This window comes from Malaclemys terrapin, chromosome 4 (genome assembly GCF_027887155.1).
Source record: "Malaclemys terrapin pileata isolate rMalTer1 chromosome 4, rMalTer1.hap1, whole genome shotgun sequence".
NCBI lineage: Eukaryota > Metazoa > Chordata > Testudines > Emydidae > Malaclemys > Malaclemys terrapin.
The window spans coordinates 23404370-23546018 of record NC_071508.1 but is presented as its reverse complement, the minus strand read 5'-3'; the positions used below and the strand labels follow the sequence as shown (position 1 = coordinate 23546018).

Sequence of the window (141649 nt, the reverse complement as noted above, 5' to 3'; positions counted from 1 at the left end):
GGCGTGCTACAGCCAAAGTTTTCTCCAGGGTGGTTTTTGTGTGTGTGTGTGTGTGTGTGTGTGTGTGTGTTTAAAATAAACAAAGCGTTACATGCAAATTCCACCCTCCCCCGGCAGCAGTTTGACTGCAAATTTAAACCAGAGCAGCTTTGCAAACAGCTTCATTGCGCTTTATGGTGTGAAGCTTAAAGCTGTTAAATGTATAATATCCTAGATGATGTGCGTAATATGGGTAAGTCAATGTTGTTATTTAGACCGTGGCTTTTGCTTTTTCTGATCCTTCTGAGCCCTGCTTTGCTCTCTTCATGCTGCACTGAGCTAGATATTAAAGAAAGAGAAAACTAGCCTATATCAAAAACTCCAGTTACATAACAGGAAGAAGCCTGAGGGGGTTTTTCAGGTCACTCATGGGCACCAGCTGTTCTACCTTGTGGCCAGCAGATGGCAGTGGTTCAGATACAAGCGAAAACTGGGCCACTTTGAAGTAAATTGCTGAACAAACCTCCAGAGACTTGAGTACTTTATTTAATCAGAAATATCAGCGGTATTTAAGTATCAGCTAAAAATAAACTGGTGCCCAAGTGACCTGGTTTGTAGGTGGCCTCAGTACAGGCTAAGTGCCCATAAAGCAGCTGCTGAGGCATGTTCAATACAAAATCTAGCCTTGGCCTATCTGCAGTGAGTCCTCCCTCAAAATGCAGATTTAGCTATTGCCATTTGCTTATCGTAAAAGTACCAGGGTGTTGCTCAGATGCTACTAGAGGGGTAAACCAGGAAGAGCCTTTCAGGCCTATAACCTTTAATCTGTGCATAGGCCAAGGCTAAAGACATGGTATAAAACCCCTGCAAATCAGCAAAAGAACCAAATAAAACAACCTAGACCAAGGCATCAGATTACATGGCTATCCACTGACCAGAGAGCCACAGCATTGCTAACTCTTCCAAGTGTATCCCGAACCTCTCTGTATAATTCTAGAGTCTTAATTTTTTTTTAACATGATTCAGCGTTGCTAACACTTGTGAGTGTTGGTTTTTCTTTAAAGCACCAGTGCCCGGAGGAATGTGAGTACACGATAATCTGGGCTTTCATATATATCTAATCTAATCTAATCTATCAAGTTTATAGCCCTCCTGGCTGTTGGACAAGCTTGGAAAAGTGAACCTCAAAGGCTCAGAAACTAGAAAACAACCCCCCCCCCCCTTCCCCTAAATTTGCTTACTTTTAATCTCATGATTTAAAAGGTAATCTGATGGTTTTCGCAGGGAGAAGAAGGGACTAGCTCAATTTTTGAATGCTTGGCAATACTGAAGATAAAGTGGTGCTTGTTTGTTTGTTTCTTTCTTTAATTCCAAATTTATCTGGAATCCTAGCTGAGACTTTGAAGATGGTCAATTGGCAAAGGCAATGCACCAGCTTCTGACAGGTTAATAAGTAAGATCATTGCACGGGGAGCAGGCTGCAACTCCATGCGGCTCTTATGCCACCAACCACCCCAAACACTGGCTTGCACAGATTAATTTCTAGGGAATGAAGAAGGGGCTGGACTAGGTTGAGGTACTCAGAATGACAAGCGATTCTTAAGGGTAGCCAGATAGTTACAGGGATGCACATTACTTGGATGTCCTATCACAGGTCAATTCCCAGGGGAACAAGCAGAGCAAGGCACAAAGCAGTTAGGATGTAAAGCCCCAGGTAATTCCATGGGGTAGCGTGTGTGTGAGGGGGTGTATGTGTGTGGTTTAAAGGCCCCAGGTCAGTCCCAAAGGCAGTGGGATAGTGTGAGGGACAGGTTTGCAGGTCACAATTCCCAGAGGAGGGAGGTTACGGGAGGGTGATGAGGGACACTGCAGGGGAAGCTCACAGCTCCATCCCTGAGGCAGGGAAATGGCATAGGGGTGCAGAGGGAAGATGCTGAAGAATACTGCACTCAGGCCCCAGCCTGCTGAGCTGGGGTGAGGCAGAGATAATCCGTCAGGAGCAGGGTCCCACGCCAGGCTGGGAGAAGCCAACGTACCGACCGTCTGAGTCCGACGCCCCAGTACAGCCAAGCCTTGCGGGCAGCGGGGAGCCTGCTGGACAGGCTGCCTCATGCTCCCCTGCTCCTGGAGACTAACCACTTCTCGTCGGCTACGTTCGGTTCCCCAAGTTGCGCTGCAGGCTGCAGAATGGGGCAGCTCGGCCTCTTTCTCCTCAGCCATGTTGCTATGGCAGCTGGAGCCTTCGAACACAACCCCTTTTGTTAACGGCCAGCAGCTCCGCTCTCCCTCCCTCCCGCTCCCTCCCCCCCCCCGTGCTCTGGGGCTCGGCGAGTCCCTGCCTAACGTTCCAGGCTCTTCACGCAGTGAGCGGCTCCAAGGCAGGGCATGGTGGGTTTCTGGGGAGACAGCGCTTGCTATGGTGACCACCAGGCGGAGAGGGTCTGCCTGCAGCAGGGCACTGGTGAAGTGGCCTTCGGGGCATTCATCAGGCAGGACCCCTGTGCGCCAGAGAGGCCAAGGTGGTAGTGCCCTGCCACTGCGAGCTGGCCCAAAGGACTGGCAGGTGGCACCCGCAGGGAGCCCGAGGCAGGCGAAGGGCACATCCCCAAGCGCACCCAGCATGGAGAATAGGGTCAGCTCCGGCAGCCAAGTACAACTCACGTAGGAGCCCAGGAAATGTTGGATTCATAGAGGCCCATTTTTGGCTCCCCTTGAGGCTCATGCTTTTTTCATCCCTTCCCTTGGACACAAGACTCCAGTTGGCCCCGACTGCAGCCATCAGGGGCTAGTCGCTCAGGGAAACCCCTTGAGTAGACAGGTTAAATCGCTGTAAGCTGTGATATCGTCTGGTGCAGTGTAGCACAGGTGAATGCTATCAGTGCAAATAGCCCCTAGGAGTTTGCCCAACAGCCCTTTTTTGCACTCAGAGCAAATCCCCTCGTGGGGATAAGGCCTAGATGCTGCTTCAACTCCTTTGTGCTTCACTCTCCCCAGCCATTTACCTCCTGGTAGAGCTGAGCAATTGCAAATAAACATGGTGACCAATTGTGTCCTGTTCCTGTTTTCCACCAATGAGCTTTATTCATAAGGATTTGGTGGCTAGATTGAAACAAACCCATCCCAGCCTATGGGTCCGTTCACAGGGATTATTCACAGTGAGTGAGTGGTCACCGAAGTCACACGGTATTGTTTCTGCTCTATGATTGGAGGACTGATTTGTAAACACACCAATAATAAAGACCAAATAACTGGAGCAAGTTGAAAAACACAAAAGAAGGGAAAGAGAGGAGGGAAAAATCTGCATCCCTATTTTTCATATTTTATTAGAATTCAAAATTTCAGTGAAATTCTCCAACTAATTCAAAGCCAAATGTCAAACATCACTACAAATAATGAACAGCAAGTTTTCTTGTGAGCTAGTGAATATCCTTGTGGCTTTGAACAACATCTGTTCCCCAACCAAGATCCTAGGTGTGTGGAGCAGGGATTCAAACCAAACAGCTGGAGCTCCCTTCACAGCTCTTAGCCTGGGTTTTATATGATGGTTCCTTCTATTTACATTCTGATTCCCTCATTATAACCTTTGTTTCCTAGTCAGCTTTTATGACGCCACCTGAAAATACAGCAGGTGCCCAGCTTATTATCTGTGTTGTCATTTATCTCCTATGTCAGCTAGCTATCCACCTGAACTGGAGCTGGGTGAAATGTTTCACTCAAACAGTTTATTCACTGAGAAATTCAGTTTTGAGGCAACCAAAGCTATCAATGAATTCGGGTTCAGTTCAGCAAACAGTTTTAGCTGATTAAAAAACGATGACAAACATTTTTCTGAAAAGTCAAAGTGGTTCATTTTGACTGTTTTTTAACTGCAATGTTTCAACTTTTCATTTGGAAAGGTTTCGTGTTGAAATTTAGCTAGATTAATTTTTTTTAAACCAAAGGGTAAAAAACACCCGAAAACGTAACAAAATCAGAAATCGGGGGAAATAGTTCTGTGTTGAACGTAGCATTTCATATGACCCAGAACAATTTTTCTTTGTTTTGTCCAACAAACAAAAAAAATCAGTTATTTGCTCAACTCTACTACATGTTATTAGAGTCCATTTAGCTCTGAACACCAGCCTAATGTCACTGAAGCCAAGAACTTACCAAGATTCAAAATGGGATTGGACAATTATGTGGATATTGAGAATCATCATAATTAATTACAATTTTTTTGGAAGGAATACTAAACCTTGTGTTTCAGATCTTAATTCAGTCTCTAACTATTAGAGACCAGGATGAGACCTTCAGGGGGAGCAGATTATTCCACATTTACTACTCTGCGTTCTTACACCTTTGTCTCAAGCATCTGGTGTTGGCTGGTGTTGGAGATGGAATACTGGACTGGATGGCCTTTGGGTCTGATCCAGTCTGGCAATTCCTATGCTGCTAAGATTATGAATAGGTTGAAACACGTTGCTTTATGCGTAGAAGGTCCTACTTCTCCTACCACCTCTGTTTCAAGGCAATAAAAATAAACTACAAAAAACAAATACCAGACAAGGGGCAGTTCCCTTCACAGCATTATATTCATGGCACAAAATCATACAGTCTCAGTGTATAGGATTCTCTTGCATTAATAGTGCTGAAATACAGGACAAAATGCATCCTATATTCACTGGAGATGGGACACAGCAAATTAAACCCCAGTCAAGGCACAGCCTTGGATCCAAATCCAGCTCCGAACTCTGCAAGTTGGGGCCTGCAGGCCAAACCAGAACAGTCCCCAGTGCCCTCAAACCACTCGCTAAGTTTGGAACTGGATCCAGATCCAGACCCAACATTCACAGCTGGGCCCTGTTGTATAAAAGGCTTAAATTAGATGCCCAGATCCACACCCTAACTTTGGGTCCAGTTCTCAACTTTCTATAGCAGACCCAGAGCCGAACAGTGTATCCAAATACCCCAGAATTCTGGGGAAGAGTGGACTGGAGTCGGGGTCCAAATCCTTCTGAGCTTGGTCTCATCTCCTGGAAAAGAGTGAGCTCTAAACACAGGCATCTGATGACTCCATCGAATAGTAACGCACCACCTAACCCAGGGGTCTGCAACCTCTGGCACACGGCTCGCCAGGGTAAGCACTCTGGCGGACCGGGCCAGTTTGTTTACCTGCCGCATCGGCAGGTTCAGCCAATCGTGGCCCCCTCTGGCTGCGGTTCGCCGTCCCAGGCCAATGGGGGCTGCGAGAAATGGCGCGGGCCGAGGGATGTGCTGGCCATAGCTTCCCGTCGCCCCCATTGGCCTGGGACGGTGAACCGCGGCCAGTGGGGGCCGCAATTGGCCAAACCTGCTGACGCGTCAGGTAAACAAACTGGCCCGGCCCGCCAGGTGCTTACCCTGGCGAGCCGCATGCCAGAGGTTGCCGACCCCTGACCTAACCTATGCTTTCGCTGCCCTGGCACCTTACACTTTTAAAATGGATGAATGGGCATTAATTGAAGCGGACGGCTTTCTATTCCCGTGCCTGAGATCAGTGATAGGCCCAGAATGACAAGACTCTGGACACCGCAGGAGAAGAACGTTGAGAGGTTGTTCACATCCTGGTTTGAAGCCCTCATTGGAAAGAGGGGATGCCCCTGGAGCTCTGTGGCTGGGCCGTTCCTCAAGCCGTTTTGCTGCTCTTTAAGGAAGGCAATAGACTGTATAGTTATCACCTGAAATGGGATGAAATCCCTCCCACCAAACTATACAACCTACTACCTCACCTCCACAGAGCAGTACAGAGGCCTGCTGAGCGCCACAGCCCCAACCTGGCACAGGGGTGTGCTCGAGCTCGGCTGCGACTCCACCGGCAGCACTGAGATGGTTGTGTGATGACCTGACTGTCTCCTTAGGAAAGACAGTAGATTGTATAGTTAGCTCAAAGGGAGGGTAGGACTCCACAACTATTCAATCTACTACCTCAGCCTCAAGGACAGCATAGGGCCGCGATGGCCCATCCTGGCGGTGACAGCTCTGGGAGGAGGAGGTGGGCCATGTGGGTTCTGCAAAGAGAAAAGAACGAGCAGGGTCAGCCTTCGTGGTGACTGAGGCAACAGCGAGAGTAAAGCATTAGTCCTACCCCCATCGCCCCTCACTCGGGCCCCCTCTCCTTCCTTAAATGTGCTTTGATTTGCACAGGCCAAATGAACCCCAGACAGCAATTAAGTTGCCTGCAAACTTTAGCCACTTGAACTATCTGAGTGCTTCTGAACGTACCATTGGCACCCAGGGACCCACTGTAAACTGTATCAGCGCGACTGTTGAATATAGGGAGATCCATGCAGGTAGAATGTCCCTGCTGCAATAGCAAGTCTACCAGGTACCATCTATCCAGTTAGAATGCAACTTCTGAATGGACCAGGTGAGTTTAGAACACACCTGCAGGGCCACAGAAATGGAGCAGGTCAGACAAGGCAGAACACATCTGCTGAGGGACTGAGCGTACCAGTTAGATGAACAGACTAGATATAAGCAGGTACAATACAGCTTCCCAATGTACCTGGTGCTAGGTACATCTAGGTAGAGCTCATTTGCAGAGCTAGTGAATGCACCAATGCGAGCTACAATGTTCCTTCAATGTTATAACAGAGGGCAGCAGCACAGGAGGGCAAAGTTTAACAAGGGATGAAAACATGCTGGCTTTCATCCAATCCCAAGTGCTTGATGTATTTCTCTTCCACTTAGCATACAATCAGTACCATTTTTATTCCCCAGCCGCCCAAATACTGATGCAAACCGGCTGGGAGGTGCATTTGATTTAAAGAAAATTAACGAATCTGGGTGTAGTAACAATAGCCAGCTGCAAACAAACTAAAATTCTCTGGAAGGGCAAAGAACATCTGGGGCATAAGCAAAAGACCACTCATTTTAGCACAACAGATGAGGTGAGCATGTAGACCATTTTTTCTAAAGAGATCAGGTGCAAATCCTCAAAGGTATTTCAGCACCTAATTCCCATTGATTTCAATAGGAATTAGGTGCCTAAATATGTCTGAGGATTTGGGCCTCACCTCTTATTTAGGCACTTAAAAAAAAGTGGCCAGATTTTCAGAATTGCTCAGTATGTTGGATGCACATTGGGTGCTGAGCTCTTCTGAAAATATGTCCGTAATGTGGTCCAATGACAGCTGAGCCCTTGAAAATCTGACCCTCAGTGTAGGTTACAGTGCTGGTTAAAAAATCCCAGTTATTTTGGTGGAAAACTTTCAAAATAATGTGGAGGGTTGTGGGTTTTTTAAATTTCCTGTGAACATTTCATTTTTTCAATTGAAAAATAAAACCTGAAAAAAATCACTTTTTGAAAACTGTTTCCAGTATAAAATTTCCCTTTTTTTAAAAAAAATAAAACCCAAAGCCAAACATTTTTACCAAAGCCCTCTTCCCTGAAATTTTCAGCATTTTATTACCAAAAAAAAAAAAAAAAAAAAAAAGAAAGAAAGATAATTTCAACCAAATCAGAGGAAAAAAAATGCTTTGGTCAAAAAGATATTTTTCACCCTCCCCCCGAAAGGTTTGATGAAAATTTTTCAACCAACTCTAGTAAGTTACTGTAGTAGTTAAGTTAATTCAAAGCAATAGTGGGGAAGGTGCAGAGGAAGAGAGAAAGTATACTCTGGAAAAGTGGGCAAGCTCCGAGATGCCCAGATACCTTCAGAATCTTCTGTCCAACTCACATCTATTCCAGCAATCACTTGTTCTGGGGAAATTGGGTTGAAATTTCCTAGTTTCCTCGCATCTCCCAGCTAACAGTTGGACTGATCAGAGCTCTGATAAACATTTTCCGTCTCTGCATCCTCAATGCAAACATCTCCGTAGCTTAGACCCATTCATCGCTATCAGCTAAGCCTGAACATTTTAGGAAATACCAAGTCTAGATTCCGAATGCTGAATGGCTACAAACTGGATGGTCCCCCAGGGTATCTCAGAACAGTAAGGTCCAGATCCTCAAAGGTATTTTGACGCCTACCTCCCATTGATTTCAGCGGGAGTTAGGCACCTAAATACCTTTTAAAATCTGGTCCCACTGACTGTTTTGAAAACATTACCCTCTGAACAGAGAGTTCAGAGGAAGTGACACCAGCTTCTTCCCTTCCAGATGCACATACAAATGCACCAGAATCAGCCCAAACTGAAAACCAACATGAGTTTTTAAAAGTTTGGTTCTCCGTCTTCGTGTCTAACAGTTTCTGAGAGAAACAACCCCAAGATTCCAATACTCACACTATTACCTAGCGAGGAATCTGTAGCACTATACATGGGAATCTAAATTAATTTGGGGATGAGGGCTTGGGCAGATGAAATACTAATAGGTTCCCCCAAAGCCCATAGTAACAGAAAGTTCCTCAGGGTATCAAAGAATTTGGTGCATACTAATTTCTGGGGGAAATGGCTGCTCTTCCTTTGTTTGGGATCAATACAGCACTGACCATGATCAGCACTTCAGACTCCCTAAGAGAAGCCCCATAATGGTGGCCTCAGAGTTTTTAAACATCAGCATATGAGGCAACTTTGAGCATGAGTCAACGGTCTGATCTGAAAACATTGGAAGCACGGCGAGATACTGAGATCACCTCAAAGGCTCTAAAAATATCAGGAAAGGCTCTGAAGGTCTGAGGTGCTGATCTGGTTTATTAAAGAGTCCTGAGTGAAGGGGGGAGGGTGGAAGGGAGAGCCACAAAACAACAAATTAGCTGCTTTAAAAGCAGACACTGCTTTCAGCTTTTGTTTAGTCACAGGCCTTGCGAGACGGTGCCAAAATGATCTGGGGACAGGTGGAGTTTCCCAGCAAGAAATCAGGGCCTTGCTTCTCTTACAACCTTTTCAATCTCCCCAAGCAACAGCTGAACTGGGACAGAACCAGCCCCAGCTTTAAAAAAAAAAAATCTGCATTAAGTCAGCTGTCTGAATTGACACAAAATGGCTGCCCGTCAGCCATTTTGTTTCCTTACACTTACCTATATGGAAGCACGCAGCCCCTTAACATTGCATTCGCCTCACTGTTTTGCTAAGGTGGAAAAAAAATGACAGTCCCAAACTTTTCAACGGCCCGAGAAGTTCTTGTTGTTGCAGTAACATCATTTGTCTGTATAAGCCCCTTCTGCTGTCTGTAGTCCCTATCAGAGTTCATTTCCTTGACTCACGGCAGCTGTTTACGTGTTTTGATTCGCCATGCTGCCTGTGAAAATATGGTATTGGTTTTGCGCATCTGGGAATGGCACCATTTAGATCAGGCTCAATTGTACATGCCAGCAGAGTGAGAAACCTGACTACAGAAAAGCAGCCCGTGGTCTAGCATTCACCTGGAGTTGTCCCCACTTGAAGATAAAAATATCATTTCCAAACTAGCTAAAGAGAGCAACAGGTCTCCCTTAAGTATTTTTAAGGGAAGTTTAACTTCGTGTAGAAAAGCAACTGAACCTAACTTCATTTCACACTCCGCACTTAAGAGTGTGACTTAAAATAATACACTTTCAAGAGTTAATCAGAAGTGCGGTATACAGGCAAAGAGAGAAATGCAAGCAGAGATTCTTAAAATTCATTCTTATAACCGTCTTGGTGCATCTGTGTTAATTTTTCTCCTCCATGTTTTATTAATGAAACAGGTCACACGTTATAATGAGGTTACATTTATAAAGGGCTAATACATGATTAACAGATGTTTCTATAAACGGCTAATCAATGTTAGAGATTGCTCTGGACGCCAATAGGTTGTTAATAAGAATCTATACCATTTTCTATGGATGTACTATTCATATCTGTAACATGCTTATTACATCTACTCATCCTTTATTAACCTTTTAGAAACCCTTTACAAATGTGCCCTAAATATAAAGAGTGACCACAAAGATAACACATTAGCTAGACTTCCAATCAGTATCTTTACCATATATTCTGCCCTTCCTTGCAAAAAAGTTCTATAGAATTTATTAGAATGAAACCAGCAAAGTTCTGTTGACATTTAATAGAAGTCTAGAGACATTTGTTCTAAAATAGAGTAATTTTAATAGAGAACGGGACCCTATGGATTGTTCTATTTTAACAATTCTATAGATTTTGATAGGAGGGATAGAATTCTCTATTAAAGTCCATAGGCTGGTTTGAAAATCCTACAGAAATAGGGTGATCAGACAGCAAATGTGAAAAATCAGGACAGGAGGTCAGGGGTAATAGGAGCCTATATAAGAAAAAGACCCAAAAATCGAGACTGTCCCTATAAAATCGGGACCTCTAGTTACCCTATACAGAAAGAAGATTGCTTTCTATTAAATTCTATAGAGCTTTTCGATAGGGGTTTCATTCAGATATTGTTAGAATTCAGACATTACTCACACACGGTATCAAATAATGCACAGCGCCAATTGTATACAGTCCAAAGTATTTTCATTTAAAATCAGAACCAAACATCCCAAGCCTGCAGATACAGTACCAGCTGCGTGATCGCCATTTCCGTCGCAACCGTCCACCTCGTCCTTTTATGACAAAACTATTTACATATGGAGGCAAATCTCTTTTCAAAAAATAAAAGTCTCTTCGTGCTGCCCTTGACCCAGGCTGCTTTTTCAAAGTATCTGGTGCTGTAACGTACTCCCCCAAAGAAAGGTGATACTATCACCAAAACCAATGAACCGCCTGTCTTAGCGAAATCTGATTGCTGCTGGACTGAGATATGTTGTTCTGAACGTCCACGGACCAGCTGAGCAATGTGATTGTTAGCTGATAAACACAATCATGCTACTTGGGGGGAAAATGCAGACATACTTAAAATAAACCTACTTTTTTGGGGTGCATATCCTGTAGGGTGACCAGATGTCCCGATATTATAGGGACAGTCCTGATTTTTGGGTCTTTTTCTTATATAGGCTGCTATTACCCCCCACCCCCGTCCCGATTTTTCACATTTGCTGTCTGGTCACCCTAACATCCTGGAACCTTTGCCATGATACTGCACAGAAACGTATGGGAACAGCACCAAGTTCCCCTCAACTTTCACAGCATACCACTTTTCATGGAGTCTCCACCGTATATCACACCTTAAAGGTCACATCTTGGTACAGGAAATATCTTGTTATTATAGTACCGCACCAGTAGCACGATAAATAACTAAACTATTAGCACTCAAAAAAGCAAGAAAGACATATTTTTAAAATAAATTCACCTATTATAATGCTGAGATGAAAATTTTTAAGGGGAGGCATTTAAAACAAACCAAACCAAACCAAACCAGAGAGATCACTTTAGCTAAATCCATGTGTTGTTGGATCCGAGGAAAGGTCAAATCCTATTTTCATCTACAGCAAGAGGACACACAACAGGTTAAAGGCATTGATCGGTTCTAATCATACCGAGCCCATGTGTAATACTGCCTGCCCGTCCAAAAACAAATTAGACAATAGCACTCGCTGGTATTTTATAAACACACAAGAAAGGAGGGTTGCTTTATTGAATATACCGAACAAACCTTTCCATCCGGCTATACTGTGCAGCTACACATTTCTGCATGCACCAAGTAGCGCTATATTGATAACACAATAGCTCAGTTTGGCAAACCTAGGCATTTTCAATGCTCAGCATACGCCAAAACTACCCACTCTCTGTCTCCGACTTTGGTCTCCTTCCAAACAGGTCCCTTTTTTTTCCGTTACAGCCGGTGCCACATAGAGACAGAAGCATTAGGCTCGAACATGGCCGCCGTCTCCGACAAGAGCCAAGTCCCAGCATCCTCGCTTCCCCCTTCCAGACAGCAAACAAAATGGCCCGGCAGCAGCCATTTTGTTTGCTCCGGAATGGGAGGGAGAAGGGAAGGAAGGGGAGGCGCACACCAGGAGGGTGAGGGGTGGGGGTGGGGGGAGTATAAATTAGACAGGAATCAAAGCTCCGCAGAGATGTACTGCTGCATGCTTGCTTCCTGACGCTGGGGAGGGAACGGCCCATCCAGCCCAGCAGCAGCAGAGAAACGGATCAGGTCCTAAGCTTTCTAACTTGTTATAGGCGACTGAGCTTGAATCTGCTAAACTTAAAGAGGTAACACAGCATTCCCAAGGCCAGCTGGGTGCCCCCGCCCCGGCTGTCGGCACAGGCAGGGGTTCTACTCAGTCCATCCACCTGGACGGAGGAGACGCCCGGCTTGCTCTGTGTAAAAGCTCCTGATGAGAACACAGCAGGAGAACGGAAACCAACCCGGGAATGTCAGACTCCTGAACTTCCCTGGACAGGAAACTGTGCAAATAACACCCACGTAAGGGCATGGGGCGGGGAGCCCAGAGCAAGCAAAGGGGCCCTCGGGAGAGAGATTCATTGGCAATAGGGACAGTACAACCTATAGACTGGCTCCTTATGCCAGCTGCATAGCAGTTGCGGGGGAAAACGTTTTTCTGGCATTTATTAGCTAGGCTAAGCTTTCCCTGATACACCAATTTGTTTCTGATACAGCAGCAATACAGAATGGTTTGGCATAGTACCTGCCACTGATCTGTGCTCCCAGAGCCATATATTTAGTAACACCCCAGCTACTGGGAGCTTCTTGAACTAGGGCTGGATCCTAAGCCAAGTGAAAGCAATGGGATCAGGCCCTCGATGCTTGATATTAAAGTACCTCAGTGCTAGTGAACATGTCCACTCGGTAGTGCCCGACACCGCCCGAAGTAAAGGCCCCACATTCCCACTCAGGCACAGGCAAAGGGCCCAAACCTGGGGCAGATTCTTTTGGGGCTGGTGGTCTGTTCTGGTGGAATCGGGAGAAGGATCTTTCCCAGGACCTTGCAAGTAATCCAATGCTGTTGGCTTTCATTAGCCGCCCTGCACTCTCTGGGGCTAGAGGGAGCCCGGTCTGACTTAATGCTGGGACTGTGATGAAGGAAAGGCACTTGTTGCATGCATCATCCACGTCTCCTTTTCTATTCCAGCCTGGCGAGGAGGCAGCAGCCCGGCCTTCCACAGAAGTGAAACTCCCGGTGAGATAGCATATGAAGTGCTGCTGCCAAGCTAAGCCCATGGCAAGGACTGGAGCCCGAGGGAGCAGGGGTGGCCCTCGCGCCGTTGCCCCCTCACTAGAAGGGAAGCTGGATGCATTCTGAGCACGTGTCCAATGTTACACTACATACAGGCCCATGGGGAGAGAGCTGGAGCGTCACCCCTTTGAATGCGTCAAGAAGAAAGAAAAGCAGGAAGTGGAGGGTTGAATCATGAGTGGGGACAGAGCAGGCTGAGCTGGACTCCCCATCTGAAGGGAGGAGGCTGGCTCATCTGTCAGCCATCACTATAACCTTTGGGTTTGTCCCCTCCTGGTGCCAGCCCCACATTTCATTTAATCCCCCCAGCAACATCATCAGCCCCATGCAGAACACACTAGGGATCAGCCTGCTTTACCAGGCTCCCTGGTCTACTGCCTGGGGACACAGCTCACAAACCAGGCTCAGTCTAAAGTCTCCCTCCCTTTGGCAGCAGTGGCCTGTAGGGCAGCAGGGGAGAGAGCGTGTCTATGGGAGAGACGACAGGAGAGGTGCAGAGCGAAGCCCAAATTGGGGTGAGGCACCTCTCCAACACACCACTAATCTCCACCCCTGGTCGACACTCAGCAGAGAGGCCCAGGACAGAACTCACCCTTGAGATTGACCTCACCCTAGGTGTGGATCCTTCCAGGTCTCGAGCCGAGGGCGATTCCGAGACCGACTGGACGAAGAGGACTGTGGGTGGTAGCAAGTGTTGAACCTCCATAGCTTAGCGGTCTTCCATAAACAGAAAAAACACCGTGCTTGCCTGACACACCATGACAACAACAATGGCCATGGCCACCTTCATCTTTAGGGCCCTGCTAGCAAGTGAGTCTTAGGATTCTGGCAAAACCCTCTCTGCTTCTATCCATGGCGTCGGTACCCTCACCTCCTGCTCTTGCATTGTAACGGCCCAGCGCATCATGATGTTGTAAGGACACCATGAGATCCGGTGGCGTCTCGTGCATAGCCCAGTATAAATTCACTCTCAGTCTTTTGGTTTGCAAGATGCAGGACAAACCTATGGGAATCAAGACTGTCCCTCAGGATTTGGAATGGGTGAGAGCCCTGCTCCAACTATGAGCTCCAGCACTCAGGCTGAAGCGACTGTAAATGCCAAAACCTGGCGGAGAGATTGAAAACCTTAAAGATGCCATGGCAAAATCCCCAAAGGAAAGGTGTTAATTGGGCATGTCACTTAGTCGCCCAGTGCCTCAGTCTCCCATCTGTACAATGGGGGTAAAGAAACTGATCCACCTTTGCAATGTCCCCCAAGATCTTCAGCTGAAAAGTGCTATACAGGACATGGGTCAAGATCGATTATCTTTTTTAAAAAGCCCTCCTCTTTCTGTCCTGGTGGGGCTGCAGCCTGGCTGTTAAACATCCCTCCCCTGCACCCATTCACATGCTCCTTGCTCGTGCAAACACACCTTCAAGCCCCATCACTGGCTCAGGCACACACACACTCCCTCCCTTGTGCAGACACGCACCCACTAGGGTGACCAGATGTCCTGATTTTATAGGGACAGTCCTGATATTTGGGGCTTCAACTTATATAGGTGCCTACTACCCCCACCCCCGTCCTGATTTTTCACACTTGCTGTCTGATCATCCTAGCACGCACACACCTGTGCATTCAATGTTCCTCACACATGCATGGACCCTCCTTCTTGCTGGCATCCTTGCTTGTACAATCATCCCTTTCCTTGTGTAGCCATGCAAATGCCTATAGTGTACATGCACACAGTACCTGGACTAAATTACACTGACGAGACAGCAAAGCACTCTGGGGCAGAGTGTGACTCAAGCACTGTTAATTGTCTCTGCCATTCATGCACCATCTCCCTCATGACCCTCACCCCATCCTCACTGTAATGTTGCCTGGGAGGCTGCCTCAGTGGCCCATAGCCCATGTTCTCAGAGAAGGTTGCCTTGCAGACAAAGTGTCCTCAGTGTGAACTCTTCTGGGCCCGGCTGCAGCTGTTAAGCTTTTATTTAAAACGAGGCTAAAAATAAAACCTGGTGCAAGTTCCTCATTCATCAGAGATCCACTGGGTTTGTTTCCCTCTAACTGAGAGCGTGGCAACAGGGCCAGATGGGAGTGGCTCCGAGCTGCTTCTGTTTGCTAGCTGAGCTCTGTGCACCATGCACGTAATAGCACCAGGATCACTTGGCTCAAGAGCCCAGAGCCTTCTGTCTAGGCTCAGTGCTCTTTGTTCTGCAGGCTGCCTTGGCACTTCCCCGGGGGACTTTTGCACAGTAAAGGAAATATACTTTGCCCACAATGGCTGGGATTTCAAATGAGCTTCAGTTAGGCATCCAAATCCCACTGCAAGTGACTAGGAGCTGCCTCCTGTTCATTCCAGTGAGAGCTAGGCAATGGCAATGCACATCAATTCTCGGTGCAACTAATAGAAGTCCCAGAATATTCTACATGGAGGTGGGCAGCGACTAAGCCAGACATCCCCCCACCTAAGTTTTGAGAGACATACTGCAAAGGGTATTGCCAGACGGGAGCTGCTGGGGATTGGCAGAGCACAGCAATTGAATGGGAAAGGGACAGCCTGGCCCAAACTTGTACTGGGGTGGGAGAAAGCAAATACCTATCACCCCTAACAATCTGCGACCGAAGCCCTTAGGGCTGGGTTTGCAAAGCTGCCTTGGGGATCTGAATGCACAGTTCCAATTAGTAACCGTGGGAGCTGGGATCCAAATCCCTGAATCTCAGCCTTGGTCTTTCCCACTTAGGGTGACCAGATGTCCCGATTTTATAGGGACAGTCCCAATATTTGGGGCTTTGTCTTATATAGGCTCCTATTACCCCCCACAATGTGTCCCGATTTTTCACACTTGCTGTCTGGTCACCCTATTCCCACTACAACTGACTAAGGCTAGTGAGATCAGCTGCTCACCATCTTGTGGTCCAGCCTTCGGGCCTCCCCAGCATCAAGATTTCATTCAGAGAACTCCCACAGCAAGGATGTTTGCTGGAGTCCCTCCCAGGGACTATGTCCTATCTGCCACCGACTCACTGGATGAGTCACCTTGCCTACTGGTGTCTCAGTTTCTTCATCTGGGAGATTAACACCTGCTGCCTGTGGTGCTGGGAATATTGATTAGCTAATGCCCTACAGTGCTTTGAACAAGTAAAGCACTTAAGGTGCTAAATACTATGAAGCCAAGACTGGCTTCAAACAAGGGTGGGCTTCCAACTAGTATAAATCTGCAGAGTGCACCCAGTCCTGGGGAAAAAATCAATCTTGTTTTCATTTTTCAAGATCTATTTCCACAACTCTTGAAGCTACTAAGTAAGAGCTGCGCCCAGAGCCCAGTCTAAGTTACTGATCCACTGACCTAGTTCAGAGCCCTCTCCTCTCAGGATCCATCACACAGGAGCCTAGAAATGCAGTTGAGGTTCTTCTCCTCATGGTGGTGGCATTGAGGGTCCATCCCAGCTGGGCACAGAAATCCAGTTCAGGGTCTTCTCCTATGGCCTACAGCCAGAGCCTATTCAACTTGTACATGTGACTTCGCCTCTGAACTGTGCCCAGAGTTCATTCTAGATGATTTCCCAGTCCCAACTCCTTCTCTTCCTTCCAGAAAGCTCACCGACTGAGAGAAGACCTCCACCAGCTAGAAAGAGTGATGCTTTCACCTTGATCAAATAACCGGGACACATTCCAAATTGGATTTGGATGCATAGTAGATGTGGATACTGTAGGTCGAACTTCTTTAGATGTAGGCCTGTGTTGCACACATCGGAAGTGCAATCAGGCGTTTTATGCAGCCTCAGACCTGTCTAGATGTCTGCCCATGATTGCTAATAGGGCCACCTAGCAATTAGATTTACGAATGACTGCTAAAGTCCAGAGTCAATTCTCAGGGACAGGCTGGGGTCATAAGCTAGCTCTGACGTATCTAAATCAAACACCCGACTACCATGACTGGGTGTCATAGCAGGAGCAGAAGTGTTGGTTGTGACACTCTTGCATTGATCTTTTCCCAATCATTCCATCTGAATTCTGCACTTCAACATTGCAGAGAAAATTGCCTCCCTAGAGCAGAGTTCTTGTACACAGGTGAGTGTGGGGTGGAGAGGGGGGAAAAAAGCTAGTTTTCTATCACAAAGAACGTTTTGCCTGGAGCTGCAAAAAAAAAAAAAAAAAGTATTTGTGCCTCAAAGGGAAATCTGCCTTCATATGCCTGGCTTGCAGAGCTAACTTAAGAGGTCTAACAGATGCATCTAATATGTTAATGAAGAAAACAGATACAGCAGCCTCGATCCTTCCACTACAAGAAATGGCCATCCAGTGATTGAAACGGGCTTAACCATAAGCCATCGAACTGCATTTCCACTTAAAGAGCTTTCAGGCATTTGCTGCACAGGTGTTTAACTCATTAGTTTTCAGCACACGTAGGTGGCCCTTGTCTCTTTTGGCCGATCCTGGAGCTGGGCCTAAATGTACTGGCCATAGTGGGAGGGATGGATGGAACATGAAGTTGTGACAATTTGCCTTGTTGGGGACTTAAGATCAGGCACATGTCTGTGGCCCTATAAAAGAAATAGAGCCTGATTCTCCTCTCACAGCAGGTATGTAATTCCATGGGTTTTCAACTGAGTTACTCCTGATTTGAAAGAAAGGTCCAGGGACAACAATTAACTCATTTTTATAGGTCAAATTTTCAAACTTCCTAGAGTTAAACACCTAACTCCACAGTTGGACAACTAGGCACCCACAGCCTGATCCAAAACCCTTTGAACTCAATGGAAATCTTTCAATGGATCAGCCCTTACAGCTGAATTTTTGAAAGAGCTCAGATGCCTAAATGGGAACTATCTAGGAGCCAGATTTTCAAACATACTTAGCTGTTCCCAGCGTGACACTATGGCCAGGTTTTCAGAAGAGCCCTGCACCCAAAGTGCTGGACTCTTCAAAAATCTAGCTCCATAATTGTGCATGCAAAATTCTTAAAAATTTAGCCAGTAGTGTTAAAATAAGTATCTAGGGGGACTACCTTTAGCTCCCACTTTGCAACACACATACATACAACATAGCCCCAAAACAGCTGCATTTCTCTTTCCTCGCCATTGTGTCTAACAATCTCACAGAGGCTTGTCGTTCATATTTCTTTGCCAACTCACGGAATCCTGTTCAGTTTTGTCCCATCAGCTGTTTGGACAACACCGACTGCTTTTAACCCGGTGCGTCTTATGTTGTTGATCTTCCATGTCCTTCTGTGTGTTCTGCCATCCTCCAGGATGTCAGCATGGCCCGGAGCATAGGGTGGATCACTTGGAGTTCAGCAGTGGCAGAGCACAGAACAGGGCAGGGCCTATGGAAAACAAGGACTGCAGCTTTTGTTTGCTTTTATTCATCCCTTGATGACAAACGAGTGCATACCAGAATCATAGAATGATAAAATTTAGAATCCAGAGGACTCTCCCATCCAATTTTGAGAGGATTTAGAACAGGTTAAATTTTGGGCCTAAGCTATTAGCGTCCCTCGAACATCGAGTGAAATGTTTAATTCATAACGAGTCCCTCAGATTGTTTCCAGTTGAAAATGATGTTGTTGCTCTTCAGTAAGAATTGTGGAACAGTGAGGAAATGTCAGAAGCTCGACGACTTGGGACGTTTAAAATGACACTGAGCCTAGAGTGTCGGCTCTTTGGGGAGGAACGGTCTTTTTGTTCTGGGTTTGTACAGCCCCTGGCACAACGGGGACCTGGTCCAGGACTTGGGGCTGCTAGGATGTACTGCACTGCAAATAATAAATAATCACACACTGAAGCATAGCTCAGTGGTTTGAGCATTGGCCTACTCAAACCAGGGTTGTGAGCTCAATCCTTCAGGGGGCCATTTAGGGATCAGGGCAAAAATCTGTCTGGGGACTGGTCCTGCTTTGAGCAGGGGGTTGGACTAGATGACCTCCTGAGGTCCCTTCCAACCCTGATATTCTAGGATTCTTTGATCAAGGGGATGGGGCACAGGGGTAGGAAACAGAAGGACTGGGTACTGCTCTGACCTTTCAGAAGCCATCATGTTACTGTCCTACTGTACCTCATGGCATTAATGGGACAGATCCTCCATTAACTTAATTCACACCAGCTGAGACACTGGCCCAGCAGTTGTAAAGCACTTTTGCCAAGGTGCTACATAAATGCCAAGTTTTTATTATCAGGGTAGGACAAGTTTTTAAAAAACCTGGAGTCCTAAATAAAGATATGCTCCAAACTCCATTATTTAGGCCTGATGGGAGCTGCTGGGTACTCACCGCTTTTGAAAAGCAGGCCCCTTATTTAGACCCCTGTACAGTATAAGGACTTTGGAACCTAACTTTAGGCCCCCTTTTTAAAAAGCTTGGTGATGATCAGCAAGTTTGCACTGGCCTGGGGGGAATGAACATGATGACATCATCCACCTTGAACTTCTCAGAGAGAAGTTGAGGAGCTACTAGCTGGAAAGCTCAGAGCCTACAACTGTCTTAGAAAGGGCACCCCAAAGACAACTCAGGGATCGTAACGCAGATTCTGATCCCCCCCGAATGGGATATCTGCTCTTCCATGGGTAGAGAGGGCATTTACCTGGGTCACTACTGCAATTCACAACGGCCATACTATGACTGACACTGCCGTTCAGTTAGCCGTAGTTCTCATTAAGCCGTTTCTGACCTGCTGAATCGCTGAGCAGCATCGCTGGCTGGGAGGGGAGGATTGGACAGTGGTGGTGGTCAAGGTGTGGTAAGGTGTCCTGGCTATTGATGTCAAGCTGTGCTGGTCAAATGTCCCAGAGTATAAAGAAGGCTTCTACCTGTGATTGGGGAAGCACTGCTGATGTGTAAGGACAAACAGACGGGCACTTTCACAGGGAGATTGTGAACTCCAGACTCACCAGCTGAAAGATTTCCTCCTAAGTCCACCTCCATGTCTCTGGGCATTAGGCCCCTTCACCTGGAAACCCCATCTCAGATAATTCCCAAAGACGGGCCCTGTGCTGCAGAGCTGAGATCCAGATGGGAACTCCCACAGAGTTCTGGGGCGTTTGGATCCAGGCTAAGGTTTGGGGCCTATCTCAAACATCAGTTTCAAATGCTCCATGCTCTGTTCTTCCCTTACTTTGCAGCCTCATGTTATGGCTCTTCCTTCCTCCCTGCATCTCCTAAAGCCTGGGGAGCAGGCTGGATTCACAGGAGCAACTCCTTCAGCAAAGAAACGTGCAGGATTCCTGCATCCCATGGGACTCAGGAGCGGAAAACTGCTCCCACAACAAGTCTGATGTTTCTATTGCCCCGGCCGTCACCCCTGAAGAATGCCAAAATGCTACAGACCGTGCTGTTAATTAATATGTTCAACATAGCTCTGCAAATGTACAGAGTAAGCCAGGTACCTTGGGCAAGACACAGGAAGCGCTGCATCCTCTACTGAAATGCAGCTACCTCTGGGGTGAAATATAGCAAGCGTTGAACAGTGCACAGCAACCCTGCACAGTAAAGGAGTCAAGAACCCCTCAATGTATTGAAAATTCAGAGGGAATCTAAGGGTAGGTGGAATATAATGGACCAGACCCAACATCAGTACTCTAAGCAATAGTCTTACTCTATACAAGGGGAACATGACTGGTTGCAAGGGTTTTACAACTCACTCAGCACTGGTGCATTGGTACAGTTCTGCCTCAGAGGGAAGAGACCCAGCTGCTGAATCACGAGCCTTGCAACGATCTGGGTTTCCTTTGCACACCTCTGGCAGCCACCTACCATCTCGGCCCCCACCTGGCTTAGCTCATGAGACAGACGAGCCCAGCATGCCTGCAATGCTGGCTGCAAAGAGCAACAAAGATTCTGTCTGCATGTATTTTTGCCGTTTAGCTTGTTTGTTCCCTTGCTAGTGGGCCAGCTGGGCACCTCTGGCGCAAAGGGGAAGCTGAGGTGGATTCCAGGGAACTCCGCTGTGTAAATAGTTGCCATTAAATCAGCAGCTACAATCCTCTTTTGCATTTGTCCCTCAATGATTAACTCTGCCTGCTCGAGACCAGCTGCTTGAATGGGAGCCAGCCTGCATTCCAATGGGGCTGCTGGGACTCTCCTCCCACTGCACACACAGGGTTCTCCTTCCTCCTCCTCCAGAGAGTCCCTTTAAAATGCCCCGTAGATGCCTGCTGCAGGGTTGGGACAAGCTAATTCCCCTCCCTGCCCCCATAAACACACTCCCCCAAAGTCATTCCTTGGGTCCCTGTAGCTGAAAGCTTGAGATTCCATGCACTGCCCCAAACTCTCCTATCTCCCCTCCAGCCCCCAGTTGGCACGGATTGTATCCAGAGCTTGTATGCAATGGAGATATAGGGGTCCAGCCCAAGCCAGGGCAGGGATAAAGGAGAGACACTCCCCGCCCTTCCCGAATACTCGGTGGTGATCATGTTATTCCCATGAGTTCTCAGGCCAGCGGAAGTCACTCACACTCTTCACCACCTGGCCCTTAGAACATCCCATAAGTTCCATTAGGACCCCATGACCTGGAAAGCCCTCGTGCCTTCAGGGCAGTTTTGGCTGAGCCGAGCCTGGACACTGCCCATCAGGCAGAAAGCAGAAATGAGGTGCCCCCATGCTCTAGTGCCCCAACCCTAGAATTGTGGGGGAGGCTGAAGGTCCATGTGGAGCAATCTACCAGGCAAGAACCGTTCACTCAGACAAGCCGAAGGGACAGGGCTATGCTGCTGTGCAGAGAATCCTGGGAGCCTCTCCTTAAGGATCAATGCATTTTTCACTGCCCAAACGTAGAGCAGTGAGGAGAAGGGGAACCTGATAGTGAGCAGCAGAGCAGAACCAGTCATGAAGCAGCAATAGCGTGGGGACCTCCAAAGGTGCTGGTCCTCCCACTGAGTTAGGTGCCTAAAGACCTTCAGCCATCTGGGCCCCACTCCCTACTCATGTTACAATACAACACTATCACCACCACCACAAAGGTCTTTTTGAGCAAGTTCCAACTTAAGGCCAGTAAAAGACCCAATGATCCAATTGCAAATTCCCTCTTAATTTAAAGAATTTATTACTATCGTTTAGCCACGGTCTGGGAGCTCAAGTCTTATTTTGCTGCTCGCCGTACAGAACACAACAGCTGCGTCCCTTGGCAGAGCCCTGAAGGGCGCTTGCAGGGGTGCCAGATGTTTTGCTTAGGACACGTCAGAAATTTCTTGCTCCAGCTCAGATCTCGCGCCTCGCCCTAAGGGCCTGATCCAAAGCCCACTGGAGTCAATGGGCGTCTTCCCGTTGACTTCAGTGGGCTTTGGATGAGGTCTCATGACTTCTTATTAAGAAGAAAAAGGGAGGAGTAGCATTTCATGCAGCTTGGGAAATTAATGTCCCTGCCCCTAGGCTGTATTTGTAACAATAATCTGCTGGGGAGAATAGAGACGCTAAAGAGTCCCCTTCTCATTATCATTAAAGAGTCAGATCTTCTGATGGTGTAAACTGGCCATTGACTTCAAATGAGGCCTGGTCTACACTAAAAAGTTAGGTCAACCCAGACACATTGCTCAGGGATGTGAAAAGTCCACACCCCAAGTGACGTAATTAAGCCGACTTAACTGCCGGTGCAGACAGTGCTCCGTCAATGGAAGAATTCTTCTGTCAACCTAGCTCCTGCCTCTCTGGGAGGTGGATTAACTATGCCGACAGGAGAACCCCTCCCGTTGGCGTAGGCTGTGTCTACAGTGACGTGCTACTGTAGCATTTCAAGTGTAGACAAGCCCTGAACTAGGCTGATTTAGACCAGGTCTTCAGCTGGCACCAGAAGTCCAGTTTGGGGCCCGATCCTGAGAACTCCTGAGCAGCCCTAGCTCCCGCTCAAGTTAGCATCAAGCCTTGACTGCCAAATGTATCTGAGGTGAAACCCAATGGCCTGTTTTCAGAGGTGCTGGGCATCTGCAGCTTTCATTGCCTTCAGCTGGACTTATGGGCACTCAATGCTTATGCAAATCAGGCCTTGGGATTGGACTATCGTCCTTTGAGTCAAATGCATTATTTCTAGGGTCCCGTTTACATGGTCATCATCAGCACTCAAGTCACCACCCACAGCACTTCTAAAAGGACTCTCATTGGCGGGCATCTCAAAAAGCAAAATGGTCCATCCTGTGTCCCTTCAGATCATTGCACAAATGGGGAAACTGAGGCTTTGAAAACTTATGATGTACTAATTGTCTGTTGTATGCTCAGCACTGTACAGAATATGGCTTATGGGCCAGATTGACTTAATGGGACTTAGCCACCTTGATGTTTTTGAAAATCTAACTAGGCAGCTCTCTGCATCTTCAGGGGCCTAAATATCTTTAAATATTTGGCCTTACGTGACTTATCTACAATCATGCAGTACTTGGCACAATGCAGTCCCGACTTTGCTACTGTAATAAAAATAATACATTACCAGGCGAGGAACCCAGGAGTCCTGGCACCCAGTCACCTTATTCTACTAGTCCCCAATGGCTTCCTAACTAGTTCACATCCAAGGAGACCAGAAAAGCATTTCTCTTTCCTTCCTCAGTTGGATATTTTAATGCTACCTTAAAGAAGGGGTTTGACTTTCTTACACATTTTGCCAGGGCGGGCCGAAGGTGGAGAGGGGGATCGTTTCACACTCACTTCCCATGCGGGAGCAGGTGGTGAGCGTTCTGCCGGGAGCGGGTGACAATCCGGAAGTGAAAAAGGGGATTTTCAGAGCCCAGTTTATGTCTCTGTAGGAATGCAGAAGGGGAGACAAAACCTAGGGGAGCCTCTATTTATGTTCAACGAAAGGCCTAGTTTGCCGGTGCTTAAAAGGGATCCTCAGTGCATTTCACTCTGTTCTGTTCAGGTTCTTCTATCACCTCAACACCATAGTATCTGAGCACCTGCGCGCAGCACTGGTTAAGAGAGCAGCAGTGCTGGGGAACCCAGGCCCAGGTGCTTAGTATTCAGCATGCATGCTCCTTAAAAGAAAAAACAGAGGCCAATTTTAAGATCTCACTGTATATCCGTGCATCACACACGGCAGGGGCTTTCTGGGGGATGTATTTTGGGGCGCGGGGGGGGGGGGGGAGAGAAGAGGAATATCCTTACTGCTTACAAACATTTCCAGAAAGAGTTCAGGAGGGAGGGAGGCGCAGTGGGTGTGTGTGTGGGGGGAAATCTGTTGCTCTCACTGAAACAATCTGCTTTTGTTGTGTACGAAACAGGCCTAAATTAAGTTTGACATAAAGAGGCCAGATTTTTAGAGGCCGGGCCAAAATCCTGAGCTGCGTTATGCCAGAGTCTGGAGTGGAATCGCTCTGGATTTACACCGATTGCCAGGGAGGACAGGGTCTAGCCCCACAAAGGGAGGAGCTCTCCAGCGGGAGACAAAGTGTGTGCTCTGCAAAGTGCGCTCTGTAATCCTGCCCAGCATTCCCAGATGCCTCTGTAATCTGGGCAGATTCCGCTCAATAAAGCCCCATCCAGGTCCTTCTCTGAAGGCCACCACCGCGCTCCAGAAACCATCCCTCCCGCATGCCTCGCTCTCTCCCTCGCGCCTTCTCTTGGCACCTTAACAATTCCTGAGCCACCTCCGGGCGACACAACTGGGCAAACCAGAGAAAGATCCCCAGGCACATCCCACCCCGCTGAGACCTCGCGCCCCGGTAGGCCCCCCCGAATCTCCGCCAAGCAAGCCAAAGGGATGAAAAACAAGCCAGCTTCTAAACAGTTAACGCATCACAAAATGAAGAGAGAGGATCCAGCCATCTTATTTCCCTCCTTCTCCCTCACTCCAGATTAAATTCCCCCCAAAATATTCTCCCCCTCTTTCCCAGCCTGTGCTGGATTCCCTCCCACCCCACCCCGTCCCCGCACGATGGAAAAGGAGCACGCGCCCAAGGGTCTGCTCCGCATTGTAAGCTTCTACCACGTTAGCTGCGGCTGCCATGTTGAATGGCAAATCCGACATGATTCAACATTTTCCCTCTGCGTTGCATAGGGTGGCGAAAAAAAACACACACCCAGCCCCAAGCACCTCTTAAGAGCTGCGAATGGCCCAATCTGCAGGTGGAGGGGAAGGAGAGGCCAAAGAAAAAAATGATCATCGAATCCTGTTTCAAATATATGTTTTTTTTAAAGGCAGATGTTTTAGCCCCAAGGACCGAAGGAGCAAAAGGAAGAGGAGGGGTGAGGGTTGCAGCAACAATAAAGCAACTGAGCATTTGGACAAATGAAACGTTATTTAAGATTAAAAAAAAAATACAATAAATGTAAGAGCTAGGTTTGATTTCGTACCAAGCCAGCGAGAGAGACGCACCGTGGAGGAGAATAGTTTGGTTGTTGAAGTAGCCACTGGATTTAGCTCCGCTTTTCCGGACAATCATCGGGGAAGGATCCTTTTTCGAGAAAGGCCAGTTTGAGGAAGGCAGCTTTTCCCCCCCCCCCCCTCTCTCTCTCCCCTTTCCTTCTCCTAACAGCTCGGCGCTAAGAAATGGGCGGTGCCTGCATGCCAGGCTTCATCCAAACGAGACGCCAAAGGCCGAGCAGAGGCTGGCACAAAGGGACGCTGGCAGGAATTCCAGCACTCAGGGGCTGCCTTTCCTTGTGCCCATGGGACAATCCCTCTTTATTACATAGCTTGGATTTAAAAAAAAACAAAAACAAAAATAATAATAATACAAAAAAACCCGTTCTGGCTGCTCTTCCGAGAGCCATGCTCAGAAAAGTTACCCAAGCCCAATCGAAAACAACCCAAAGGACAAAAACTTCCTTTAGATCAACACAGGTTAAACAAAAGGCCAGTTTTTACCCCCACCCCCACCCCGACCTCCCCAGCATGCCAGCCCCAAGTCCGCGTAAAAATAAATCCTTCCTGGTTTTCAGGAGGTGGCGGGGTCCTTCAGCAGGAGAGAGAGCGAGACACACCCAAAAAGAGAGATCGATAGCGAAAAACCTTACCGCAGAGGAAGAATCGTTTTTTGCTGCCTTTAAGTACCTGGGGCTGTGCCGATAATAAAAGGGGGTTAAGTAGTGGGGGTAGGGGGCGGAGGGGCAGATGGGGCTGGTAACGCAGCTGGGCAGATGCCAAAAAAAGCAGAACAAAACACGTTTTCGTTTTGTCTGCACCAGCCTGCGACAGAGAGCGAGCGAGAGATGCACAGTGAAAAAGCTGCTGTGCTCGGAAACGGGCCTACAGCCACTTTGGAAGCCTCGGCAATAATTCTCTCCCTTCCTTGCCTTCACCCTGCCCACTCTGGCTCGACTGCCAAGTCGCAGAGTTGGCACGGCTTCCCAGGCAGCGCGGAACAAAGCCGTCACCCATCCCTGAACAGGCGCTGACGGCAGGCTAAGTGACAGGCGCATCTTCTGCATGTTAATCCAAGGGGTGAGGAGGAGAGAGCAAAATCCACCGGCTCCCCTGCCACCCCGGCACCGGCCACTCCTTTCCAGCCCAAGCCCCGGTGGGCCCTGCGCACAGTTCGGAAGGCAGGAGCCCTGGAGAAAGAGAGCTGGCCGCGCCGGCAAGTCAAACAAACAAACAAGCACAGGATTTAAATACAAACCACCACCCGAGCCAGCAGCACCCTGGCAAACAAGGCCGCTCAGCATCTGCTGTACCTGTTCCCGCTGCCTTCATCTCGCCTTGGAACCGTGACAAGAGAGAAGCGTCGCCTCTGGTGGGCTCTCTCAGCCTCGGGTCTGCAACCCTGTGCAGGAAGTTGGCACCGATCCCAGGTAGGACTTTACTCCCACATCCCCCCCCCGCCCGCCTCCCGCGTCTTTCTCTCCCCTCCCCTCCTCCACCCACCCTATTCCTTGGCAAATCCCCCCCCCATTCTTAACTTAGTCCCCCCCTCGGCTGCACCGGCGCGGGGCATGCTAGCGACCAGACACGTTCAATGCCCTTCAGAGCACCAGCCAAGAAACACGCACACGCACACACCCCTTAAGGGTGACCCAGGCAGCACAGAGAAAGCAGCTGGCTCCCCTAAACGCCTGTTTTGACACGAGGGTTGGGTTGGGTGGGTCGGGATGGGAGGTTTTGGGGGGGTTTGTTTTGGGTTTTTTTGTGCTTGGCAGACTGGTCCAAACACGAGAGGAAGGGAGAAAAAAAAATTTACAGCCCCGACTCTGTCCAAGACAATCAGAAGGGAAGGTGGAGATTAGTACAACTCCCAGATCACAACCCTCCCTCCCAGCTTCCCCCCCCATCCATTCACACCCCCCCCCCCTTCGTCTTTTTTAATATTCCCAGCGCCTGCATTATTCCAGTCCACAAGCGGGAAGGAGTTTACAGTACAGGCTCTCTCTTGAGGCTGCCAGCAGGAAAGAGAGGGAGTTCTCACAATCGAACAGCGAGAAGAGCAAGGAGAAATTAACATCCAATTAGCGCTGTGTTTAACGAGGGAGACAGAGGCAGCCGTTGTTTTATTGCCCTGTTCTTTTCATTCGGATCTGACAGGCAGCGCGGCAGGCACCCCCGGCTGCAGTGACGTCATTTTCCCCCCCTTTTTCCTCCTCCAAGTTTCCCAGAGGTGGATCGTCAACTCAGCTGGGGAAATTCGTTACTTTGTTGCATTAAAAATTATTCTCCCTCCTCCCCCACTCAAAAAATGAACAAAAAAACCCATCTCCCTTCATTCTTGCAAAAGCCAAACCGGGAGAAGATTTCTCTGCGTCTGTCTCGCTCGCTTGTTTTCCTGCTCTGAGACAGCTCTCTCAGCTTGTAAAAGTTTGAGCCATGTGACACTCCACCCAGCCTCCTTTGGCAGCGTGACAAGAACCGCTTTGGTGTATCAAAGAGAACAGGCAGCTTTTAAGGAAGAAACTCGATTCAGAAAGATTAAAGAATTATGATGTTTTAATCAAGGGAGAGAGAGAGGTTGGGGAGGGAAAACTGCTCATTGCATCTGGATCAACATGAGCGGCCTTCACAAAAGGCTGTGGCAGGAGTGTTTGAGGAGGTGGGGGGGGGGGCTTTGAAGCAGAATCAGGAAAGACGTATTTAACAGTTCCAAGCTCGTCATTTTTCCCTCCTCCCGCCCCCCTCCTTTAGGCTGCTGTGAAGAGAGGCCGCGGAGCAAGCATCACATTTGCAAGGTCTTCACCATCTCTTGTGGAATCCTGCACCTGTACAAAACTCTCATGGGACATTTCCATCTCCAGAGCGGCAGGGACAGACAAACACACTGCCCAGCACATGTACAAACCTCAGTGAGCTTCACATCTGGGAAGATGCGACTGCCTTTGCTTCTCCTCCACATCCCGGCTCCCCCTTCCCACACTGCAGAGCGGATTCATCGCCGCTTTCACAGACGACAAAAGTGACGATTAAAAGGGCTGGCTCCTTATAATCATCCATTAAACCTTCTCAAAATCCTAAACTCTTTGCCATTTCAAAGCTGGTCTTTCTCAGGAGGAACAATGGGACTGGGTAAGTCTAACAGGAACCACCTGGCTTGGTGTTACTTGTTTTGGGTAGTTTCCCTCCAACGCTACCATGGGGACGTATTTTGCCCCAATTCCTAAGCTGGACTTGCCAACCCTGACAGAGAAACCAGCCACCCTCCCTTCAGGACACCTGAGCTGTTCCCCAGCTCCAACAGACACCACCAGGCTTAAGCAACAGAATCCCAGGTTTCCAGTAGTATTTCGTATGAGCTTTAGGCCTGCTCTACACTACACCGTTAAGTCAACACAAGGAACCTTACGTTGACCAAGTTGTGGATGTGTCATTTAGAAGATCAGTCTCTTCTAGATGACTGACCCCTTGGGCGGGTGCTTAAGACAGATCTTGTTAAGAACATAAGAATGGCCCTACTGAGTCCATCTAGCCCAGTATCCTGTCTTCCGACAGTGGTCAATGCCAGGTGCTTCAGAGGAAATGAACAGAACAGGGAATCAAGTGACCCCTCCCGTTGGCCATTCCCAGCTTCTGGCAAACAGAGGCTAGGGACACCATCCCTGCCCATCCTGGCTAATAGCCCTGGATGGACCTATCCTCCATGAATTTATTGAACTGTATTATAGTCTTAGCCTTCACAACGGCCTCTGGCAAGGAGTTCCACAGGTTGACTGTGTGTTGTGTGAAGAAACACTTCCTTTTGTTTCTCTTAAACCTGTGCCTATTAATTTAACTGGGTGACCCCTAGTTCTTGTGTTCTGAGGAGTAAATAACACCTCCTTATTTATTTTCTCCACACTTGAATGATTTTACACTACCGTATCCCCTCTTAGTCATCCCTTTCCCAAGCTGAAAAGTCCCAGTCTTATTTACTCTCCTCATTGTGCTATATAAGCACAGCCCACTCTTGCAAGATGCTGAGCACCTAGAACTCACAGCAGAGCCAATGGGAAGTCAGGGTACTCAGAAGCTCATAACCAGTGACTGCAACGTCATGGGGGTTAGTACATCCCCGGGTTTTCAAGGGAATTCCAACGAGGTGGAAGGGTCTCAGCAATGAGTCAACCAAGCTTCCTGGCATAGAGGGGATCAGAACCTAGGCTGCTGGCCTCAAACAGGAGGGACAACGGAGGAATTAAGCTGTAAATTAGCACTTCAGGCCTCTTCAAAGTCTCCTCCAACAGCCGTAGCCATCCAAGGAAAGCCACATACCCTTCTGATCACAAGGAGCGCTTACGGCGTGGCCCCATCTTGTCAACATCCCACTGCCACCTGAGGGTACTCTCTTGGGGAGGCCTCTCCTCACTCTGCTGATGGTAGCAGTACGATTATACCTGTACATCCAATGGCATAAGCCCCAGCGAACCAGGGTTTTGCACACTTATGTGTCGAGAGGGGATTCATCTCCTCTCAACTCGGTGACTTTGCTGTGCTGGACTACAAGCTCCTTGAGATGGCGCCCACTTCACGCTTTGTTGCGCTTTGGGTCGGGAGCGAGGTGGCCCCAAGGGGAAGATGAATTATATGTGATTTGGCAAGATCGCCTTGATAGGATTCAGTGCCTGAAAAAAGCCCTGGGTCTGGATGCTCAAAAAAATGTCCTCTCTACTTCTCTCTCATCCACCCAAGCTGTCTACCACTCCTGTCTAGGCCCTTCCATCACTTTCCCCACTCCCTCCTCCTAGGTTCCAAGCACCTTCTAGTCTACCAGCTGCCCTTCCCCATAGCCAGGGTGAGATTCTGGCTCAGATCCTCAAAGGTATTTAGATGCCTAAATCCCATTTTCAATAGAAGTTATGTGCCTAAACAACATCAAGGATCTAGGCCTCTGTCCCCATCAGATACTGAATCGGATACCCATATACATACCCAGTTATGCCCCAGGATCCAGCCATTCTGCCCAACTACAAAGGTAGCAGTGAGATCCAGTTTCATCACCACTTCCCAGCCCCTCCGCTGTGGATTTTCTTTCCAACACAACATGAGCACCCAAAATGCTGCTGACTCATACCTGCCTTTGCTTCCCCTTCATAAACAGCACCTTACAATGCCTCAGGGTGACCAGATGTCCCGATTTTTATAGGGACAGTCCCGATATTTGGGACTTTTTCTTATATAGATGCCTATTACCCCCCACCCCCGTCCTGATTTTTCACACTTGCTGTCTGGTCACCCTACAGTGCGCTCTCTGGGAGCTGCTGGAATCGTAACAGGCAAGGCGAGCAGCTGAAATTGTCCATCCCAGCCTGGTCTATCGAATCAGGGGCTTCGCAGTGTCCCAGGCTCGCAGTGAGCTAGAACAGCTCACCTTAACACTAGGTCAAGCACAAACTGACCAGGATCACTCACTGCTGCCTGAGCTCCACCCTCCTCCCCAAGGCACAGTGTCCTAAGTCACCGTTAGAGCAGAAGAGGAGCTCTCAGGGCTCCTCATCCCTAACAAACCATCTTGCCCAGCCAGGTGCTGTAACAGTGCTAGACACAGCCAAGCCCCCGCTGTTGTTCCAAAGCAGGAAGGATGAAAGCCTGGTGACTCCACCTCCTCAAAAGCAGGAATCAGCTGCTCTTTGCCTACATGCAGCTTGTGTGGGAGGGGAGAAAGCAAACATTCCTATCCTCGTTAAGGGCATACTCTGCAGGAACACGCCTGGGGCCTGCAGTAGGAATGGCTCTGCAGCTAGCTGGGGACCCACGAGAACCCTCCGTGCATGGGGTGTTGCAGCGTCTTCCTTTGTCCACGGGCACTTCGACACCACCGCACTGGGCCCACCAGAACCACTTCCATTTCCTTTCACGCAGCCCATGTGTGTGTGAGAGAATCTTCTCGGACTCTCTTAGCAGAAAGGAGGCTGTGACAGGCCACAAGGGAGCAGGGCTGCGGGAAGGAAAAGGAAGTGAAGCCAGGCCAATTGTGGTAGGGCTGGAATGAAACACCAGCCATTATGCATGGGGCTTTCATAGCTTCCCTGCGCTTAAATGAAAACCTCGGGCTGGTTTGACACCACCGCGGTGAAGAGGAAGCCACACTAACAGAAGCCCAGCTCAGAGAGGCTCATCGGAGCTTCCTTGTAACTAGTGCAACAAAGCCATGATCACCTAGGACTTTATGGCAGCCATGCAGAGCGTCACAGGGAGAGAACTCAGCCTCCCACTGCAAAAGCCAGAGGCCCTTACCACTTAGGAAAATCCCTGTTAGCAGTTCAAAGCCCATGACACATGGTTGGGCAGGGCTGACTCCATCCAGCAGTGCCTAGACACCAGCCAGTGCGTTATTCTTTCTTCTTGAGCAACCCTTTCATGCTGAATTTGCAAACCAAAACAAATTTGAAGGGTAGTTAGCTACAAGGATTCCGTTGCCAGAGGAAAATTAGGCGCAACCCTGATCCACCTTTTGCTTTTTCTTACCATGTGTGTGATCTCAGTCATGAAGCCCTGTTTCTGGCCTCTCTCCTTCCTAGACACTTGAGAGCTGATAAACCCAATCTCTCTTCCCAGCTAAAGGCTTTTGATAACAGCTGAGCAGCAACAGAGAGCGGGTGAGCCCCACCCTTCAGATTCCAGGTAAAAGGTGAGAGAAGCGAGTCACTATTCAAACACTGGCTGCTCATTTGCCCACTAGGTGGGAGAGAACAAACTGACACAGATTCTCATAGGTACCTGTTCTCTGTACTGATGTCTCTGGGGAATTGGGCATCTTTATGTAACTATACGTCACCTCCAATCCCCACTTTGCAGCTGGCTCTGCCCTCTCCAGAATGGACTGACACCTAAACTCTTCCAGTGTTTGGGATCCCAAACCCAGATCACCAGAGGTATTTTAGACTCCTAAATTTGATTCAGGTGTATCAGATTCTTTTTGATCAACCTGTACTCAGCCTAGTCAGTTTCCTATGGGGCAAAGTTGGCCCAGAATCATAGAAATGCAGGGGCTGGAAGGGACCTGGAGAGGTCATCTAGTCCACCTCCCTGCACTGAAAGCAAGACCATGTATACCTAGACCACCCCCATCAGTCGCTGAAAGGCTTAACAGAAGGAATCTGAATTTCCAGCAGTCACTCCCCTTTGGAATAACACTGGTTAACCTTAAATAAGGAACCTTTAGATGACTGGAAAGCTGACAGACCTGGGGTTTAATAATAAATGAATGCACCACATTAAAGATAATGATGAAACTCCCAAAGCCCAAGAGGTTGTTCTTAGTTTTATTTTAGAGTACAGTCAAATCCTCTGGAACTAATCTCACAGTTACAGAATATGGCCATGCATTTCTTGTTCCTCTTTAACAAACCATATCAAAGGGATGATGGGGGGAGGGGTAAAGGGAGGCTAGGCCTGATCCCATAACACTGGTGGGAAGTGAGGTTCTTGCTTGAAGTAGCTGTGATTCCAAAGGCTGCAAAGCCTTTCAGTTACACATCTCACTCAAAACATACCCTGCGGTCAGGCCTTGGAAGTGTGAAACAAGCCCATTTGTACCAGTGAAGCACCCCAGTAATGACAGATCAGGACCCTGAGGCCCTAGGTATGGAAGATGCTGGTTGTCCCATTCACCAAATGAATCCCTGCATATTCCAGGAACCACGTCAATCCAGACAGAGCTTTCTCTGGCCACCCTGGGGGCAGACTATGCAGGAAAGCACCACAGGGCGGCCGTCTCTGTCTCTCACTTCATTGTGCGTTAGGAAAATTGCGACAATCACTAATGCATTTGTTCCTGGACCTGGAAAGCTCTTCTGGGGCCTACTTAAGGAAGATGAAAGCACGCATGTTTGGAATGGATGTAAAGGACTGCTTCGCAGTACGAGCAAGACAGGGATTAAAATGGAGGGGAAAGCTGCCTGGCCTTAGTAGCAGCACAGAATGCAGATAAAACCTCTGTCTCAGAAGCTGTAGATAAATCCCACTCCGCGACCAGGTAAGCTCTGCTACATGAGGCCCCAAAACACCAACACATGCGCCTTAGTGTCTCTGAAGTGCACAGAGACTCAATGAAATTCACTGTCCGATATTCTCTTCACTCTTCCTGCTTTAAGTTTGTTCCATTACTCTAGTCAGCGGCTAATAAACAGACTTAATGTTCACATTTAAAGTTAAGCCGATTCATTTTGTAGCAACCTTACCTATTAGCAAATTGAACTAATATAAAAAAAAATGCTGTTCATTGGCACTTTGGAAGTAAGATGGCACATTTCTGGTCTAGCTGTATCAAGTATCGGTGCTTCGATCTGCCAGAGGCAGCAATTGAAGCTGTTGTCTGAGTTTGGTCCTGGTTGGCTTTGAGTCACCACTGTGACTCTCTGTGGCCAGTACAGGAATAGACACATGCCAGCTCAGACTAATGGTCCATCTAATCCCATATCCTATCTCACACAGCAGCCAGGGAATATTCTTTTTGTGCACACTTACGTGTCAAGTTTAGTTGGGAGTTTAGCAGTGAGTCCCATAGATTATATTCTTAAATCCCTGTTGCAGCAGGTTCACAATTAGAGTCAGGCCTTTCTTCTCACACCCCTAGCCATGCACTAGCTGCATAATCCTCCCCAAAGTGCTCTGCTCATTCTAGTTCAAGCCCCAACACTTCCCCTGAGAGACACTTCCAGTTTTATTAATCTCACTGTGACTTCTTGTTCTTGTCTCAGTCTCAGTTTCCTTTTAATTTAATAAGATTATTTCCCATAACACCCCCTTGGAAAGCATCTTGTTCCTTGGTGTTCATATACCCTTCAAGAGCTTGAATGTGGGAGACATGGGGTATTCAAAGCCAGGATGGAGCTGCTTGGCAGGTTTCTGGCTGATGAAATGTCCTCCAGAGCGAAGGATATATTACTGGTTATCTGGAGGTGGTACTTTACCAGGAATGGGACTTAACATCCTCATCCCAGCCTGGTCTCTGCCTCCTTTAACCCTTTCTGGCTCTGACGACTCACATTCATGTCAAGATGGAAGGTGCTTCAGTAGACCAAGAACTTACAAAGAGGATGTTCACTAAGGCGAAGGCTGGAGACGAGAGCGCTAAGAAGCTTAGGCTCGCTTATTGCATCACTATGCGGCACAAAAAGGGATGGCCAGGGTTTGGCGTGATCCGGTCAGCAGGGCAAATTCAGACGTTGCTGCTTTCCAGTTAACATCTCCCAAGTATGTGCTGCCTAAAGCCGCTTCTTGTCCCTGCACCTGGATCCCTGATAGTCTCTCTGGGCTGGGCTGTTTAAACACCTGGGTATTATCCACTTTTAAACAAACAGACTGTCCCTTCTGACTCAAGAACTGCAAGCTGAGCCAAAGAGCCAACACCCTTCTGCTCTGACTGGTACGTCATGGTCAAACCAACCATCAGAAAGGGAATTCAACCCAGCTGCAGTTCAGAAGCCAGCTCTCCACAGGCTGATTCATTTCCGGCCTCACTGGACAGGAGGCGGCTTGTTCCTGCACCTTGGTCTTCAGATGTAAAAGAAAAATATCAAAAGAGGCTTTACGGGTTCCTTACAAAGAGTCCATGTTTGTCCCTTTCTCCCAGACGAGGTAATGAGTTAATAAAGTGAAAGCAGAATTAGTCAATGGGGAACCTTGTTGCTGCAGACACCCTGCGGAAAAGCAGGCTGGACCCTCGGAACAACTGCCCCTAGGAGAGAGAAGAGCAGAGGGGTTAGGGGAGGTAGACGGAGAGTCCTCGGCACAGCTGCCTGACTGGCTGCTGAGAAGTAGCAGTGCTGCGTTTGGCAATCAGGAACAGGGAGCTGTAAGATTAAGCCCTGAACTGTACAGCAGGGATTGACTCCTAGCACCCACCACTGTAGTACTACAGTGCCTCCGTATGACTGAAGGGTGAGGATTCAGCTGAACTTCATCTTTTTAATTGCTAGAGAGCTCAAGCAACTTCTGTCCAACGGACAAGAGAAGCAGAAACAAACATGGGCGTGTACCATGCAATTGCTACACTCTGTAGATATGCAAACAGGGCACAAACCTCACGCTTCTTGCAAGTTACCAATGTAGCCCTCGCAGTCCTGATTTATAACATCAGTGACCCCTGCTCATCTTCTGGCCTGATCACTCCTTCAGCCTCAGGATTCCAAGCCTGCAAGTTTTCATTCTTTTGTGCTTAATAATTTGCCCTTCCATAGGACTTTTCAACTGAGGATCTCAAAGCCCCGTTACACCCCAGGAGCTAGGTAAAGGATATATATCTATATCTATTGAAGCCAAGGGGTCACACACACACACACACCTTGCTATACGACAGGAAGGATAAGCTTGTTTAGGCTGAATGTAAGATAAGTTAGGATCTGGCAGGATGCTCCCCTACCATTCCAAGCAGTATCATGGAATTTTTATTTTGAATGATGCAAGTTCCATGGAAGTCTCCCATCCAGGCTGAGTTAGTCAAACCCCAGCATAGCTTGCAAGATCAGGTGGGAACATAACACAAGAGTTTCCAAAATTGCCCTGCACAAGTGGCCTCCTCCTTGAGGTGATAAAGGGTCAGAATGAGGAACAGGAAGGATAATCCAGTGGTTAGAGGACAACAGCCTAGGACTGAAGAGACCTAGGTTTGAGTCCCTGCTCCACTTCCTGTGAGATCTTGGGCAAGTCTGCCTCTGTGCCTTGTTTTCCCATCTGTGCGACAGGGATAGTAGCATTGCCCTGTCTCATCCGGGTACTGTGAAGATAACATTAAAGTTTGTGAGGGAGTAATGGGAGCCATACAAGTACCTTAGAGAGACAGAACGACGGCAATGGAAAGTGTTGAACAACAGGCTACAAAGCAGATTAGACAAGACAGGCTGCTGGCACCTGGTGTTGGGCTTCTCCTAGGCAGGCCTTGGAGACCTTTACAGCCTAAGTATGAACATGGCCAATCCCACACGGCCAGGGAAATCCTGCTGTTGGCTACGACTTCAACTAAGTAAAACTGCCCGCTGCAGCCCTCACCTGAGCACTGAGGTGTCTCCAACACTGAACCCAGGATATAAACACAGGAGAGTACGGAGGGAGGCCGGCACGTAACCTGCATGGCAAAGAGAGAGGATCAAGGAGGAGAATGGACACAAGCTGCACTATGCAGGGAGAGAGAGCATCAGACAGCACACAGGACTAGGTGTAAGTGGGAATACTGAAAGTGTCAGCATCAGGCTAAAGGCCAAGTTACTGATAAATAATTCACACCATGACATACTGCGTCAGTCAATTACAACTGACGTGTGCAAATATTGAGTTACCGGGACACATTCAAAACGTGGCACTATAAACCTGGATCCCCAGCTCCATCTGCACACTAAGGAACCAGCTGTTACCCAGAAAATGCTATAGCAAAGGTTCAGCTCCCATTCCCTTTAGGTTTCCCTCCATTCCCAATCTGCCACATCTGAGAACTCAACGTGAAGAGAGTGTGTGTGTTTGGGGGTGGCAAGGCTGGCTGAGCTGGAGAAAACAGCTTCACTTGTTCTCATTTCTTCCCGACACCCAACCTCCTTGCTTGAATTTGCCTCTTGATCGTCTGGCCCTCTCGCCCCCTTTGGGGCGCTGCCCCCTGTGCTAGAGCAGTCTCTGATCCTATCTCCCTAATACCCTCTCTATTCTCATTCCTATCAGACCACATCATTGATAATCTGTGCATCCCCCTTTAACTATTGTCCCACGTCTTGTCCGTGCCTTCTGATCGAAGAGTCTTTGGGACAGAGAATGCATTTTACACCGTGTAAGGGACTATATAATTTATGGTTCCATTTGAAAGTGTTAAGACTATTATTGAAAACTACTGACTGTCGATCTCTGTCAAAAGAAAAAAGGTCTCACAGAATGGAGAACAAAACATTAGGTCTGAGAACAATAGACATACCCGCAATTGTTCACGGCCATGAGATCTCCCACTAGAAGGAAGGGATACGTCAGCATGCTCACAGCAATCTGAAACCAAGAATCACCAAACTGAGCCGCTCCCTTCTGCACTACTCAACTCTAAAAGCAGCAGGAAACAATAAGGTCAAGCAGGAAGGCTTCATGCAACAATAGGACAGGTTGGAAGTGTCTAGCACACTTTGGGTGCTGTAAAAAAATAAACAACAAACCATCAGGCAATTTCTAACCTCTGCTGTGACAAAGGCTATTGGTTAAAGAAAGTTTTGTAGTATCTCCCTGCGAGTATTTATTCAGGCTGGGAGATGACTTTCCTCAAAGAAGCATCTCCTGTGCTCCTTCCACCCACAGAGCTGCCACATTATTGGTTTGAATGTGTTATACAAGAATAGGAAAGCTTAGTGGTGCTGCATGTCACACTGAGTAAGTCAAAGAAGAGGGGTAGTGTCTCCCTGTTACTCAATACATCAAAACTGTAACATTTTGGGTGTTAGTGAAGTTACTCTGATCTTTAGGTTTAAACACACCCATTCTGATTTGGATTGTTTTGGGAAAGAGACACACTGGAACCAATTTACAGAAATGATGAGCACCCACAACTCCAACTGTAAGTCAATGGGACCTATGCGTTTCTGATACTCAGTCCCATGGTACATGGAGACTAGACATAAGCTTACATCAGTTTACCTACAAACAGGAAAGGAGGCGCACCCACAGCCACAGCAGCACCCATACACAGTGCGCACACACATGCTTGTAGCCTGGGAACATCTATGCATGAGCGCTCACACCAGAGAATGCGGGGCATGGGGAGGAGGAGAAGTAGTGTGCCGACCGTCTACATACCCCCATCACAAACTTCGTATAGCTCCGGATCACAGATGCCTGGCTGAACTGCAATGGAGAGGAAAGGAAGAAACCAGTGGGGTCATGGAAAAGGCAGCTGATGTCAGCATCTCATTTTGTCCTTAAGTTAAACCCACCTCACACAAAAGCTTAGCACAAGGTTTCAGTGTATTGAACAAGAGAAAGTAAAGTAAATGGCAGAAAATCAGAGGTGGCCACCATATGGCATATACATGGAACACCCAAGAAAGGAGTGTGGAGTTAACAGATGGACAAGGGCACCCTTCGTGCCAACCACAGCAGTAGCTTGTGTGAAGACATCTTTTTACTAAGACATAAGCTGCCCCTTTCCTAATTTTATCCAGGCCACCAGTCATTGGTTACATGGGAGTAACTTTTGGTTACTCGCAACTTGACTTACGTTTGATCCAGTAACCTAGGGGAGAAAGATTCTATATGCCACATCAGCAATGTAAAGAGTACAGGAGGAAAAAATGAACAGTTCAATCCACTGGTTCTACTTTCTATGTATTCACAGTTTCTAATGATTGGCAGTTTCATCATACTTTCCTACCTGTCTTGTACCTTGAAACCTGGCTGCTTTGCATAGTTATAACGTAGCCTAAGAAACTATTGAAACTATTGTAAGTCTGTTTCCATTAGGATATCTGGGGGAGGGAGGGGGTAAGAGTAGAGGCCAAGCATTTGAGTCAATAGATCTAACACAGCCCAATGGTTTTAGACCAAAATGAAAAGGGACCATTTTCTAGTTTAGATGCAGCTGAGCTTGTGATGTTCACACCATTTTAGGCTGAAGACTTGGAACGGCAGAGTCTGAACCCAAACTCCAGCCCCAATTCATGCTTGAGCCTGTCCTCTTTCCCTCCAAATCTCAACCTAAACTGGACCCCGATTTGAACATAACATCTTCATCCCTCTTTTAGGGCCTGATCTGAAGCCCACTGATTTCTACGCACCCTACTTTCCATTAACCCCTCTATTTTAAGGTCTGACTACAAACCACCTGATGCTGGAGCGAAGGCATCAAAACCCTCTGCTGCTCCAGTTCAACAGAATCACCACTTACATTGTCATCCACTGCATAGGTGTTGATGAAATGAGCCAGGATGTTACAGCACCACAAGAAGACCACGTCTCCCAGGATGTGAGGGACTAAACCACTGAAAGAATAAGAACATGAACATAAGGCAGAAAGTCTCCTGGGCTACCGTCTGCATCCCACAACTGGGATGGGAGAAAACACCCAGAAGGGCTTTGGAAACTGGGTTTGTTCTTGATTGAATATTTAAGTCATGAATTGCTGATTAAATATGCCAAACTGACACCCCTGAAAACAGAAATCCTGCTTATTCAGGTACAGCTCAGATAGTGGCAATGAAAGCTTTCCCCTTCCTCTCCCCCACTAACCCACACAAATGGGCCTCAACCCTGACAGCCAAGGACATCTCTACAAGGGGTGGAGAATTCATTCTTCCCACATATTTGGTCCTTGGTCTCCCTGCTGAGAGTGACAATAAGGTATCAGTTGCAGAGGTTGGTTCTGAAACATGGGCTCTCTGCATTGCAGAAGAGGTTTTGTTTACAGCAGTATAACTTACACCCGTTAGTAATCCCATAATAAACAAACACTTTTGGCAGCGAAGACAAAGCCCTTGACACCTTCACGCTAGGAACGGACTCCAACTGCAGGGAGACAGACTGAGATGCTCTAACAGATGTTAGAATTGGAGGCCCCTTCCATAGCTATGAACTGGACTAAGATCTACCAAGTCATCTCAGCCCACTAAACAGTTGCTGCGCAATGCCTTTTGGCCACTACCAACCTAAGGTGGATCTGAACAAGTGCTCTATAAGTAAAATGCTTCAAATCCCACAATCAGCCCATCCCCCTTGTTCTTCCTTAAGCGCCATCTCATTGGTTAATCTCTATTTTGAAGTCTCAGCAAGATTCTTTGCTTGATAATTTCCTGTTGGTAAATTTGTTTCTGGCTGCAATTCCTCAGCCTTTTCACAAGGACCTCTTAGAAGGTGGGAAAAACTATTTCCTCTTCAGAGTTCTCTGTCCCTTTTACCATTTGGGGAACTACTTTCCTGCCACTAGCACCATTTTAAGATGAGCAGTTTGCAGCCCTTTTTATCTGCAGAGGTTTGTTAAAGGCTTTTTTGAAAATGGGTACAGCCAGCTTTGCTCAGTTTTGTGGGGGCACCATCATCGAAGTTCTGCTGCTTTGAAGCCCCAGAATGGAATGTTCCCTACACAGTCTGGAGCACGGCCAGCTGGAAGCATTCCACTTAAGCCAATGGTGAAGAATTGGGATGCAGGTAGACTCATTGGTTTTACCTTTGTCTCTCATTTTACTGAGCAGGCCAGTGCTCATGGTACCCTAATAGCAGAACTCCACTGCCCCCATTTTTAATGGCACTTAAAAATTAATGAGGCTTTTGGGAGATTAATTTCCTTATTTGTGCACCAGCCTCAACTACATTAGTGCCTCCGCCACAACAGCCACTTAATTAGTTTATGCTTCCTCTGCAGAAACAGAGCACAAGCCCGTTGCTTTAGCCTAGGTCCTACACACAGCTATTGCTCGTGTATTTTAATTTCTCAGTGACAAAGGCTTTGGATGTTATCTCAGTAACCAAAGTAGATATTCAGAATATTCCTCCCAAAATTAGAACATTTATGGTAAATGAAACGTGGGGGCTTTCAGAGCCTCCTCTGACAATTTCATTCACAGAAGTTCATTCCCCTTCTACCCACCCACCCCAAACAGATTGCCTTTTTTGGCTAGGAAACAAACACATATCCTGTTCCATTTGTTGAAGCAAGACAAACTTAAACAGAACAGCATGGTTTGGTCCATCTTGATTACATTAATGGTTTGCTTTTATATTTTTTAATGAATCCTGTGCTGTGAATGGCTGAACAGCTTTGAAGACTGCAGTTAATGTTGCCAGAGGAACAATACAAGCAGGGATATATAACTGAGGATTAGCTATATAGCGAAGTAATTCACACGCACGCATGAGCAAGAGATATGACAGAGAAAGTGAAGGTTCTAATTTTTCAGATAGTTTGGTTTTAATTTATAATTTTAAAATATTCATATAATGTAAAAATATTTTCTCTCTACAGTAATTCACAAGAAACATTTGGAAGGCAGTGCCCTGAATAATTGCAAATACAATGCAGCTGTGCTTAATGCTAATGAAGGAGGGAGGATTCTCGACATTGTTACTAGTCTGGAAGTAGTGTTTACTGGGTCTCTGCTTCTGTAAATAGACCTTTCCCCCATTTTCTTTGTACGGAGCTGGATCTCTAGGGTTACATTTATGGTAAGAACCATAATGCGTTACTATCCTTACTCAGTCAGAGATGGAAAAGAAAAATGTGCATGACGTATCAAAATCCAACGACATATCTATTATGCAAGGGCTAGCATTGGAATTCCTACTGCCCTAAGAGAGAATCAGGTATAGCTTTCCAAACAGGGCCTGAGACAGAAGTTTTCACTCAACAGCTTAAGGACTTCATTTCAGAGAAGAGATCAAATGATTACCCTGTCACACTGGCAGGCAGGGTGCTACTGACATGAGAGAAGCAGAATAAGGAGGACATGGAATTCTGCCTCCATGGAACCATCAAATGCAACCCATAGCCAGTTGAGTTTGATGAATTTAGTGCTATTGGATTTGCACTGACACACTTCCTGTGAGCTATTAAGTTTAAATGGGTTACCAAGAGAGTTTATTTTATATGGGGAAGGGAGCACGGTCAGCTTCTTCATACAGCATTTCTTAGTGCCTCCATCTCTCTGTACAGGTTCTAACGAAAGGAGAACATGAGCAGAGGCTAAAGGGAAGCACAGCTCCCTCTTCTGGGCTTGGGGTCCCCAATACCACCACCCTCTTTGGCTCAATGTGGTTCCGATTCACCAGCCAGATAATCTAAAGAGGGAGCAGTGGGAGGAATTGGTGTTTAGCTGAAGAATTTCTGTGACTTCCAGCCTTCGCAATCAGGCAGAGGAGTCCAGCTAGGTGTCCTCTATTCACAGTTGCCTTTACCAAAAACATCTGTCCTTCCCTTCCAAGAGGAGTAGGTGTAAGAGACCCAGCTACAAGAGCCCTTCCCCTCACCAGGGGGCAGCAGAGAACACAGATTTTGCATGAACTCCTCTAAACTGTCTTTAAATAGTCTCAAGTGCAGAACATTTGATGGAGTAGTCCAACATTTGCCAGGAAACACCTGCCATAACCCCACATTTTTGTTTGTGCTTTGACACAGCTTCCCCATCGTGGTCGCAGAGAGCATCAGGGAGATACTGCTGCGCACTTTTTTCTGCATGGATGGCTATAGCCCTGCTAAGTGATTGAAGCTCCTTTCAAATATTTCTTCCCCTTCCTCTTATCATGTCCTACAACATGCAATGCTGCATCACCATGTGACCTCAAGACCCATCCCAATGGCAAGCAGAACTGATGAGCTTCCTCCTCCTTATGTTGTTCTATGTTAGCCGCCAAAAGCAAGAGGACTGTGGACTCAAGGCAGAGGAGAAACCTGCAATTTGTGAGCAAGGAAGGAGGCATAAAAACTGCAAGGGGGAAGTTCACACACACACACACACACACACACACACACACACACACACACACACACACACCAGGATGCTGAACTGTTGAACAAGAATGCAACAAGACAGCAGAAGCATGGGAAAGTTCCTAGAGGAGACGAGTGGCCATGTGACAAGCCCAAAAGCTGTTTAAACTGAAACCTGGATGCCACACAATACACAGCTGGGACCAAATCCTTGATTCAGGAAAGCATCTCTATTCAGGATAGTGTTTAAGTGTATGCTTCAACGTGTCTTAAGCACGTGATTAAAGTCCTATTGTCTTCCAGAAGTTCAGCATGTGCTTCAGTGCTTTCCTGACCCAGCATCCAACTGAGTAGACCTTTCCCAGCATCAGACCATTTTCACTTGTGAATTCAGACTATTACCAGCATGTAACGATTGGTTGAGAAACACAGTCATGCCAACCTGTGCTCATTTACGATCAGATAGTACATCTTAACCACAATGTGCTGGCTAACTTTCCCAAGGCAGACAATTCCCACACCAAAATCCCCCTGACCAAAATCCCTTCGTGCAGTTTCAATCAGAGACTATTTCACTATTATTGATGTAATAATAAAAAAAAAAATGACTTATCCAACTGCTGCTAATAAAAGCAGCAGGTGTTTTATTAGACGGCAAAAGGAGAGGAATGTGAAATTTTGGCTTAAACCCTTAATTATCTGCCAGACTTCCTCTTTAGTTACATTGTCAATTCATCCTGCTTCATAACAAGGTCAGAAGTGCCTTTGAGCTGTACTGCTGTTTGATTTCGACAGCATTGTCTTTAGAATTCTACATCGCCATAGCGAAGTCAAACCTACTCACAGTATGAAGCACTGCTAATTCCAACCCAGAGTGCGTCAGGCATTTGAAATCTGCCTCTTACCATGTTTTAACTATTTTATTTCAATAGTGCACCTCCTTCATTTTTGCACTTGATCTATCACTAGTATCTGTTGTACAAGCAAGTGCTTTAAATGCCCCTTCACATAACTGGGACCCAACATCAACGAAATGTATAAAAGAGGGTTTTCCCTTGCACACTGAAATTTTGATTGAATAAACTGTCAGAATCGTATGCACACTCCCCTAAACCTACAGGCCAAACTGGTGCTCACACAAAGGAAAGACTCAATCCTCATGCCTCCAGTGACAGGGAAGTCACTTGGGCAATGAGGTTTCAGATAAGAGGGGACTTGAGACAGGCTTTTTGATTTTTGACTGCTTTCCCTAACGCTTTGCGATTAAGGAAGAAAATACAAAAATTAAACAGACTCACGTACACAAAGAATCCCAAGATCCCTTCTTCTTTAAAAATCCTGCCAATGGAGCTAAACACACCACTGTTGAGAGAGGAAAACAGTTATAACCAAGTTGAGTGCATAACCCCGCTCACGATCTCTAGGCAATAGCATCCTTGCAAAGGCCACTGATATCTTCCGGCACCAGAGAGAACCGCCACCATTCCCTGGGAATAATTCTATTGCATGCACAGCTGGGACCACCACCTTCCTGGGATAATCCTGACTTGGGTTGGGGGGTGGGTGGGTGGGTGGGAGGGGAGGTGTACAAAAGAAAGCCATCAATTCTGCAACTGTCCACCGGTTCACGTTCAATCCAGAGCTCTGTCCACACTGGGATCAGAACTGTGCTAATTACAACTGTGTTTAAACACTGTGGATTGGAGGGCTCTAGTCTGCTGTCCATAACAAGCATGAAGACTTTTTTTCCCTCTGAAACCCATGTTGTAACTGTGCTATGGTATGTCTTTAGCATGCTCCGCCTAGCATGATTCTCAGGAGAGGAACTGCGGGAAGGCATGCTAGAAATCACTATTTAAACACAGATGTAGCGCCCAGTACTCAGAGCCCATTACATTTTTGGGATGAAAATGTAATATCGCCACCACCTAGCTCTTATATAGCACTTTTCAGCAGTAGATCTTAAAGTGTGTCACAATCTTTAATGTACACCTCTACCCCGATATAACGCGACCCGATATAACACGAATTCGGATATAACGCAGTAAAGCTGCGCTCCGGGGGGGGGGGGGGGGCGGGGAGGGCTGTGCACTCCGGCAGATCAAAGCAAGTTCGATATCATGCGGTTTCACCTATAATGCGATAAGATTTCTTGGCTCCCGAGGACAGCATTATATCTGGGTAGAGGTGTATTTACCCTTACACACCCCTATGAGGCATGGCAGTGCTATTATCCCATTGTAAAACTGGGGAACCGAGGTACAGAGAGACTAAACTATTTGCCCAAGGTCACAACGGAAGCCTGTTGCGGAGCCAAGAATTGAACCAGGGTCTCCCAACTCCTAGGCTACTGCCCTAACCACTAGACCATCCTAGATGGCTCTTGCAAAGTTACAATCGTCACAATGGAGCCAATACTCTACTATGGTCCTGCTGTGACAGGCTTGTGGAAAAGTGTCTCCAGACAAACAGCAGGAGCAGCATGTTATGAACTATACACCCTTCAGCCCAATTCACCTCCTTGCTGTTTTCAAAGTCTGGTCAGGACAAAAAGAAGAACAGGAGTACTTGTGGCACCTTAGAGACTAACAAATTTATTAGGACAGTGATCCAAGGAAAAATTCAAAGTAATTGGAGTGCACCTATGAACAGACCTGCGTAATCAGGTAGACGTATTACAACAGTTGGCGAAAGCCAAAGACAGGATACTGGACTTAATAGACTCAGCGAACAGAACAGAACCCAGCCTTCCCTACTGTGATGAAGTGGGGGGGTTCTTGTTTTCTGTGGAGTTTCAATGGTTTGCATGCGGAGGGGGTGGGACTCAGTTTCCCTGGGTGTTACTGGTTTAACGAGGTGATGGGAGAGGGAGTGTGTTTTGCAGAGGACCGGAGAGAGGACGTGGGGACCCAGCCAATGGCCGGGAGGATGGATACCCCAGCGACTGGTGACCTGGCGACCCAGAGGCCCAGCTGAGGAGATGCAGCCGGTTCTGGCCAGTGGGAGGACAACGGGCTGCAGAGTGAGGAGCCAGTGACCTAACCAGTGGGAGGACAATGGGCTGCAGAGTGAGGAGCCAGTGACCTAACCAGCCGGTTCCAGCCAGAGGAGAGAAGCAGGAGCGGAGGCCCCGGTTTACGACCCTGTTTACCTGGAGAGAAGACAACGGACAGAGGCTGGGCCTGGGGCCGGGGATCTCAGATGTCCAGCTGCGAGCAGGGGGGCTCGGGGCTGGAGAGGGGAAGCAGGCAGAGCCCACCTGGTTGCAGAGAGACTGGGATGTGCTGTGCTGAGGGAGGCCAGGCCTGAGGGTCAGAGAGCTTCCTGTGCTGTGTTCAACTCTCAATAAACCCTCCTGTTTCATGCTGGCTGAGAGTCACTCCAGTCTAGAGAACAGGGTTGCATCAACCCCTTTGGGGGTGGAGGCTCCTGGGGTCCAGAGTGAGTGGACTCCCTGAGCGGGCCCATGGCAGAGACAGACGTGCTAAGGCTCAGATAGGTGCGGATCCAGGAGGTGGAGGGGGCTGACCCCGAGAGAGAGTGGACCCCCGAGAAGGGCTGTCTCACTAAAAGGGGCACCCCCCACGGACCGCACGGGGCCAAGGGTGGGCACGATCTGTGAGTCTGTGACACCTACTCTCTGCACAACACTGCTTGCCACAAGGCCAGTCATCCCCTAGACAAAACACAGATTTCAGTCATATTCCTGGCTGTGCAATCATGGTATGACCTCGTGCATTATTATTTCAGCTCCTACATCCTGACTCCAAGTCCTGTGCTTTAAACATCCAACACAAATGCCAGAGCTGCTTACCTGTATTTGACTTCCCGACCTACAAACTGGACCATGCAACGCATCGAGATTACTGTAAGAAAAGAAACAAGGCAGTAAATTAAACTCAACGACTTTTTAAATGGATAGGCATCTGATCTGGGAGGTGGAAATGACACCATCAGCCACAGCGTCCCATCATCATCCTGAGAATAGTGAACAACTAGTCCTCCCCAACCACCCACTAATAGCAGTGATGGATTCCATGTCATTGTCCAATAGCAGGAGAACTCATAAGAACTGGATCACCCTTATCCAATTGTTTGTTGACCCCCTCAAAGAACTCTAATAGACTGATTTCCCTCTACAAAACCCATGTTGACTCTTCCCCCAAAAATCTTGTTCATCTATTGTGACGTTATTGATATAATCTGGGACCATATAGATCATTGTTGCAACCGAGGTCCTGTAGTGGCACGCAAATCTTGTATAAAGGGGGTCAAATGGGGTGTCTAAGACAAGATTATGGTTTACTGGTTATGATTATGCTGTCTATATGTGTGTATTACTTTTGTAGTTGAAGTTATGAATATTGGCTCTATACTGTCTGTATTTCAAACTTATGTTATGCTGCTGGGTGACATCCCAGACAAACTGGTGTTAGCTCTGCCGAGCCTGCTTGATGGCCCATTAAAGACCATCAGCTATACAATGGACCCATTGAGAGAAGGCAAATATGCCTTGAGACTCAGCAAAGTATGCAGGAACTTGCCCATGTGACTCCAGACTCCATTTTGCTGTAATTTTCCACAGAAAGAACAAAGAGGTGTTCTTACACCTGGAAAAGACTATATAAGGCTGATGCCTCATCTCCATCTTGTCTTCAATCCTGCTTCATACCTCTGGAGGAACTTTGCTACAAGCTGAAGCTTTGAACAAAGGACTGAGGACCCATCCCAGTGGGGGATGTATTCCAGAGACTTGATTTGAACCTGCAGTTTATTCCATCGCTGCTGCAAGCCTGAACCAAGAACTTTGCCATTACTGTATGTAATTGATTCCATTTAACCAATTCTAACGCTCATCTCTATCTTTTTCCTTTTATGAATAAACCTTTAGATTTTAGATTCTGAAGGATTGGCAACAGCGTGATTTGTGGGTAAGATCTGATTTGTATATTGACCTGGGTCTGGGGCTTGGTCCTTTGGGATCAGGAGAACCTTTTTCTTTTACTGGGGTATTGGTTTTCATAACCATTTGTCCCCATAATGAGTGGCACTGGTGGTAATACTGGGAAACTGGAGTGTCTAAGGAGATTGCTTGTGAGACTTGCGATTAGCCAGTGGGATGAGACCGAAGTCCTCTTAGTCTGGCTGGTTTGGTTTGCCTTAGAGGTGGAAAAAACCCCAGCCTTGGGCTGTAACTGCCCTATTTGAGCAATTTGTCCTGAGTTGGCACTCTCAGTTGGGTTCCGCCAGAACCGCATTGTCACATCTATGCATCTGATAATTCTGTTTTTTATTACAGTTTCAACCAATTTGCCTAAACTTGAAATTGGGCTTACTGGCCTGTAACTGCCTTTTTTAAAAATTGGCATTACATTAGCATCCTCTAGTCATCTGGTACAGAGGCTGATTTAAGCAATAGGTTACATACCACAATTAGTAGTTCTGCAATTTCATATCTGAGTTTCTTCAGAACTCTTGGGTCAAAACTATCTGGTCCTGGTGACTATTAATTACCGTTTAATTTATTCCAAAAACTCATCTACTGACATCTCCATCTGGGACAGTTCCTCAGATTCGTCACCTACAAAGAATGGCTCGGGTGTGGGAATCTCCCTCACATCCTCTTCAGCGAAGACCGATGCAAAGAATTCACTTAGCTTCTCTGCATCGGCCTCATCTTTCGTGAGTGCTCATTTAGCACCTTGATCATCCAAGTGCCTTGCAGGCTTCCTGCTTTTGATGTACTTAAAACAAAATTTTGTTGTTAGTTTTTGTGTCTTTTGCTAGTTGTTCTTCAAATTCTTTTTTGGCCTGCCTAAATTATACTTTTATATTTGTAAAACTCCTAGTATAAGCTACCAAATGAGCTGTAAGAGACAGCCTCATCTCCAAGCTCTGAATATCCCATCACTAGGATGCTGAGTATTATCCTTTCCTAGTGTCAGTTTGTAGCTCATGCTCTTCTAATGGATTCAGATGCTAGGAATCACAATGGGCTTAAATTGCAGCAAGAGAGGTTTAGGTTGGACATTAGGAAAAACTTCCTGTCAGGGTGGTTAAGCACTGGAATAAATTGCCTAGGGAGGTTGTGGAATCTCCATCACTGGAAATTTATAAGAGCAGGTTAGACAAACACCTGTCAGGGGTGGTCTAGATACTACTTCGTCCTGCCATGAGAGCAGGGGATTGGATTAGAAGATCTCTCGAGGTCCATTCCAGTCCTGCGAAGCTGAATAATTTTTTTTTAATCAGAAACAAGCACAATGAATTCAGTGACGAGGACTGGCTATCCAGCATATCTCAGGGCAGGCAAGGGGACTAAGCTTTTAAATCAAGAGCAGGCAACAGGTCAGAAGAACAGGACTCACCATGCAGGGGATGTGAGATAACCCGGGACATACACTGCATCAGCATCTCATGAGAGGTCTGGAAAAAAAACATACCACATTAAAAGCTGCAAAGAAGCTAACCGTGTTACAAGGAACAGGCCTATTCACTGCAACTGACTCTACAATCATCACCTAGCTATAAGAGATCAGCTCCCGCCACGAGAAAATGTTTTCAGAGGGCTAAATTAACTGATTTGTTTCTCACACACGACTCCTATGCCAATTTGAATATTGCTGAATTACATAATATGTTCTGAAGCCAGAGGAGTGGGCCCAAAAGAGGTTTATAAAGAACATAAACATCACAGCATGTCCCTACCACAGGGTGTTAGTACAGTGACCCAAAACATTCAAAGCCTGGTCATCTCCTAGGCTGTGTCTAGGTCACTGTCATTCCTGATCTACTTTTCCATCTGTCATCTCTTTCACTCCTTGGTTCCTGAATGCGGAAGGCCTGGATATTGAGTGAAAAACTGGCACTCACATCTTTTCTCTTTCCTCTTATTAAAAGTAACAAGTTTAAAAGACTCACAGTACTTAATCGACATTAAGCTGCTCATGGTAAACTTCTCAACAATATTTGTATGAAACATTTGATAGCCAGGCCCTAGGGTGCACTCCTGTTTAGTGTCAATACCTTGGTACTCAATATATATTTTTCCGAGTAATTTCACCCATAGCAGCCGTGTATGCTTTGCCCCAGTGTTTTCAGCCTCTAGGGTATTTGTCTCCACTGTGAGCTCTCTAGATTATTCATTAACATGCAATATTCATACACTGAGATTGCTCTCAGAGCCTGCATTTGATAAAGGTTTAATGAGGAGAAAATGCTCCTAACCTCTTTCACCACTTTTTGGAGAGAAGTCTTCACATCATCCTTGTTAGAAACATGCTCCATGTCCTCCACAGGAAAGACCTGGGGTGGGAGGATTAAAAATAAATGAAATTCACAGCAGCTGAAGACAGATGTGAACAATCACTGGTCTGTGCTCGGGGCTGACAGTGAAACCAACAACGTCTCAGTCAAATTTAGAAGAACTTCCCCTAACGATAAGACTAACAGGCCTGATACGGAACTTTAAGGTTACTGGGGTCACCCTTTCATACACCACTGATCCTTAACTGCAGACAAGCTCCTACTAGCTAAAATTTGAGCATGCAGACATTTTTAAAGCAACTTGTTCATAACTTAATAAGCTGTTCTCAAAATATGGTCCAGGAGAATCACCAACACATATAGCTTTATGGACCATTTGCAGTGGTCCATAAAGCCACATGGACCGAGAACACTGGAGGGATAATCAGGAGGATTGAAAGAAGAGGGAGCAGAGGCGGTGCACAAAACTTTCTTCTCACAAAATCATCCACACAATAAACAGCTGAAGAATCACCAATTTAATGATGGGCACGTCTAGAGAGAATTCACTGGAGGCTGAAGCTGTTTCCACCTTGCTCCCAAGCAATTTTTAGAGCTGACTAGAACTCACTGGTTCTCAGCAAAGCACACACACAAAGAGGTGAATTTAATGCTCCACATACAGATGAGGCAATAACCACATGTACATGCTACTTAATTCTGTTCCAACAACACTGTGAAATGATGTAGTGTTAGATCCAGTAGGCCCCTTATGAAAAAATAAACTTGCCCTTTTACCTTCTTCACAGTCCCTCGGGTGACAGTGGATAAAGTGCTAGAGAGGATTCGAGGAGCAAGGCCGCGGAAGAGGCCCATTTTCCCATCCACTTCCACAATGTGTCTAGCTAGGTAAGAAAACATTATACTGGTGTCATTTCACGAATCAGCCTGTTAGCAGGGAATCAAACACAACAGTTTGCAAAGTCTCCAATTTCCAATCTAAACAGCACTAAGACTCAAGCACGTTATGGCATCTACTTGAAATGATGTAGTATAGCACCTCAAGTGATTTATCATAAAGACCCACAGAAGCTTCAGATGGGATGTGAAAGAGCTCTGGGCTGCTTCTAGTTGCCAAAGAAACTTTAGCATTCCCCCCCACACACACCTTGGCTACAGATGGAGCATTACCTCTGATGTCTTGGACTAATAAACCTCTTGATTATGTTCTGCCTAACTAAAAGAGTCAAGGCATTTTAATTGGATTAGGACAGGGAGAGAAGAATCCCTTATCTGTTGCATAGGGTTTCTTCCTCCTTCCAGCCCAGAGGGCTTAGTTTGAGAGGACGAATGGCTAGGGTGCTAGCATGGAAGAGAGGAGACCCAGGTTCAATTCACTGCTCTGCAACAGACTTCCTACGTGACCTTGGGCACATCATTTAGTCTGTGCCTCAGTTTCCCAGCTGTAAGATGAGGATAATAGTACTTCCCTCTCACAAGCGTGTTGTGAGGATAAATACATTCAAACTTGTGAAGCACTCAGATAATGGGGGCCAAATAAGTACCTAAAATAGATTTCAGGAATGATAATTTATTCAGTTCTTTAAGATCTTTGAATAAGATGCTGTATAAAACTTCAGTCATTACACAGAACAGCTGACTGCTAGGAAGAGAAGAAAAACAAGTGCATTGAATTTATCCCTGGTGTAACAGCATTGATTTCAGTGGAATTACAGCTGAGGTGAATTAGACCCAATATCTGCTGAGCACTAAAACAGATTATTCCTGCTCACCCACTCTTTGCTTTCTACAAGGCTGTTTGTTCCTTAGTGGCACATGGCATGGATTCCTTAAATCACAAGAACCCCCCCCCCCCCCACACACACACACACCTCCCATCACTGCAAACATATTATGAAAATAGACCATCTGACAACAAGGGGAGACACTGTAGAACTCCCACTGCCTAACATCTCCAGAGCCATAAGAACGGGTTTTCAATTTACTGACTTGGATTGCTACTGCATTTTGTATTCCTTCCCTCATCAGTTAACAGATATTTCAAGCCAGGTTTCAGGATCCTATCCATTTCTGCCTTCTCATTTTAAAAGAGCTTTACAGAGACTCTCGTCACTCCCTGCCCTTCAAGTATTATGACCATTTAAAAAAAAAAAAAAGAGGCAAAGCAATGTGCCCAAGGCCAGAGAAATTCACTGTCAGCACCAGGAGCAGGATTCATGAGTGTATGACTCCCACATCTCTCTCATGCGGATACACTTCTAAAGAGAAATTAAAATGTATTTTTCTTCCAAATATCTTCCCCTCCCCTGCTTCTTTACTCCTTTTTTGCGTATTTCTGTCCCTTTAAAGCCCCATCTACACTACAAACAAGCACGTCAGAGGATCAAGTTACAACACGTCCATATTTTGTAGTGTAAAGAGGAGCTTAACTGTCCCTTAAACCAGGCTAAATCCTTCATCGCAAACTATAAGCCACATTTACATTCACCACCTACACTACAAACCAGTGTGATAACTGGGCCAGGGAATAGCAGAGTTAGGTGACATGGTTAAATGTGTAGAGTAGACCTTAATGTAAAGCCACCCCCATAATAATCTCAACCCCACCTCGTTAGTAAAATTACAAACATCTGACAGTTTAGTAAACTGCAATGGTGTGCTTAAGATTTAGCTCTTCCCAACAACTATTTTTTTCCTTCCTTGCAACAATTGTTACATAGATCTACCCAAAAGCTTTGACTAAAATATTGAGACAGCAATCAGCCAAAACATTTCAGGTCCCATCTCTGCTTGCAGTTGAACTCAATAGTATAATTAGCAAGAAAAATAAACTGTGTGAGTGTTGCCAAAGCGTGAGAGACAGAAACCTGGAGTATGCATCAGAGACAAGACAGAACTGTATCAGGACATTACTGTATTGTAACTGGGACTGAGAATGAGGGCACTTTAGCTGATTTAAATAGGTCCTAAATGGGCAGTTCTCACACCTTCCCCTTCAGAATATGGTCTCAAGCTATTACTAAGATATACTCACCATATGTGAAAAAGCCAGGTAGGTACAATACTTTTTTCCCCAGCACATTTCTCCCAATGGTTGGAGGTAGAGGTTCATGCCCGACCTTCAAAAGAAACACCAGTCAGCTACTATCCGCTTCTTACAAGGACTCCCCCCAAAGCCATTGGATCACAAGAATGTGAGCATCTGTATTATACGTTATAGCAGAGCTGTATTCTTCCATGTCTCCAATCTATACCAAACCTTTTCTCAAAGAGCCCCATTAATATAGCCACCCTGGCAAGCCAAAACACCAGTATTAGTGTTACAAACATTCCTGAATAAGCAGTATTTCTGATATATAGCCCAGGCATTAGACTCCACCCATATTCAGTACAACCCAATGGGAAAGACCCACTCTTTTCCTTATGTTTCACAGACTGCCCAACTCTTCTATTACCCCTTCCACATAGCACATAACAATGCTTTCACCCTTACTTAGCTCAAACACATGCCGTGGTCCCTCCCAGACATACCAGTGTCCCACAAACATACATGTAGAAACCCGAGCATGCAGCAGGCTCTGAAACGTTTGCATGTTCCAGACGTCTCATATTTGTACATGGCATGTACCAAATTCTGGAGTCACTCTGAACTCTATTCCATTCTATGCATCCGATGAAATGGACTGTAACCCACGAAAGCTTATGCTCAAATAAATTTGTTAGTCTCTAAGGTGCCACAAGTACTCCTGTTCTTTTTTCTGAACTCTAAGACTATTCCCCCCATACCTTCCAGTTCTCCAAGACTCCCATAGGGCCCTGCACAGCCCCAGTGCAAGCACTATCAACTCTCACTCTTCGCACACACCCCAGAACAGCCCTACACCCCTGATCTCACATAATCATGTAGTCCCCAAAGTGCCTGTTTCTCCTTCGGTAGCCCAAGCCCCTAGATATCCCCATGACAGACAGACCATGCTCCTGAATCCTCCACACACCCCCAGCACTCCTACAAAATGCCCCAGGCCCACCCCTGTGCACAAAGGTCTCCTGCAATGCCCTGGATCCCCTGCACCACTATCCCCAGAGCTGCCCACCTCTCCCAGCCCAAGGTCACTCACGTCCGTCATACGCACCTACCAGCAGCCCCCGCCCCAGAATCCCCTCAGCCCCCCGCCATCAACACGCGTAACTCCCCCTGGATACACAGGGAGTGTCTCAGGGACACTACCAGTGCTGCCACCCGCCCCCGGGCCTCCCCTGCCCGGGCTCCCCCCACGGCGTCCCCTCCCCCCGGGCCCATCTCGGGGCGCCCCGGACCTGGATCAGCAGCTTGACGTAGAGCAGCGGGTGGCTCAGCGCCGTGAAGCCGGCCCCCAGCACCACGAAGAGGGACTCGGATCCTTCCGCCGGCTCCGGCCTGCCTCCCGCCCCAAGGCCGGCGGGGGGGGCCCGGAGGCCCCCAGGCAGAGCGGCGGCGGCGGCAGCTGCCATCCCCTCGGCAACAACGGCGGGGAGGCCAGCTGGGGCCACCGGCGCGCACTTCCGGGTCAGGGGGCCGGGGCACGTAGGCACGTGACTAGGCAAAGGCGGGGGGCAGCAGCATAACGTCGTGACGTCGCCCTGCGTCGCGCGCCGGAGAGGGCGTGGCCTAGGGCCCCTGGGCAGGGAGTCTGCTGCCCCCTTGGGGTTCTCGCGCGCCGGGATCGCAGCTCTCTGCCTTCGCCCTGGTCGCTGCACGAGCCCGCGGCTGCCTCTAGCTGGGGCGGCCGGGCCCAGGGCAGAGCCGGTTGCTTGAGTAAATAAATGCAACGCGCAAACTAAGCGTTACACACTAGATAGGCAGGATCTACATGAGCAAATTCTCACCCTGAGTGACAAACAGGTGGGCAGATTGTTACGGGCACACGCGGGCTTGGCTTTGCAGCTTGGATTTCCCAGGTTTTCTTACACAGGCTAGGAATCTCTCTCCAGCCTGGCACCATCACTTCTCATAGTTCAATCTTTGTCCCTCAGGTGTTTCCAGGTGAGAGTGAGCCGCCCCCCCCCCCATGTCATTGTCCCCCTTTTATCTCCTCTTCCCACTTGCTGGAAAACTCTTGCTGTGACCTGGGTCCAACAGTTAATAAAAATAAATAAATTAATGGAGATATCCTATCTCCTAGAACTGGAAGGGACCTTGAAAGGTCATTGAGTCCAGCCCCCTGCCTTCACTAGCAGGACCAAGTACTGATTTTGCCCTAGATCCCTAAGTGCCCCCCCCCCCCCCCCCGATTGAACTCACAACCCTGGGTTTAAGTAGGCCAATGCTCAAACCATTGTGCTAGCGGTCCTGCCCCTGCTTCCATTGGGTAGTGTTATCTTGGAGAGATTTCTATTGCATATAGTTCCTGGGGTAACCCCGGTGCTTGTGTGCATTTCCTCAATAAGCCATTGAGGAATTTAATTTTAATTGTTGTACCTGAAAAGGCTGTTTTGAACCTCACGTGTTTCAGTAACATACATAGCTGAACTCATAACTTCACATACAACAATAGCACATACAATCCAACAAGACATTAATGTCTAGCAGATAAAGATGTTTAGAATGATACCTTACAAGACATACAGTACTTTGTACAAACATATCCTAATGACATGACAGTGGCGAATATTGGGGTGTCAGGGTGTCCCACCCAGCTGTTCCTCCCACTCAATCAAGCCCCCAGTAAGACTGACTGGCTGCTTAGCCCCCATGTTGCAGTTCCTCTTTGGACACCTACCCCGTGAGAGCTGCTCCCTCTCTAGTCCGGTTTCATACAGAGCTGCCCTCCCCTCCCCAGATAGTCACTCCTGTTACCAGATGAATGGCCTTCTGCCATTCGGCATATCAAAACCTGAGCAGCACTGGGGGGAAGCTTTGTGACATCTCTCCCACTGGCAGCGCCTTTCCACGCTAAGCTTCCTGTTTGTGTTTAATCTCTGTGGGGTGTAGGACGAGGCCCAGAAACTGAAGTTTTTGGATTGCATCAGCACCCTCAGCAGAGCCATCTGGCCAGGAGTCCAGAGAGAAACCTCAATGCTAGCAAAGCCGTCCTTGTGGAGAAGATAGCGGTGAGTAAAACACACACTGGGGCTGTGTTACTTGGCGGGTTTAGTGATTGGCCTGGAGATCTCGGCAGATTGTCTTAACTTCAACTGCTAACCATTGGATCGTGTTAGACGTTTGTCTGTTAGACTGAAGAGCCCATTATCAAGTATTTGCTCCCCGCAAATGAGACAGGGATGGATTGGCAGCAGCGGGGTTCTGCCGGCTTACGCCAGGCCGGGATCCTTGGGGAGGCCACATGGGGACATGATGGCTCATTGCTGAGATACAGGTTGCTGTTTTGAACCTCGCCCATCTCAGCTAGGACTGGAAATCTCCACCTCCTCCAGTGGTTTAGCGGCCGACGTGTGGGTGCAGCTCAGCGCCTGACTGGCAGGGGGCCAAAGACAAAATAGCCTCCTGGGCGTTAGTTTCAGCAGAGGCCACAGAGGGCAGGAGGAGGCCGGTTCCACCTTCGCATGAGGCACATTGGCCGGGGGTGCGGAGGGGAGGCCTGGGCTGGGCACCAGGAATTCCGGTCTCCACAGCGGCGAGCGGCCCATCACTAAGGCTACAGGCCACGAGTCCTGGGGGGCTCATGGCATTTCTCAGACCCTGGGTGGCATTTGCAGATGTGCTCAGTACTGGCCTCCTTCTGCTCCCGCTGAGGTCAACAGAACGGCTCCTTCCCGCCCCCCATGGGAGCGGAGTTAGGCCGACGCTGGGCGCTCTGGACAACCCCACCCAGCGCGTCCCCTCCTCCCCAGGCCTTTGGTGGACAGCGAGCCCCTGTAGCTGGCACATACAGGCTATGCATGGGGGTGGGGAGGGTTGGCACAAGCAGCGGACCCAGGGCTCAAAGGCCTATTGTGCTGCTGCCCATGAGCGGGAGGGGGGAGGGTCCCCGGGTACCTTGACGTAGTGATCCTTGGAGCCGGTGATGACCAGGTCATGGTTGCTCGCGGTCTGGTTCACAGTCAGACACATCACAGGCCTGATGTGGCCGGTCAGCTTCCCGATAGGCTGCAACCTACAAGCAGGAGCTGGGGCCATTGGAGTCTGGGGCGTGCTCAGCAGGAGGCGCTTGTTCCTGCAGGCCCTTCACTGGCCCAGTCTCCAAGGCTCCCAGCAGGGACCCTTCCAGCCCTAGGCCCCTCTCCATCACCCCCTCAAATTGGGACCTCCGACTCTGGGGCACTAAGCACGGAATGCCCTGGGGATACCCTGTCCCTGGGCACCATCGGCTGCGATCCTGGCCTTGAGCTAGGGGCAGAGAGCTGGGTTCAGGAGCAGTGTCGGAGGGGCTCAGTGCACCAGCCAGTCACCCCAAGAGCTGCAGCACTGGGTCCGGCTTTCACCCATCCTTGGGCCTGATCATCTACCCCGGGGACCTGCCCCAGCAGCTGCTGTAGTGCGAAGCCCTAGCATAGACAGACTAAGCTGCTCGAGGTTTGTGCCAGGGCAGCTGCCCCTGGTGCCAGTCCTGGCTGTGGCCCTTCACCCTGTCTATGCTGGGGGCCACCCTCCTGCTCCCCCTCCACCGGGATTCTGGCTCTGGGGTCCCTTTGAAGAGCCTTGGCGCTGAGGCCAATAGTCCCAGGCCAAATCCACCCCTGCCTCAATAACACAGCTTCCAGACGGGAGGGAGCAGGGCCCAGCCCAGAATGGCTGCTCCCTCTGCCTACGTAGCACCCATCTCCCTCCCCACAAGAGCTGCCCTCGCCTGGGAGCCCGAGCTAGCCCCGCCTGGACCTGTTGAGCTCCCAGATGCGGATGGAGTTCCCGGCGGTGGCGTAGAGCATGGTGCCGGCGGGGTTGAGCGCAGTCTGGTTGATCTGGGGCTCGCCCTGCACGCTGGCGATGGTGCAGGTGGTGGTCTCGGCATAGGTGTCCCCAGGGATCACCTGACCCGAAGAGCTAAGCCAAAGAGACAGAAACAGGTGAGCCTCAAGACAGAGACCCTCGGGGAAGGGGGGGGGGGTAATTTACATTGTGTGGAATGGAAGATCTAGTCCATTGTGGACTGATTAGAAGGCTGGACAGCATCTGTCCCCAGCCATCTAGATAGAGGGTGAAGCAACACCACTTCTTGGCCACATGCAGTGCCAGTGGTGCCAGGATGAGACCCCCGCTCAGCCCCACGTCCCCTCAAGCCAGGAGCAACGGCACAGCAAGGGTGACCCAGGCAGCAGCTTTTGGGGCATCCCCAAGGGAGGTGCCTTGTCGAGCAGCCAGCCAGACCCGTACCAGCAGGCATGCCAGCTCCACGCCCGGGGCGGAGCGACACAAACCCCACCCCTGGCCTGGAGTTGATGTTGACAGGCAGCCCAGGCACATTCCCGCCAGTCAGATTTTAGATCTGGGGAGGGACTGCCGGCAAAGAGACATCTCAGTCTATGGCTGGGCACCAGAGAGAGGGGCTGATTTGCTGGAGTCTGGAAACGGTGCTGGCAGCTGCAGATGGGTCATTACCCATCCCTGATCAAAGCAACTGTAGGGTGCACGGTGCCCCCTGAAACAGACGAGAGAAGCAACTTCCCTGAGAGCAGAGCACCAAGCCACGGAGCCTCCACGAGCCAGGCCAGGCTAGAGCGACCAGCATTGCAGCATTCCTAGACTCAGCCCTGCAGAAACCGGGCCGGCCGCCTGGTCTTTGCAATGCTGCCCTGGGTGCAGGACACTGGCAGGGCAGCGCGTCGAGTTTGGCCAGGCCCACAGGGCAGCCTCAGGGCGCCAGGTACCTACGGGAGGGTGTGGACGCACTTGGCCGAGTCCCGGATGTCCCACACCTTGATGAAGGAGGTGGAGACGGTGAACACCATCCCCGAGTGGCTGCAGTACTTGATGAATATCACATTACTGGGGTGGCCCTTCAGTGAGGTGATTTCCTGGCCCATCACCAGGTTCCACATTTTGCAGCTCCGATCTGCGGGAGGAGGCGGAAGCATGTGATGCTGCAGGGCCTTTCCCGTCCTCAGCAGAGGAACCCCACGGCTCTCCCCCCCCCCCCCCCCGCCACTGCCTTCCCCTGCTCCCACGAGTGCCCCAGGGGCGAGAGGGGAGCTCAGTCCCCGTGGCTCATCCAGCCCCTGGCACCTCCGCCGGACCTGCCAATGGGGGGAGGGGCTATTAGTGCCAGGTGCAAGGTGAACATCCGGCCACTAGGGACCGGGCAGAGGCCCCAACAACTCGCTTCATGGATGTCACCACACAACTGTTCAGCCTAAGGACTCGTGCAGCATTGCTGCCCTCTGCTGGGGGGACCCAGAACTGTACCGGCCCATTGTGCCATTTGGGGCTCTCAGGCAGGCTGGTGCTGTCCGAGCAGGAGGCTCCTGTCCTATCCCCACAGTTCAGGGTGGCTCAGCCCCTCCCCTGGGTAACAGGCTCACTCCCCAGTGATCACACCCAGAGCTCAGCAGCCGGCTCGCCCCCGAGGCGCAGACCTTTGGATCCGGAGAACAGCAGCTCGTCGGTGACGTCCATGCAGAGAACGGGCTTGGAGTGTCCTTCTGCCACGGAGATGCACTGCAGCGGGGCTGTCCGGGCGCTCCTGGCACCGCCCACGGGGTTAATGAGGCCCCTTCCGTGGGAGAGAGAGAGCAAGGGCGTCAGCAGGAGGGCGCTGGCTGGGTGACCCAGGACGAAGCCAGATCCCGCCCCACGAGGCTGCCAGGGCCTGCTAGTGGGACTCCGGAGCAAAGCAAACCACAGACAGAAGCTGCTGGGCAGCCTGCTCCCCAGACAGGCCCCCTGGGGGCAGGTCACACCCCGTTGGTGCTAAGGGCTCAGAGACTCGTGCAGACCCTGCCTTGGCTTGGGGCTGGGGCTTGGAAAGGAAACGGGCTTCTCCTCCTGGCCATCTCACTGCTGGCACAGATGAGCCACCCCCTCACCCCCCCGTGAGAGCTGTGGGTGGCCCCTGTGCCCCATCCAGGCAAGATCCCGAAGCAAACAGAGTCCAGGCTGCTGCATGGCACACACTGCCCCATCCCCTGTGGAGTCAGAGACTAGCAGGGACAGGCTGGCTCCAGACCCAACCCCAGAACCTCCAGGCTTGAACAAACTGGGGCCCTGCTCCAGCCGTGCTGTGTGGGGCATAAGGGCACCACCCCGTGGCCAGCGGGAGGAAGCGCCCTCTCTCCATCTGACCCACTCCGGTTTCCCAATGAGCTACACCCCGGTTTGGCAGATGGGGAAGGGATTGGCAGATGGAAGGGTTCCTGGCCAATGGGAGCTGCGGAGCTGGCCCTCGGGGTGAGAGCAGCACGTGGCGCCTCCCTGGCTGCCCATGCGTCTAGGGGCTGCAGGGACCTGGTGGCCAGTTCCGGGAGCTGCGCCGAGCTAGGGTATGCAGAGAGCCTGCCTTAGCCCCAGGCCCCCACAGCGCTGCCAACCAGACTTTTAACGGCCCGGTCGGCTGTACTGACCAGAGCTGCCAGGGTCCCTTTTCAACTGGGCGTTCTGGTCCAAAACCAGATGCCTGGCAACTCTAGTGTCCTCCCATATCATGTCCCCACCGGTGTATTATTGTAGGTCCTTCCAGAACCTTTACCCACTGCCTTGTTATTGTAGTACCCTCCCATACCATGCCCCCACCCGTGTGTTATTGTAGGTCCTTCCATAACCTTTACCCTTGTTATTTACTTTACTGCCTTGTTATTGGGAGGAGATGTTGCCTTATATATCAAAGATGTATATATCTGGACTGAGGTTGAGATGGCAATAGAAGACAGACTTGTGAAAAGTCTCTGCGTAAGGATAAAAAGGGTAAAAAACAAGGGTGATGTCATGGTAGGGGTCTACTACAGACCATCTATCCAGGAAGAAGAGGTGGATGAGGCTTTTTTAAATAACTAACAAAATCATCCAAAGCACAGGACTTGGTGGTGATGGGGGCCTGCAACTATCCAGACATCTGTTGGGAAAATAACACAGCAAGGCACAGATTATCCAACAAGTTCTTGGGATGTATAGGAGAAATTTTTTTATTTCTGAAGGTAGAGAAAGCTACTAGGGGAAGAGGCTCTTCTAGATTTGATTTTGACAAATAGGGAAGAACTGGCTGAGAATCTGAAAGTGGAAAACAGCTTGCATGAGAGTGATCATGAAATGAGAAAGTTCTTGATTCTAACAAATGGTAGGAGGGAAAATAGCACAATAAAGATAATGGATTTCAAGAAGGCCGACTTTAGCAAACTCAGGGAGTTTGTAGGTGAAATCCCATGGGAAGCAAGTCTAAAGGGAAAAACAGTTCAAGAGTGTTGGCAATTTTTCAAAGAGATATTATTAAGGGCACAAGAGCAGAAAATGTGGAAATGGCAGAAGTGCTAAATGACTTCTTTGTTTCAGTTTTCACCAAAAAGTTTAGTAGCGACTGGACGTCTAACATAGTGAATGCCAGTGAAAAATGAGGTCAGATCGGAGGCTAAAATAGGGAAAGAACAAGTTAAAAATTACTTAGACAAGTGATATGTCTTCAAGTCATCAGGGCCTGATGAAATACATCCTAGAATACTTAAGGAGCTGACTGAGGAGATATCTGAGCCAAAAACTCATGGAAGACGGGAGATATTCTAGAAGAATGGCAAATGGCAAATATAGTGCCCATCTATAAAAAGGGGAATAAGGACAACCCGGGGAATTACAGACCAGTCAACTTAACTTCAGTACCTGGAAAAATAATGGAACAAATAATCAAGCAAGCAATTTGCAAACACTTAGAAGATAATAAGGTGATAAATAACAGTCAGCATGGATTTGTCAAAAATAAATCATGTCAAACCAACCTAATAGCTTTCTTTGACAGGGTAACAAGCCTTGTAGATGGGGGGAAGCAGTAGATGTGGTCTGTCTTGACTTTAGTAAGGCTTTTGATACTGTCTCACATGACCACCTCATAAACAAACTAGGGAAATACAACCTAGATGGAGGTACTATAAGGTGGGTGCATAACTGGTTGGAAAACTGTTCCCAGAGAGTAGTTATCAGTGATTCACAGTCATGCTGGAAGGGCATAACGAATGGGGTCCCATAGGGATCAGTTCTGGGTCCACATCTGTTCAAAATCTTCATCAGTGATTTGGGTAATGGCATAGAGAGTACACGTATAAAGTTGCGGACGATACCAAACTGGGAGGGGTTGCAAGTGCTTTGGAGGATAGGATTAAAACTCAAAATGATCTGGACAAACTGGAGAAATGGTCTGAAGAAAATAAGATGAAATTCAATAAGGACAAATGCAGAGTACTCCACTTAGGAAGGAACAATCAGTTGCACACATACAAAATAGGAAATGACTGCCTAGGGAGGAGTACTGCGGAAAAGGATCTAAGGATCATAGTGGATCTCAAGCTAAATGTGAGTCAACAGTGTGACACTGTTGCAAAAAAAGCGAACATCATTCTGGGATGTATTAGCAGGAGTGTTGTAAGCAAGACACAAGAAGTAATTCTTCCGCTCTACTCTGCACTGATAAGGCCTCAACTGGAGTATTGAGTCCAGTTTTGAGTGCCACATTTTAGGAAAGATGTAGACAAATTGGAGAAAGTCCAGAGGTGAGCAACAAAAATGATTAAAAGTCTAGAACAGTGGCTTTCAACCTTTCCAAACTACTGTACCCCTTTCAGGAGTCTGATTTTGTCTTGCGTATGCCCAAGTTATATCTCATTTAAAAACTACTTGCTTACAAAATCACACACAAAAATACAAAAATGTCACAGCACGCTATTACTGAAAAATTGCTGACTTTCTCATTTTTACCATATCATTATAAACTAAATCAATTGGAATATAAATATTGTACTTACATTTCAGTGTATAGTATATAGAGCAGTATAAACAAGTCATTGTCTGAATGAAATTTTAGTCTGTACTGACTTCACTAGTGCTTTTTATGTAGCCTGTTGTAAAACTAGGCAACTATCTAGATGAGTTGATGTCCCCCCGGAAGACCTCTGTGTACTCCCAGGGGTACATGTATCCCTGGTTGTGAACCACTGGTCTAGAAAACATGATCTATGAGGAAAGTTTGAAAAAACTGTATTTGTTTAGTCTGGAGAAGAGAAAACTCAGGGGGGACATGATAGTTTTCAGGTACATAAAAGGTTGTTACAAGGAGGAGGGAGAAATTTGTTCTTGTTAACCACTGAGGATAGGACAAGAAGCAGTGACCTTAAATTGCACCAAGGGAGATTTAGGTTGGACACTGGGAAAAACTTTCTAACTGTCAGGATAGTTGAGCACTGGAATAAATTGCCTAGGGCAGTAGTTCTCAAACTTTTGTGCTGGTGACCCCTTTCACATAGCAAGCCTCTGAGTGCAACCCCCCTTATAAATTAAAAACACTTTTTATATATTTAACACCATTATAAATGCTGGAGGCAAAGCGGGGTTTAGGGTGGAGGCTGACAGCTCATGACCCCCTGAGGGGTCCCGACCCCCAGTTTGAGAACCCCTGGCCTAGGGAGGTTGTGGAATCTCTGTCATTGGAGGTTTTTAAGAGTAGGTTAGACAAACACCTGTCAGGATGGTCTAGGTAATACTTAGTCCTGCCATGAATGCAGAGGACTGGACTAGAAGACCTCTCGATGTCCTTTCCAATCCTAGACTTGTATGATTCTATGATTATATATTGTCCACCATAACATGTGACTGCAGGGTGCACCGGCATGTTATGGCAGCACACACATTACAAACTATACATACACCGGTATGTTATAGGAGAGTCTCCTGTAGCAGGCAGACCCCTGGCATATTATTGCTGGGTTTCTCATAACACATACTCATGCTTCTCTCATAATGCGCACGCAGTGGGATATTATAGGGTCTCTGTATAGCCATGCACACAGTACTAAGTAGTCATTGTAGGGCATTTGATAACATGTACTTTCAAGTGTTTTATGACAGGGTTTCCCAGAGCATTCACACAGTAGCTTGTTACTGTAGGATCTTCCACTGCCATGCACACACTGGCATATATCATTGGGTCTCTGATAACCTGCACATACTAGCATGTTTTTAGGGCCTTACACACCAGGGGCAAACTGGTTTATTACTGTATGTTCCCTTACAGATTTGCAAACACTGGCTTGGCACTGCTTCATTAAGGTCACCCGTCCAGCTGGTTTAATTTAGACGTACATTGAAGTCATGTCTGCGCTGGACCTATTTCAGTGCACAGTAGTTTTCACAGTTTCTCCCTGCAGCAGCCTGCATTACTTCCTCTTTACTTTTCCTTTTGAGGCCAACCCATATAATATTTGCAAGACGCTCTCACTCCCCGGACAACAAGAACTGCAGGTTGTCTTCACTTCTCACAAATCTCCCCAGCCAAGTACATTTGCATATCCCGGAAACATCTAAAGACAGAAAGAGAGAGGGGGGCTCAGAAGACGTATCTGGGAGCTGTCTTGGTCTCTCTGCAGCACTTTCTTACCTGGCTTACAGGGACCAATTCTGAGTCACAAGAGCCAGCCTCATGGAGGGGGAACGAGGCAATCGAATGACCGTGTTTAATCTCGTGGCTGTGTTTGAGGATCCCAGGTAAGGAGAAAGTTTCCTGACTGCTAAGTGCAAATCAGGACTCAGCGAGCAGGAGATGGATGGAGACAGGTTCAAGGAGAACAGGGGCTGAAGGGAAGTCTGTGAATTTGCTGATCATTAGAACTCAATTCAGTCCCCATTCTCCCTCTCCCCACAGTGAGTTCTGGGTATAGTCTGCTCTTCACAGGACCTCCAGGGTTACCCTGATTTATTATTGCTCATTTAATATCTATTTTAGCGCTGGTGCCAGATTTGCAACCCCACAACGCTGCAGCTTTGCAAAAGTTCTCCATTCAATCACGGAAGGACCAGGGTAATGCAGTGCCTGTTTTCCCCAAACAGTCCTGCCAACATGCCTCCACCATGCCCTGGGGGGACCAGGCCAGTGGCTCAGAGGGAGTTCAGTAATTGTGGCTTTTAGTCCGCAGGCTCTCCGCTGAGACAGCCAGTATAGGAACTAATAGTCATGGCAGGAGCTAATTGTCATTCGATGCGGACACTTGGCCACTCAGAACTTTACTAAGACCATAGTCCAGTTTGTTATTTGCAGTGATCTGATTCCCAGGTATGTTTGCACATGTGCCTAAGAAACCTACGCCAAGAACGGGAACAGAATATATTCAATTAGAGGAGAGATTATGTTCATTTTTTGATACCCTATCAGTTTGCAACATTGCCTGGTAAAATAATGTGACAGCTCAGAATAAATGGAAGACAGAAAGGTAGTGCAGTCCAATGGATAGTGCACTGAACGAGAAGTCAGGAGACCTCATCACCTCCTCTCCTTGTGCCTCAGTTTTGCCATCTTTTAAATGGGGATATTGATACTTACCCTTTTCTATAAAATGCTTTGAGATCTGTGGATGAAAAAGTCTATATAAGAGTTAATGATGATGGTGGTGATTAATATGTATTACTGTAATGCCTAGGAGTTCCAGTCATGAACCAGGACCCCATTGTGTTAGATGCTGTACAGACACTGAACAAAAAGATTCTGCATCTCACTCACATATCACGGTTCAGTGTCCTTGAACTCGGTTTCACTACAGATCAGTCAGAATATAATGGCAGAGGAGAATCTTTTGCCCAGGTACAGCCGTTGAATGTTTTCAATTATCTTGTTGAGATGGGTTTGCAGTTTTCTGCAGGTCTTTTCTGAACTGATTCATTTCCCTGTGTTGACTTACTGTGATCTCTATGGCTTTATGCCAATTAAGTGACATAAGTAGGTGTAGAGGAAAGTTTGGTACTTAGCACGGCTCATGCCTGGCTTTGTATTTTTCTATTTATTTTAGAGCTTTATCCTGCTGCCCATCACCATAGTATCTGGGAACCTTCCAGGTAAAAACAGTAACAACAGCCAAATACCTAATGGATTTCATGGAGGCTGGCACAGTTCCTATTTCAAGGTCAATACTCTGCTTGGGGTTAGAGTTTTTTAGATTAAATTTCTCTCTTTGCTTGGCAGTAGAAATAGAAGGAGGCATCAGGGGTGGGGTTTAGAGGTAGAAGGGGTTGTCAAGGGCTGTGAGTACCATTCTTATGGCGGAAAGACTCTTTCAGAGAGGAAAGTTTTTCCAGCTTCCTAAAGAAAGTTAGACTCCAGATTCACCCAGTGTGCTCAGGAAGTTTGTTCTATAGCAAGATCCCCTCAAATGAGAGTGCTTTGTCTCCAGCTCTCACATGCTTTGTCCTGAGCGTTGTGATCTGCATGATCTCGGCCGCGTGCAGCTATTCCTGAGATCCAGATTTGGTCTGTGATGTGGCTGGGGCTTGATTACTTTCATCGCTTGATCTTTTCATCAGATTTGCTGCCGTGGCAAATTTTTGTTGATCTCCAGCTACACTTTGTAAGAGGAAATAAAAGTGGGGTTTGTGGTTTGTTTGGGAGATGGGGAAGCTGGAAACAAAATGCAAATGCCAATTGTGGAACAGAGAAAAGAGTTTAGCCAGGATCAGCACAACTGAGAATGCACACAGAAATGGAGAAGTTTCCCACCGGCGCACAGTACTAGGTGTACACATGTTCTCTAGAATAAAGGTCTGAAGGAAGGACCCTCAGAAGACCCAGCAGCTTTAGAAAGAAAGACAGGCATGCTCCTGATGTACCCTTGTGAAGGCATTGTGTATGCATGTGTGAAGGGTGTGCATAAGGGGTTGCCATGAAAGCGTGTGCATGTATGGGGTTGTGTACATGGTTTTGTTTGCATGTGCAAAGGTGTGTGCATATATGAGTTTGTGCATTAGGCTGTGTGTACAAGGATGTGCATGCATGAGGGTGAGTATGTGTCTAAGGGGACTGTATTCCCACACACACACATTAGGGATGTGTGCACGTGGGAGGGTGTGTGCATTCCTGAGTGTGTGGATGAACGTGTGTGCTTGTGGGAGATGTGTGCACGCACAGTGGGTGCATTGGCAATGAGCGAGTTAGAAGAACTTATATAACTGGGGGGAGGGAGGATGGTCTACAGGGAGGGATGTGAGTGGGTCCTGGCCTGCTGGAGGGTGTCTCTGGGCCTAAAATCATAGAATCATAGGACTGGAAGGGACCTTGAGAGGTCATCTAGTCCAGCCCTTGCACTCATGGCGGGACTAAGTATTATCTATACCATCCCGGACAGGTGTTTGTCCAAACTGCTCTTAAAAATCCCCAATGATGGAGATTCCACAACTTCCCTGGGCAATTTGTTCCAGTGCCTATTCACCCTGATAGTTAGGAAGTTTTTCCCAATGTCCAACCTAAACCACCCTTGCTGCAATTTAAGCCCATTGCTTCTTGTCCTATCCTCGGAGGTTAACAAGAATAATTTTTCTCCCTCCTCCTTGTAACAACCTTTTATGTACTTGAAAACTGTTATCATGTCCCCCCTCAGTCTTCTCTTCTCCAGACTAAACAAACCCCATTTTTTTCAATCTTCCCGCATAGATCATGTTTTCTAGACCTTTAATCATTTTTGTTGCTCTTCTCTGAACTTTCTCCAATTTGTCCACATCCTTCCTGAAATGTAGCACCCAGAACTGGACACAGTACTCCAGTGGAGGCCTAATGAGTGTGGAGTAGAGTGGAAGAATTACTTCTCGTGTCTTGCTTACAACACTCCTGCTAATACATCCCAGAATGATGTTGCTTTTTTTGCTACAGTGTCACACTGTTGACTCATATAATATTTAGCTTGTGATCCACTCTGACCCCCAGATCCCTTTCTGCAGTACTTCTCCCTAGGTAGTCATTTCCCATTTTGTATGCATGCAACTGATTGTTCCTTCCTAAGTGGAGTACTTTGCATTTGTCCTTATTGAATTTCAACTTATTTACTTCAGACCATTTCTCCAGTTTGTTCAGATCATTTTAAATTTTCATCCTATCCTCCAAAGCACTTGCCACCCCTCCCGGCTTGGTATCGGCCACAAACTTTATAAGCGAACCACACTCCGGGGAAACCTTTCCATTGCTGCTCTGCCCTCTGGGTTCTGCTGGGGAAGGGTCAGGATGCCCTAGATGCAGGCCAAAGCAGCCCATGCTCTGGGCATGTGATGAACCAGCAGCCAGGCCTCATGCCCTCCCTGGCCAGTACTGCCCACATTTTTGGGCTGCACTAGTTGTCTCCGCGTCCCCTGGCAGAGCAGACGTGACAGGTGCCCTGCACCAGTCAGCGACCCCTTTGCCCCCGGCCCCATGTAGGTGATATCACTGGTGGTTGCAGCGGTTCACAGACAAGGAGGGGTTGCTGAGCCCAGGGCCGGCTTTAGGCCGATTCGGCTGAATTGGGCCCCCCGCTAAGAGGGCCCCGCGCCGCAGCTCTCCACCCTGCCCCCAGCTCACTTCCCCCTCCTACCCTCCCCTGAATGCTCCGCCTCCTGCTCCTCCCCCTCCCCTGCTTTCCACGAATCAGAGGTTCGTGGGAAGTCTGAAAAGAAGCAGGGGCAGGCAGGCAGCACCAGATAACCCGGGGTGGTGGGGGGCGCGAGAAGGGCTCCGGAGAGGCACGGCCTAGTCCAGCCCCGGTTCCGGTCGAGTGCGCCGGCCCGCAGCGCGGCTCCGGCCCAACCCGCGGCTTCGGCTCTGGCCCCCCGGCCCGGCCCGGCCCGGCCCCCGCGGCTTCGGCTCTGGCCCCCGGCCCGGCCCCCGTGGCGCGGCTTCGGCTCCGGCCCCCCAGCCCGGCCCGGCCCCCGCGGTGCGGCTTCGGTTCTGGTCCCCCGGCCTGGCCCGGCCCCCGCGGCGTGGCTTCAGCTGCGGCCCCCCGGCCCGGCCTGGCCCCCGCGGCGCGGCTTCAGCTGCAGCCCCCCGGCCCGGCCCCTGCAGCGCAGCTCTGGCCCCCCGGCCCGGCCCCCGTGGCGCGGCTTCGGCTCCGGCCCCCCAGCCCGGCCCGGCCCCCGCGGTGCGGCTTCGGTTCTGGTCCCCCGGCCTGGCTCGGCCCCCGCGGCGCGGCTTCAGCTGCAGCCCCCCGGCCCGGCCCCTGCAGCGCAGCTCTGGCCCCCCGGCCCGGCCCCCGCGGCGCGGCTCGGCTCCGGCCGCCAAGGGGCTCTGGGCCGGACCCAAGCCCGGCGAACATGGCCGGAGCGCGGCTCGATTCCTTCCTTGCAGCAAGCCCCGCCCCCAGGAATCGGGCCCCGCTCTTGCTAAAGCCAGCCCTGGCTGAGCCATGTGGAAGGTGATCACAGGTAGGTAGGCAGAGGTTGCGGGGAGTGGGATGGGGTCTGGCCTGTATGACTTTGCATTGGGCTGCACAGGGCGTCGAGGCTGGCACTGGACCATGACCAGAGGAATAAGAATGCTGTGCTGTTTCCATGATCCTAGGGCAGAAAAACCCTGCCGGAGTCCTCGCAAGGAATCAAGCCAGCCCCCGACCAAGACCAAGCCAGCAGCACCGAACTCCCCAGCATCTGCATTGCTCCCACCCACAGTAGGCAGCAAAGCTCCGAGCAAGGCCAGAGAGGACAGAGCAGAGCCGGAGAACCAGCATGAGGGGCACCAGCCTCCCCTGAGGACAATCCAGCCGCCCCAGCGTCAGGAGCCGGAGGAGAACCCGCCGCAGGGTCGGAGAGGGCTCACCGTCAAGTGTCTCAGTTCCTTCAAGAGCAAAATCAACAGCAGCAACTGGCGGAGTCAGCAGTCAGTGGATTCCCAGCCAGGCAGCGAGTTAAGCCCTGGAGGCAGCAGGAACCAGGTCATTCAATGCCTCTTTCCCTGGGGGGTATTTAAATGCTGGAGGGTAACTGAGGAGATACACTATTAGCCCCCAGTACAGATGGTTATTGTTCATAGAGGGCCATCGGTGCACATGGCCCCGATCCCAAACAGAATAGCATTGAAGCTACAAGTCATAGCTTGGTAATGAACTGCTGTGAAGCACTGAAGCCTGAGGCTCAGCCCAGGGTGTGTGGTTAGAGCAGAGACCTTGGAGAGGCAGAACTGCAGGTTTCGAATCCTAACTCTGCCACTGACTCTCTGTATGACCCGGGGCAAGTCACCTCACCCCTCTGTGTCCCAGTTTCCTCCCCAGGAAGGCTGACCTTTTCAAAAATCCAGACAGAGGCTACTCTGAGAAGTGGCCAGATTTTCAAACGATTGCTGGGGAGCTCTGCGGCAGCTTAAATGGGGAGAATACTTTACCCGCTGCATCAAAGGGAGCTGTGAGTCTTAATTCTTGGTGAGGGCTTGTAGAGTATGGGAAGCTCTTGGATGACTGGTGCTGCAAAAAAGCAAAGTCTTATTAACCCTAGGTATAAGACAGTAATACTCTGCGGGCCCGATGTAAATCAACCTAGTGCCATTGACTTCTATGGTGCTACGGTGCTTTTCACCAGCTGAGGATCGGGCCCTGCATTTCTATAGTTATTCCCATCTAGATATCTCAACGCACTTTCCAGACCACAGTGAGTTAACCCTTAGAGCACCTCCCCACCCCCGCAGCTTGGTGTCTGCCCTGGGGCAGCTTCTGTATCACTGTTATAACAGATATAAACTACTACAGGCGCACGGATCTTGTATAAGCTGAGACACTTTTGCTTCATGAGTTTGTTAAGATCCCTCCATGTTCCACTCAGCTGATAATAATGAGGTCAGCCTAGTGCCTAGAATAATGGCATGAAAACCACTGTGTAAAACAGCTGTCCCTGGGCCGGAGAGAAATCAGAATGGAAGCCTGCTAGCGTGGCCTTGAGCATGGCAGGTTGGGGAGAGACCTGGTCCCTGAACTTCAAAGTTATTTAGATGTCTAATTCCCATTGAAATCAGCCAGCTGCTCTTACTAAAAAGACCATGAACTCTTTAATATCCATGGAGAGCAGGCAGGATGCTGCTTTTTAAAGTTTTAGCCAAAAGACCTTTCCCCCCTGAAAACAAAGCGGAAAGGGGTCCCAGCTTGTCTCCCTGAGAGCGTTGAATCAGCCCAGCTGGCATTTGGACTTGTCTGCAGGGAGCCCAGGGGTAGATGCTTAGACCCTTTAGCCACGCTGCACCAGTCCCTCTCCTCTTCTCTCTCTCTCTCTCTGATGTGTTAATGAATATAGGACTGCCCTGATTTCATGCCACATATATGGCCTATGGAATGCCAAGGGGAATTGCCTTAGACCCATTGGGACAAATTCATCCCTAAGCTGATCTGGAAAAACTCCACTGACTTACACTCAGGCTGGATTTGGCCCTCTGTCAGGTCACCCATTGTTCCTACCTGCCTGACCAAACCCATTTTTCCCTCTGCCGTACACGCAGGATCCCGAAGAAAAGAAAATTGCATTGGAGCTGTTGGAAACAGAGCAAGCCTATGTCAATCGACTTCACCTTCTGGACCAGGTCAGGAAGTAGCAGTCAGTCTCTAATGCCATCTGACCCAAACAGTTCCGTACAGGGCTGGAGAGTAAGAACCCAATGGCCTAGAGCAGTGGTTTTCAAACTTTTTTTTGGCGATCTAGTTGAAGAAAATTGTTGATGCCCGCGACACAACGGGGCTGGGGATGAGGGGTTTGGGGTGTGGGGGGGATCAGGGCTGGAGCAGAGGGTTGAGGTGTGGGGGTGAGGGCTGTGTGGTGGGGCTGGAGATGAGGGGTTTGGCTGCGGTGGGGGGCTCAGGTCTGGGGCAGGGGGTTGGGGTGTGGGAGGGGCAGGACTCTGGGCTGGGGATGCAGGCTCCGGGATGGGGATGGGGATGAGGGGTTTGGGGTGCAGGAGGGGGCTTTGGGTTTGGGGAGGACTCAGGGTTGAGGCAGGGGTTTGGGGTGCAGGAGGGGGTCAGGGCTCTGGGCTGGGGGTGCAGGCTCTGGGGTGGGGCCTGGATGAAGGGTTTGGGGTGCAGGAAGGGGCTCCAGGTTTGGGGGGGCTCAGGGCTGGGGATCAGGGTGCAGGATTGGGTTACAGGCTTACCTCGGGCAGCTCCCGGTCAGCGGCACAGCGGGAGTGCTAAGGCAGGCTTCCTGCCTGTCCTGGCCCCGCAGACCATGCTGTGCCCTGGAAGCGGCCAGCAGCAGGTGCAGCTCCTAGGCAGAGGCATGCAAGTGGCTCTGCGCAGCTCTCGCACGCAGGCACTGCCCCCTCTCCCTCCAGCTTCCAATGGCCGCAGTTCCCAGCCAATGGGAGTGGGGAGCCAGTGCTTGGGGCTGGGGCAGCACACGGAGCCCGGTGGCCCCCCCCCCAGGAGCCAGACCTGCTGCTGTCCGCTTCCGGGGCACAGCGCAGTGTCAGAACAGGTAGGGACTAACCTGCCTCAGCCAGGCAGCACCCCCGACAGGACTTTTAACGGCCCGGTCGGCGGAGCTGACCAGAGCTGCCGCGACCCAGTGCCTTCCATTCCGCAACCCAGTACTGGGTCATGACCCGCAGTTTGAAAACCACTGGCCTAGAGGCCACTTGCCTTAACACTAAGGCACAAAGATCTGATGGGACTATCTGTTACGCACCTAAGGCCTTTGAGCCTATTCCTCGAGGCCGCCTCTTCATCTCATTCCATCACCCCCAGAAAGAGTCTTTGCACCCCTATCTCACATGCCTTGGTTACTGTTCAAGTTGTCTCTGCACCCCAGGCTGGGCAACCAAAAGGAATCTACTACATCCCAGGTCCAGAGCAGTTACTTTACAGATGCATGGGTGTGTATGGGGATAGGATCACAGAAATGCAGGGCTAGAAGGGACCTCGAGAGATCATCTAGTCCTGCTCCCTGCGCTGAGATAGGACCAAGTAAACCTAGAGCATCCCTGACAGGGGTTTGTCCAACCTGTTCTTAAAAACCACCAACGATGGGGATTCCACAACCTCCCTTGGAAGCCTGTTCCAGAGCATAACTATCCTGATATAGTTAGAAAGTTTTTCCTAATATCCAACCTAAGTCTCCCTTGCTGCAGATGAAGCCCATTACTTCTTGTCTTACCTTCAGTGGACATGGAGAACAACTGATCCCCATCCGCTTTCCAACAGTCCTTCACATATTTGAAGACTGTTACCAGACCCCCTCCCTCAGTGTTCTGTTCTCAAAACTAAACATAGCCTCCTTTGCTCCAAACCATTCAGCGCTGTCACCCCTGGAACATGCTAACTTGCCCCCAGGACATCTCTGCTCCTAGGCCAGCTCATCTGATTACCTCCTAAGGGAGCACAGCTCCTTCGCTCGTTAGAGAAACGCCTACGCCGCTGACCTATATTCATCCCTGCAGTGTATCCCTGATAGCCCCACGCCCCTTTGATAGCATCACCCTTCAGGAAGTGCCTTTGTTCCCATTAGTCCCTGACACATCCGTGCATTTCTCCCTGGAACATTCTATTACCTCTCAGTCCGTTCCTCCCTTCCCAGCCCTTTTGTATCTAGGACCAGCTGTGAGTGTCCTTCCACCCTAGACACTATTCCACCTGGAGCCACATGGTCCCCAGGCTGCTTGCTTGTCTCTAAAGGAGCCTCTGAGTTCCCTTCCTCAGTGAAGTGAAGGCTCCCCACTCAGGATGCTGAGGAGCAGCAGAAACGCTCACTGCCCCTTCCTATTACTGTACGGTTGGGAATGTGTCTTTCCAGGTGTTTTTTGCAGAGCTGATGAAGGAAGCCAGAAGCGGGAAGAGCATCCCGGAGGATGTGGTGAAAATGATCTTCTCCAATATCTCCTCCATTTACCAGTTCCACGCCCTGTTTTTCCTGCCAGAGCTGCAGAAACGCATGGAGGATTGGTGAGTTAGGGGGAGCCAGGACGCCTGGGTTCTATTCCTAGAATGAAGGCGGGAGGGGAGCACTTGTGAATTGGGGCTTACGATCAAACCTGAATGTTTACCTGGTCTGCTCTGCAAGCCAGTGTGCTGGAAAGCACTTTCTCAAGACCATTTGAGCCAGATGCTGATACTCTTCTTCATGCTGAGTGTGACCTTATTTCATTGACTCATGGAGTCAAGTGCTACTCAGTGTGAGTAAGGGAACCGGATTCCTGCCCATTATTATTTTCATTTGCAGGTGCTTGAAGCCTGCTTGACATTTTGGCCTCCATACACAGTTAGCAAATCTGATGTGGGTTAATTTTTTGGTAACGCTGTAGGAAGTGCCAGATTATTTCCCCAGGGCTGCCAAAATCTCCCCGAACATGGACAGTGGTAGTGTCAGCTTTATGTACACACACAGAGACACAGGTGTTTACCCACGAAAGCTTATGCCCAAATAAATCTATTAGTCTTTAAGGTGCCACCAGACTCCTTGTTGTTTTTACAGAGACACTGTCTCTCTCTCAACCCTGCGCTGTATATACAACCCTGGGCACGAGAAGGGTGTTCAGTCTCCATGACCCTTTCACCCTTGGCCTCTCTGCTGAGACTTTCAACCAAAAATGATGGAGACACTGAGGCACAGGGGGAGTGACTTCCCCAAGACCATATAGTGATCAGCGGCAGAGCTAGGAGATCTCATGATGCCTAGTTCAGGACCTGTCCAGGGTCAGTTGTGATGGGACTTTAGTACCATGGACACCTGCCCTCTAGAAACCCAACTGATGCCACCAATTCAGCGTCAGAGTCAGTAATTGACCTCTGGTCTCCTGTGTCTCAGTCCTGTGCTCTACCTGCTAGGCCACATTACCTCAGTCTTGGGTTGAGCCAGAACCTCGTAGGGTGCTTGCAGAAGCCCTGTTGGGTCTGACACAGAGGGATGAGAGCTGAAGATCCGTTGAAACACTGTCTGAAATGTGTAATGACTCTTAATGCAACCCCTCCCCGAACCAATCTGGCCCCCTCCCTTCCCCGGCCTCTTGCTATGTCAGTGGCAGGTGAAAAGCCGATTCAGTTTCTCTGGGCAGCTTCTGCGGCCCGTTCCACTGACCTGGCAGGGGTGCTTATCTCCGGGGTTCTGCCGGCAGGAGCTCCAATCCCAGGATCGGGGATGTCATCCAGAAGCTAGCCCCGTTCCTCAAGATGTACGGCGAGTACGTGAAGAACTTCGACAAGGCGGTTGAGCTGATCACCACCTGGTGGGAGAAGTCCCCCCCCTTCCAGGAGCTCATTGTGGACATTCAGGTGACGCTCCACTAGATCTGGAAAGAGGCTCAGAACCACCTGGCCTCCTTGGCTTTGATGCTCAGCATGTTTCCTGGTGGAGCCCCTTTACCCAAACTGGCTCCTCCAGGCCGGGCTGAGGCGGGTCGGGGTGTGTGCGAGGAGCCCGCACTTCCACTGTGTGGGTGTGTCTCTCCCTCTAATTTTGGTTCTCTGCTGTCCCTTTCCAGAAGAGGGAAGTCTGTGCTAACTTGACCCTGCAGCACCACATGCTGGAGCCGGTACAGAGGATCCCACGCTATGAACTCCTGCTGAAGGATTACGTCCGGAAATTACCTCCAGAGTCACCAGACCGGCATGACGCAGAGAGTAAGAGCTCACCCTGGGGGCATGGGCCAGTTGTGGGGCTGGGAGTCAGGAGACATGGGGTCTAGTGGCAGCCCTGCAAGTGCCCCTCTCCACAATGCGGGTAGTGACATTTATACCCCTTTGCAAGGCACTTTGAGAGCCTCAAATAAAGGGGCAGAACAACTACAGTCCCGCCAGCGGATGTCTCTGGAAGACCTGAAGTGACTCAGACCAGGGGTTCACTAGTTAGGATGCCTTAGAACTGGCGCTGCTAACCACAATTCCAAAAGTCTTGTGATGTTCTCCTTGGCCCATTTGGTAGCAAGAACACGGAGAATCAGACGGCAGGTGTAACCTGCTTCCTGGACCCCCCATAGCTGACATCTAGTACCAGAGACCAGCGTTTAGCTCCTTAAAGTCAAATCACCCAAGTGATCGACGTTGTCTTCAGTAGCGTCACTTGAGCGTGTTGACTCCAGCCTGTCTTCTTCAGGGTGTGGAAGGGCTGTTGCTAGAGAGCTGAGGCCCGCATGTGCAAGATGCTGTGATTTTTGGTGCCTGATTTGAGACACCTTGCATCTGATTGTCAGATTGTTCTGAGCCTCTGCGGTTCCCACTTCAGTTGGAGCAGAGGGGCCGTCAGCAGGATAAGAAAAGCTGTGTTCCCCTTAGCGATCCCTGATGGCCCTGGAGGCAAAAGCATTCATATTACCAATCTGTGGCCTCCCAGGACTTCGCTGTGCAGCACACCCCGACCACTCCACAAAGTTGAGCAGTTCTGATTCCATCCAGTAAAGGGCAGTGGTGAGACACCCACATTCTCAGCAGAATTGGGCTGCATTAGTAGGAGCGTTGCCAGCAGATTGAGGGAAGTGATTATTCCCCTCTATTCGGCACTGGTGAGGCCACATCTGGAGCACTGTGTCCAGTTTTGGTCCCCGCACTACAGGAGGGATGTGGACAAATTGGAGAGAGTCCAGCGGAGGGCAACGAAAATGATTAGGGGGCTGGGGCACATGACTTACGAGTGTAGTAAGATATGAGGCCCTGAAACATAAACTCTTGTGTTAGAGGCCCAGTCTGAGGCCTGAAGCCTGAACCAAAGTACTTCCAGGCATTGCTAAGCAAAAGCTGGGTTGTGAGCCAGAGGCAGGCCCCACTCACAGAAGTTGGCGAGAAGAGGGTTGATAGAAGAAGGTGCATCCACACATAAGTGCTAATAAGAGGAACTTGTGCCAAGATGCCATCAGAACACTCCACAGAGATAACTAGGAACAGGCAGGTGCATCTTAAAGACAGGGTTGAAAGGACAACATGATGGATAGATTTGATTGAACCAACATGTAACGGGAGAAGCAGCACCCTAATGAGTAAAGGGGCTGCACCTCAATACGTCAGGAGGGATGAGTAAGCTGTTCTGCACCTTTATAAGAATAGGTTTGGAAGTACACATTGTCGTCCAGCCTAGGGGGCAGTGGAGTGTCCCACCACTGACTGAGCTGTGTCCATTGCCAGGGGGCACATATTCGTAGTATGTCCTGTAGAGTCTATAGGAAACTATTACTGTGCTTCGTTTGACAATACACCTGGCCGGGTGCCTTTGTACCTTACTAGAGTCTGTGGTCTTTGGGGGTTCTCTTGGGGTCTGCAGTGTCAACTATCTGTGCAGAACTGGGGCAGCACACAGAGGGAACACGCACGTAGCCGACTGTTATCATCATGGAACAAGAGCAGAGCACCACACCTGTAGCTACTGACAACAATGAGGAGAGGCTGAGGGAACTGGGGTTGTTTAGTCTGCAGAAGAGAAGAATGAAGGGGGATTTGATAGCAGCCTTCAACTACCTGAAGGGGGGTTCCAAAGAGGATGAAGCTCGGCTGTTCTCAGTGGTGGCAGATGACAGAACAAGGAGTAATGGTCTCAAGATGCAGTGGGGGAGGTCTAGGTTGGATATTAGGAAACACTATTTCACTAGGAGGGTGGTGAAGCACTGGAAGGGGTTCCCTAGGGAGGTGGTGGAATCTCCATCCTTAGAGGTTTTTAAGGCCCGGCTTGACAAAGCCCTGTCTGGGATGATTTAGTTAGGGATTGGTCCTACTTTGAGCAGGGGGTTGGACTAGATGACCTCCTGAGGTCTCTTCCAACTCTGATATTCTATGATTCGCCTCTGTGCTGTTCGCCTCTGCACTGTACTTTGGGGATTCTAAGCCTTTGTTTCTCTTCTGGTCTCATTGCAGAAGCCCTGGAAATGATTTTCTCTGCAGCCAAACACTCAAACGCGGCCATTGCAGAAATGGTGAGTACCAGCCCTCACGCTGCTCTTAATTATGATTTGTATCGTGCTAGCTCCTGGTTTCCCCCCAGCCAGAGGCCAGGACCCCACTGTGCTAGATGCTGTATATATATGTAACAGAGAGCACCCTGACCATATTCCATTCCCAAGCACCTGTGCTGGAACAGGGAGGGTCTCACAGGTACAGGGCTGCTGCCCTCCATCACTGCAATATCTGAGCACCTCCTGATCATTCTCCTCACGACCCCTCTGGGAGGCAGGGCAGGGCTGTTATCCCTATTGTACAGATAGGTAATCGAGGCACAGAGAGACTAGGGGATTTGCCCAAGGTCACACAGTGAGTCTGTGGCAGAGCATGGAATTGTCCTGATCCTCTGTGTCCCAAGCTAGTGTCCCAGGAGGCCAGGCAGGCAATTGGGGAATACATGGTGTAGCGGTTAAAGCAGAACCGGGGTCAGGAGAGAGAGATTCTATTTGTGACCTGCTGTGTGACCTCGCTCCACCTCTGTGTGCCTCAGTTTCTTTATATGTCAAAGAAGGTGATGATCCCTTAACTGCGTCTCCTGAGGTTGTGAGGTTTGATTCATTAATGGTGGTTAAAGTTCTTTGAGATCCTCGGATGGAAGGCAACAGGGAAGTGCCGGGCTCAGTGCAGAAATCACTGGATGATGTTCTCTGGCCTGTGCTATGCAGGAGATCAGATTAGACCAGAATGATTCTGTCTGGCCTTGAAGTCTATTATTTCCCAGCAGCCCTCGTGCTGTTCCCAGTTGGTATGCAAATATCACACTGGTCTCTGAGAGACAAGGCGGGTGAGATGGTATCTTTGATTGGACCCGCTTCTGTTGCTGAGAGGGACACGCTTTCAAGCTTACCTAGAGCTCTTCTTCAGGTCGCAAGACCTTGTCTCTCTAATGTCCTGGGACCAGCGCCACTGCAGCAACACTGCAAACACTTGTCTCTGCCCGTAGGTGAATAGCGGTTGCTTGTGGCTCAGAAAACCGGCAGCGGATGAGCCTTTACACTGCAGTGATAGGGAGTGGGTGGGTAGCCACATTGCAAGGCTCATTAGCCTGCATCTGGGGCATCCTTGTATTCTCAGGCCCTCAGACGGTGTAATTCAGTGGAGCTAGGTCGATATACACCAGCTGAGGATCTGGCCCCAGATTTCTGTGTAGACAGTATTGGAAGCTGCTCTCAGAACGGGTTAAGGAGAAATCAGTCCCAGCCCAGCCTGTGCAGGCCGTGTGCTAAGACATGGAGCCCCTGCGTTCTGAGGTAGGCACGAGCCGCCTCTGCCTAGGGAAAGAGAACCCTGCTTGTGCTGGGGTCTGAAACAGATGTGCTGGTCCAGAAAGATCCAACCCATCCCATCCGTCTGGAGTGAGTGGCCAGCTCCATGTGGCCAGAAGAGGAGGGAGACATCCTGCCTTGCCAGATCAGGGGTGGGCTGTAGTTCCCTGGCCGAAGTGAAGGAGAAACCCAGCCTGCCCTGGTTCTGGGGTGTCCGACCTCTTCCTTAGAGACCCTCCTGCGAGGGGAGGAGACGTTGAAAGCCAAGGTGGTAGATTTGGGGTGTTTTTTCTCCCTCTCCCCATCACCGGATCCTTTTCCTCCTCTTCTCCATTGGCCCAATCCTGCCGAGTTCTCAGTGCCTCCTGCACAGGGCTGAGCACTGCTGACTCCTAGGACAAACAAAGGAAGTCGTGGCACTCAGCATCTCTAGGATGGAGGCCAAGGTCAGTGGCTGCTGAGGGTGCTCAGCATCTTGCAGCATCAGCCCCCCCTGGTGTTTTTCCTCCCTCACCCCCCTCTGTTTTCTTGGCTCCCCAGGAGCGTTTGCAGAACCTCTGGGAGGTGTATCAAAGGCTGGGGCTGGAAGATGATATCGTCGACCCTTCCAACGAGCTCATTAAGGAGGGCCCCATTCAGAAAATCTCCTTCCGCAACAACACCACGTCGGAGAAGTATCTCTTCCTGGTAGGAGGGCGGCTGGGCCAGCCGAGGCGGGGTGGGAGGGCAGGGAAGGAAAGGAGAGGGTCAGCAGCACTACGAAGTGGAAGGCCGTTTCTGGGCGGAGGATCGATGGAAGAGGACAGGGTTGAGGGGAGAGAGAGAACAGAAAACCCTGACCGCTCGCAGGCTTGGCCGGGCTGGAGACTGTGAGCCTGATGTCCCCGCTGCTTTGGTCCCAGTGTCCAGGGCAGCCTGGGTGCATGGACTGTACAGATCTGGGAGTGTTGGACACCCATCGTGCCCAGGTGTAAATGGTACCATAAGGGGCAAAGCATGGAGGTCCGGGCCCTTTGCTTCCAAAGCCTCTGATCCCCCACACAAGGGAACCGTTCGGTTGCTCAGACAGTGCTTTGGAAATCCCTCGTCTTTGGGGGGAGTGTGGGGAGGTGTTGGGGGGAGGAGGGCAGATGAGCCATTTGAGTTCAGCACTCAATTCCAATTCCATTGGGATTTCGGCCCCTAACTCCATAGGCTCCTTTGAACCCCCGCACCCCACCCCAAGCATTGGTACCTATAGATCCAGAGCATGTGCTGCCAAACGCTGTTTTGTTGGACATTTGCCCTGGGCACCTGGAGATCCTGACTGGCGCTGCCAGAGGATGGTGGCCCGGTCCTGCCCCACCCATGCTCAGTGTACCATTGCTGCATGGTCCCCTCCAGCAGCTCACATCTGCTTCCTCACTCAGTTCAACAACATGCTGCTGTTCTGCGTGCCGAAGGTTATCCAGGTGGGGGCGGAGTTCCAGGTGCGCTGGCGGATCGATGTGGAGGGCATGAAGGTCAGACAACCCTTACACGTTATTATCACCTACATTTATACAGGGAGCGGCTTTCCCCCGCCCCAGAGCACCACTGAAAGGCAGCCACCTCTGGGGCGGAACATGGCTGCTGATTAATAGGGCACAGCAACACTGTATGACAGGAAGTGAAGAACAACTCTGTGTCCAGTGGAAACTATAGGAAAGGGTTGAGGGAAGCAGAATGTGATTTGGCCAGGGCAGCTGGTCTAATGCTTGGGAAAACATTCCCAAGCGACCAGGGCCTTGAATTTCCACCTCACCTGAACGAGCACCTCCCCAGTAGCACGACATGCACTGCTGACACAGAGGGAAGAGCGCCTCATGCTGCATTGCCCACTCTACTTTCTGGAGCACTTGGGGTGTTTTTCTTCTCCCTTTCACGTCCCTCGTGCAAATACTGCCAGGTGTGACCCTGCTTAGCTCCCGGTATCTAAGATCAAAGCCTGCGCTGTTATGGCACACAGCAGCTCCCTGCAGACTCAAGGCATGGCTATACTTGCAGATGTAGAGCACTTCGAGTTAAACCAGCCTTTGTAGAGCGCAGTAGGGAAAGTGCTGTAGTCTGTCCACACTGACAGCTTCAAGCGCACTTGTGGCCACATTTGCGGCACTTGCAGCGGCATTGGGAGCGGTGCATTATGGGCAACTATCCCAGCATGCAAGTGACTGCAAATGGGGAGGGGGTGGAGTGTGACAGGGAGTGTGTGATGTGTATGTGGGGGGAGAGAGAGTGGGTTTTGGTGGGCTGAGAGCATGTCAGCATGCTGTCTTGTAAGTTCAGACAGCAGCAGACCCTCCTTCCCCCCTGCCTCTCTCTCTCTCACACAGCATTCCACACTAATGGTTGCTTTGTCTCAGAGCAGATAAGCAGCCGGCTATAAGAAACGGAGCTTTCAAACACCATATCCGCATTCCTATAGCGAGTTCAAAACAATGACAAGAGTGGCCACTTCACTTAAGGGGATTATGGGACGTTTCCAGAGGCCGATCAGAGCGCAATAATGCAACACCTCGTTCACACTGGCACCGCGGCGCTCCAGAAGGGGCACAGCAAACATTATTCCTCTCGCCGAGGTGGAGTACCAGCAGCGCTGTAGCTGTGGAGTCAGAGCGCTCTACGTGCCTTGCCAGTGTGGACTGGGAGTGAGCTAGTGCGCCCGGGGCTCTTTTATTGTGCTGTAACTTGTAAGTGTAGCCAAGCCCTCGGAGCAGGCGTTCCTGGAGCTACGTCCAGAGAGCAGGCAAAGAGAGTTCTTAGGAGCCACAGTCAGCAGTGTCCATAGGGTCATGTTCAATCTGTGCTTGGGCTCTGAATCCATGGACTTAGAGCCATGGCATAGACCATACACACTTAGAGCCCTCGCAGCCACCGGGTGTCTGTACAGCTGAGAGGGAGACCCAGACTGGACCTTCCATGGGGCCGGCGGGCTCTGGCTCTAGTTCTAATGTCCCTCTCCCCCCCCCCCCCCCCCCGGGATTCCAGGTGCGGGTACTGAAGGATGTGGAATTCCCTCACTCCTTCCTGGTCTCGGGGAAGCAGCGGTCGCTGGAACTGCAAGCCAGGTAAGGGAGCGAGGGGCCCTCCTTCTCCAGCCCCAGCTGAGGAGCCCAGGGACATGCTCTAACCACTGTCTCCCCTTTGGCACAGGTCGCAGGAGGAGATGAACGCCTGGATAAAGGTACGACTGCGCACCGCAGCCCCTGGTCCCTGGCCGGGAGGGAGTCATGTGATTTTAAATATGGAGATACAGACTCGCCTCCTGTGGGTCCCAATCCGTGCTCTGCCTCTGCAGGTGGGAAGAGTTCCTTGTGCGCAGGTTCCAGCTTGCAATGGGCAGGACAGGCGGCGGAGGGGCTGTGTGGGGATCTGCATCCGTGGGGTGCTGTGGGGCCGTGCTCCAGGCTGGTCTCCTGCGTGGCAGTGCAAAGGGGTGGGTTTGGGGGTGTGTGGTGGCTTTCTGCGCTGGTGTGTTGCTCTCTCGGGGAGGAGTCCACCCCCCGCCATTCCTGCGTTGGTTCCCTGGCCAAGCCCCACTTAATCAGATGTAGTACCCGTGGCCCCTGCAATCCGTGGTCTTTGCTGTGGCAGCTTCCAAGGGAGCCAGTTGGTGCCAAAAGTGGAGGTGGTATTTGCACTCCCATGGGGAACTGGCCTGAGACCAGCTGCTCACGGAATTGGGCTGCCGTTGGGATGGGCTGTGACAGCCCTAACCCCCCTTTGTTCCTCAGGCATTCCAGGACGCCATTGCCAAGAAAGAGAAGCAGAGCGAGAGCTTCAAGACAGCAGTTCACGGGCCTGATGGGGAGGTCCAGGAATTTGCTGTAAGCTCCCCCTCCCCGCGGTCCTGTGGCTACTAGCTGCTCTGGGCTAAGGCATCCTTTTACCCTCAGGAAGCCCTGAAGAACTGGGGAGAGTCCTGTGGGGACGGGCAAGCTTCCCCCTGCCCCGCGGGGTAGTAGCAGAGAACGGCTGGAGGCAGAGGAAGGGTGGGCTAGTGGGGAGAGAGGTTGCATTATGGTCATCAGGTTCCTTTCATGACGGCTGAATCTGGGCCAGGATTTCGGGAGACCCCGTGCGGTGACACTAGGCGGCACAGGCTGGGAGCTAGAAAAACCCACAGGATCTGCCTGTGTCCAGCCGCCTGAATAGAGAATCCCTTTCATAGCCCCTGTGGCGCGCCCCGGCTCTGCTCCGCCGAGGTGACTGAGCCGTGCTCTCTCCTTTCCCCCGCGCAGTTCAAGTCGGAGGAGCTGGGACGACGGGCCCCGCAGTGGGTGCGGGACAAGCTGGTGACCATGTGCATGCGCTGCAAGGAGCCTTTCAACGCCATCACGCGCAGGAGGCACCACTGTCGGGCCTGTGGCTACGTGAGTGACCCCACTGCCTCCTTGTAGGCCGAGCCCTTTGGAGGGGCCAGCGAGGGGTCCGACTTCCCGCCCCCCGCACAGGAAGGGGTCACACAGTTCCCTTTGGAGGGGCCAGAGGAGGGAGAATAAAGCCCCTCGGTGTGGGGTGGGGGCGGCTAAGGGTCACCAGGAGAAGGAAAAACCCTTCCCCACAGGGATTCCCCACCAGGGGCTGGGGGATCGCCTGTTTACTGGTGGCGTGGGGAAAGAGGTGGGTGCTGTCTCTCAGGGCCCCACGGTGCCCGGCTCAGCCCCCTCCCTGCCCCTGATCTGGGTCTCTCTCGTGGGGCAGGTGGTGTGCGCCCGGTGCTCCGATTACAGAGCTCCGCTGCAGTACGACAGGAACCGGCCCAACCGCGTCTGCCTGGAGTGTTACGTCTTCCTGACGGGGCATCTGCTGCCCGAGGAACGAGAGGGGAAGCACAAGGGGATCCTCGAGGTGAGGCTGCAGCCGGGGAGGCCTCTTGCTCCGCAGTCTGTCTCTGGTTTCTTCCGCGGCTGCCCCTTTCCAGCCCCGCCCGCTTCCTGCCCCTGGGTCTCTGGCCTGCTCCTTCCCTCCTGCAGGGGAATCCGCGGCTACGTCAGCCCAGCTGGGTTCATGTCAGGCACAGCACTCCCACATTGCTGTGGCGGTCACCAAGTGGGGTGCTTTGGTGAGCTGCCCCTTGCCTCTGGGAAGCCCTGAGCAGGGGATTTCATTGGGCCCGTCTGCCCACCAATCTGTGGGGGGCGGGCGTTTTGCCTTTGTGTTCCCTGCATTACAAACGCAGGGATCGTGCTTGCTTGTCCCACCCACTGTGCAGCATGGGTTAATCATTAGAGCAGGGACCTGTCAGGCGGGAGTCCTGGGCTTTCTTCCTGCCTCTGCCACTGGCCTTGGGCACGTCACCTGTGAGCTGCTGGTGCTCATCGCCAGCCACATTTAAGTCAGTGGGAGTCTGGGGTGCTCAGCACCTCTAGGAATCAGGCCAAGCGCCTCTCCGTGCCTCAGTTTCCCCATCTCTATACATTCAGCCATTCACCTCTGGGTGCCCCAGATTCCCCAGTTATAAGGGGAGGGCAGGAATATCGACCTACTGCACATCGGGGTTTGTGAGGCTTGCGAGCTCCTGATGGGGAGAAGGGGCAGCTGGTTCTGTCCCTCCTGGATGACTGGATTTCGCTGGCCCGTGGTGTGCACTCCCTCCTGCGGCTGCTTGGGCTGGAGTTAAGGTTGCGTGGCGAGTGCTGTGACCCAGTGTTTCACATTTTGGAGCTGTCTTAGCCCTGGGGTGGGTCGCGAACTCCACAAGCCTCTCCTGGCTACCATACCTTGGCTGTGACTTCCCAGGGGAAAAGAGAGTGCTCTGTCCATGGTGCTGAACTGAGGCTGGTGCAGAAAAATCCACCTCTACAACCACAAATCTCCACGCAAACAGACCCACGCAGAGACACTGACACACACAGAGATACCACTGCTCACACGCAGACCCTCATCCCCATGTGCGCCTGCATTGACATGGCCACACAGGACTGTTCACACCCATTGACGGACCCAGGTGTGCGGAGACAAGGTGGGGAAGGCGATATCTTATTGGACCAGCTTCTGTTGGTGAGGGATACACACTTTCGAACCACACAGAGCTCTGCTTCCGGTCTGGGAAACTGGCTCAGAGTGTCACAGCTCGAGACAAGAGGGAATGGCTTGTTTAGCATAAGTAGTGACCACGTATTTCAAGGTATGTACCCACAGACACGTGTACGCACACGTGCATTTGAACACAGAAATATACACACATGTGCACCTGCAGACACACGACTGCACCCATCCGTGGATATCCATGCATAGGAAAACACAGATACATAGACGTGTGTGCGCACATGGACACACACATGTGGATGCAGCGGTTGTCCCACGGCTAATGGGATAGGCTCAGACCCGCTCCAACAGAATAAGGCGCCTTTCACCTTAGGATCCATTCCAGACTAGTTCCCAGTGAGGTGGTCAGATCTGGGCACTTGCCCTCTCCATGTTCCTCAAAACAGCCTGGGTTTGCTCTTCTTGATTCATTCAGAGCCCTCTTTGACATGGTAACAGTTACAAACCCACCCACCCACCCACCCGCCGAATTTGGATCTGCAGCCTGGGGGACACAGCATGGCTGAGAAGCAAGGGCAGTGATTTCAGCCACTCTCCAGTGCAGCAACCTCCCTGGAACCCCGGGGTCATGATTGTCCACGGTCCCCCTGTGTACTGTGCGTCCCAGGAGCTAAAACGCGTCAAGCTGGCCGGGTGCTTGGATGGGAGTGTCCAGTAATGGGCTGCTGCTTCACTAGGTGGCACTCTACTCTCCTAGTCAGTACTGAATGTAGTGCACCAGTGTGGCACTAGGGGGCACTGAGATGTCCAGGTTTCAGAATTTGGATGAAAAACATCAATCCAAGGTGCTGCTTGATCATGGTCATTAAAACTCTCAGGCAGTGTTTAACAGGTGGGATGTTAGACCCAGCATCCAGGCCATATTCCAGCAGGGACTGTTACATTCCACCAGCCTTTCGATCCCCTCCCTGTTCCAACCGAAAATGGGATTTTTCACAACTTGTACAAAGCTCTCACATTGCCATGCCATGTTAAACAGTTGCTGCTTTCCACCCCAGAGATGGGTGCATTTCAGCCATGGGTGAAACAGTCCCTATGGACTCTGTACATCGGTTTGCCAGGTGCTTTAGGACCCTAGAGGATAAAAGGTGTTTTATAAAGACAAACTGTGAGAACATAGGATTTGCCAGACTGGATCAGACCCTCTGTCCCATCTCTGACAATGGCCAGAACCAGAGGTTTCAGAGAAAGATGGAAAAAAATTTATAGTGGACACTTTTGCTTATGCACTAAAGTGCCTATGAGGGATGCTTCTTCCTGACCTGAGGCAATGGCTGGCTTGTGCCCTGAAGCAGGAGGGTTTATAATCCTTCTAAAACATTACCCTTTGTACTGTGGGTAGACACAAATGCCTAGCTCTCTTTGGAAACCTATTAAGCTTTTTGCCTCTGTGATATCATGTGGCAGTGAGTTCCACAGGTCAAACCTTCCCTCTGCCTTTGTATTAGCTCACTAGGAAGCCTCAGGGTAAGCCTGAATCCATGAGCGTGTGGAAGGATTATAAAGGGGGGTTCTTGGTTTCTTGGCAGAAAGAATCAGCGGAAATCTCGGGGCAGAGCCTGATGTGCAGTTTCCTGCAGCAGTTGGATAAGAACGGGAAAGGGGGAACGCGGGGCTGGTTCGTGATCCCACAGGACGACCCCCTGGTGCTGTACATGTATGCGGCACCCCAGGTAGGCGAGGGCTTGGTTCTCCTATTGCATTTGTATTGAGACCCTGCTCGAGTCGCAGCAGCCTGGCAATTCGTCTGAGTTGTGCAGCGTAAAGCTGGTGCTGGCTGTCTCCACTGGAGGGAGGGAGCAAATACTGACGCTAACAAGCCTGAGCCCCTGTCTGTCCTTCCCTCCCTCCAGGATGTCAAGGCTCACACCTCCATCCCCCTGCTGGGCTACCAGGTGAAGGAGCCGCCCCAGAGTGACCCCCGTCACCTCTTCCAGCTGGTCCAGTCCAAGCAGACCTACACATTTGTGGCGGAGACGGAGGAGCTGAAGCAGCGCTGGATGAAGATCATGGAGCAGTCAGCCAGGGGCAATGCTCCTCTCTCTGGAGAAGAGGAGGAGGAGGAGGACGATGACTCATTCGATGACCTGGAGTGATTGGGGCTCTCGGCAACCTCTTCTAGGCTGTCTATAGATGACTCCAATCCTTCATGTCAGAGAGCTCACACAGCAAGATCTAGTGGTCACAGCAAAGTGACAGGGACTCAGGAGACCTGGGATCCTATCCCCAGTTCTGTTGCTCACGTGCTGTCAACTTGGGCGAGTCACTGGACTTTTTTTTGTGCCTCAGTTCCCCCATCTCTGCAGTGGGGATGATGGTACTTACTAACCTTTGTAAATTGCTTTGAGGTTTATCAAGGCAGGGCAGCATAGCCCTTACTGTTCCCATTGCCCAGACCACACTGCAGAGGAAGGCGTGATTGGAGCAAGTAGTAAAAATTAATGTCGTTTGGCACCATGGGCGAGCAATCCAAGTACATAGCCAGGCTCCCTGGCAGATTTATACACGGGTTGCTAGCCCATGCCACCGTGTCTACATGGCTATTGTAAGCCGTGCTAGCTAGATGGGCAGGATAGCTAGGTGTGGAGGCCAGTAAGCCTCTGCCTCAGGCAAAGATGGCTCAAGCTGCAGAGTTTGGATCCCGCGGAGAAGGAGCCATCTGCAAAATTCAGATGTGACAGGAGGGTGGGATTTGGATCCGTGAGCAGAGCCTTTCTAGAGGATCTGACAAATGCCCCAGGACCCAGTGGGCAGTCCTCTTGGCTAATTAGCCATCCGCCTCTTCGTGGGAGGAGGGGAATGGGCTGGAGGATGCTGGGGAAAAGAGGTGCTGCTGGAGTCATGGAGGGGAGGGATTGGATGACCAAATAGAAGTGGGAAGAGATGGGATGGGGATGGGGGGGGCCATGGCAGGAGGTTCCTCCCATGATTAGCTTAACCCAGCCACTCCAGCTGGGTGGGAACCAGGTTTCCCGTCCTGTGACAATTTTTCAAGCGATCAAAACATTTTCCCGCCCTGAATTGGGATGAAAAGTTGAAATCTTGAAAAATGTTGTAAACCAAAAATGTGGAGGGGGGAAAAAATACCCAACCGCCCCCGCCTCCCTCCAAAAGCAATCGGTTCAGGTCAATCAATGTTTTGTTCCACTTTGGACAATTTTTCATCTTCTTACCTTTATTTTACTATCATTAGCTTGCATTTCAAACGAAAAGCTGCTTCAAACCAGAACTTTTGGTTTTGAAAATGTCCAAATGAAATGCGGTGACAGCTTTGAAACTGTTTTCCTTTTTTTTTTTCTTCGAGTTGAAAAAGTCGTGGAAACTGCCCCTTTCCCGGGAGAAGTTTTGGTTTCGACAAATTGGCGTTTTCTAGTGAAAAACGTTTCACTGGAAAATTCCCAACCAGTTCGTCCTCCCATCTTCCAGTGAGAGAACTGGTAGAATTGCAGTTCTAATGGGTGATCCGTCATTCCACCAGTTGCCACCAGAGAGCAGTAAAACCTAACTGCTCTGCTGTACTTGGCTGTGCTAGGAGTATCTAATAAATGTGACTTCTATTCACCTTACTCTGGGGGAGGAGATCTTAAACTTTTCTAGCACCGCCGCAAAGGGAGTAATAGTGGTGACAAACCTCAAGGGTGATGAAGCGCAGTTTCATTCAAGCCTTTACTTTGTCTTACTTTCTTGGTGAGTTTCCTGGGCTGATGTGATGGAGATTCTGGTACCGCTCTCCATGTCCGTAGCATGGGGGAAGGGGCTGTGCATATACCAAGGTAGGGCTCTGCCAGTGCATGCCAACAGAACCTGCAACTGTCCCTGGCCTGGGACCTCACACACCCCAGCCAGTGCACCTCCTCTGGCCCAGAGTTGCAGCACTCTTTGCTAGTCCAGTTCTGGGACCCCACAGCTCGGCCAACACACTTTATTCCTGACTAACTACTCCTGCAATTTCTGTCTTAGGCTCCCCACCTTGCTCTGTCAATGCACCCTAATTCTGACTTGCAGCAGTCCTGGGACCTCCAAATATCTCCCACAGTCCCCCTTGATCCTGAACTGCAGCATGCTCTGCTATTCCATTCCTGGGACCTCCTAGGGCTTTGTCGAGTCACGCCCAATCTGCAGCCCACATGCTTTTCTACGCCTGGGACCCCACACAGCTTTACAAGTGCCCCTCAATCCTGACCTGCGGCACCCCTTGCACTTCTCTCCTGCCCTTCCATGCCCTCTAGGGTGACCAGATGTCCCCCCACCCCCATCCTGATATTTCACACTTGCTGTCTGGTCACCCTAACGCCCTCTGGGATTGTAGTCCTGTTTCTCCCTCAATCCCAGCCAGCCAACTGCACCAGACCTCTCCTGAGACCTGGAGTCAGGGCAAGCAGCTGCTGCCATTTGGATGACAAGCTTGGGATATGAACCAGCTCAGCTATGCCGAGCTGAGCAGGTAGGGATGGTGCTAACTCGCTGGGCCAGCCAGACTATGGGAGAGGGGCCAGGGAGAGCAAAGCATTGCTTTTCTTTCAAGACAAAGGTAAGGTAATTAGTCTGCGTATTATGGTAGCAGCTAGGGGTTGTGCTCAGGACCCCACTATGCGAGGTGTTGCACACACGTAACAAAGAGACAGTCCCTGCCCCAAAGACCTTACAATGGACATATAAGATGAACACCAATAGATGGATGCAACGAATGGGAAGCACGAGAAAAGAGGGAGACAATGATAATCAGCAGGACGAGCAGTGGCCATGGCACACCGGCTGCCTGAACAATGCCAAGTTCATTGTAGGCAGAGGAGAGTTTTAGGAAAAGCTGTAAACATTTGCCCAAGGACCTACCCCGAGAAAGAAGAAGATGCCTGGCCTGGAATTCCTTCAAACAGAAGGAAGTACTTCTTCACATAATGCACAGTCAACCTGTGGAACTCCTGGCCAGGGGGTGTTGTGAAGGCCAAAAGTATAACAGGGTTAAAAAAAAAGAAATAAGTTCCTGGAGGATAGGTCCATCAATGGCTATTAGTCAAGATGGTCAGCGATGCAACACCATGCTCTGGGTGTCCTGAGCCTCTTGACTGTCAGAAGCTGGGACTGGATGATAGGGGCTGGATCACTCCATGTTGTGTTCATTCCCTCTGATGCACCAGGCATTGGCCACTATCAGAAGACAGGATAGTGGGCCAGATGGACCATTGGTCTGACCCAGTATGCCCGTTCTTATGTTCCACCAGCCTCCCTGCCTATCCCAGCGAGTCAGGGAGGGGCAAGTGACAGCTGCTTTGTGACCTCTCTGGGACATACAGGATCAGAAATGATTAGTCCCTGGAAGCCCAGGATCGCACAGAGGGATCAAAGATTGACCCGTCCTTGTTAGGGCTGGAATCCGGTAGCCGGGCTAGGAAATTAGAGCTTCACTTAAAGTGGAGGTTGGAAATCAGGGCAATCTGGAGAGAAGACAGAACTCCCGTGTGCATGGGGAACAGGAGAAGGTCTGTAATGTGCCTTCTGCACACCGGGGGGCAGCACAGAGCACAAAGCAGAGCGGGGCAGAGCCGAGAAGTGGCGCCGGCGCCTTTGCGGGCAGGGATGGGTAAAAAGCAAAAGGGCTGAAGGATGGGGGTGAAGGTCCAAGCTGAACCGGGTTGCAACTCCCGTGCTCCGCAGCCCGGCCCTGTGGTGGGTGGGCGCGAGAGGAGTGGGCAGTTGCCGCAGCGAGGCGGTGGTCCCTCCTGGGCTCTGCTCCCAGGCTGGTGGAGCACGGCCCCCAGGCCGCTCACCCCGGTCATACACAGCTACCGCTGCAGAGACAGCCAGTGCCCGCAGGCACTGCCCCTGGCCCGGAGAGGGGAACGCTCGGTCTCCACAGCCAGGCAGGCTTTGGCCTCCGCTGAGATGCCCCTCTCTTGCCAGCCCCGCCCTGCCCCACCTTGCTCCTCCACATCTGGCCCTCCCCTTCCATCTGCATCCCGTGCCCCCCTTCCCCAATATATGGGCCCCATCCCTCTTCTCTCTTCACCCTGGACTTCTCAGGCACCAGGGAAGCCTCGGCCCCTGGCCAGCCTTGGAAACTCCCCCTTGGCTGTGGTGGGCGGGGAGTGGGTGCGGGGGAGTAGGGGAAGCCGGCAGAGCTGGAGCATCTCCCCTGGCATGCTTTCTGCTTGGCATCCCTTTGCATGTGAGAGAGAAACCAAACAAGCTCCTAGGGCCAGGCTGTCATTAGCCGGCTCATGAACGGGTGCCTCGTAAACAGACTTCCTGTTTACCGGGGCCCGTAAAATGCAGAAATTGTGTCCAGACCAAAGGTCAACCTGTTTCTATTTTTACATTCATCCATCCATCCCACTCCTTGTGCTTTACAATCTAATCCCTGCCTGAGTCCCGTAGCTGCTAGGGGCAGGGCCGGGCCAGGGAAAGCTATTGCAGTAGCGGCCAATACGTGCCTGGCGCTGTACGGCCCCACTGGGAGGGGCTATTCTGGAGCTGGCCACCTATAAAGCCCATAGCATGGCCATAGGCTGCCCTCCCGTGGGGCAGTCAGCCTGTTCGCCCCTCGCTGAAGAGATGGACGTGACCATCCTCCTAGTCACCGGGGGTGGGGCCACCGGAGGGATTGGAGCCAGTCAAGAGGGAATGGATACAGAGAAACCAGGGCGGGGGGCCAACACATCAGGGAGGGGAGCCAGGGGGAGCAGCAAGCAGAGAATGGCAGAGGCAAGGGAGTGAACCAGCATGCCAGCACCTTGCAATGGGAGCAGGGAACCCTGGGATAGCCCTGCTGCAGCCTCCTGATTGGGTCTGTCCGACTCCTGCAGCTCGCAACCTGTGTTGAAATCCTCTGGGAGCCTTGCCCCACCCTTCTCCTGCCTGCAGCCCATCACCCCTCCCAGGTCTACCTGCCTCTAGCTCCACCCTCTCTCCTTCCCCCCCTCCCCCCACGTCTATGCTCTCCCAGCTGTTACTGGAGCAATTCACAGCCTGTTCCAAGATGCAGATGTGCACAGCTGCCAGGAACCCACAGCTCCACCCCGCCTGGTGTCCTTAGGCCAGAACATATTAGCTAATCTCTTGGCAACACCATCTGTCCCAGAAGCAGCATCAAGCCACTAGCCCTTCCTGTTACTGGAAGACATCTCCAGAAGCGCGGGGCGGGGGGGGCCTGCTCCATTTAGAGGCTTGTGGTTTAAACCTAGAATTCAGTGGAATCCATCCCAGTCTTGGCCTCGCAGCCCAGAAGGGACCACATCACGTGCTAAGGAACCCCCAGCAGGACAAGCTGTCAAGGTGAAACTTTGCTAATCAAGAGTTGTGCTAGGTCCCAGGCCCTCTGTGGATTCGAACGGGCAACCCAGCTGCGTGAAGAAAAGATCCTTGATGATTCACCTGTTCTTCCTGATGCTGGATCTGCACCTGAAGATGTTCTGCTCTCCTGTAATTAGCTGTCATGGAGATAGTGCTGATGACACACAGCCGACGAAGGCTCCAGGTGGAGAACAGGCAGCTGGAGCAGATGAACAGTGAACCTGAGCAGCCCAGCCCCTGTTGTCGCACAAACATCCCAAGTCATAAATGACAAGGGAAGCGGCTGGTTGGTTACCCTTCATTATCGTTCATTTTCCCTGCTGCGCCTGCACTTGTGTTGCCGGGAGCTGCTGCCGTCAAAGCACCAAGACTCAAGAACTAGGAGCTCTGGTGAGCTCTTCTGCACTGCCTGGGTCTCCACACTAAAATCCCCAAGTCCTGTTCCGGCATGCACTGGGCTCAGTGTCAAAACGGGTTTCCCTGGGACCCAGCCTTTGGTCCAAAGTCCTGGGGTGGAACATGGAGGGGATGTCCTCAGGTTCTTGCACTAGTTTCTAGGCTGGGGAAGTGGCAGAAATCCAGGCCCCACCCTGCAATGGGGTCTGCTCAGATGGACCGTTATGCCCACGTGGTGTCCCATTCACATGCTGCCTGGAAGATGCAATCAGAGAAGGGATCTCTGGGCAGGAGGCCATTGTCAAGGCCTTTGCTGAGGCACGTGCTGTCTGTGTCTGTTCTCCACACACAGGCACAAGGGGATCTGACAGCAGGATCGGGGCCCTGAGAGCCGTGGGGCTGTGGGAACGTGCCCAGCGTTGGTTCTGTTGCTCCATTCCATGTAGAAATTGTTGCCGTTTTGTCCCTGGCCCAGGGCGATGGGGAGTTTGGGTGGAATGTCCATTTTCCACCTCAAAGGTCTCGGGTTTTCAAGGTCAAGGGTCTTTGGTTGGAATACAAAATGGCAAACCCCCAACAGTGGTTAGGCAAATGTCTGGGCTGCATGTGCCTCTGGCCTTTGTGGGCTGGGGGAATGAGGAGGTGGAAGGCTCCTTTTGCCCTCCCTGGGCCTAGGGGCCAGGCACAGTCTGTCCCTAATTATTGACTGTGTGTGTGCGCGCGCACCACACAGAATCATAGAATATCAGGGTTGGAAGAGACCTCAGGAGGTCATCTAGTCCAACCCCCTGCTCAAAGCAGGGCCAATCCCCAGACAGATTTTTGCCCCAGATTCCTAGGTGGCCCCCTCAAGGATTGAACTCACAACCCTGGGTTTAGCAGGCCAATACTCAAACCACTGAGCTATCCCTCCCTCACATCCACTAGGCCCAAGCCATCTGGAGAAGGGAAGGGGGTTGTAGTCAGGGAACATGAGCAAGGACTGGTGCGTTCTGGGGAGGCTGCGTCAGAGCAGGAGAGAGGGGTCTGGGACATGCCCAAGCTAGGACATAAGGAGGAGACACCCTGATTCCCTTGGTGGCTTGAGTCATGAGCTCTCAGCCCACTCATGCCCCATGATCAGCTAACATGCAACCTGCCTGCTGAGGCTGCAGGCTGGGCTAAATTGTCCGAGGTGGCCCCATGCAAAAATCCTCCTGATCCGTGTGTCAGGGGCCTGCATTCCCCTCTCCAGCTGGCCGCCTGGCTGTTTGTTGACATGCCAACGGGGTCAAGCCCGGCAGCCCTGGGAGAGCGTCATTGCCAAAGTGGCTGGGAAATGGGCCTGCTGTGGCTGTTTGCACCCAATGGGCTCGCTCGTGTTCCCAGCAGGGGAAAACCCCAGCAGGGGTCAGAGAGGGATGCTTCCCGGGGTAGCAGGGCCAGTCAAAGCATAGCTCGGGTCATGGTGCGGGGCTGGGGGGGGGAACATGTTGCTGCTGCTGCGGGGGGTCAGAGCAGTTTGGCCTCTTTCCTCATTAAGCAGAAACTGAAAACCCCAAGGAGAAGTCGAACAACTTCCTATTCTCGAGAATGAGGAAGGACTTGAGGCCACTTACTGGAATTCCCTCAGCTGCCCCCCCCCCCCAGGCCTTTTCTTGTAAATGCCGACCAGAACACATTGTGAAACCCACAGGGTGAGGCGAGTCACGCTGGGGGAAGTGGGAGCCGCCCGCCCATTGATAAAACGGGCGCGAGGGAGGGGAATTGGAGATTTGAGTGGCAGGTCCTTCTGCAAATCCTCCCCATTGTCCTCTTCTGCTCCTCAGCCAGCGCCCACAAGCTGCTCCTCCCCACTATGGAGCTGCCTCCTTAGCCTGTAGGGGCAGGGAATGGGCAGGGGACAGGGATGGTTCATAGGGTCCAGTGACCAGAGAAAGCAGCAGGGACGAGACACATGGGAAATCCTGCAACTAGGGAAAGAAGACAGCAAGAGCCAAATTCAGGCCTGGTGTAATCTGCATCAAAGGAGTTGTGTCCATTTACACCTAGGGTGACCAGATAGCAAGGGTGAAAAATCGGCACAGGGGGTGGGGGGTAATTGGCATCTATATAAGACAAAGTCCCAAATATTGGGACTGTCCCTATAAAATCAGGAATCTGGTCACCCTGTTTACACCAGAGCTGAATTTAGCCTGGTGTGACAGGGCTTGAGGGTGTGGGATCATACAGCAATGCACACGTCTGTGTGTGTGAGCACGTTTAAGGGTGAGCATTTGTGGCTGTCCCTGTGTGTGACTCTTAGATCTGGGCGTTGTGTGTCTGTGTGCGGCCGTGTGCATTTGTGTGTGGCCCTGACTTATGGCTGCATGTTGTGTGTCTGTGTGCAGCCATGTGCATTTGTTTTGGCATCCATGGGCGTGTGCGTGTGTTTGTGTGAGGAGGGGACATTTGGGTTACGCCCTCTCTCATTGCCCACTCTGGCCAGGAGGTGGCGCTGCTCCATCTTCTTCAGCCGAGGAATTTAGGGCAGAGTCCAGGCCCCAGCAATGCTTCAAATTATTTAGCGCTCTGGTCCTCACAGCATCCCCCAGGGCAGGTGCACAGTCCAAAGCAGGCAGCATTTCATATTGCAAAAACCCAACCAAAACTCACCGCCCCCTCTCTGCTCCACCAGCCGGAGTCAGCTGAACTCCCTTCACCCTCAGGGAAAAGCCAGGGTAAAGAGATGAACTGTGCATTGAAGATGATATGGGGGAGGGTGAGCTCCAGGGGTGAGGGCCCCTTACGGAGCATACCCAGCGCACATGCAGGTACCACTAGGGAGAGCAGGCCTACTCCTCCGGGCATGGGAAGGTTATCACAGAAGCACGGGGAGGATGGGCTGAGAGCAGCTGGGCTCGCCTTCTGGCTATGCGTGACAGGCGTCCTGCCCCACCTCCTGTGGGACGGAGGGGATGGCTCAGATCCAGAGCACCAGGCCTGGAGGACCTAGCCCTCTTCCCCTTTTATCTGGCCAGTCCCTGCTGGGGTTAATCAAATCCAGAATCAGACTGGAGAACCCACTCCCCACGTGAGAGAGACTAACCATGGGCCTCAGCAGGGAACCGGAGGCTCTGATACACGCTGGTCTCCAGTAGAGACCGACCCACCTGCTCTCCGGATGAGCCTCTCCACTCAGCCTGCACCATGAGCCCCCTGGTACTTCTTGAGACCCCACCAGCCCCTCCACTGCTGTGGACACCCAGGCTTTACAAGATTCCATGTGCAGCTCCATGCACCCTGGGCCCCCTGCATCCCCCAGGCTCCCTCCATCCAGTCTGTATTTACAAACGGCGCAGCTCCTAGCCCCACCAGGTGCCCTGCATCTAACAGAAACCTCCTGGCCTAGCTGCATAGCGAGATGGATTTGCCCTGGTGACAGCAGCAGCCTCCTTCTCTCCTGGCCCCCTCACTTTCCTTAGGGGGTCCCGAGCCACAGGACCCCCATTTCGTCTACTTGGTCCATCCTGACCTTGCCACCTGAGCTCAGTATTCCCTCATGTAGCGAGCTGGCCTTGGGCCCAGAACTGGCACCAGCCCTCAAGGCACGTGGGTGGCAGGGCATCCCCCTCCCCCCCGGCCACTCCCTCCTGCCATCTCCAAAGCCAACGGGGAGTCCCGGCCCCACCTCAGGGCTTCTGGTTGCAGCCGTTCTCTGGTTAGACAGCATGGGGCACACTGAAGACCCTTCTGCCGCGGGCCCACGGTCCTCACAGCTGCCATTCGGAGTCGTTTTACTGTGTTTCCAGTGGGGTCTCCGCCCTCAGCCCTGGCAGGGAGGTGCCATCTCTCGCGAGTGGGGGTTTCCAAGGAGCACGCTGCCCAGGGGGCTGTGATTTGGTATTCTCAGGCTGTAACAACCATGGGTATTGGGTGGGATACTCCATAGGGTCCTGCCTATCTATCTATCTATCTATCTATCTATCTATCTATCTATCTATCTATCTATCTATCCCCATATACCACATCTATCTATCTATCTACATACACCCTCTATCTATCTATCTATCTATCTATCTATCTATCTATCTATCCCCATACACCACATCTATCTATCTATCTATCTAGCTACCACAGATTGGGGTGGTCTCCATCACTGACAACTGTTAACTCAAGATTGGCTGGTTTTGTCAGAGCTCTACTCTAAGAATTACTTTGGGGACATTCTCTGGCCCGTGTTACACAGGAGGTCAGGCACTTCTGGCCTCGGACTCTATCTGTCCTTGTGTCCATCCCCAGACACCCCCATCTCTCCGTCCTTCCCCCTGCACTGTATCTAGGCCAGTTTGGATGGCCTTATAGGGCTGAGCGAGAGGTTGCTTTGCTTCCCGCGCTTCGGCCGCGATTCCTGCTCCCTTTCCTGGCTGGGCAGAGGATGCGGGGGCTGGGAGATTTCCCGGGTGCTGAGCGCCGCAAGAGTCGTTCCGGGTCCCCAGCTGGAGGAGACTGGCTGAACTGCAGCTGGGTTGCCTTGGCAGCTCCTTTGACAGCCTGTTTTACGCTGAGAAAGTAGCGCAGAACCTGCTCTGGGTATAAAGCAGAGACTAAAAATATCTCTGTGTGCAAGAAGCTTCCCAAGGAGGCGGTGGCAGCGGCATCTCTAATGAGTGAGCGCGGAGTTCATCCAAGGACAGGAGAAGGCTCCCTGCCTCCGCTCGCTCCCCCTCCCCTCTGCTGCTGCATTAGCAGGTGCTGCTGGCTGGGCTGGATGCCGCATGGTCCGAACTGTGGCCTGAGAGGGAGGAGAGCCACTCTTAAAGGGGGCTGCGCTCTTGGATGGGGGGAGCTGCACCATGAGGGGGGAGGATACTCAAGGGGGGGGCCCAGCACTCTGAACGGGGCCTGTGCTTTAAAGGGGGAGCACCGGAGCTGCATTATAAAAGGGACCTTTAGGAACTGTCTCAAGGGGGGGCCTGCGTTCTGGAATGGCTGTGCGCCATAGGGGCCTGCCCTGTGTGGGGGTGGTGCTCCATAGGGGCCTGTGCTGAATGGGAGCTGGGCTGTATAGGCGCTTTTCTCTATAGGGGCTGTGCTCCACAAGGGTCTGTGCTCTATAGGGGATTTGCTCTATAGGGGCCTGCTCTCAAGAGGGGTTGTGCTCCATAGGGGCCTGTGCTGTATAGGCACTTTGCTCTGTAGGGTCCTGTGCACCACTGGGGCTGTGCTCTATAGGGCTTTGCTCCATAGGGACCTGTGATTTATAAGGGCTGTGTTCCACAGGGTCCTGCCTTCCACAGGGGCATGTGCTCTATAGGGGCTGTGCTCCATAGGGTCCTGCATTCTACCAGGGTTGTCTTCAACAGGGGTCTCTGCTCAGTTGGGCTGTGCTCTATAGGGGTCTGCGCTCGATAGGGGTCATGCTCTATAGGGCACCGCTGAGCTTTTACAGAGATCATTAAAGAACAAACAGAATCAACACCAATAGAAGCTTCCAAATCAGGCCCGGCAAACACACCCTCTCGGAGGATGGAAATTGGCCCACAGCCCAGCCCAGTGGGCCATCCAGTCCCAGCTCCCATCACCAACGGCAACTGACATCAGATGCTTCAGGCCTCAACGTGCTGGCACTCACCCACCCTGTCATGCGCCATGGGGAAGGGGGCTGAGATTCCAGCTTCCCCTTCTCTGCCCTCACCCAGCAGCCTAGAGTCAGAGAAGCCTGCTCAGCCTCTCTCCCCGACCCTGAGTCTAAGATCCAGAGCAGCCCCTGGTGTTGATGGCTCTGCTGCGTCTCCCTCTGCCTCTCCCTGCCATGCTGTGAATGTCCCCCCTAGCCACAGCCTGACTTCCCTGACCCAGGGCCCGCCCCGTTTCGAACCCTCTCCCTGGGTTATCCTGGCTCATTTGCCCTTGTGCAAAAGCGACATGGGCAGGGGAAGAACCCACGTGGCCCCGGGAACCAGCTGCCTTATTTCTCCTGCCCCGCCACCCACACAGCCTGTTTGAGATGGTGGACCAGTGGACCTTCCTACGGGAGGGGCGGGGGAGAGGCCTCATAGCCTCCCGTGCAACCTGGGGGCAGGCAGATGTGATGGGGACCCGGGGATGCAAGGGAGAGGCTGTGCGATGCTGGGGTGACTCTATGTCACAGCAGCAGGGCTCTATCTGTGGGGTGGCGACAGGCAGTGGCCGTTCATTTCCTGCATTGGCATGAACATGGGTTAGGTTTGAAGCCCCCTGGATTGCGCCTCGTGGGTAGGGAGGAAGAGCCAGGGGTCGGCTGCAATGAATGTAAAGGGGATTTTTTACGGAGGCTGTAGGGTCTCTCTGGCTCTCCAGCTCCCAGGTGGGCTAACACACGTGGTGTCACCAGCCGGGTCTCCCTGTGTCCCTGCCTGGCCTCAGCAGTCATGGGTGGGACCTGCTGACTGTAATGCAGCCTCTCTCCCCACCATCCCAATCCCGCTCTGCCTCCAGCCCCTTCCCACTCCCACCCCGCTGGGCGAAGGGGGACGCTTGCTCTGACCCACAGGGTTCTCCCCAGCTCTTCACGAGGGTAACAGGATTCCCCGAGAGCCTGAGCAGGAAGCAGGTGAAAGCAGCGTAGGGTGACCTGATGTCCCGATTTTATAGGGACAGTCCCAATATTTGGGGCTTTGTCTTATATAGGTGCCTATTACCCCCCACTCCCTGTCCCGATTTTTCACCCTTGCTATTTGGTCACCCTAAAGCAGCGACAGGAGGGGAAGGGGGGTTACGCTGAATTCCGGCTGCAGTGAATATAAAGGGGATCCTTTACTGAGGCGTCTGGACGTGGGCAGACCCTGTGGTTCTCTCTGGCTCTCCAGTTCCCAGCCTGGTGTTTGCCTGGGCACTGGCCTGGACTCCGCTACTAAAGCCCTGCAGTCCTAAAGCCATCGCTGACCCCATCCGACCACAGGCGTCCGAGGGGCAGGACAAGGAGCTCTGAAGCCCCCCCACCCCCACCCACGCAGCAGGGAGCCTGTGCTGCCTTCTCCCTGGGAATCCTGTGACTGTGTCACCACTTGGCGGGCTGGGATGCCCTGCCCGCCTGGGAGGCCACATCAACCCCCCTTTCGCACTGAGCAGGGCACCAGCCTGGCAGCTCCCCATTCAGGGGCCTGTTACAAGAATAAAAGGCTTGACTGCAGCCAGTGTATAACTCCCCCGGCTGGTCCCAGGGGAGCCAGGTCTGGGAGCACCCTGCCCCCATGGTGTCAGTGGAGGTAGGGCTGGTGGGGCTGAACTTTATACATTGTCCCCGGTGAGCTCCCAGCAGCCAGGGCTCCTCTAAGATTGGACTCAGGGGCGTTTTAGCTCACGGGCATCTGCATTGCAGGAAGGCCCTGTGCTCAGTGGCTGTGTGTGCACCATGTGGGTGTCTATGCCAGGCGTGTGCTCGTAGGGAGGCAGTTCCCATGGCGATCACGCTGTCCCTGTGTGTGTGCGTTCCGTCGAGGCATCTCTCCATGGCAGCACACGCTCAGCCTGCCAACTGAGGGGAGAAATTCCAGCGACGCCGCCTTCGCGCACCCCGCGCTTACCCAGGGAAAAGCAAGGGGGAGGAGATGGGGCGGGCACAGGGGCAGGCAGAACCAGCCAGCGCCCGGGGGAAAACACTCCAGAAGGGAGGCAAGAAATAGACCCAGCTCAGCGTGCGTGTGCACCACATGCTCAGTGGCTGCGTGTGCGTGTGCACAGGTGTGTGCTCCGTGTGGACATGCTCAGTGTGGGCACGTGTTCAGGGTGTGCATGTGCATCCATGCTCAGTGTGTGAGGGTGGGTGGGTGGGTGCACGCATCTAGTGCATGCATGTGCCCAAGTTGGGGGATCCAGGCTGGAGAATGTTGCCTCGGCAGCCGGGCTCTAAGCTCTTATTCTGGAGGGGTGTCTGGGGCCGGGGGGAAGGCGGACGCTCGCTTAGCATCAAATAATCCCCGGCACAAAAGGGCTGTTGGCCCCCCGGCCCTGCCGGGTTCTGAAGAATTCCTCCCCGCCGCTTGGAGCAGCTGCCTTTGTCTCCGTCAATGGAGGTTCCCGCGGAGGTGCCGAGGGGAGGAGTCGTGGAACCCCCAGGACAGCCCCGTATTGTGCCTCTGCCCTCACCCAGCAGCCGGGAGTCAGAGATACCCGCTCAGCCTCTCTCCCGGGCAGCGCTGCGGCCCTTGCGGTGGGGAGGGGAGGGGGAGGGGGGATAGCCAGGTCTCCATTTAGGGAGCAGCGCAGGTTTAAACTGCAAAGGCAGCAGAATCCTCTCCCTGCTTCGCAGCCGTGTGCGGCTCACGGGGGCTTGTTGTTCACGGCCCGCTGCTCACCCCGAGCGCTTTAAATAATAGATTGCCCAAGCCAAAGGCACCCCTGGCGTAAGGCCATCAATGCCCCTGGGGCGGCTGCCTCCGCCAGGGGCTGTTCCCCTTCAAACACACCTGCTAGCCAAAGATCTCAAAGCACCTCGTGAAATGCTAACAACTGACTAGCCCCCCCCCCGAGATCTGTGGGTGGGTATCAGCCCCGCTGTGCAGAAGAGAAACCGAGGCACAGAGCGACAAAGTGACTTGCCCAAGAATCCTGAGGCAGGGGACGCTGGAGCTCATCACGGGGTGCTAGGGACGGGGTGGCCGGGGGGGGGGGGTGTCTCGTATGCTGCGGGGGAAGGTGTTAGAGCAGGAAGAAGGCAGGAGGGACTCATGGTAGCCCTCGGCGTCTTGCGAAGAGCTGGACTCTCGGATCCAAATGCCCCAGGAAAGTCTTAGCCCTAGTCTGCTGCTTCAGGGCTGCTTTAACTTATGTGCTGGTTTCCGCTGAGAAGCCAGGAAAAGGCATGGAGCTATGGACTCCATCCCCAGCCGCACCCCCTCTTGCCTGCCCCCCATGCTGGGAGCCCTACCTGGCTGGGGAGGCCCCCTACACAGGAGGGAACCCCAGGGGGCTGTTCCCACCCCGAAGGCCCCTTTGCACTGCCCCGGTGACATAAAGGGGCCTTAGTGTAGCTGAGGACCAAGGGAGATGCCCACCAGGTGCCTGGCCAGAGGCTGCAAAGCGAAAGGCCAACAAGCAGGAGAGGCAGTTCCCCTGGCGATCATGCTGTCCCTGTGTGTGTGCGTTCCGTCGAGGCATCTCTCCATGGCAGCACACGCTCAGCTTGCCAACCGAGGGGAGAAATTCCAGCGACGACGCCTTCGCGCACCCCGCGCTTACCCAGAGAAAAGCAAGGGGGAGGAGATGGGGCGGGCACAGGGCAGGCAGAACTAGCCAGCGCCCGGGGGAAAACACTCCAGAAGGGAGGCAAGAAATAGACCCAGCTGATGGGGGTTGTAGGCGCTGATGAGAAAGGCTTGAGCCAGATGATTGAGCCAGCTGAACTCGTCCGAGCTGGACCAGCTTCAGCAGAGACCAGGGGCTCACGGCAGAGTCAGAGTTCAGAGGCATTTGGATTCCAGGTTCTGGTTCTGCCCATCCCAGGACTTGGTAAACTCCATTGTCTTTCAGGGCCTGATCCTCAGGGAACGCACCCCTGCACTTGGGGGGCAGCGAATGGGGGGAAGGGGAAGTGCTTGGGGAGAGAGACAGGAAAGGCCATCTTGTGCGCCCCATATTCTAGTCCCTGACATACATCCTGCTTTCCAGGGCCCCTCAAAGGCCTTGGAAACCAGCAGTGCATTCTGGCCAGGCCCCGTCCCCACCCCAGCATGCTCCCAGCACTCCAGGATATAGAGCCCGTCCCCTAGTTTCATGCTGGCTGGCAGATCCCCACCCCACACATAGGGGATACTCTAGAGGGTCGTTCCCACCCACTTTAAGGCCTTGCCAGAGCAACATAAGCAGCCCTGAGTGTAGGCCTGAGAATTGGGCCCTCTGCTGTTGCAAGATTGGGTCCTTCCGAGACAAGCGGCCAAGCAGACGGAGAGCCAGTTTAACCAGCCGCATGGGCATTCCCCTCTCATTTGGGGAATCCCCAGGTGCTAGTCAGCGCAGTGGCACTATGGCCCTTGCCTCCTGGCGTGCCTCAGTTTCCCCATCTAGGGATAATGATGCGTCCCTGCCCTTCTGAAGGTTAATTCGTGTGGTGCTTTGAGATCCATGGATGGCCAATGCACCTTTTAGTATAATATTATCACTGGAATGCAGTGGGGATGAGGAGGAGGTGCAGCGAGGCTGGGGGGAATGTTTGCTTGGTGCCGCCCATCTTCCCCAGGGGATAAACTGCCCCCTAAAGGACAGTGAATCATTTCTCCAGTGTTTGTCCTACAGCCTCGTGCGGAGTCAGGCTCCCATCATCCCGGCTCGCAGGGAGATCCCCCGGCTGATTCCCAAAGAGTTCGCCACAGGCAGGGGCCGTACACGCTCACAACCGCACTGCCCTGCTGGCGGAACCCCTAAGGGGCTTCGCTCCACAGCCTGTCTCTTCTGAGACGCCCAGCAAGGGATGGGGGGAGGGAGGGCTGGCAAGCGGTGCTAACAATGGACTGAGACCCAGCAAACTCGCTTCTCACAGGCCACCCACGAGCCCTCGGATGGGGCACTGCTGCCCAGCTAGACTCAGCCGGGCAAGCCAGCTGGGAAAGGCCCCCAGCCTTTGTGACAGTCTCTCTCTGAAGCCTTCGTCCCCCTGGGGACTCTGTCCTTTCCTCCCCGGACACAAGGCTGCCGAGGATGAGACCAGCTGCCCCTGGGCATGGCAGATCCTGGCAGCCTGCCCCTCTCATGCACGAGCAGCAAATCTGTGTCGTGCCGGCGCTTGGGCGGGGGCGGGGGGGGGAAGCTGTTTCTGCAGCAGCGTGTCCTGGCATGGATGGCGCTCGGTGACTCGAATGCTGATGAGTTGCGGGGGAAGGCGGGGGCGGGGGGACTCTGGGCAGAGCTGCGGCCTGCTTTGCAAGCAGCCAGACTGAGACACTTCAATCATTTAGCCAGGCTGCAGCCAGAAAACAAGGCAAATCGAATTAGAGGCGGTTCCCAGAAGGCAAACCCTGCTAATCCCACTGTGCAACACACGGTCCTGCAGCACACCAAAATCCCTGGGAAGCGCAGAAGGGCTCCATGTGCCGCCGGCTCAAGTAAGCAGAAGGGAAACGGCCCATAAACTCTGTGCCACCCTCCCCCTCCCCCCTTAACAGCTGGGGACGGGGTTATTCTGCTGGCAAAGAACAACGCTGCAGCTCTAGCCCAAGGCAGCACAGCTGGCAGGAGCATACTCGAGTATTAATAGCTGTTACTGAATGGTACTGTGGTATTTCCATTCATTCCATTGCATTGACTTGCAGAGGGGCGAATATCCCTTGATCCGCTCCCCTCCCTTCCCTGTGGCTTGTAATGGCTGCAGCATAAAATCCCCCAGTCTTTACCCTGTGCTTTGCCCTGGCCTCAGGGCAGCTCCCCCATCCAACCAGGCCTTGCCCCAGCCCCAGAGATCAGCGGGGCTCTCACCAGGCACCGTCGTGCATAAACAGGAGGATCTCTCAAGTCAGAGTCGAGAGGTTATTTTACCTCTGTGTTTGGCACTGCTGCAACTGTTGCAGGGATGCTGGGGCCAGCTCTGGTGCCCACAATGCAAGAAGGATGTTGATTAGCTGGAGAGGGTGCAGAGAAGAGCCATAAGAATGATGAAAGGATTAGAAAACCTGCCTTATAGTGAGAGACTCAAAGAGCTGAATCTATTTATCTTAACAAAGAGAAGGTTAAGGGGTATAAGTACTTACGTGGGGAGCAAATATTTAATAATGGGCTCTTCAATCTAGTCAAGCAAGGTCTAATATGATCCAACGGCTGGAAGTTGAAGGTAGACAAATTCAGACAGGAAATAAGGTGTATATTGTTAACAGTGAGGTTGGAAGGTTTTGGGAGACTGGGATGAAAGTTTGAGGGTGTTTAGGTGCAGGGTTTGGGGTGTCTGAGATGGAGTGTTTTGGGATCTCCAGGTGGAGGGTTTTTGAGTCTTTGGTGCAGGACTTTGGGGGTGTTTGGATGCAGGATTTGGGGGTATCTGGGTGCAGGGTTTGGGGGTCTCCAGGTGCAGGGTTTGGGGGTCTGCAGATGGAAGATTTGGAGGTATCTGGGTGCAGGGTTTGGGGGTCTCTGGGGTGAAAGTTTGGGGTCTGCGGTGTAGGGTTTGGGGAGTCTCTAGATGGAGGGATTGGAGGTGTCTGGGGCCAGGGTTTGGCATCTGAGCCCATGTTTTGGTTACCAAGAGACCAGGAGGTGCTTTGGGCAGGGCTGCAGCCAGCTTTTGATGTCCTGTCTGCACTGTGTTAGCTCAGATTGTGACATAGTAACCAGGCAGCAGGGCAAGCCAGTCAGGAGCCCCTCCCTGGCCCAAGATGTCTGCTCCATAAACCCATCAGCACATGGCTCGCACCCTGGCCAGACCAGCCTTGGGCTAGCACTGCGTCTCCAACAGAAGCCACCCCCAGTCTGGCAGCAGCTGTCTTTGTCAACAGTGATTGAAAGCCAAACCCGGCTGGCATGCCTTCTCTGTGATCTTGTTAATTAAGAAATACATTTAATTAGCAGAACCCCAGCTGTGACTCAGCTAATAATCATGATATAAACATGAGAAGGACTCAAACATTTCTATCAGGGCACATTAATATGAAACCCAGGCAGAATTCAGGCCATGTACTCCCAGCTGCAGGGCCGAATCTAGCGCGAAACCTTCCCATCGGTGGGAGAAGGAAAGAGGGACTTCGCCGAGCTCATGGCCTGACTGGGCAAGAACACAGGGAGTGTTTAGGGCTCTGAGACCCAGATCTTGGCTAATAGTCACTCGTTGGAGAGAGGGGGCCGAACCCAAGGCCCTGCCCCAGGCCAAGAGGAAAGGATGGCTGCATGGTTAAGATTCAGAAGAGATCTCTGTGATGCTTCCCAGGGTTGGGAGGAAGCTTTGTCTGTGTCTGCCAGGGGTCAACTCCCCAACTTCACAGACCATGGGCAACACACACTCCCCTCTAGGTCTCACAGACCTTGCTGTTACTCTACAGGTTAGCAATAGGCACCCTCCAAGCCTCCACTGGCCGCTCACAGAATTCACAGACTCCCTGCTTCCAGAGAACCAGTTCGCCCCGCTTACCAGCCCCACCTCCGATCACTGCTCTACTTATCACATGGCACTTAGGCCTGAAATCACAACTATGCAGAGGTTTGAGTAGTAGCAAGTGGCCAGATTGGACACAGAGGGTTACGTATAAAATAAAATCATAACACGCATTCTAGAGTCTAGACTTACATAACTAGATGCTCCCGTGTCTCGTAGAGAAATGCTCACCCCAAATCCTTGCAGTGCTTTACAGCCAGGTTGGCTGGGACCCTCCTTTCTGGAGGCAGATGCACTGTCAGCTTGCCTCCTAGGAAAGGATTCTTCTGTCCTTTGCACCCCAAGATACACTGCTCCCATCCTTTGTCTTTATACATAAACAGGACCCCACCCCCTCCTGTTTGTTTCATCTTGTAGATTTCCTTTTTTTAGATTTCCGAACCTCTTGTTTCACTTCTGGCCAGGGACGTGTTCAGAAATTTAACTTAGACCCCTTTGGGTTCTGTGTCCCCCTCCCCCTCCAGCCCCGGGAGGAGCTCACTCTTCCTCCCCCCCCCCACCGTCCTGGGGCCAGAGGAGTTCTATGCCCCTGCTTGCCCCCCCCCTGTGCATACCTCTCCCTCTGGCTCAGTATGCAAATACGCCTACGTTGTGAGTCATACGATACACAACACACAAATGACCAGAGAGGCAGATAGGTGTCTGTTATCTAATCTCCGAGGTGTGTCCTCTCCTGATGACCTGCCTTAATGCCAAGGCCAGAAGAATATAATTTTCAGTGTAGATACATAACTCCTTAAATGGGGGGGGAGGGATAGCTCAGTGGTTTGAGCATTGGCCTACTAAACCCAGGGTTGTGAGTTCAATCCTTGAGGGGGCCACTTACAGATCTGGGGCAAAATCAGTACTTGGTCCTGCTAGTGAAGGCAGGGGGCTGGACTCAATGACCTTTCAAGGTCCCTTCCAGTTCTAGGAGATGGGATATCTCCATTTTATATATATATATATATATATATATTATTTCTACACACATTTTGCAAGGAGTACGACGACCGGTGGGCTAGTGGCTCTCGATAAAGATCTCACCTGACACCCTTTGGTGAACTATCATGCATGTATCTGACCTGTGGGATCCTTGTAAAAGCCTACGCACCCCCATCCCCCTCACATCAAGGGGGCCCTGGGTCACAGTCGCCATTCCGTGTTTGGCCCTTACTCAAAGATCCTGGGTAACGATTCAGCCCAAAATCTAGGTGATACTTGTGGTTGACACAATGGATATTATGGGCTTGATTCTCCTCTTGAATTGGCTTTACACTGCGTTGCCCCATTGACTTTGGTGGAGCGACTCCGGCTTGACACCAGCATCAGTGAGAGCCGATTCAGGTCCACCAATTAGAGCCAGGCCCCACCCGGAACCTCTGCTCTGGCTCATCCCACCCAATTGCCCTGACTTTCAGGGAGGGAAAAATTCAGCTCCTAAGGTCCATACTCAGACCTGTGGGGTTTGGTTCTGGTTGTGGATCCAGCACTGTGTGGGCCCCATTTTCCAGATCCAATTTGGATGGAGCCCAATGTAATAATAACACGTAGCTCTTATGTAGCTGCTTTTCACTCATCGATTTGGAAGATTTACAAAGGGGATCAGCATCATCCCCATTTTACAGATGGGACAATTGAGGCACAAAGAGGGGAAGTGACATGCCTAAGGTCACCCAGCAGACCAGTAGCACAGTTGGGACTAGTACCCAGGCATCTCTTGAATCCCTGTCCGGTGCACTATCCACTAGACCACATTGCTCTGGAAAGAAACCACCGTAGAGCAGAAAGCCGATTAGAACAGCTCATGACATTTCATATCCTGTCACTCAAATTCCAGCCTTGATCTGGCTTTGAAGCCAGAGCCATAGTCTAGTGCTGGATCCAAACACCACCGCCTCGGATCTTTGTTGAGTTTAATGAGGGCTGGGTCCAGTTTTCATCACCACACCCCTAGCCACACCAAGAGCTCAGCAGCCATTTGCTCCCTGGTAGATACTTAAATAAGTATCTTGCTCAAGGTCACCCAAGAGCGTCTGTGGCAGAGAGTCTCCTGAGCGCTAGGCCACCAGCCCAGCATCCTACAGCTTGGTCTTGCTCGCATAACAGCCCGCCCCCAGGCCTGCTTTGCGTTTGTATAGTTCCTTTCCTGAGAGGCTCTCAAAGTGCTCTGCAGTTCTTTAAGCCTCACAACCCCCCTGCAAGGTGGGGAGATAGCGTTACTTCCAGGGCACAGAGAGGGAAACTGAGGCACAGAGCCTGAGGCACAGACCCTCAAAGGGCTGTGGAAGTTAGTCAAAGGTATGTAATCAATGAGAGTTAGGATCCTAATTACTTTTATGAATCTGGGTCCAAGGTCACCCAGCAGAGCCAAGAATAGAACCCAGGAGTCCTGGGCCCTGTTGCTCTAATCATTAGACCATATTGCCTCTACTAATCCACACCTTGCTACCATGCCATGATTTTTATGTGCTCCTTTCTCAGGGCTGCAGCTTCCAGAGGCACCATGTTCAGAAAGGAAAAGAAACACCTCTGTGGGGGCAGAGACCATCCTGGAGCTTTGTTTGTACAGCCCCTAGTACATGGGGTTCTGGTCCAGGACTGCGGCTCATAGGTGCTACAGTAATACACATGGTAAATAATAATAATAATAATAATGTTACTAACACCCAAATGTTTAGCGCTTCCCATCTGTAGTTCTCCAGGTGCTCCCTATTTAACAAAATGGGAAACTGAGTCACAGAGCAGGGAAAGGGACTCACCCCAGGTCAGGGAGCCAGGGATAGAACCCAGGAGCCCTGACTCTCAGTCCCTATCTATGGGGGAATCCTGCCTCTCATCTGAATCTATTCCCTGTCTAACAAGGGGATTTTTTTCCCTTGTGCAAATTGCAGCAAAATTCAGATCAGGGCAGCCCAGGATCAAACAGGGAATCCACTTCTAATGCCTACGATGGATTTTCTCTCTCTCTGCAGCATTCCCCACCTCCCCCGCCCCACACACGTGTATGTGCAGAATTCTCACCCGCTGCAAAAGAGCTGGCTGCCAGGCAGCTGTGGAATTCGCTTCCAAATAAACCGTCATGTAAATGAGCCCTTATGTATATTTATAGGGAGCGCTCCTGCCAGCTGGAATCTAATAGGGTGTAAAATAAACTGTGAAACTGCCTGGAACAGGAGGACTTCACTTCACACCTCTGCATTCCAGTCAGGTGCCCATGGCGGATGTGGATTAGCCAGGCTACCGCCTCCTGGGTGCCCACGCTGATTCGCCAACCAGGGGAGGGCGGAGGGATGGGATCAAAAAGGTCTGCTGGGATCCAGATCCCGGGATGCCCCCAGCCTGGGAAATAGGTGCTACACGGTCTGGGTTGTTGCAGGCCTGGGATAAGGGCCCTGCAGGTGGTGGGGTGCTCTTTGTTTGGAAGAGGGATTCTGGACAATGTAGGGTGTCGTTTGCCTGGCACAAAGGTCCACCCTGGTGTCACTGTCCTGGGTTGAGGTCCCTGTAGGCTCTGGGGTGTCACTGCCTGGAATAAAGTGCCTGCCTTCCTGGGACCTGTGCTAGCAGCACCTCCACTTATAGCAGGTCCTATTGCAGGGGAGCTCACAGAGCTGTGGCTGTGATGCTGTGGGATTCTGGCGGGTGTGTTGCTGCCGGTGGGGCGGGGAGCTGCAGTGCAGGGAAGTGGGATCATCCCACTCGGATACAGGGAATTCAGCCTACCTGGCCCCAGGCCTCCCCAGTGCAATCGGCAAGGCTGCGCAGGTGGAGAGGGCTGCTGGGCTGGAAACGTTCCCAAGCTGCTCTCTCGAGAGGCTTTTTGCAAATAGCAGGGATGGCTCTCGGGGAAAGCGCGGCTTCCTGGGGAAGCGGGAACAAACAGAGGCACTTCACCCATCTGGACAGTGCATCTGCCACATCGCCCTGTATCACGCCTGCTTCCCCAAGCTAATTAATCTGCAACCCGGCCTGTCCAGCCTGCCGCAGCCAGGAGCTGCTCAGAGGCAGCCATGGGGGGAGAGGGGAAGCAGCGCAGCGTGCAGGAGACTGAAAGCACTGAGCCAATGGATGTGTGTGTGGGGGGGGGTACTTTTGAGTGCGTGTGCAGGAACAGGCATAGCCGGAGGTGGAAGTGAGTGGGAAGAGGTGGGTATGTGCATAGGGGGAACTGCAGGCAATGGTGAATCATCACCCTCACTGCTAAAAATGTGCACCCTCTTAGGAATGTGTCTAGCTTCCACTTCTAGCCCCCGGATCTCATGCTGCCCTTTCCTGCTAGATTAAAGAGCCGTCGATCATCACAAATCACTTCCCCTACAGCTACTTGTGGATGGTGATCAGGTCACCCCTTGACCCTCCAATTGAGCTTCTTCAGCCTCTCACTCGAAGGCAGGTTTCCCCGATCCTGAAGCACCCTGGAGCTCTGTTCGGAACCCTTTCCAAGTTGTCAGCCTCTTTTTTGACGTATTGACCCCACAGTTGGACACGGTATCCAGTAATGGTCTCGCTAATGCCATATATGGGGGTAATACTATCTCCCTACTCCTACTTGAGATTCCTCTGCTTATACAGCCAAGGAACAGGCCTCTTAGCTACAGCACAGCATCAGAGAGCTCGTGTTCCACTGGTTATCTTCCATGACCTCAAAGTCCTTTCCAGAGTCACGGCATTCCAGGATACAGTCCGCAATCTTGTTGGTGTGACTTACATCCTTTGTTCCTAAACATCTGATCTTACATTTAGCTCTGTTATAACCCACCTGACTTAACAATCCAGGTTGGCCTGTGTAACTGACCTGTCCCCCATCATTATGTATCATTCCACCAGTTTTTGTGTCATTTGCAAATTTTACCAGCAGTGTTTTTATATTTTCTTCTAGATCATTGATAAAGATAGTGAATAGCATTAATCTGAGGACAAATCCCCCTGTGAATTCAGTAGAGATACCCCTATGTGAGATTTGTCCCCCTTTTGAGATCTATCAGTTAGCCAGTTTTTTTATCCATCGCACATGGGCTACATTGAATTTGTATAGTGCTGATTTTTTAATCCAAATGTTATGGACTATTAAATCCTATGCTTTCTAAGGCTATTATGTCAACACAGCTACCAGCATCAACCAAATTTGTAATCTCAGAAAAAAACAAATAGCAAGTTTGTTTGACAAGACCTATTTTCCATAAAACCATGCTGATTGGCATTAATTATGCTCCCATTCCTTAATCCTCTACTGATCGTATTCCATATCAGCTTTTCCATGATTTTGCCCAGGATCGATGTCAGGTTAAGTGGTCTGTAGGTACCCGGTTCATCCCATTTACCCTTATGGAAAATATATATATATATGTGTGTGTGTGTGTGAGTGAGAGAGAGAGAAATGAGTGAAGTTTTGTGAGGATAACTGGAAATTTTTGTATACTTATATGTGAATGTGTGGGGTATGATACTACAGTGATAGATAGATAGATAAAGAATAAAGGGGGACCTGTCTCTAGGTGAAAGTGCTTGGGAGGACTATGTATATGCAGATGTGTCTATGTGTGAAAAAGGGAATGTAGCAGGGAATGAGTACATGTGCATGTGTCTGGGGTGTGTTTATATGAGAGGGCCAGAGATCCAGTTGAACACATGTGCCCAGGAAGAGGTACTGGCTACCCTTGCATGCTGGCTGGCTGGACTAATGGCATGAGGCTGACCCACCTGCCTCTGCATTGTGGGGTAGCAGCCCCAGGCAGGGCAGAGCCCAGAGGCCCCGAGTCCTGTGAAGGTCGGGCTCATGAAGCTATTTCTTTCCCCCTCCAAGTGGAGCCTGCAGAGCTAAGCTCCTCGAAGTCTCCTCTGCAAGGATTTCCCTGCTGCACTAGGAGCTGCTGGGGAGAGAGAGGGGCCTATTAGAAATGCAGACAGCGCAGCTCGGCTAATGTCTTCCTGTCTGGAGAGAGTCGGCAGCCAGAGCTCATTCCCCCTCAGCTGTAAATCCTCATCCTCTGGCTCAGCAGGTCAGGAAGAGTTTATTGCTTGATGCCTCCAGCTTGCTGCTGCCACATATGGCAGTGGGCACAAAGGAGTAGTGGGGCCGGGGGGTGCAGCACATAGTGATGTGGGGGAGACCCCTGGAATGTGTGGGGCACAGAGGGGCCTGGAATTACATACACATGGCATATACAGGTGTATATGGGGATAGACACATGGGGAATATGGGCACACAGAGATAAGGGATATACAGGCACACAGCCATAAGAGCACACAGGGATACTAGAGATAGGGACGTATAGGAATCGGAGGGACACAGGTGCTCTAAGACCTGGGCACCAGGGCGTGAGGGATATGGCTGTATAGGGATATTGAGGGTTATGGGCACTGTGATGGGGTGGCTGCCCTGCACTGGTAGTGAAAGGGTTAATGGGGCCAATAAACCCACCTGGTTGTATCTGGAGAGTGGGCCAGGCCTAATTAAAGATTAAACCCAGCTGGGGAGGAGCTGGGTGGTGCTCTAAAGAGAGGAAATCTGAAGTAGAAGGGGGCTTCAGGGATTGGGGGGAGCTCTGTGGGGAATAGGAAGGCCCTTGCAGCGGGAGGGGGAAGCCCGGGGAGGGAAGATATTTGGAAGCCACAGGACTGAAGCAAGCTCCCGTGGCTGACCCCGACACAAAGGCAGGAACTAAGAGTCCAGGAAGGGGCAGGGGAAAAGGCCTGAAGACAGGCTAGTGGCAGGGAGGAGCCCAGGGAGACAGCGGCAAGGTCTCCGATGGAGCAGAGCTTGGCTGCCTATCCTAGTCCCCTGGGCTGGAGCCTGGTGGAGCAGGTGTGCCTGGGTTCCCTGACCAGCCACCGGGAAGGTGACATTAAGCCCACTGCTGCTAGGGGAGAAGGAGGGTTTAAAGTCCTGAGAGGAGCGTGCGAGTGTTAGGGGGCTTATTCCTTCACCCTCTCACTTCCCTGGTCCTTCTCGCATGAACAGAGAGCAACAATACCCAAAGTCCGAAGGTGCAAATAATTTGATGTTTATTGGGGTGAACTTCCAGCAAGCAGGATTCCAGTTTCCTTCCTCAGTGTCCCCCTGCCCAGCTCTGACACCACAGAGCCGTCCCCGTTCCCAGTCCCCCTTACCAAAACATGACTCCAATTCCCCCACCCCCACTCCCCACCCTTACTTCATGATTAACTGCAGACTATATAGTAAAACTTGAGTTCTCCTTAGCTATACCTGGTCCTTAACCAATCATTTTACTGAAATTTAACTAACCAATCCTAACATAGTATAACATGATTATTTAACCAATTATATCCCACCACCTTAATTGGTTTACACCCAACAAAATTAATTATACAGCAGACAGTAACAATCACAGAACAAGACAGAGATTATACAGACAAACAATAGGGAAGTAGAGACTACAGTGATGGAACAATACAGAACTGAGGATTTCACATCCCAGCTATTGATAAGTGAGTTCTTGCCAGACAGGATGCTATCAAACTAAGTTTCCTTTTACATCTTCTAGGCTCTTCCCTTTCTCTGGAGGTGGTAGGAATATCAGGACAGGATAGTATTCCTAACAGCCCAATAGCACCTTATTTCAATGTGACTAGTTTGGAATGTGAGGATGTGATCATACACTTCCCAGTTTATGGTTGGCCTCTGCTGCTTAGCCGAAGGCCTTAGCCTAAGAACCAGGCCTCAGACTGTCACAGACAGACAGTGATTTTGATTCTTTCTTTTATACCTCTATAATGAGCTAAGTGATAAGAATACACCTAAATTCTTAAAGTATACGCCTTTACAGACAGGTCTGAATATCTATATCCTAACAGCGAGGACCAGATGTACGGACACTGTGGGATTTCCTGTTAGCCCAGAAAGGGCAGAACTAAACCGGGATCTTGCAAGACGGCCGAGGTGCCGGAGAGGAAAAAGCTGCCGTGCCACGCCCAGCCACGAGAGGGCGTGCCTCAGGTGAGTCAACCGTGGAGCATGGGGGGATACAGCCATCCAGACCTGCCTCGGTAGGAGCACAGGCCTGTAGTTCAATGCCGCAGTCCCATGCCGGGGGATGGATTCACTCTGGTATGGGGATGCTGGCATGTGGGCCATTCGGCTAGGGCCATGGGGCTAGGGTGGTGTCCGTGGGATGTGATGAGAGAGAACCCTACGTGCTCCTCTCCTTGCTGCCCTTCCAGGGTTGAATGAGGGAGGGGTGCTCCCCCCTGGAGTCATTGGAAAGCTCTCCAGAGTGGGCAGGAGGGGCGCCGGTGAGGAGAGCTTGGCCGGCCGAATGCTGCTCAAATGCCTGGCGTATCGCTCCACTCCCTCTTACCCTGCGCCAACAGCACCGAGATTCCCCTGCAGCCTGCTAAAAATAACTCCAGCAGCCGCCTCCGCAGCAGGAGCCATCAGAGAGACCGGTTATAAATAGCCCACGGGGCTGCTGGCCCCACTGCGCTCCGGTTCCCTCTGGCCTGGCTGCACGCGCGGGGCTGGGAGCCCTCGGAATTGCCCTTGGTTTTGTCTCCCTGACCCATTACAAGGCTCCAGATGGAAACATGGCCTGAAATAACTCAGCGGAGTAGTTCAGAGCTGTCCTCTCCCCCTCTCCCTCTGGTTGATCTGTTTGGCGGAGGGGGAAGACAGGGAATTTCCAGCGCCCCTCTCCAAACTCTCTCCTTTTCCTCCCAGCGGGAACAGGCACCATCTCCTGCTCTCTCTAGGTCTGATGTGGTTTGCAGGATCATTTCTTCACCTCACCTGGCAGCGCTGAGAGATGGGTGCAGCTTCCCAATGGGGGCGGGATGTGGGGGCTATTGTGGGGTCTCTGCAGCAGGCTCTTCCACTCAACTTTCCTGCCGCCGCCACACACACTTAGGGCTTCAGCTGACTCCCGCTCCCACTGATGGAATGGAAGTCATTGGCTTGAACAGGAGCTGGAGCAAAATCTGCCCTCGGCTGTCTGCATAGCACAAGCAGGATTTGGTGCACTGACATGTTGTCTGCTGGTCTGATACAGACCCTCTTGGGATATTGCATTAACAGTGGTGAAGGGTTGTAACTAAGTCTGTATGGCTTCTGGCCTTGGCTAGTGCACCAGACTGAGAGTCAGGCAACCTGGGTTTGATTCCTGGTTCTGACCTGCCGGGTGAGCTTGGGCAAGTCACGTCCCCTTCCCCCCTCTTCTTGTCTATGTCGATTGGAAACTCCTTGGGGCAGGGATCATCTCTTGAGCTGTGTGTATGCAGGGCCTAGCACAATGGGGCCATGATCTCAGGTGGGCCTCTCTGTGCTACCATGATATGAATAGTCATCATACATTAATACCCAGCTCTTCTCATCAGTGGGTCTCAAAGTGCTTTACACAGGAGGGCAGTATCTTTATCCCCATTTTACAGATGGGGAAACTGAGACACAGAGTGAGGAAGTGACTCACCCAGTGGCTGAACCAGGAATAGACTCCTGAGTCCCAGGCCAGTGATTTAGCCACTAGGCCACAGGGCCTAAATGTAGCTGGCTTGGCTGACTGGTGACTAAGGGGGAATATGAAAACCGTTTGCGAGTGTCTTAATGTGGGGAGAGGAAGTGGTGAGGGTGGTGGGAGGTGGGCTGGGTTAGTACCAGCAGTGAGGGAATCGGATCAAGACGAGGGAAATCTAGACTGAACTGGCAAGGTGGTCAGCTGGGCTGTGCTGAGCTCGCTCGGTGGAGATCCATGGAGCTATGCTGACGTACACCCGCTGAGGATCTGGCCCAGGGTCAGAAAAAGCTTCCTGACCAGTCCCTTTGAAGCTGTGGAAACCCCATTACATCTAGACAGGACAAAGCACCAGCCGATAGACTGTAGGGAAGGACCCTGCCCCGGCTGCAAAGGGGATGGTGCATCCTCGCAGATATTTCTCTTGTCTAGGTTGGACGTGGGGCCAGTCGACCACGCCTGCTCTCTGGGGTTATGTTGGTAGCTTTGCATTTCCTTGTGGCCGCCCAGGGAAATACCAGGGGCTGCCCATGCACTTTGGTTTGGAACAGAGGCATTTCCTGCTTGTGTCCACGGTGTTGTTCCTTACCTTGAAACGCTCTGGTGCAAAGAGGGAGCAGAATCAGTGAGACCCCGACGCTTTTATCCTTGCTATAGAGATACTGGGTTCCGCCCATCATTGCCCTGTGCCTCATGCAGTCTTTTACGCTGGTGCAAAGGGAGTGCAACACTTGTGAAAAATCTTACTACTCCGAAGCGCTGATCCAAGAACGCAATGGAGCACATGCTTAATTTTAAACACCTGAGTATCCCAGTTGTTGTGCACATGCTTAAAGGTAGGCCCACACTTGCCTGCTTTGTTGAATCAGGGGAACTGGTAGTTTTACACCACTCAGCACTGATGTAAATGACTACCCAAGCTGCTGGGCAAGGATGAACAGGACCCACTGCATGGAAGCTCTGCAGGAGACTATCCATGGGCACCTCTAACCCATCAGGCATTGGTCAGCAGGATGAGATGGTTCAATGGTCTGATCCAATCTGTAGACTTCACTGCTTCATCTGGACTTGAATTCAAGACCCTCTTGAATAGGGTTACCAGATAGCAACTGTGAAAAAACCAGACAGGAGGTGTGCTATATAAGAAAAAGTCCCAAAAAATGGGACTGTCCCTTTAAAAACAGGACATCTAGTCACCCTACTCTTGAAGGCATCTTAACCAAGTGGTACAGCCGATACTTGCAAAGCACCTGGAATGAGCAGTGGGCATGGATGCAGCCTTGCACAGACATTGCAGGCCTCCAGTGTAAATTAGAGCAGACTCAGGGCTGCTCTAACTTGTGTCCAGCGGCCTATAGCCCTGAGGCGCCGTTCCAGCTGTTGGAAATTGCAGAAGCACTGACCACAAAGCCCTTCTCCCTGCCACACCCTCTGCACCAGGAAGTTGGGGCTGGATAGAGGGATGGAGCAGAGTAACTACTGGCTCTATAGTGGTAGGGAGCATTCCCAGGTAACTGGTTACGCTTACTTTACGGTCCCTTTGTGGCCACGGAGTGGTGCAAAAGGGCTCCAATGCAACTGAGAATCAGGCCTGTTGGGAAGGAGTAGTATACAATTGTCCATCTGTCCCCCTGTCTCTCTTTTCCCCATTAGCTCCGTGTGCCTCCATCTGCCTTTCTGCCCCACCCCACCAGGACCGTGCCTGCCAACATTTCAGGGCAAACAGGGACACCCGGGGAGGATAAAACAGAGACAGTGATTTCTAACTCAGGCGAAATCCATGGAGCAGGAGGGAATATTTTGGAGGGACCACGTGGAAAAAACACCCGCTCCTTTGCTGAAAAGCAGGGACTGTTCCTGCCCGATGGGACAGCTGGCCGGGGACACCTTGGCATTTCCTCCCAGCCAGATAACAAGCCTCGCTAATAAATATTAGCATTCTGGTAAGGGATGAATCACACACACTCACACACATGGGCTGAACACAATGTTTCTTTCCAGATTCCTGGCCTGCTTTCAAGATGTCCAGGATCTCTGGCCAGTAAACACACTGCAGCCCCTTGCGCTCAACAGCGCTGTGATGCAATGGGCAGTTTTATTCTCTGCACAAACATGTTTGGCCACATTCCCCTGGCTCCCACCCCAGCCGGGTGACGGGAATTAGCTCAAAAACATGTTTTGTGGGAAGGGACCGCTAGGTAATAACATTTCACAAACCTGCACGGAGCTGAGTTATAGACCCCTGGGGAATTCCTCTGCCGGCTGCCAACCCCTCCCCTGCCTTCTGCGGGTAAGATGGCTGGAAAGGGAGACATTCGTCCAGCTACAGCACTGCGCACGGAGCAGACTGGAGATGCTTTGGCTGATCTGATGTGATGCCCAGGATGCAACTGGCCCATTGGATAACCCATAGTACCTTGCAGCCAGGGCATAGGCATTATGGGCCCTCTGACAGCTAGCTAGCAGGCCCTGCTGTGCCCATCTGGCTTCTGACCCTGTTACAGAGCTCCACGTGCCCACGTAGTAGCATATTCCAGGCTGGCACAGCCAGGTGTTTATCCTGCTTATCCGTCTACACCAGGTTTGGTTGGATCTACGTGCTCAGGGAAGCTTGTCTAACATCTTAGTGTGAAAGCCAATTCCGATCTGAATGGAACCTCTCTGCCCTCTGAGCTCCAGCATTCATCAGGCAGGATGCCACGTCAAACCCACTGGGTCTGGGCACCCCGAAGCTCTGGGCGAGGTTGGAATCGAGGTCCAAACGTTGTGGCTACCTGACAGCCCAACCCCTGGACCCTGGCTTTGGGGTGGGGGAGTTCGGATCTGGAGTTGGAAGGGAACTCTACTGCCTGGGGCCGTGTCTAGTACTCACAGCCCTTGCCCAGCCCTCTAGTCCTGATTGTGGGCCTGCTCCAATGCCCTCTACAATCAAAGCTCCTCCCATGCTTTCCCAGTCGAGAGATTGGTCATGGAGCAGGCCCTAAATCTGGCCTTGGTTTCTTCCCAAGCCTGGCTCACAGCACCTCAGCTGGAGCCTGGCACAAAGGAATGGGAAAAAATCCCTGTATTGAATACCTGGCTGGAACTACAAAGAAAGCCCTCCCCCCCCAAATCATCTGCTAGTGGAGCCCTGGTGCAGGGACAGCCTATTACAGGCTTTTGGGCAGGGCAGGCAAGGGGTGGGGAAGCTCCCTTTTTTCCTTTGTCCCAGAGGGATTTCTCCATCCCTCTGCAAGCTGAGCCCCTTATGTAATGGGGGGAGAAGACAGGGGATGGGCAAAGCATCGGGGAAGCACTTCCTAGAGGTTGGAGCACCAAGAACCTCAGGGATCCGGCTCTGACATTGCCCTGATCTGCCTGTCTGAATGGGGACACTATTTACCTGCTTCCTAGGGGTGCTCTGTGGCGTAATTAGGTGAGGCCTGATTTTTTTTCAGAAGTGCTGTGCACCCACAGCTCCCAACGACTCGAGTTGGAATTGCAGCTGTCCGTCCGGCCCTCTGAACATCAGGCCCTTACATGTGAGGAGTGCTGGGGCGGCAAGTTATGGCAGGAGACGCTGCGATTGGATGGGTGATTTGAGGCATAAACTCTGGCAGGGGATGCTTTGTACAGCGGATAAGGCAACGGCTGGGGAGTCGAGGGGTCTGGATTCTATTCCAAGCTCTGCCACTAACTCGCTGGTTGAGTCATGTCACCGTTCTGTGCCTCAGTTTCCCCAGGTAAAATGGGGAGACACGATCGTGATCTTGATCTAGATGTTCCCAAATACCAGTGGAAGAATGATCAGGACCAGGTGACCAGCACTGGCACTCCAGACTGAGCCGGCTCACAGGTTCAAAACTAGGGACCCTGAGGAGGACACTGAGCAGAGAAACTTGGGCAGCGCCCACTGCTCCTCAAAGCTGTCTAGGGAGCCAGCAGATGCCGCCCAGAGGAACTCCGCCCAGAGATTGGGGGGGAACGGAAATAGGCCCCCCCTCGTCCAGCATCCTCCTCCTGCTGTTGTAGGTGGCCATTTTGGCCAGTGCCAGGAGGAGGTTGACAAGGAAGTCCCGCGAGCTCGTGGGGCCATGGACAGGGTGTGATGTACTCGGGGCAGCAAGCCCATCCCACTGCTCATGCCACTGAGGCTACACTTCTATTTCTAGCATGCTAGCCCAATCCGAGAGAGCAAAGGTACGTCTACCTGAGCTGGGCTTATACCTCCAGCACTGGTGTAGCCACTCCACTGAGACGCGGGGAGCAGGGAGGGAGTGGAGGACTGAGGTAACGGTGTCAAGCTCATGGTTCTGTGTAGCTTGGTGGTTTTGTTGTTAGAAAAGATTGAATGTAACATTTGGGATGTGGTGTGACTCTACAAAAAAAATCATTGGGTAGGGTAGAAACAGAGGGGAGGGTTTGTGAGAGTTAGTGTGTCTGTATAATAGGGTGTGTTTTTTTGTGTATAATTGTGTGTGTGCATGAGTGTAAGTAGCGTGTATGTGGTGCACATGTGTATAGTTTTGTGTGTCTATGCATGTATATAAGTGGCACGTGTTTGTGCATACACGTGTATGGGGTGTGTGCATGCGTTTGTGTATGGAGGGGATGTGTGTGTGGTGCAGGTCTGTATAGGTGGGTGTGCATGGACGGTATGTGTGGGGTGCAGGTCTGTATAGGAATGTGTGTATGGAGGGGATGTGTGTGTGTGGGGGGTGCAGGTCTGTATAGGAATGTGTGTATGGAGGGGATGTGTGGGGTGTGGGTCTGTATAGAAATGTGTGTATGGAGGGGATGTGTGTGGGGGGGTGCATGCAGGGTGTGTGTATGGTGCAGGTCTGGAATGGGCATGTGTGTGCGTGTGTGCAGAGGGGTGTGTCTCTGGGTGTGAGTGAGAGTGAAGGCGGCAGTGAGGCATGGCAGGGTGTGGTGATACTGCCACCTCCCCCAAATCTCTGTAAGGTGCTGGCACAGGTAGACTGCCCGGCTGCCTCCCCGCCCTAGGTGCAGTGAAACTGGCTGACCTCATCACCACACCCCAAGGCGTCTCATTGCATAAGACACACTGTCGGGGTGCTGCACCCTCGGCTGCGCAGTGGCTGCCCCAGCCAGGAGCTTCCCGCAGCCCCGTCTCTAGCACAGCCCTAGCCCATGACTCACCTCCTGCTCCACACCGGGGCCGAGTGAAACCACCACAAGCGGGCTGAGGTTGGTGCCACCTGCTGCCACACCAGGCTGCTGCGGCTACATCGCACCTGTGATTCACCTCTTCCCCTGGCCCCATGGCAAACAGAATCCAAACCCCTGGGCTCTGCCCGCAAAGCCTTTAACATGTCAGGCCCTGGTTCAGAGACCCCTTCACCCCTCTCACGACCCCCGAGAGCTGTGCTCCACAGGGCCAGTGCAGCCCCTGGAGACCTTGCTTTGGGCTCCCCGTGCTGAGCCGGAGATTTCTCAGGGGCAGGACTCTGCCAGGAGAGACCAAAGGCAGCCCAATCCCTGGGCATGGTTAGCATTGCATGCAGGGCACTCCTTGCTGGGACTAGGAAGGGCAATGGCCTGTGACCCTGGGGGAGCAGAGCCGAATATATTAGGGGCTCAGCTCTACAAAGGAGGGGGGACATTTTTTTGACCTAAACAATTTTTTTGTCATTGTATCCAAACTGCCAGCAAACTGACACCTCTGTTACTCACCGTCGTGCTGTGCAGACAACTGCTTGTTTTTGTAAAGCACTTGCAGCACGTATCAAGGGGAGAGGGGCCAGCCAGTGAGGAAGGATGGTCTAGCGGTTAGGGCACTAGCCTAGGACTTGTGAGACCTGCATTCAATTCTCTGCTCTGCTACAGCCTACCTATATGACTTTGGGCAACTCACTTCGCCTCAGTTCCCCATCTCTACAATGGCAATAATAGCCCAGCCCTGCCCTGCCTCTTGGCTGCTGTGAGGATAAGTGGATTAAAGATGGTGAAGGGCTTTGAGATCTACTGAGGAAAGGTGCTGCTGTTATTATTCCTACTGCCTTTGAGGTCCAGCTCCACAAACACAACTCGACATTGGCCACAGACCTGCAGCTGGCTGGCTGAGCTCCTCTTCTCTCACCAGTGCCAGCCTGCTCCTCCGAAGCTGGCTCGCTCCATCCCTCTCCCCTTCGCCCACCTCCAGCAGATGGAGCTCGCCTTGGCCGGGCACAGCTAGGGTCACTTCTCCTGAGATTCCTGGAAAGGCTTTCACAGCTGGAAGCAACAGCTGGGAGCTTGGTGCAAAAATCCCCTGCTGCTGCATATCACACACCCTTGGAGCACCTTGACCTCCAGCCGGTGCTAAATCTATCTCTGCGTGGACAACATGTGCACCCAGACGCTCGCCTTTCCAGGGCAGTCCCTGCACTGGTTGCAGCAGTTAAGTCACATAATCACAGATGCTGGTATATGACGAGCCGTGCACAGCTTCCAGATGGACACGGGATTAGCATCTGCTCCCACCATGGCACTGAACGAATGAGCAGAGCTGAAGCGATGCTGGGCCTCTCGTGGGTGTAGGATACTGTGCCCTATCTCAGGCATTTGGAAAGCTCCCGGCAGGCGGGGTATCATCTTAGTATGTTTATGGAGTGTGGGGAGGAGGAAAGGGTTTGGGATGAAATCAACGGGAGATTAGCCATTGAGCTAGTGGGGCCAGTGGGATTTCACCCTTTGTGTGCCAGAGGTAGATGGGAGCTTCCAATCAAGGCTCTCACAACAAAGACCAACCTCCAGCTTCCCAGCATGCCATTCCCCAAACTTCGCACTGCACGCCAACCAGCACACGGTGCCCTACGCGAGCCCAGCGAAGTCCAAGGGGCCGCACCAAGGCACGGCCCTGAGCACTTAACTCCTGGCCCTTGGGTGCCCAGCCAGGGAGAGGGAGGGGAGGCTGTGTCCTCTGGCTCCTCCGCTGTGTTTGCCTGTGGCTCAGACAAGGCGAGCGAAGACAGAGTTAAAAAGTCCCCCCGCGCTGCTGATATTCTCCACAAGTTACAGAAGGTCCTTGGACCTCAGGAGCAGCTGGTGTGAAGCTGTAATTACCTTAATTAGCTCTGGGATTCTTTGCCATCCCAACGCTCATTTCGTTTCTACAGTAACCGGGCTGAGAGGTGTGTGTGTCCCAGCAGGAGAAGTCTATTGCTCCTGTTTGGAAGAAAGGAGATCTAAGATTACTGAGGCACTGGCCAGTGATGCCAACCTCCCATTCCCACCAGTCGGCTTGCCCTTCAGCAGCGCTGTGGGCGGGGGATGGGGAAAGGTGAGACTCCCAGCGGATCCCACCAGCCGAAGACCTGGGTCCCTTCTGGAGAGCTACTCCCAGCTCCGCCGCTGACTCACTGTATGGCCTTGGGCAAGTTGCTTCACCTCTGTCCCAGTTTCCTCATCAGTTTTAAAGCAACCAGGCTAATCATCCTGCCCAGGGGCATGGGGGGGGGGAGTTAATTAATGTTTAACTCAGAGATCTAGTGATCTCTGATCTCTTGCATGCTTTGGAAATGCAAAGAGCCTGGATGAATGAGCCCTATATATACAGGAGCCTCCTGGATGAGATGCTCCTTATGAAGCAGGGCTCAGTTTGCAGGATCATCTGCGGACTGAATCTTGCTTTCCAAAAGCTGATGGCACTGATGGGTTTGCCCCTGATCAGTGGGGCATTTCCAAGAGATGCCCAGGCCCTCACTCGCACTGCCTAGCACTTTATCCACTTGTCTTCGGTCAAAGGGATTGCTCACGCCTAGTAAGATGCTGCTCAGAGCCAAGGTGACCCCCGTCTGAGGCCGCTTGGCTGCAAGAAGAGGATGTCACAACAGCTTGTAGGAGCGCCGCCTGGAGCCAACTCTAGCCTGAGTGGCTGGCTGTGGTCCCAGAAGCCTGCCATCCTGCTGCAGAGCGCGTGCCCTGCTGCAGAGATCAGGTGCCCTGATTTAGAGGTCACCTATGGGAGTGTGTGTGTGTGTGTGGGGAGGGAGATGGGGGTGTAACAGTAATCACCTTATGCAAGCAATAAGCCCATGCAAATACCTGTGGGGCTAGAGACCTCCTTGCCTCACCAGCTCTTATGCTGGGGAGGCAGGAGGGCTGGCATGACAATGGATACCCAGTAGGAGCCCCAAGATTATCAGCTGTGGTAAAGGCTTTTAGCTTGACCAGTGGCCTCTGTTTCCATCAGCTCCTGCCCCGTGCATCCTGCATCTGACCCCTGCAGCAAGGGGCAAGGAAAGGCTCGTCCCCTCATTCGTTCACGGGAAAGGAGGGCACAGACCCCCACGAGGCTCGTGTGCACCTGGCTGCACCCAGGACAGGAGGCCGCCAGCAGGGTAGTCGTGTGGCCCACAGCGTCCGCCCCAGGAGAATGATTGCAGGATCGGAAACCATGGCTTACAGCGACAGGCGCCGGGAGTTCAACCTATGGAGCTTAACAAAGAGAGGGTTAAAGGGTGACTGGATCACAGTCTATAAGTACCTACGTGGGCAATGGAAATTTAATAACAGAGGGCTCCTTAACCTAGCAGCCAAAGGTTTAATAAGAGCCAGTGGCCGGAGGTTGAAGCTAGTCACGTTCAGACTGTAAATACAGCTCACGTTTTTAACAGCGAGGGTCCTCAGCCAGTGGGACCCTTCACAAGGGTCGCGGTGGATTAGATGGGATGATTTTTTCGAAAAGAGCCGCTCTGGCTCAAAGTGGAATTAATTCAGGGCAGTCCTAGGGCCTGCCTGATACAGGAAGTCAGGCTAGATGATCCCTTCTGGACTTATCTATGAATCAATTCGTGTGATCTTCACCAGAAACGCACACAGAATGGAAGTTTGGCCCACCGGTTAGAAGAGGAGATGGTGAGTCTGGACTCCTGGCTCCAGGTGTGAGCGAGGGTAAATCCCCTCCCTGCTCTGTGCCTCAGTTTCCCCATCCATGAACTTGAAGGAAGGCCCTAAAGAAGCACAAAGCATTTGGGAGAGGCCCTGCTGCAGTTCACATGGGCTGCAGGAAACACCATGGAAACCTGGCTCTGTTGCCAAGAGAGAGAGAGATTTAAAAAATAACCCAGGAGTCCAGTTCTTTAGATCCCATTGGCTACAGCAGCAGCCAGCAGCCCGAGGGGAGCACTCAGTCAGGCCAGGCCTGTCCCAGAGCCATGTGACTGCGTACGCAGCTAATTCACAGAGGAGACAGGTGTGTGTGAATAAAATAGGAGAGGCAGATGTCAGGGCTGGCCGTAGCCCAAAGGAGCCTCCCGTGTGATGGGCTGCATCTGCCACGCTGCCCTCCCCGTGGTGGCTCATTGGGCATGGAGGGGCGGGGGCAGCCGTGTGTTACATCTGGCGGAACAGGCGGAGAGCTTTAGAGCGGGAAAGATTCACCCCGTGTCACTGCCGTAAGTGCGGTCAGGGCAGTTCCCCCAGCACGAATGGAAGGGGACCGGGGTGGCAGTGTGTCAGGGCGGGAGCTGTGCAGATGTAGCTTTGGTCTTTGGCTAGCTTTGACCTAAATTCCCTGGACTGAGGCCTGTGTTTTAACCTCAAGACCATCCTTGCCCTCCACATTAACCAGCCAACAAGGACTCGAACTCTGATGCTCTGATGCTCTCCTGTCTAAGCTCCTGCACTCTCTAGTCACAGGGAGTGTGAAGCAGTTTGGATCACTGCCTATAATTTTGTTCTTCAGCATATGGTCTAGGTTAGGTACCCTGCCACAGCATGGGGGGCTGGACCAGATGACCTCGTCAGGTCTCCTCCGGCCCTATGTATCTATAATCCTGCGATCCTATATTGGAAGTTTGTAAAAGTTTGGTTCATCTCTCCCTCCATTGCCTTTCATGTTCACATCCTGATTCCTGTCTGGGACCCGAGGGGCCAAAATCTGGTGCAAACATCCCACCATGAGGCTCCAGAAATAGGTTCCAGACAATTGCTAATCCAGACAAGGTTCGGGGAAGCATCTCAGCTTCTGTTGCTTATCAAAACCCAGCCTTCCAAGCTTCCAGGAGTTCCCCAGCTCTGGTTCACAGTCAGAGTGGCTGGATTTCCCTCTCACGAACTCCAGTTTTACTTCATTGACTTCAGTGGAGTGACTCCTGACGTACAAGGAGGATCAGGTCCCAAATGGCTCTCTGGCGGGCATCTTAAACAGGCAGAATTAAAGAGCTAAGGCCCAGATTCTTAAACTTCCATTCTTAAAAACCCTTGAGGATCTGGGCCTAAAAGCCCTCTACCCCCCTGCATGATAGCTAACATCAGTGCTTATTGTGGATTGGAAATGCCCAGGGATGGCTCTGAGCTGCAAAATTCACATATGGTTCCAGCTGTGGCGTGTGGGGTTGTTGGGATCTGGCCTGTTATACAGAGAGCGTCCAGTTGGAAAATGTGGAGTCCAGGTTTGGGTTCTAAAACTTTCGTGGCATTCGGCCCATCTCTAGAATGGCCCTGGTGTGAGTGCCCCCTCCCCGGAGCCTGGTCACCTTTCCTAGGCCTGTCCCCCAGCAGCTTTGAGCAGCTGCATAAAACCAAGCCATGGCCTCTGTGCTGGTCTGGCAGCGCTCTACTAGCTAGGGAATTGGCTGGAATCACACACCCCGCTGGTCCCTCTCTGTCGTCCGCCTTCCCAGCTCCCCCTTTTCCTGGCTCCGTGAGTGTAGCGGAGACAAAACGCAGCCAGTCACCCTATGCGTTCTGAGGGCTTGTTACCTCTGATGAGGCTGGTGGGAGTGTTTAGTCTGGGTCGCTCATAAAGAGCTGAACTGTGCCCTGGCCCCGCTGGGCGGGGGCTGCATGGCGCGAGCCCCGGATTGCACAGCAAGGCTGGGTTTGTTCTTGGCCTTGCATTCCTTCCTCCTCCCTGATCTGTTCTGCGTTAGCCTTTGTGCAGTCCTGTGTGGAGCCGGTCAGCGGACGGAATCCACGGGGGGGAGAGGGGGGGTTAACCTTACGCATGTTGCTGGCTCGGGGGAAAGGTAAATAAACACCTGGTGCCATGCTGAACTGCAGAGGGGGCTTGGATAGAGGACGGGGAAGGGGAGGGGCTCTTTCCATTACCTCATTCAGGGAGTTCAATGTAATTAAAGCCAGCGGAAAATCTTTGGCCTCTTGATAAGTTTCAAGCGACTTCTGACATGCTGTGGGGCCGACGTTCAACGTGCTGCCTGTACCCTATAAGTACTGAGGGGCCATTGGCAGGGAGAGGATGGACCTGGCTCTGAATCACTCTGGAAAATATACGGCTCTGTGAGGCCAGTTTTTTTTCCCCCTCTCAAAGTCAATTTACTGGGGAGACGGGGGTCTTGTTGTTGTGGCACTGCTCGGAGATTGGGAAAGTCCCTGTATGCCTTAGTTCCTCCCTGCCTCCCGGGGATTGTGCGTATAAGTACATTCACGGGGGGAGGGGAGGGTGCTCTGATACTGGGGGGGGGGGGGGGCATGCACAGAACTGGATCAAATTTGGGCTTCTGTCCCTTTTTTTGCTTCTTTATGATATTTACAGATGCCTTCGAAGCGTTGGATCCCGCCTCCCGCGCTCCCCTGGCCCCAGTAAAAAGTTTCTTCCTCAGAAACAGCAAATCTTCCTTGGATTTGTTGGAAGTCTCCTTGGAGAACTAGAGATCTGGACAGGGAGTTTTCCTTGGTCCTTAACTGAACCATCAGGGGTATCTAATCTTTAACATAGAGCGTTAGTTAAACAGGCACTAACAAAAGTAAAGAAAACCCCCAGTCGGAAGAAAAATCCTTTCTTTCTTTCCTCCACCGATCAGGTGATGTCAGAAATCCACAACTTTGCCAATCCTCTACAAAGTCTCCCCGAGAAAACAAGACCTGGGAAGACCTGAATTTTAAATGTTACAAGCAGAGTGTCTGTGCGGGAAAAACACAAGAATTCTTTCAGTCTTCTGGATCCACTATAAAGCGAGGATGAGAATATCCAGAGTTAGAAGGATTTTTTTTTAAAACCCAAGAGATTTGGAAGGGCTGTCAACTCTCATGCTTCAGGGCATGAGGCAGCCTCTAAGTAATGGGGATCAGGAGGAAACATTCCCACGGGGTAGGTTACCCCAGAGCTGCCTTCTGATGGGTTTCTTGCATCCTCCTCTGAAGCAGCTGGTGCTGGACAGTGTCTGGAGACAGGACCTTGGACTGGATAATGGATCTTGGGTCTGATTCAGTCTGGCAATTCATGTATTCCTCTGCAAAGGGGAATCTTTAAATCTTCGGCTAGCTTAGTCCCTGGATTCCAGTGCCTTGCTGGACTGGGTTGGGCGCTGATATGTACAGAGAGAGAAAGGAAGTCAGCTGTGCAGTGAGAGTTACTCCAAGGGATGGGAAGTCTGCATTACCATATGTGTGGTCAAGTGAGGAAACCCCTAAGAGAGGATTTCCTCCTGAGGACGGTCTGCTTGGCAACTGCCATTACAGAACTGGAGCGCACAGTGCCTGCCTATGGGAGAGGAGGGCCGCAGAGTTGGACAGAAAGTTTGTCTTGAATATTCAGGACAAACTTTTCCTTGTTGTGCCTTGTCCCCAGGCAGGTCACGACATTCTTCGCTGACAGCAGATTATTCCGTTCAGCAGGGTACTTGAGCACATGCCTCCCTTTAAGCAGGCGATCGATCCTCCTTTGGATTTCTGTAGGACTATTCACCTGCTCAGAGTTAAGCAAGTGCTTAAGTACCTTGTTGAATTGGGGCAGAAGTAATTTCTGCCTGTGGTGGGCCTGATTCTCCCGTCTCATGCCCTGCGGCTGCCTCCTGGTTCCACAATCAGTGTGGCGTGAATGTCAGCAGTTGGATCCACGCCTTGACTCCCGCTGGAGCTGAGACTGGGGACAGAGATCAGTGGGGCTGGCCAGAAGTGGTTTGCTTTACTTGGTTGGAGGCTAAGAGCACTTCTGCACAGAGGCCCGGGAAGGGACAGACGAGTTTTTTCCACAACATACACAAAAGAATTCATGGGGTGGCGAAACTTAGTGCAGCCCTAAGAACCACTGGCTATGCCCCCAGCTATCCTACAGTGCCAGCGTGGCTGGGGCAACTCGGGCCTGGCTCAGGCAGTGGGGCTTTGCAGTGGGGCTGCTCACCCCCAGGCTAGGCTAACCCAGGTGCTCAGACCTGCATGCTGATCACCCCCGTTAACTGTGCAGTGAAAACGTACCCCACGCTACAGTCCCTTTCCTCTGCTCTGGCAGGGTAAGGAGGTCTTAAAACAGGTGTGAATTACATTTAGACCTACTGTAAGACCTCTTGAGACTTAAGCAATGTCAGGCGGCCCTCGTACAGGTGCAGTCCTTCAGTCCTATGCTTTGGTCAATAGCTCATGAGTTACAATTAAATGATCAGCCCTTCGTTTGCACCCAGCACAATGGGGCCCCGATCCTGACCAGGGCCTCTGAACACTAGCGTAATAGAAAGAATAATGAACAAAATCATAAATGAGTCTTTTGTTACTCGAGTTGTTTTGATTGGATACAGAAGTCAGATAGCACGGATTCTGCTTTCTCAATGGAAGAGCATCACTTGTAAGATGAGGTTTCCAGCATGGGAATCAGGGGCATGGTCTCAGAAAAATTCAGGGGGTGGTGGACAAAGTTGTGTCAGCCTCTAGAACAGGGGTCGGCAACCTTTCAGAAGTGCTGTGCCGAGTCTTCATGTATTCACTCTGATTTAAGGTTTTGCATTCCAGTAATACATTTTAACGTTTTTAGACAGACTCTTTCTATAAGTCTATAATATAGAACTAAACTACTGTTGTATGTAAAGTAAATAAGGTTTATAAAATGTTTCAGAAGCTTCATTTAAAATTAAATTAAAATGCAGAGCCCCCCGGACCGGTGGCCAGGACCCGGGCAAGGTAAGTGCCACTGAAAATTAGCTCGCGTGCTGCTTTCGGCACACGTGCCATAGGTTGCCTACCCCTGCTCTAGAACATGATATGTGATTATATTATGTCCTGCCCGGTAGGGCAGGGGTAGTGGAAGGCATCACAGAGCATAAAGACCTCTGAAAACTTGGTGGGGGGGACGACCACTGACCAGGGCTGGCTCCAGGCACCAGCCCACCAAGCTTGTGCTTGGGGCGGCACCTGGAGGGGGGCGGCGCGGCGCTCCGGCCCCCGGGGAGATCGGGGCCACGGCCGGGCTCGCCACCCTCCCCCCGGCGCTCTGGCCGCCCTCCACCCCGGCGCCCTCCCCCCGGCCGCCGGGGGGAGAGTGGCGAGCCCTGGCTGGGGCTCGCCGCCCTCTCGCCGCCCTGCCCCCGGCGCTCTGGCCGCCGGGGGGAGAGCGGAGTCCCCGCCGGGGCTCACCGCCCTCCTCCCAGGGCTCCGGCCGCCCTCCCTCCCAGGGGGAGTGGGGGGGGCGGCCGGCGGCTTTTTTGCCTGGGGCGGCAAAAAAGCCAGAGCCGGCCCTGCCACTGACCCTTGCCCCATAGCAAACAACACTCCTGATGGGTATTTGTGTTGATCGTAGATTTGAAATTCACCAGCAGCCCTGCCGGTAACTTGGTTTGCTGGACCATTCCTGGGAAGAGCAAGAAAAGGTGCAAAGAAAAATAGTGTGCAAATAGTCGCAGAGACGCTTCTGCGGCGTTCACACAGTTCTACACCTGACGGCCGAGGTTACAATTCGTAATGAATCATTTCATCACAATATAATAGAGCACATAGAGCGATCTCTACCGTGCAGCTCCCCAGAGTCCATGCTGTATACAGCCATGTCTCACTTAAATGAGCCTCAGTTAACCAAGGGATGAATACTGTCTATCAAATCTTATTATGTGCATTATGGTGGTGCTCAGAGGCCCCAACCCAGATCAGGGTGCCATTGCACTAGGCACAACACAAGCCCATAATGAGAGATAAAGTGTTTATAATCAAAATAGACAAGACAGCCAAGGGAAGTGTACTTACTCCTGTTTTACAGATCAAGAGCTGAAAGATTAAGGCTGGGATTTGGTGTTAAATCCCATTGAATCCCATAGGCTTCTTTCCAAATCCCAGCCTAACCAACTGCTCGGGAATAAAGCAGCGAAGAGCTGGGAAACGAACCCCAGCATTTCCAGCCCATTGCCTTCCTCACAAGACCAGCCTCTTCCTTTGAAAAGTCGCTCCATTGATCTGAAACCTCCTTTTTCACATCCCCCCATCCCATTTGTCTAAATCCTTGTTGAGTCTGACTGTGCCTAGCTACGAAGAGTCACTTTCCACCACTGAAATACAGCCACCTCTGAAGTGGAATGCAGCAGCTGTTTAACATTGCACAGCTACACTCACCAGCCACTTAGGAGGGCCTCGGAAGATGTATGTTCTCTTCCCAGCTCTGGCACTTTGCTGCTGTGTGACCTTGGGTACGTTGTTTCATTTTCCTGTGCCTCTGTTTCACCTCCCAACTTCAATCTGTTTAGACGTTAAGATCTTCAGGGCAGGGATTGTACCTGACCCTGAACTGGAACGCAACTTCTGGCCTCGGCTAGGGCACTGGGCTGGATGTCAAAAGACCTGGGTTCTATTCCCACCACTGCCACCAATCTGCTGGGTGACCTTGGGCATGTCATTTCCTCTCCCTGTGCCTTTTCCCCATCTCTGATCCTTTGTCTGCCATGCCAGGTAAGATTGTAAAACTCTTTGAAGGCGGGACTATCTCACACTGTGTATGTACAGAGGGGCCCCAATCTCAGTTGGGCCTGTAGCAGACACCACTGTAATATAAGCAGTAAGACTAAGTGAATAGTCGCATATCCGGTTGAAACTGTACAAGGGATTCACGGAGAAGGAATGAGGGAAAGTTTGAAGGGGGATGGGAGCTGGTTCTTGAATAGAGGAGGAAGAGGCAATGCAGGGGATAGAAACTGAGACAAATGGATCCAGAGCCTGGATTTTTTTCCTTGCTTCCGATCTTTGTTGTAACATAATATCTCTCCTGGTGTAGCAGCCATTTGGAAGGAAACCATAAAAGCTTCAGGAAATAGGTATTAATTCACATCTAGGCAATAAAAATAAAGCAGCTCTTGGGGTCCTAGTGGGGTCCTCACAGGAGTGAACGTGCTAAGGGTGGCTTGTAACAAGATCTCTGCCTAGGAATCAGGCACCAGGCTTTAAGATGAAGCCAGACAAATGTTACATCAGATGGAAACCTGCGGGCCAAGCATTTCACTTCTAAGCAGAGCGGGTTGGAAAATGGAATTTCTGTTCTGCGTGAAATTCCGACATTTGGGAATTTGATTTCCTTCCGAAATTTACCTTGAAATGGACGTTGTGAAAAACTGCTTCAGAAACATCAAATAGTTTTCTTCCCATCATGTCAAAACTTAATCCTAAAATATTAAATACACATCTATAATAGTAAATATATATCAATATAATATGCACTTAAAATTAATGGCTTATTATCATATCAAAGGGCAAACAAAATGAAACACTAAGGCCGCCACAAAATGTTGTGATCATCTCGAAATGAAACCTGGGGTTCGAGACTGAATGGAACCAGGGCCGGCTCCAGGCACCAGCCGACCAAGCACGTGCTTAGGGCGGCACCTTGTAAGGGGCAGCCAATCTTTGCGTGGTGGGGCGGCACTCGGGTTTTTTTTTTTTTGGTTCGGCAGGACGGCACTCGAGGTTTGTTTGTTTGTTTGTTTCAGCAGGGCAAGGCAGCGCTCAGGGGGGTTGTTTCGGTGGCGTGGCGCTCGGGCGGTTGTTTCGGCGGGGCAGGGCGGCGCTCAGGGGGGTTGTTTCGGCGGGGCAAGGCAGCGCTCAGGGGGGTTGTTTCGGTGGCGTGGCGCTCGGGGGGTTGTTTCGGCGGGGCAAGGCAGCGCTCAGGGGGGTTGTTTCGGTGGCGTGGCGCTCGGGGGGTTGTTTCGGCGGGGCAAGGCAGCGCTCAGGGGGGTTGTTTCGGTGGCGTGGCGCTCGGGGGGTTGTTTCGGCAGGGCAAGGCAGCGCTCAGGGGGGTTGTTTCGGTGGCGTGGCGCTCGGGGGGTTGTTTCGGCGGGGCAAGGCAGCGCTCAGGGGGGTTGTTTCGGTGGCGTGGCGCTCGGGGGGTTGTTTCGGCGGGGCAAGGCAGCGCTCAGGGGGGTTGTTTCGGTGGCGTGGCGCTCGGGGGGTTGTTTCGGCGGGGCAAGGCAGCGCTCAGGGGGGTTGTTTCGGTGGCGTGGCGCTCGGGGGGTTGTTTCGGCGGGGCAGGGCGGCGCTCAGGGGGGTTGTTTCGGTGGCGTGGCGCTCGGGGGGTTGTTTCGGCGGGGCAGGGCGGCGCTCAGGGGGGTTGTTTCGGTGGCGTGGCGCTCGGGGGGTTGTTTCGGCGGGGCAAGGCGGCGCTCAGGGGGGTTGTTTCGGTGGCGTGGCGCTCGGGGGGTTGTTTCGGCGGGGCAAGGCAGCGCTCAGGGGGGTTGTTTCGGTGGCGTGGCGCTCGGGGGGTTGTTTCGGCGGGGCAGGGCGGCGCTCAGGGGGGTTGTTTCGGTGGCGTGGCGCTCGGGGGGTTGTTTCGGCGGGGCAGGGCGGCGCTCAGGGGGGTTGTTTCGGTGGCGTGGCGCTCGGGGGGTTGTTTCGGCGGGGCAAGGCGGCGCTCAGGGGGGTTGTTTCGGTGGCGTGGCGCTCGGGGGGTTGTTTCGGCGGGGCAAGGCGGCGCTCAGGGGGGTTGTTTCGGTGGCGTGGCGCTCGGGGGGGTTGTTTCGGCGGGGCAAGGCGGCGCTCAGGGGGGTTGTTTCGGTGGCGTGGCGCTCGGGGGGTTGTTTCGGCGGGGCAAGGCAGCGCTCAGGGGGGTTGTTTCGGTGGCGTGGCGCTCGGGGGGTTGTTTCGGCGGGGCAGGGCGGCGCTCAGGGGGGTTGTTTCGGTGGCGTGGCGCTCGGGGGGTTGTTTCGGCAGGGCAAGGCGGCGCTCAGGGGGGTTGTTTCGGTGGCGTGGCGCTCGGGGGGTTGTTTCGGCGGGGCAGGGCGGCGCTCAGGGGGGTTGTTTCGGTGGCGTGGCGCTCGGGGGGTTGTTTCGGCAGGGCAAGGCGGCGCTCAGGGGGGTTGTTTCGGTGGCGTGGCGCTCGGGGGGTTGTTTCGGCGGGGCAGGGCGGCGCTCAGGGGGGTTGTTTCGGTGGCGTGGCGCTCGGGGGGTTGTTTCGGCGGGGCAGGGCGGCGCTCAGGGGGGTTGTTTCGGTGGCGTGGCGCTCGGGGGGTTGTTTCGGCGGGGCAGGGCGGCGCTCAGGGGGGTTGTTTCGGTGGCGTGGCGCTCGGGGGGTTGTTTCGGCAGGGCAAGGCAGCGCTCAGGGGGGTTGTTTCGGTGGCGTGGCGCTCGGGGGGTTGTTTCGGCGGGGCAGGGCGGCGCTTAGGGGGGTTGTTTCGGTGGCGTGGCGCTCGGGGGGTTGTTTCAGTGGCGTGGCGCTCGGGGGGTTGTTTCGGCGGGGCAGGGCAGCGCTCAGGGGGGTTGTTTCGGTGGCGTGGCACTCGGGGGGTTGTTTCGGCGGGGCAGGGCGGCGCTCAGGGGACATTGTTTCAGTGGCGTGGCGCTCGGGGGGTTGTTTCAGCAGGGCAAGGCAGCGCTCAGGGGGGTTGTTTCGGTGGCGTGGCGCTCGGGGGGTTGTTTCAGCAGGGCAAGGCAGCGCTCAGGGGGGTTGTTTCGGTGGCGTGGCGCTCGGGGGGTTGTTTCAGCAGGGCAAGGCAGCGCTCAGGGGGGTTGTTTCGGTGGCGTGGCGCTCGGGGGGTTGTTTCGGCGGGGCAGGGCGGCGCTTAGGGGGGTTGTTTCGGTGGCGTGGCGCTCGGGGGGTTGTTTCAGTGGCGTGGCGCTCGGGGGGTTGTTTCGGCGGGGCAGGGCAGCGCTCAGGGGGGTTGTTTCGGTGGCGTGGCACTCGGGGGGTTGTTTCGGCGGGGCAGGGCGGCGCTCAGGGGACATTGTTTCAGTGGCGTGGCGCTCGGGGGGTTGTTTCAGCAGGGCAAGGCAGCGCTCAGGGGGGTTGTTTCGGTGGCGTGGCGCTCGGGGGGTTGTTTCAGCAGGGCAAGGCAGCGCTCAGGGGGGTTGTTTCGGTGGCGTGGCGCTCGGGGGGTTGTTTCAGCAGGGCAAGGCAGCGCTCAGGGGGGTTGTTTCGGTGGCGTGGCGCTCGGGGGGTTGTTTCGGCGGGGCAGGGCGGTGCTTAGGGGGGTTGTTTCGGTGGCGTGGCGCTCGGGGGGTTGTTTCAGTGGCGTGGCGCTCGGGGGGTTGTTTCGGCGGGGCAGGGCAGCGCTCAGGGGGGTTGTTTCGGTGGCGTGGCACTCGGGGGGTTGTTTCGGCGGGGCAGGGCGGTGCTCAGGGGACATTGTTTCAGTGGCGTGGCGCTCGGGGGGTTGTTTCAGCAGGGCAAGGCAGCGCTCAGGGGGGTTGTTTCGGTGGCGTGGCGCTCGGGGGGTTGTTTCAGCAGGGCAAGGCAGCGCTCAGGGGGGTTGTTTCGGTGGCGTGGCGCTCGGGGGGTTGTTTCAGCAGGGCAGGGCAGCGCTCAGGGGGGTTGTTTCGGTGGCGTGGCGCTCGGGGGGTTGTTTCGGCGGGGCAGGGCGGCGCTCAGGGGGGTTGTTTCGGTGGCGTGGCGCTCGGGGGGTTGTTTCGGCGGGGCAGGGCGGCGCTCAGGGGGGTTGTTTCGGTGGCGTGGCGCTCGGGGGGTTGTTTCGGCAGGGCAAGGCAGCGCTCAGGGGGGTTGTTTCGGTGGCGTGGCGCTCGGGGGGTTGTTTCGGCAGGGCAAGGCAGCGCTCAGGGGGGTTGTTTCGGTGGCGTGGCGCTCGGGGGGTTGTTTCGGCGGGGCAGGGCGGCGCTCAGGGGGGTTGTTTCGGTGGCGTGGCGCTCGGGGGGTTGTTTCGGTGGCGTGGCACTCGGGGGGTTGTTTCGGCGGGGCAGGGCGGCGCTCAGGGGGGTTGTTTCGGTGGCGTGGCGCTCGGGGGGTTGTTTCGGCGGGGCAAGGCAGCGCTCAGGGGGGTTGTTTCGGTGGCGTGGCACTCGGGGGGTTGTTTCAGCAGGGCAAGGCAGCGCTCAGGGGGGTTGTTTCGGTGGCGTGGCGCTCGGGGGGTTGTTTCAGCAGGGCAAGGCAGCGCTCAGGGGGGTTGTTTCGGTGGCGTGGCGCTCGGGGGGTTGTTTCGGCGGGGCAGGGCGGCGCTCAGGGGGGTTGTTTCGGTGGCGTGGCGCTCGGGGGGTTGTTTCAGCAGGGCAAGGCAGCGCTCAGGGGGGTTGTTTCGGTGGCGTGGCGCTCGGGGGGTTGTTTCAGCAGGGCAAGGCAGCGCTCAGGGGGGTTGTTTCGGTGGCGTGGCGCTCGGGGGGTTGTTTCAGCAGGGCAAGGCAGCGCTCAGGGGGGTTGTTTCGGTGGCGTGGCGCTCGGGGGGTTGTTTCAGCAGGGCAAGGCAGCGCTCAGGGGGGTTGTTTCGGTGGCGTGGCGCTCGGGGGGTTGTTTCAGCAGGGCAAGGCAGCGCTCAGGGGGGTTGTTTCGGTGGCGTGGCGCTCGGGGGGTTGTTTCGGCAGGGCAAGGCAGCGCTCAGGGGGGTTGTTTCGGTGGCGTGGCGCTCGGGGGGTTGTTTCGGCGGGGCAGGGCGGCGCTCAGGGGGGTTGTTTCGGTGGCGTGGCGCTCGGGGGGTTGTTTCGGCGGGGCAGGGCGGCGCTCAGGGGGGTTGTTTCGGTGGCGTGGCACTCGGGGGGTTGTTTCAGCAGGGCAAGGCAGCGCTCAGGGGGGTTGTTTCGGTGGCGTGGCGCTCGGGGGGTTGTTTCAGCAGGGCAAGGCAGCGCTCAGGGGGGTTGTTTCGGTGGCGTGGCGCTCGGGGGGTTGTTTCGGCGGGGCAGGGCGGCGCTCAGGGGGGTTGTTTCGGTGGCGTGGCGCTCGGGGGGTTGTTTCGGCGGGGCAGGGCGGCGCTCAGGGGGGTTGTTTCGGTGGCGTGGCGCTCGGGGGGTTGTTTCAGCAGGGCAAGGCAGTGCTCAGGGGGGTTGTTTCGGTGGCGTGGCGCTCTGGGGGTTGTTTCGGCGGGGCAGGGCGGCGCTCAGGGGGTTGTTTCGGTGGCGTGGCGCTCGGGGGGTTGTTTCGGCGGGGCAAGGCAGCGCTCAGGGGGGTTGTTTCGGTGGCGTGGCGCTCGGGGGGTTGTTTCGGCGGGGCAAGGCAGCGCTCAGGGGGTTGTTTCGGTGGCGTGGCGCTCGGGGGGTTGTTTCGGCGGGGCAAGGCAGCGCTCAGGGGGGTTGTTTCGGTGGCGTGGCGCTCGGGGGGTTGTTTCGGCGGGGCAGGGCGGCGCTCAGGGGGGTTGTTTCGGTGGCGTGGCGCTCGGGGGGTTGTTTCGGCAGGGCAAGGCAGCGCTCAGGGGGGTTGTTTCGGTGGCGTGGCGCTCGGGGGGTTGTTTCGGCGGGGCAGGGCGGCGCTCAGGGGGGTTGTTTCGGTGGCGTGGCGCTCGGGGGGTTGTTTCGGCAGGGCAAGGCGGCGCTCAGGGGGGTTGTTTCGGTGGCGTGGCGCTCGGGGGGTTGTTTCGGCGGGGCAGGGCGGCGCTCAGGGGGGTTGTTTCGGTGGCGTGGCGCTCGGGGGGTTGTTTCAGCAGGGCAAGGCAGCGCTCAGGGGGGTTGTTTCGGTGGCGTGGCGCTCGGGGGGTTGTTTCGGCGGGGCAGGGCAGCGCTTAGGGGGGTTGTTTCGGTGGCGTGGCGCTCGGGGGGTTGTTTCAGTGGCGTGGCGCTCGGGGGGTTGTTTCGGCGGGGCAGGGCAGCGCTCAGGGGGGTTGTTTCGGTGGCGTGGCACTCGGGGGGTTGTTTCGGCGGGGCAGGGCGGCGCTCAGGGGACATTGTTTCAGTGGCGTGGCGCTCGGGGGGTTGTTTCAGCAGGGCAAGGCAGCGCTCAGGGGGGTTGTTTCGGTGGCGTGGCGCTCGGGGGGTTGTTTCAGCAGGGCAAGGCAGCGCTCAGGGGGGTTGTTTCGGTGGCGTGGCGCTCGGGGGGTTGTTTCAGCAGGGCAAGGCAGCGCTCAGGGGGGTTGTTTCGGTGGCGTGGCGCTCGGGGGGTTGTTTCGGCGGGGCAGGGCGGCGCTTAGGGGGGTTGTTTCGGTGGCGTGGCGCTCGGGGGGTTGTTTCAGTGGCGTGGCGCTCGGGGGGTTGTTTCGGCGGGGCAGGGCAGCGCTCAGGGGGGTTGTTTCGGTGGCGTGGCACTCGGGGGGTTGTTTCGGCGGGGCAGGGCGGCGCTCAGGGGACATTGTTTCAGTGGCGTGGCGCTCGGGGGGTTGTTTCAGCAGGGCAAGGCAGCGCTCAGGGGGGTTGTTTCGGTGGCGTGGCGCTCGGGGGGTTGTTTCAGCAGGGCAAGGCAGCGCTCAGGGGGGTTGTTTCGGTGGCGTGGCGCTCGGGGGGTTGTTTCAGCAGGGCAAGGCAGCGCTCAGGGGGGTTGTTTCGGTGGCGTGGCGCTCGGGGGGTTGTTTCGGCGGGGCAGGGCGGTGCTTAGGGGGGTTGTTTCGGTGGCGTGGCGCTCGGGGGGTTGTTTCAGTGGCGTGGCGCTCGGGGGGTTGTTTCGGCGGGGCAGGGCAGCGCTCAGGGGGGTTGTTTCGGTGGCGTGGCACTCGGGGGGTTGTTTCGGCGGGGCAGGGCGGTGCTCAGGGGACATTGTTTCAGTGGCGTGGCGCTCGGGGGGTTGTTTCAGCAGGGCAAGGCAGCGCTCAGGGGGGTTGTTTCGGTGGCGTGGCGCTCGGGGGGTTGTTTCAGCAGGGCAAGGCAGCGCTCAGGGGGGTTGTTTCGGTGGCGTGGCGCTCGGGGGGTTGTTTCGGCGGGGCAGGGCGGCGCTCAGGGGGGTTGTTTCGGTGGCGTGGCGCTCGGGGGGTTGTTTCGGCGGGGCAGGGCGGCGCTCAGGGGGGTTGTTTCGGTGGCGTGGCGCTCGGGGGGTTGTTTCGGCAGGGCAAGGCAGCGCTCAGGGGGGTTGTTTCGGTGGCGTGGCGCTCGGGGGGTTGTTTCGGCAGGGCAAGGCAGCGCTCAGGGGGGTTGTTTCGGTGGCGTGGCGCTCGGGGGGTTGTTTCGGCGGGGCAGGGCGGCGCTCAGGGGGGTTGTTTCGGTGGCGTGGCGCTCGGGGGGTTGTTTCGGTGGCGTGGCACTCGGGGGGTTGTTTCGGCGGGGCAGGGCGGCGCTCAGGGGGGTTGTTTCGGTGGCGTGGCGCTCGGGGGGTTGTTTCGGCGGGGCAAGGCAGCGCTCAGGGGGGTTGTTTCGGTGGCGTGGCACTCGGGGGGTTGTTTCAGCAGGGCAAGGCAGCGCTCAGGGGGGTTGTTTCGGTGGCGTGGCGCTCGGGGGGTTGTTTCGGCGGGGCAGGGCGGCGCTCAGGGGGGTTGTTTCGGTGGCGTGGCGCTCGGGGGGTTGTTTCAGCAGGGCAAGGCAGCGCTCAGGGGGGTTGTTTCGGTGGCGTGGCGCTCGGGGGGTTGTTTCAGCAGGGCAAGGCAGCGCTCAGGGGGGTTGTTTCGGTGGCGTGGCGCTCGGGGGGTTGTTTCAGCAGGGCAAGGCAGCGCTCAGGGGGGTTGTTTCGGTGGCGTGGCGCTCGGGGGGTTGTTTCAGCAGGGCAAGGCAGCGCTCAGGGGGGTTGTTTCGGTGGCGTGGCGCTCGGGGGGTTGTTTCAGCAGGGCAAGGCAGCGCTCAGGGGGGTTGTTTCGGTGGCGTGGCGCTCGGGGGGTTGTTTCGGCGGGGCAGGGCGGCGCTCAGGGGGGTTGTTTCGGTGGCGTGGCGCTCGGGGGGTTGTTTCGGCGGGGCAGGGCGGCGCTCAGGGGGGTTGTTTCGGTGGCGTGGCACTCGGGGGGTTGTTTCAGCAGGGCAAGGCAGCGCTCAGGGGGGTTGTTTCGGTGGCGTGGCGCTCGGGGGGTTGTTTCAGCAGGGCAAGGCAGCGCTCAGGGGGGTTGTTTCGGTGGCGTGGCGCTCGGGGGGTTGTTTCGGCGGGGCAGGGCGGCGCTCAGGGGGGTTGTTTCGGTGGCGTGGCGCTCGGGGGGTTGTTTCGGCGGGGCAGGGCGGCGCTCAGGGGGGTTGTTTCGGTGGCGTGGCACTCGGGGGGTTGTTTCAGCAGGGCAAGGCAGCGCTCAGGGGGGTTGTTTCGGTGGCGTGGCGCTCGGGGGGTTGTTTCAGCAGGGCAAGGCAGTGCTCAGGGGGGTTGTTTCGGTGGCGTGGCGCTCGGGGGGTTGTTTCGGCGGGGCAGGGCGGCGCTCAGGGGGTTGTTTCGGTGGCGTGGCGCTCGGGGGGTTGTTTCGGCGGGGCAAGGCAGCGCTCAGGGGGGTTGTTTCGGTGGCGTGGCGCTCGGGGGGTTGTTTCGGCGGGGCAAGGCAGCGCTCAGGGGGTTGTTTCGGTGGCGTGGCGCTCGGGGGGTTGTTTCGGCAGGGCAAGGCAGCGCTCAGGGGGGTTGTTTCGGTGGCGTGGCGCTCGGGGGGTTGTTTCGGCGGGGCAGGGCGGCGCTCAGGGGGGTTGTTTCGGTGGCGTGGCGCTCGGGGGGTTGTTTCGGTGGCGTGGCACTCGGGGGGTTGTTTCGGCGGGGCAGGGCGGCGCTCAGGGGGGTTGTTTCGGTGGCGTGGCGCTCGGGGGGTTGTTTCGGCGGGGCAAGGCAGCGCTCAGGGGGGTTGTTTCGGTGGCGTGGCACTCGGGGGGTTGTTTCAGCAGGGCAAGGCAGCGCTCAGGGGGGTTGTTTCGGTGGCATGGCGCTCGGGGGGTTGTTTCAGCAGGGCAAGGCAGCGCTCAGGGGGGTTGTTTCGGTGGCGTGGCGCTCGGGGGGTTGTTTCAGCAGGGCAAGGCAGCGCTCAGGGGGGTTGTTTCGGTGGCGTGGCGCTCGGGGGGTTGTTTCGGCGGGGCAGGGCGGCGCTCAGGGGGGTTGTTTCGGTGGCGTGGCGCTCGGGGGGTTGTTTCAGCAGGGCAAGGCAGCGCTCAGGGGGGTTGTTTCGGTGGCGTGGCGCTCGGGGGGTTGTTTCAGCAGGGCAAGGCAGCGCTCAGGGGGGTTGTTTCGGTGGCGTGGCGCTCGGGGGGTTGTTTCAGCAGGGCAAGGCAGCGCTCAGGGGGGTTGTTTCGGTGGCGTGGCGCTCGGGGGGTTGTTTCAGCAGGGCAAGGCAGCGCTCAGGGGGGTTGTTTCGGTGGCGTGGCGCTCGGGGGGTTGTTTCAGCAGGGCAAGGCAGCGCTCAGGGGGGTTGTTTCGGTGGCGTGGCGCTCGGGGGGTTGTTTCAGCAGGGCAAGGCAGCGCTCAGGGGGGTTGTTTCGGTGGCGTGGCGCTCGGGGGGTTGTTTCGGCGGGGCAGGGCGGCGCTCAGGGGGGTTGTTTCGGTGGCGTGGCGCTCGGGGGGTTGTTTCGGCGGGGCAGGGCGGCGCTCAGGGGGGTTGTTTCGGTGGCGTGGCACTCGGGGGGTTGTTTCAGCAGGGCAAGGCAGCGCTCAGGGGGGTTGTTTCGGTGGCGTGGCGCTCGGGGGGTTGTTTCGGCGGGGCAAGGCAGCGCTCAGGGGGTTGTTTCGGTGGCGTGGCGCTCGGGGGGTTGTTTCGGCGGGGCAAGGCAGCGCTCAGGGGGGTTGTTTCGGTGGCGTGGCGCTCGGGGGGTTGTTTCGGCGGGGCAGGGCGGCGCTCAGGGGGGTTGTTTCGGTGGCGTGGCGCTCGGGGGGTTGTTTCGGCAGGGCAAGGCAGCGCTCAGGGGGGTTGTTTCGGTGGCGTGGCGCTCGGGGGGTTGTTTCGGCGGGGCAGGGCGGCGCTCAGGGGGGTTGTTTCGGTGGCGTGGCGCTCGGGGGGTTGTTTCGGCAGGGCAAGGCAGCGCTCAGGGGGGTTGTTTCGGTGGCGTGGCGCTCGGGGGGTTGTTTCGGCGGGGCAGGGCGGCGCTCAGGGGGGTTGTTTCGGTGGCGTGGCGCTCGGGGGGTTGTTTCAGCAGGGCAAGGCAGCGCTCAGGGGGGTTGTTTCGGTGGCGTGGCGCTCGGGGGGTTGTTTCGGCGGGGCAGGGCGGCGCTTAGGGGGGTTGTTTCGGTGGCGTGGCGCTCGGGGGGTTGTTTCAGTGGCGTGGCGCTCGGGGGGTTGTTTCGGCGGGGCAGGGCAGCGCTCAGGGGGGTTGTTTCGGTGGCGTGGCACTCGGGGGGTTGTTTCGGCGGGGCAGGGCGGCGCTCAGGGGACATTGTTTCAGTGGCGTGGCGCTCGGGGGGTTGTTTCAGCAGGGCAAGGCAGCGCTCAGGGGGGTTGTTTCGGTGGCGTGGCGCTCGGGGGGTTGTTTCAGCAGGGCAAGGCAGCGCTCAGGGGGGTTGTTTCGGTGGCGTGGCGCTCGGGGGGTTGTTTCAGCAGGGCAAGGCAGCGCTCAGGGGGGTTGTTTCGGTGGCGTGGCGCTCGGGGGGTTGTTTCGGCGGGGCAGGGCGGCGATTAGGGGGGTTGTTTCGGTGGCGTGGCGCTCGGGGGGTTGTTTCAGTGGCGTGGCGCTCGGGGGGTTGTTTCGGCGGGGCAGGGCAGCGCTCAGGGGGGTTGTTTCGGTGGCGTGGCACTCGGGGGGTTGTTTCGGCGGGGCAGGGCGGCGCTCAGGGGAC

The 141649-nt window shown here is 52.4% G+C and overlaps 2 protein-coding genes and 1 long non-coding RNA gene across 3 annotated transcripts; 2 read left to right on the top strand and 1 right to left on the bottom strand.

The window, feature by feature from the left end:
• Nucleotides 1-25829: 25829 nt before the first annotated feature.
• On the top strand, nucleotides 25830-34705 carry LOC128835715 (uncharacterized). Its single transcript, XR_008444690.1, has 2 exons — nucleotides 25830-26708; nucleotides 28030-34705. It is a non-coding gene; the product is annotated as an uncharacterized LOC128835715 (long non-coding RNA).
• Nucleotides 32566-54513, bottom strand: MTCH1 (mitochondrial carrier 1). Its single transcript, XM_054025303.1, is given in 13 exon segments — nucleotides 32566-34971; nucleotides 34973-34996; nucleotides 36307-36382; nucleotides 37214-37281; nucleotides 38077-38124; nucleotides 39164-39257; nucleotides 43997-44056; nucleotides 46509-46560; nucleotides 49063-49120; nucleotides 49922-49999; nucleotides 50738-50844; nucleotides 52995-53079; nucleotides 54278-54513. Coding segments are annotated over 13 exon segments (1038 nt in total). The 5' UTR covers nucleotides 54452-54513; the 3' UTR covers nucleotides 32566-34857.
• A 9960-nt stretch (nucleotides 54514-64473) lies between these two features.
• FGD2 (FYVE, RhoGEF and PH domain containing 2) lies at nucleotides 64474-87956 on the top strand. The gene is made up of 16 exons (XM_054027257.1): nucleotides 64474-64568; nucleotides 69370-69739; nucleotides 71287-71367; nucleotides 73572-73720; nucleotides 74890-75046; nucleotides 75256-75394; nucleotides 77612-77670; nucleotides 79501-79647; nucleotides 80370-80462; nucleotides 81967-82046; nucleotides 82132-82162; nucleotides 82713-82805; nucleotides 83220-83351; nucleotides 83683-83829; nucleotides 86559-86702; nucleotides 86883-87956. Exons 1-16 carry the CDS (start codon nucleotides 64504-64506, stop codon nucleotides 87123-87125), a joined length of 2130 nt encoding a protein of 709 aa, XP_053883232.1. The 5' UTR covers nucleotides 64474-64503; the 3' UTR covers nucleotides 87126-87956.
• Nucleotides 87957-141649: the final 53693 nt, after the last annotated feature.

What these genes read in the sequence shown, in the direction of transcription:
- FGD2 (XM_054027257.1), top strand. Translation starts at nt 64,504, where the DNA reads ATGGAGGGGGAACGAGGCAATCGAATGACCGTGTTTAATCTCGTGGCT. An exon ending in AGCACAAGGGGATCCTCGAG is followed by an intron (nt 83,830 to 86,558) that starts GTGAGGCTGCAG and finishes GTTTCTTGGCAG; the next exon opens with AAAGAATCAGCGGAAATCTC. An exon ending in ACATGTATGCGGCACCCCAG is followed by an intron (nt 86,703 to 86,882) that starts GTAGGCGAGGGC and finishes CCCTCCCTCCAG; the next exon opens with GATGTCAAGGCTCACACCTC.